The 121,896-nt window shown below is 43.8% G+C and overlaps 3 protein-coding genes and 2 non-coding genes across 10 annotated transcripts in view; 1 reads left to right on the top strand and 4 right to left on the bottom strand.

The window, feature by feature from the left end:
• Window positions 1-10,550: 10,550 nt before the first annotated feature.
• On the bottom strand, window positions 10,551-23,016 carry HSPA8 (heat shock protein family A (Hsp70) member 8). Its single transcript, XM_034430501.3, has 9 exons — window positions 22,347-23,016; window positions 18,602-18,812; window positions 17,091-17,296; window positions 16,701-16,853; window positions 15,257-15,812; window positions 14,314-14,516; window positions 13,598-13,796; window positions 11,866-12,098; window positions 10,551-10,931 (listed from the first exon to the last, which is right to left on the bottom strand). The coding sequence occupies exons 2-9, from the start codon at window positions 18,804-18,806 to the stop codon at window positions 10,746-10,748; spliced, it is 1,941 nt and encodes a 646-aa protein (XP_034286392.1). The 5' UTR covers window positions 18,807-18,812; window positions 22,347-23,016; the 3' UTR covers window positions 10,551-10,745.
• On the bottom strand, window positions 11,691-11,787 carry LOC117673236 (small nucleolar RNA SNORD14). Its single transcript, XR_004593470.1, has one exon. It is a non-coding gene; the product is annotated as a small nucleolar RNA SNORD14 (small nucleolar RNA).
• Window positions 14,072-14,168, bottom strand: LOC117673235 (small nucleolar RNA SNORD14). The gene has a single exon (XR_004593469.1). It is a non-coding gene; the product is annotated as a small nucleolar RNA SNORD14 (small nucleolar RNA).
• Window positions 23,017-24,311: 1,295 nt separating the features above from the next.
• On the bottom strand, window positions 24,312-80,032 carry CLMP (CXADR like cell adhesion molecule). The gene is made up of 7 exons (XM_034430502.3): window positions 79,016-80,032; window positions 38,683-38,840; window positions 35,977-36,178; window positions 34,380-34,544; window positions 34,096-34,218; window positions 31,106-31,244; window positions 24,312-28,152 (listed from the first exon to the last, which is right to left on the bottom strand). Exons 1-7 carry the CDS (start codon window positions 79,041-79,043, stop codon window positions 27,858-27,860), a joined length of 1,110 nt encoding a protein of 369 aa, XP_034286393.2. The 5' UTR covers window positions 79,044-80,032; the 3' UTR covers window positions 24,312-27,857.
• A 41,015-nt stretch (window positions 80,033-121,047) lies between these two features.
• GRAMD1B (GRAM domain containing 1B) overlaps window positions 121,048-121,896 on the top strand; it is a 213,299-nt gene continuing 212,450 nt past the window's right edge. For all 6 annotated transcript variants that reach the window (XM_087875685.1, XM_087875678.1, XM_087875679.1 and 3 more), the window contains exon 1: window positions 121,048-121,462. In XM_087875685.1, coding sequence (XP_087731811.1) covers window positions 121,437-121,462 — 26 coding nt within the window. In that variant the 5' untranslated portion in view covers window positions 121,048-121,436. The remainder of the gene's footprint in view (window positions 121,463-121,896) is intronic.

The raw sequence follows: 121,896 nt of genomic DNA, 5'->3' as shown, positions 1-121,896 counted from the left end.
TTGCTCCATGAGGCCAACTGGACAACGGTTTGGCTGAGAAGGGGCCACCTCAAAGATCTGCAGAACAAGAGGTGGGAAAAGAAGACTTCCCAACGGTTAGAGCAGGAGTCAGCAACCTGCAGCTCCGGAGCCATATGCGGCTCTTTTTGGGCCCTCTGCTGTGGCTCCCTGTCGGGTGATCCCACCACTGGCTGGCCCCGCCACTCGCCCTCCCCTCCCAGTCACTCCTTGCCTGGCCTGACAAAGTAAGGGCGATGGCGGGGGGGTGGAGAAGCGGCCAGGGCAGAGACAGAGAGATACAGAGAGAGGGGAGAGAGAGAGAGATAGAGAGATACAGAGAGAGAGAGAGGGAGAGAGGGGGAAGGGAGGGGGGAGAGAGAGATGTCAAAAGGGTTTTGTGGTTCCCGGTGTTTTTTAACAACTGGTTTTCTGCCTTAATGACCGGCTGGGTAGGCATGGCTAGGGGGAGTCATGTGACTGGTGGAAGTGAGCAACATTGAATTGGCCACGCCCACCCAGGTTTTGTGGTTCCCTGTGTTTTCTTTTCTGTGGGAAACAGGTCTTTTTTTTCTTTCTCTTTCTTTCTTTCCTTCCTTCCTTCTATCTCTTTCTTTCTTTCCTTCTTTCTCTTTCTTTCCCTCTCTCTCTCTCTCTCTCTACAGATAAGCTACAGATACAGGACAGATTGTATGTCATCTAGTCCAACCCCCCAGCCAAGCAGGAGATCCTACACCATTTTTGACAATGACAATCTAGTCTCTTCTTGAAAACGTCCGGTGATGAAGCTCCCACAACTTCTGAAGGCAACTTCTGTTCCATGGATTGATTGTTCTCACTGTCAGGAAATTTCTCGTTATTTCCAGGTTGAATCTCTCCTTGATCAGTTTCCATCCATGATTCCTTGTCTGGCCTTCCGGTGCTTTGGAAAATAGCTTGACCCCCTTCCTCCTCTCTGGGGCAGCCCCTCAAATATTGGAGATAGATAGATAGATATAGGTAGATGATAGATGATAGATAGATGATAGATAGATAGATAGATAGATAGATGATAAATAGATAGAAGAGAGAGAGAGATGATAGATAGATATAGATAGATGATAGATAGATAGATATAGATAGATGATAGATAGATGATAGATAGAGATAGATAGATACAGTAGATAGATAGCACTGATGTTCCTTTTATGACTTATGGACTTCAACTCCCAGAATTCCTGAGCCAGCAAGTCATGAAAAGGGCCATGATTCCCCACTCCTGTTTTACACCCTTGGTGTAACTCATATTTGATGTTCCTCTTTACACCCTGGGTCTTACTCAGGACTGTTTCTGCAATCAAAGTTTGTACAGGTAGCCAACTTACTTGAGTCCAAAATTTCTGTGGCTAAGCGAGACAGTTGTTAAGTGAAAAACATTCACGAGTCCCCTTTTTCAGTGCCCTTGTAACTTTGAACGGCCCCTAAATGTTGTAAGTCGAGAACTACCTCTACAGATCTTTTTCAAACCAACAACAAACAAGTGAACAATCTTTGGAGAAGAGATGCTATTCAGCCGGTTCGTACTGGTTTGTGCGAACTGGTAGAAGAGATGACAGGTGGGCCCATCCACATGCCCCGGCTCTATGCCGTCCTATTTAGGCACGGTTTTGAGGCCGGGCGTATGCGTGGAAGGTGCGCACTTGGGGCAAACCGGTAGAAACAAAATGTGAAACTGACCGCTGCTTTGGAGGAAGGACTCCGTACAGGGGTGGGTTCTACTTACCTTTACTACCGGTTCGCAATGGGGCTCGATTCGCTCACGCACGCGCACGCTCCTCTGCGCATACACAGAAGCATTCTGATGATGTTGGGGTCGGTGGGCAGAGCCTCCCGCCAGTTTTACTACCGGTTCTATAGAACCGGTGTGAACCGGGGGCAACCCACCACTGACTCCGTAAAGCAGTGGTGAAATCCTACCCGTTTGCATTGGTTCGGGTAAACCGGTAGTGATGAAATCTACCGGTTCAGCAAACTGGTAGTAAAAAAAAAGCTACCAATTGGTCCGAGCTGGTATTTCCAATGATCAGCTGTGCCGCGCGATTTATATTTGCTAGAAAGCAGGAAATCCTGTTTCTAAATCGCGCGGCACAGCTGTTCCCCAGCCCCCCCAGCTGATCTACTTACCTTCAAACAGCTCCTTTTTCCGCACGAAGCATGTGTTTGGTGCGCACTGCGCATGCAAGGGCAGTGAACCGGTGGTGACTGGCGGAGGATTTCACCACTGCTGTAAAGGCCTCTTCCCAAACATCTGGCTGTCTCTTGCAGTTTTTCCCAACCTTAACCATCTAAAGATAAGTGTGTTCTGTCCCTGTCTCACACATGCACCCAAACAGCCAGCTGAGGGTTAAATAAACGCTTCAAACACCCAACGTCAGTGATAAGAAACTTGGCGGCAACTCCGTAGCTGCCTGCCAAGAACTTTTACTCCGATAACACAGACAAAAATACGCACAGTTTGAATAGTTCAGTTTGTAATTAAATCCACAGCAAATAGGCGTTGTGTCCAAAGGTGCAAAGTGACTCGCCAGAGATTTAGCTTTGTCCGTCACAGAGTCTGAATGGCCACCACACTCCCTTTTATAGCCTGTGGGGTGTGGTCCAGTGACTCAGCTTAATCTCTGGCACGCCTCCTTTTCTGCTGCACACGCTTGTCTCTCCGACGCTGGCATGGGTCCAACCGCAACGTTTCTTCGTCACTATCCGACGGCTCGGAAACACCTGGCTCCTGGCCAATCTCTTCTCCTTTGGGAGACACCTGAGGCATTGCCAGAGAGGAGGATCCTGGAGAGGGAGGCCTGGCCATCTCCTCTCCTTCGTGTTTGGAGCCTTCTTCCTCCGATAAGATGGGCTCGGAGGACGGAGCCACAACAAAGTGGACTTCAACTCTCAGAAATGGGGTAGGGCACTGATGGTGAATCTTTTTGGCACCGAGTGCCCAAACCAGAACGTGTGGGCATGTGTGTGCGTGCGCGTGCCAGAAACCCAAAGATCAGCTGGTTGGCGCTCATGCCTGTCGCCGGCCAGCTGGTCTTCGGGTTTCCGGCACATGCATGCATTCCAGCCAGCTGGTCTTCGTGTGTGCTGGAAAACTGAGGACCAAGTAGCCGGCGTGGAACTGCCTGTTTTCTGGCTGTTATGGGGGCTGTTTTTAGGCCGTTTGGGGGCCATTTTCAGGCCGTTTTTCAGGCCAATTCCAGGGTTCCGATGCCCACAAAGACTAGCTGGCTACGGCGTGCGTGCCACCTCTGGCACATGTGCCATAGGTTTGCCATCACGGGGGGTATGGTGTATTCTGGGAGCTGTAGTCCACCCGTCTTAAAAAAAAAAACCAGACTAAAGTTGGGATACACTGGTCTATGGGAAAGCTCCAGTCTGCAGTAAGTCCCCCCCAACTTCAACTGATTATATGACCTCCACGGAGCAATCCAAGGGCTCATATTTGATAAACCATTAAGCAGCTTAATGAAATAATTATAAGCCAGGCACCCGAGTCCCAAGCAATCAATAACCATGAGCTCCAAACCGTCCGTACAACCCCGTTTGCACCGCGGGCTGCAAGGCTCAGCCCTCGCCCTTCGAAATGCAATTGATGCTAAAGTTGCATTAAAACACTCCCATTGAGGGCCAGCGTAATTAAAGGCGAGCAAAACACCACAGTTTGCCAGTCGATATTCTTTATTGGGTCCATCAATCCTTCCTGGGCTGCCCTCCCTCCCTCCCTCCCTCCCTCTCTTTGCCTTCCTTTCCGGCTCCCTTCTCTCCTTTTGCACACTATTAGCACAAGTCAATTTACTGTCAATGGGCAACCCGAATCAAAGTGACATTAATGCACGCTCACAAAAGCCAGGCACGTGATCCGCTCACTTCACTCGCTTTCAAAATTACACTCGGCGGCCAACTCCGGAAGCTTTGTGACTTGTTAGCCGGAGCGGCGGTTTGTCCCTCCCGAGCTTCATATTTCATGTTTAAAGATTTCGTCGGATGGTTGATGACAGAAATAAACTGCCCGCCCGTAGGGAAATCACTCTGAATAATAGAATTAGCGATTGTTGGGAAATCAATCCAAAGCCAGTAGGCATCAGAAAAGCACAGAATTTTTTTAAAAAAAATTCTTATTATATTTTCCCCATCACCTTCGCGGGCCCCCTTTTATGGGCTAATTAAAAGGGCTGCTTATTAATAAATCAAAGTAAATGGCAGAAATTAAAAATCAACCTATTTTTCCCTGCGATCTGAATAGAATAAAAAAGAATGAATAGGAGTAGAGTAGAATAAATATTAGAATGTAGAGTAGAGTGGAATAGAATAGGAGTAGAATAAGAATAGAATAGAATAGAATAGAAAAAGAATAGAATAGAATAGAATAGAATAGAATAGAATAGAATAGAATAGAGTAGAGTAGAGTAGAGTAGAGTAGAGTAGAGTAGAGTAGAGTAGAGTAGAGTAGAAGTAGAGTAGAATAAATATTGGAATGAAGAATAGAATAGAATAGAATAGAATAGAATAGAATAGAATTAGAGTAGAATAAATATTGGAATGAAGAATAGAGTAGAGTAGAATAAATATTGGAATGAAGAATAGAATAGAATAGAATAGAATAGAATAGAATAGAATAGAACAGAACAGAATAGAATAGAATAAATATTGGAATGAAGAATAGAGTAGAGTAGAATAAATATTGGAATGAAGAATAGAATAGAACAGAACAGAACAGAACAGAATAGAATAGAATAAATATTGGAATGAAGAATAGAGTAGAGTAGAATAAATATTGGAATGAAGAATAGAATAGAATAGAATAGAATAGAATAGAATAGAATAGAATAGAATAGAATAGAATAGAATAGAATAGAATAGAATAGAATTCTTTATTGGCCAAATGTGATTGGATGCACAAGGAATTTGTCTTCAGTGCATAAGCTCTCATTGTACACAAAAGCTATGCGATAAATCATGATCATAGTCATCATAAAAATGCATTCATCATAAATAATAAGATACAACACTTAGCGATTGAATCAACATAAACCATACTAGGAAACTAAATAAAACAATATAAATCATAAAGATACAAGTAACAAAGTTATAATAAGTAGAAAAAAGATAATAGTAAAGATGGGAAGCATAATATTAACACAGTCTTACTCAATTGTTAAATTGAGAAGAAATGGAAGATGTAGAATTTTTTCCTGGCCTCTTTGCTTTTTTTTTTTCTTTTGTATGCAAAAGCGTTGCAGGATGTAAGCTATTCCGAGTCAAGCTGCCTTTCACAATTGACCGATAGGAAATTTGTCAATGTCGATAGGGTTTGTGGTGCTCCAGTTGTTTTGGGATTGCATCCAAGGTTGCACCTGTTACTATTAGTACTACCTTCGATGATGATGAATGTGCTTCATTTCACAGTCAGCCAGATGTTCAGGATCGATTTGGTATTTTTGTCCATCTATCGAGTCCTTCCCGAGGCCTTGGGATAGGCAGAGGTTGGCGTCTGATAATGGGAAGGATTTGGCTAATAGCATCTAATGTTGGGAAGAATTATTTACTTCCCAGTCAAGTCCTAATTTAAGATGCAATTTTCTTGCAGCTCCCTTTTGTCCCCAGCTGAGATACGAGCTTTGAGAGGCTATTTTTGCCTGTAATCTAAAATTAATGGCTCCAGTCTTAATGTGGCTAGGTTGTTTGGGAAGGCTGAATAACAGGGTGGAGGGGAATTCTGGCAGCACAACCCCGACTCAGGGGTGGGCTTCAAAAATTTTAACAAAAATTTGAGTATCGTACATTTTCTGTATTGAAATGTATGATACTCAAACACCACACCATCCACATCACAGGTGGGTTTCGGTAGGTTCTGACCAGTTCTGGGGAACCGGTAGCGGAAATTTTGAGTAGTTGGGAGAACCGGTAGTAAAAATTCTGACTGGCCCTGCCCTCATCTATTCTCTGCCTCCTGAGTCCCAGCTGATCGGGAGGAAATGGGGATTTTGCAGTAACCTTCCCCTGGTGGGAGGGGGGGAATGGAGATTTTATAGTATCCTTCCCCTGCCATGCCCACCAAGCCATGCCACACCCACCAAGCCACAACCACAGAACCGGTAGTAAAAAAATTTGAAATCCACCACTGATCCACATAATGATATGTATAACTTTTTTAAAAAATAAAAACTTGAGGAAATTTTTTTTTCCTGCCTGGTTGCTGGGTGGTTGTGGCCATGGTGGGCGTGGCCTACTCGGCCTCCTGCACCATGGGGGGGTGTTTTTGCCCTCCCCGGGTTCCGGAGGCTTTCCTTGAGACTCTGGGAGGGCGAAAACAGCCTTCCCGAACGTCCGATAGGCCTGGTTTTTGCCCTCCCAGAGCCTCCGCGCGCGCCCTGCACTTGCCTGCATCCAAAATGGGCCACGTGGGGACTCCTGAGGGGGACAGGGTGAGGTGGGCGGGGCCAGCCAGGAGTGGGATTTGGGGGTTCTCCAAACTGCACAGAATCTTAGCTAGAGGTTCTCCCGAACCCCTACGAACCTCCGGCAGCCCACCCCTGCCGATGATTGTAGAAACACAAAAGGGCCAAGGAAAGGAAATGCTCCCTTGAAACCTCATGGCTGAAAGTTGGGGTGCATGTAAAGGAGATGAAATGGTTCCAGACCCATAACTCAGCCCATTTTTTGTTTTTTTTTAATTTGATTTATATGCCACCCTTCTCTGGAGACTCAGGGCGGCTTACAGTGCGTTAAGCAATAGCCTTCATACTTTTGTATATTTTATACAAAGTCAGCTTATTGCCCCCACAATCTGGGTCCTCATTTTACCTACCTTTGAAAGGATGGAAGGCTGAGTCGACCTTGAGCCTGGCAAGATTCGAACTTACTTTAATTGCAGGCAGCTGGTGTTAAATTACAGTGCCTTGTCCGCAGACCTATCCAGGCTCCTTTTATTGTCTCTTCATGAAAGAAATCTGGATGGCCAACCAGAGAGAAAGTCCATGCAATTTTCCCTATCAAGTCAAGAAATTGCTCCAATTCTTGGCTCCTCCAATAACCAAAGACCGATAGAAGATAATATTTGTAGCTCCCCAATCTTTCGGACCTCAGGGACCACTAAATTCATAATTTTAAATCATGCGGACCACGAATATGATCTGTCTAATGACCGGCTGGGTGGGCGTGGCTAGGTAGTCATGTGACTGGGTGGGCGTGGCCAAGTCAATGTCACTCATGTCAAGGGGCGTCTCGCCAGCCTCTACTCGCCCCTCCCCTCCCAGCCAATCCTCGCCTCCTCGCCCGGGCTGCTTACGGCCCCAACAGGAAGCAGTTGTTGGAGCTAAGCAGCTAAGAGTTGGCAAAAACAGCTGGCTCAGTTCAAATTGGATCTGACCAAGAAGGAGGCTCAGCAGAAGGACCTCACTGAGGACTAGGAGCATAGGCTTCCAAGCAGAGAGAACTCCTGCGGGAGTGCAAGGCCACGTGCCTCCAACAAAAAGAGCCTTGATAGTACAGTGGTCTAAGCACCCTGCTATTAACACAGCTGCCTGCAATTTACTGCAGGTTCGAATCTCTCCAAGGCTCAAGGTTGACTCAGCCTTCCATCCTTTCTAAGGTAGGTAAATTGAGGACCCAGTTTGTGGGGGCAATAAACTGACTTCGTATAAATATACAAAAGGATGAAGGCTATTGTTGAGCACATTGTAAGCCGCCCTGAGTCTCTGGAGAAGGGCGGCATATAAATCAAATTAAAAAAAAAAAAGGCAGTTCAACAGTTTCAATCCCTAGTGCCGCATAATCGGGTGAGCTCTCATTACTTGTCCCAGCTTCTGCCAACCTAGCAGTTCGAAAGCAGGTAAAAATATGCAAGTAGAAAAATAGGGACCACCTTTGGTGGGAAGGTAAGAGAGTTCCCTGCGCCTTTGGCGTTGAGTCATGCCGGCCACATGACCACGGAGATCGCTGACTCTTTGGCTTTGAAATGGAGATGAGCACCGCCCCCTAGAGTCGGGAACGACTAACACATATGTGCGAGGGGAACCTTTACCTTGAGAGAGAGCATAAAGTTTTATCGTTAAGAAATGCAAATAATTTTTCCCCGGACCACCAAAATTTTCTCATGGACCACTGCACAGACCACCAGTTGGTGACCGCAGCTCCACAGCTAATCCCCACAGATTCATCTCCTTGGCATTTTATTTCTTTACAAAAAGGGAGGCAGGAAAAAGGTTTAGGTTGTTTTTCAAAAAAATAAAACTACTAGGAAAAAGCTTCCATAAATTAACTACGGCTGACCTCTGGTGGACAAAGGCAGCATTTTGGCCTGAACGGTTGCAGCCGGATTAAATTAAACCAGCTGAACACCTTCATTTCTGAGCAACTTAAGTGGGCCTGTACAATACAGGTAAGTCCTCAACTTAGGACCACCCACAATGAGGGACAGAATTTCAAGTTGATATGCAAAATAATTGAGTCGCATCCAATTTTACAACTTTTGGCGGCCACGGTTTGTTGTTTTCCCATCGATTGTGCTTGTTGGAAGCTGGCTGGGAAAGTTACAGATGTGATTTCAGGATGCTACAACTGTAACATAGACATTCCAGTTGCCAAGCATTTGAATTTTGATGAAGGGACCGTGGGGAGATGCAGCGATGGTCACAAGGGTGAGGACCAGTCAGTTGTTAAGTCACTTTTTTTTTTCAGTGTTGCTGCAATTTCAAGCTGTTACTAAATGAAGGTTGTAAATTGAGGTCTAAATGTCCCAGAATGGAAAGCAACTAGTTTGGGTTTAGAAGCTAGACTGGGAAAAACGAAATAAATTCCGGACAAAGGAAATGGTTCAAAACTCAGAATAACAAAGAGTCGGAAGGGATCTTGGAGGTCTTCTAGTCCAACCTATAACATTTCATACAAATGGTTGTCCAATCTCCTTAAAAATTCCAGTGTTGGAGCATTCACAACTTCTGAAGACAAGTTGTTCCACTGATTAATTGTTCTGTCAGGAAATTTCTCCTTAGTTCTAAGTTGCTTCTCTCCTTGATGAGTTTCCACCCATTGTTTCTTGTCCTGCCCTCAGGTGCTTTGACTCCCTCTTCTTTAGGGCAGCCCCTGAGAGATTGGAACACTGCTATCATGTCTCCCCTGGTCCTTTTCATCAAACTAGACATAATTCTAACCATTCTTTTAGCCTCCAGTCCCCCTAAATTATTGTATTTTAAGAGAATTTTAAAGCTCCACCTCAAGGTTGTTCCTATTTGTAGCTACACAGAATTAAGTAGCAAATTTCTAAAATCCCAAAGCTTTAGATTCTATTTAACCATCTTGCATATTGATGCACTTCAAGTTAAGTATCGATCTAGCACTAAAAGACTAAAAGAATTCTATCTATGTGGGTAGAAATGACCCAGTTCTGAGTACAAAGAGGAGATGATGCGGTGACTTTCATTAGCAAGTCACCGCATCAAATTTTCTGTTTGTTCCCGCTTTGAAAAAATTCCATTTCAAACCAAAAGCAGAGATAAGTGTCTCTTACCATTAAATTTGAATATCACCAAAACAAAGAGGTTTTGAGGGGCGTAGGACAGTTAGCTCTATTTCTCTAATTTGGGGCATGCCATGAAATTCCCATTCATATGTTCATCTCATCTTGGATAGATTCTGTATTACAATTCCAATTATTGTAATCCCACATTTAATGTTTTTTAAACATTCAGAAACCTTCATTGGAAATCCAGGCCAAAACTGGTTAATTAATTTGCTTTATTATACACCTAATCAATAAGCTTATTTCAGACTAGCACAAAAGGGAATAGAAAACCTTCTCAACAAAATGTGCAAACTTAAATTTATTCTCCCACTGACCAGAGTCCAGTGAAACCAAGCAATTTCCTGTTCAAAAACTGGGCAGGCTGATCCCTCTCACCTTATCTAGGTTTGGAAATTCTACCCAAACCAGGCACTATGGAGGTTTATCTCCAGCCCGAAATCTCCTTAGTACCATGGCCTTTTCCGATATATAATCATGTAGGTTATAGAGCCAAGCATCTTCTCCTATTTGTCATCACAATCTAGATCTGTTTGTCAAAGCTTGGAGTTTGAACCTATGCAGACTTCGACTTCCAGATTCTTCTGGACAGTATGGATTCACAAGCTGGTTGGCTGGGGGATTCTGAGAGTAAAGCCCATACAGGTTCCAGCTGTCTTATCTTTGAGAAACACAGATCTAGATTCATGGAGATTTTCAGTCATTCAGGTCATGGTTGTCCCAAAAATGCTTTATTGTTTCAAGAGGCAACTGGACTTTCTGGTTTTTCTTTGAAGACATTTCGCTTCTCATCCAAGAAGCTTCTTGGCTGAGAAGCTTCAAAGAAAGTCTTCCAACGAAAAACCAAGAAAGTCCAATTGCCTCTTGAAATAAAAAAGCACCTTGGAGAAACACGGATCTAGATTGATATCACTCATCCAACATCAGGGATTGAACTTTCCTTAAAGGAGCCCAAAGTAAGGTGTTTTTTTTTAAAAAAAGAGCAGAACACAAGCTCCACATTGCCAATTAAATAAGTTTTATTGGGATTGGAGTTACATGTTCACTTGTTCCTTATACAGTACCCATACCGGTAAAGTGCAATGTTTGCTCCCCTTTTCCCTGTGCACATATTCAAAGTATCAAGAATGCCCTTGTCACGGTCATCAGTCCTTCAAGTTCTGAAGGTGGCCCCCATGGAGTGCCAACGTCTTCAGTCAACCTCCTCAATGGTTGGTCCAGATGATGCTCCTCCGGAGGGGGGTGCCCCACCTCCAGGGAAGCTGCCAGGCATGCCACCGGGCATCCCTCCAGCGCTCTGGTATAGCTTGGTTATGATGGGATTGCAGACCTTCTCCAGTTCTTTCTGCTGGTGCTCAAATTCTTCCTTCTCAGCCGTCTAAAGATGCAGGGGAGGGAACGGGGAGAAATGTGTTAAAACCTCAAGGAAGGACTAGAATAACCTTGCGTGAACTTGCGATTCTGAAAGATATTTTAAAACCCCAGGAAGGTCTCTCTTAAGTACCAGCAAACTATCTTATCTTAATTAGCAATGCCCCCTTGTTGCTGGGTCTAAAAAAGGTAAAATAATAATAATAATATTATTTCTATACAGCCTATTTAAAAACACAAGACAAAACATCGACTAAAAATTTAAAATAATTTGGCTCAATTTAAAACCCCACAAATTTAAAATACCCCAATTTAAAATTATGATGTTGATAGCCCAGCCTGGCAGAACAACAGGGTCTTCAGTGTGCAGCGAAACCCCCGGAGGTTGGAGATCTTACATATTTCCGGGGGCAGTTCTTTCCACAGGGCTGGGGCTCCCACAGAGAAGGCCCTCCCCCTGGGTGTCGCCAGCCGACATAACTTGGCTGATGGCACCCTGAGGAGACCCTCTCTGTGGGAGCGAACTGGCCGGTGGGAGGCTATTGGTGGCAGAAGTCTGTCTCGAAGGTACCCGGGTCCTATGCCATGGAGCGCTTTAAAGGTGGTGGCCAACACCTTGAATCGCACCCGGAAGGCCACTGGGAGCCAGTGTTCCCTTATATTACAATATAATGTTACAACTTTTCTTGAGGGAGAGGCCAGCTCCAAAATTCAGTCGTTTTCAACTTAATTGGAAATATATGATGCTATAGAACTGCAAAAAGGGTCGCTCAGACATCCAAGGAAGGTGTTATGGCCAACATAGGTCTTTTCAAACCTTCTGGTGGAAACTACGAATGGTTTTGGAACCTTCATCCTTGCGACCCCTGGAAGTTATCCCTTCCTTTGACAGCTGCGTCATTTGCGACGCTGATAAATCTCTGCAAAGGTTTGCCACAAACCTGATTTTTATCCAGCCAGTTGATGATCTCGTTGCATTTGTCCAAGATCTTCTGCTTGTCGTCGTCATTGATCTTCCCTTGCAGCTTCTCGTCTTCCACGGTTGCCTTCATGTTGAAAGCGTAGGATTCTAGGGAGTTCTTGGACGACACCTTGTCTCTCTGCTTCTCGTCCTCAGCCTTGTACTTCTCAGCTTCTTGGACCATGCGCTCAATGTCTTCCTTGCTGAGGCGACCTATGGAAAAGATGAGGATCCTTATTAATTTCCCTCCATGCCAAACACCTATTATTTAGACTTCTATACTGCTTCTTAAGTGCTTTACAGCCCTCTCTAAGCGGTTTACAAAGTTAGTATATAGCATATTGCATATTAGCATATTGCCCCCAACAATCTGGGTCCTCATTTTACCCACCTCGGAAGGATGGAAGGCTGAGTCAACCTTGAACTGGTGAGATTTGATCTGCTGATCTGCTGAACTAGCAAGTCAGCTGAAGTAGCTGCAGTACTGCACCCTAACCACTGCGCCACCTTGGCTCTGATAGTTAGTCCAAATTGCAGTACTGTTTGAAACAAAGCCGTTCCTGAGTATTTGAATAGGAATGGCGGACAGGCCAAGAGCTAACTTGTTAAATCAAGTAGTTTTATTTATGCTGTCCAGTTTTGGCTGGATGAGGGGTTCAAGGATAAGCTTTCAAAGGCCCACTGAATATGTCAGTGGCAAATAAAATACAGGTAGTCCCTGTACCAGGCCTGGAAGCCCTTCTTTCATTGGGGGTGTTACTTGGAACGCTGACACCTTGACTTACAACAGTTCATTGAGTGACCATTCAAAGTTACAATGGGCACAGAAAAGTGACTTGCAGCCATTTTTCAATGGTGGTGAAAAATGGCTGCAATGAAGGAATGAGGTGGAAGGGACTTTGGAGGTCTTTGTCCAGCCCACTGCTCAAGCAGAACTATACCATTTCAGATAGTTTAGCATCTTTTTCATATCTTGTTCGTATCTGCATATACATATACCAATCTGTCTCAATCCCGTTCTTCCAGGTCTCATTTCTCTTTCAATTCCCTTATCCGTTAATAAATCCTTATCTCTAACAATATTTCCAAAATTAAAAACATTTGGGTGTATTAAAGCTTTCATTGTTGATAACCATGGTGGTATTTTCACATAATATTTATCTCTAACCTTTTCCCATACCAGTAACAATGCATTTCTTATATAATGTCTATTGAAGTATGTATCTTATTTCTACCATACCACAAAAAAAGCATGCTATCCCAGATCATGCCCTTTCCAATGTTAAAAACCTTGTATTTCTTAATTCAATTCATCCCTTCAACCATGTCAATGTTGCTGCTTGATAATATAGTATATGGATATGCAGATACGAACAAGATATGAAAAAGATGCCAAATTATATGATTTTTATTTGGAAAAGACCATTTCAGATAATGTGACTGTCTCTAAAAGGTAAAGGTTCCCCTCGCACATATATGCTAGTCGTTCCCGACTCTAGGGGGCGGTGCTCATCTCCGTTTCAAAGCCGAAGAGCCAGCACTGTCCCAAGATGTCTCCGTGGTCATGTGGCCAGCATGACTCAACGCCAAAGGTGGTCCCTATTTTATCTACTTGCATTTTTTTATGTGCTTTTGAACTGCTAGGTTGGCAGAAGCTGGGACATGTTAACGGGAGCTCACCCCGTCTGGAGGCCTCTTTATGGAGCACTCACCTTTGTCATTGGTGATGGTGATTTTGTTCTCTTTGCCTGTGCTCTTATCAACAGCCGAAACGTTGAGGATGCCATTGGCATCAATATCAAAGGTGACTTCAATCTGAGGGACGCCCCTTGGAGCTGGAGGAATGCCCGTCAGTTCAAACTTGCCCAGCAAGTTGTTGTCCTTGGTCATTGCTCTCTCCCCCTCGTACACCTGAAGAAGGCAAGCAGAAAACGGAAAATGCTTAGGCAGGCCTGAGCTAGAATTCCCAATTGTGGGAAATTTCCACACTTATGAAAAAAGCCTTTTGTCCTCATTTTTGAAGTCTGTAGCCAGACGGGTGGGAGGAAGACAGACGTTGTAAGTCCATCTTACTAGAAATATCTATTAATAAGCTGCCTCTCCAAGTTCCCAGAGTTCTTAGTGCTTAAAAAGCTACAGCCCCGGAAGAAAAAAATAATCAGGGGCCTTTTGAGCCAGGGAATTGGTCGCTCAGACATCCAAGGAAGGTAATTTAAGCCAACACTGGTTTTTTTCAACCTCTGGTGGAAACTACGAATGGTTTTGGAACCTTCATCATTGCGACCAAATCCTTGCTCTGTGCGCCCCCCACTTGGCGAAGCTCCAAGTTTGCCTCTTAAAAGCACATTTCAGCAATCACGATAAACCAATTCTCCATGACCACCATCACAAGATCCCCCCCCCCCAATTTTCTGTAAATTTCACCTACCTGAATCAGCACCCCTGGCTGGTTATCGGAATAGGTGGTGAATGTCTGAGTTTGCTTGGTAGGGATTGTGGTGTTGCGTTTGATCAAGACTGTCATGACACCGCCAGCTGTCTCGATACCCAGGGAGAGAGGAGTCACATCCAGCAACAACAGGTCTTGCACGTTTTCGGATTTGTCCCCGGAGAGAATGGCAGCTTGAACGGCTAAGGAAATTAAGAGATTAACATACGTGAGAATATCATCCGAAATGTCCCTAGTTATCCAGAGACAACTTTGCTTGCTCGCATTAAGGCTTTTCGTCACTATTAAACCCTGGTTGAAGTCATGAAGGATTTTTTTAAGAATTCCTTTGGATAATAAGCTAACACAGGGGTGGGCAACTGTGGCCCTTTTACAACCCGTGGACTTCAACTCCCAGAATTCCTGAGACAGCCAAGCTGGCTCAGGAATTCTGGGAGTTGAAGTCCACGGGTTGTAAAAGGGCCAGTTGCCTACCTGAGCTGATAGAAATTACATTCATAGATCGGTACAAGATTTTACCGTATTTTCCGTGTATAAGACCCCCCCCCAATGTTTCATGTAGTTTCTTGTAGTAAGCACACTACAAGCCATCACTTGTTAAGAGTAATATAACAGGAACAGGAAATGCACCACAGGAACAACAGAGATGAAACCTAGAGTGGCAATGTGATACCGGAAACTACAACAATAGAGGGGAATGATATAGAGCGGCATGTAAGATAGGGGCTCATTGGGCATGTGTGGCCTTTCTCCTCGGCCTCCTGTGTGTAAGACGCACCTCAATTTTCAAATAAATATTTTAAAGAAAAAGTAGCGTCTTGTACATGGGAAAATACGGTATCTAATATTAAGGGAGCTGTGTTAATGCAGCAGCCACCAACTCTAAAACTTTTGACCGTTCCCAAACGGCAAGATGGAATACCTGCTCCGTAGGCTACGGCTTCATCGGGGTTGATGCTCTTGTTGAGTTCTTTGCCGTTGAAGAAATCCTGAAGGAGTTTCTGGATCTTGGGAATTCGGGTGGAGCCGCCAACCAGCACAATGTCGTGCACCTGAGATTTATCTAGCTTGGCGTCCCGCAGCGCCTTCTCCACGGGATCCAGCGTGCCGCGGAAGAGGTCGGCGTTCAGCTCTTCGAAGCGCGCCCGGGTGATGGACGTGTAGAAATCGATGCCCTCGTACAGGGAGTCGATCTCAATGCTGGCCTGGGTGCTGGAGGACAGGGTGCGCTTGGCCCGCTCGCAGGCGGTGCGCAGGCGGCGGACGGCCCGCTTGTTTTCGCTGATGTCCTTCTTGTGCTTCCGCTTGAACTCGGTGATGAAATGGTTGACCATGCGGTTGTCGAAGTCTTCGCCCCCCAGGTGGGTGTCTCCCGCCGTCGACTTCACTTCGAAGATGCCGTCTTCGATCGTCAGGATGGAGACGTCGAAAGTGCCGCCGCCCAGATCGAAGATCAGCACGTTCCTCTCGGCACCGACCTGGGGGTAAAGGAAAAGGAAACCGTCAAAGCCTGACATGAACCTGGCTGAGGTAATCTTCATGGTTGCCACAAGAGGGGGAGGAGGGGGAATTAGATAGGTCAGCTTGGCCCGTCAAAACAGAAAGTTCCTGTGGGAACTAAGGTCATTTCAGCAGGAAGAGGAGGAGGAGGAGGAGGGTAACCAAGCAACCGGCCAGCACCTCTATTGGACAATGTGACTGATGACTTGGGAGAAAGGGAGAACTTTCATTTTTTAATTAGATGAAAACCGCAGAACTTTCAAGAGTTGGGTTTTCACCAGTTGTGCCAATATGATGCATCCAATAAATTGTTTTTTGACAATTTATTTTGTTTTTTGACGGAGTTCTGCTTTCAATGGGTGGAATACTTAGAATGCTGACGGGAACATGGGTCAATGGAAAAGCCCAAGCCATATTCCCCCCAAAAGGGATTTATATTTCCCCAGTACACTCGCACAGAGAGGGCCTCCTCAGGGTGCCGTCCGCCAGACAATGTTGGCTGGCGACCCCCAGGGGGAGAGCCTTCTCTGTGGCGGCGCCCGCCCTCTGGAACAACCTCCCCCCAGAGATACGTACAATACCAGACCTCCGGACTTTTCGTCGGGCCCTGAAAACTTATTTATTTCACTTAGCCGGGCTGGCTTGATCCCACAGTTTTGGTTAAATTTAATTGATTTTAATTGGGTTGTTTTAAATTGCGGCCAAAATATTTAATTATTTTTAAATTTTGTAATGTTCTGTTTTATTCTGGCTGTTCACCGCCCTGAGTCCTGCTGGAGAAGGGCGGTATACAAATTAAAAACAAACAAATAAATAAAATATCCTCTGCATTTAAGATTTCCCAACCTTCAGCTTCGACCACTCACTTTTTTGTCCAAGCCGTAAGCAATCGCAGCCGCGGTTGGCTCATTGATAATTCGGAGCACGTTGAGACCAGCAATGGTTCCGGCATCTTTTGTAGCTTGGCGCTGGGAGTCATTGAAATAAGCTGGAACTGTGACCACAGCATTTGTAACAGTCTGGAGAGGGTGGGAAAAAAAAAAAGTAAGTTATAAGAGCGGGGGAAAGCGCTTGAGGTAGTGTATCTCAACTTCAACAACTTCTTAAGAGGTGTAGACTTCAAACTTCCTGGCTGAGGAATTCTGGGAGTTGGAAGTCACACACACACACCCTTAAAAGTTGATAAACAGTGCCGCAGGAGCCCACTTTTACATTGTGACTCTGCTTTCCCCGCCCATTTCGTTCAAAGAGCTCACCTTTCCTAGATAGGCCTCTGCAATCTCCTTCATTTTTGTTAGCACCATTGAGGAAATTTCTTCGGGATAAAAGCTTTTGCACTCTGCTTTGTATTCCACTTGGACTTTGGGTCTGCCGGCATCGTTCACGACTGTGAAAGGCCAATGCTTCATGTCCGACTGAACTACGGCGTCATCAAATCGGCGGCCAATCAGACGCTTGGCATCTATTCAAGATAGCGAAGATGTTATATATACTCTAGCTCAGGGGTCTGCAACCTTAAACACTCAAAGAGCCATTTGGGCCCATTTCCCACAGAAAAGAAAACACAGGAGCCACAAAACCCTTCCTGTGCCTATTTCTTGAGCGGCCACAAAACTAGTATATGTAGTTAAATTAAATGTTCTGTTTTCTTCTGAAACTTTTCTTTTCTTGGATTTATCCATGGTTGGCCTACCGGGGGTTGAAAAGCTCAATAAATTGCGTGCCGGCAGGTGTCACACATTGGAGGTTGGGACGCATATTTTGAGTGACAGGGAGGCGCAGCAGAGGGGTGAAAGAGCCACATGAGGCTCCAGAGCCGCAGGTTGCTGACCCCCTGCTCTAGTTAATTTAAACTGCTCCTTAATCTCTTTTATTTAAAATGTGCAAATTAAAACACAGCTTGAAATGCACCTCTTAAAAATCAAGCCAAGGTTGCAGTTTTGTGGTTTTATAATTGACAAAGGCAGAAACACAATATTCCATTTTCAAAACCTTATTATGTTCAGAGGCCCTGAAGAATTATAAGAGGCGTGGTGGTGCAGTGGTTAAGAGTGCAGTACTGCAGGCTACTTCTGCTGACTGCCAGCAGTTTTGAGAGTTTGACTCATCCTTTAATCTTGTGAGGTAGGTAAAAACAAGGAGCCAGATTGTTGGAGGCAATATGCTGACTTTATAAGATGCTTAGAGGGCTGTAAGGCACTGTAAAGCGGTATATAAGTCTTAAGTGCTACTGCCCTTCCTTCCTTGGTGTGCTCTGGTTAGACTGCAATATTGCAGGCTAACTCTGCCGACTGCCAGCAGTTCAATTCTGACTAGCTCAAGGTTGATTCAGCTCCCACTGCTTCAGCAACCAGAAATCCGATTACCACTTTTGGCGATTAAATATTAGAATGGTGTCAGAGCAGTGAACGTTGATCACTGTTAATTATCTATATGAGGGGTTCCCCTGGTGGTGGTGGTGAGACGATATTCCATGGGGTGCAAAAACTTGGGTTTAGAAGTTTCAAAATTATTGTGTATATGCATAATTATATGCACATAATTATTTACTTCTACATGGGGTGCAAGAATGTATCAGAAGTGTTCTAAAGGTGTGGGGTATAGAAAAGGTTGGGAGCCCCTGATCTATATTGATTGTTGCACAGAGCAATGAAAAGCTGAAGGGTTGTTGGGCAGCATGTTTATAGGTACAAAGGCACCCCCCCTTTCCCTTAAATGTTGTCCTTTTCCCACAAGGTAACCCTTTTTTGAAGACCTGTCTCCTTACCGAAGACTGTGTTTGTGGGATTCATTGCCACTTGATTCTTTGCGGCATCACCGATCAGCCTCTCGGTATCTGTGAATGCCACGTAGCTTGGCGTAGTCCTGTTACCCTGGTCATTGGCGATGATTTCCACCTTGCCATGTTGGAAGACCCCAACACAGGAATAGGTGGTGCCCAGATCAATCCCGACGGATGGTCCCTTAGACATGGTGAACTGCAAAGGTTAAAAACAAATATCAGTCATTCACTGACAAGAGAACCAGGCCCTCTTGTTCCACGCAGCGTTGTTCAACCTGGGCACCTAGAAGAGGTCAAGAGACTTCGAAACTCCTAGAATTCCCAGGCAGCAATTCAACCCGTTAAGCCAAATCTTTGTACTTTTTAAAAGATGTCTGGACTTCAATTCCTAGTATTTCCCCAATAAACATGGGTGGAAAATTCTGCTGAGTTGCAGTCCAAGACCTCTAAAAAGGTGCAGATGTTTGGTTGAAACCATCTTGACTAGAGCCACTCTTTGAACGAAGTTGAAAATGCTTCAATTTTTTTAATATAAAAAAGCTTTAATTTTATGTAATTTATCCGGAAATTAAATTACATTTTATGTAATTTATCTATTATGTAATTTATCGGAGTATACAAAGCAACTGTACTGAATTCTACTATATAGTGCAATATTAATCCAATATCAGGGGTTTTCAATTCAATTGCAAAGAACGTGCGTTTTTAAAAAATAATTATAATGCACATTGAAGATGGCATTTAATTTCATTGTATGATGTGCAATGACAAGAAAGTAAAACTAAACTCATCTAACACACACACCCCCCCACACACACACTTTTGCCATCTTGCAAAGTAGGCAAATTATATATATTATATATGAAATTGCTCCCCGTTTGGATCAGCTGCTCCAGGGAGGGTTGGATATATATGTAAGTAAATGTATACCGTTTCCCCCAAAATAAGACATTATTCCCTGATAACAAACCCAATCAGGCTTTTGAGCACATGGCAATAAGGTTAAGGCGCTTATTTCAGGGTTCAAAAAAATATAGGACAGGGTCTTATTTTGGGGAAACACTTTGTGTGTGTGTGTGTGTGTGTGTATATATATATATATATATATACATACACACACACATATATACCACAGGATGTATATATACATACATATATTAAGTGTTATATAAATATATACGTATAGTTTTTGTCGAAGCACCTGGTCTACCCCAATATGGGAGGGAGCATACTGCACCCCTTTCATTTTTCAGCTCCAATCCAGGAGCCCTCAAGCAGTTGCATTCACTACAAACCATTTTATACCAAATTTATATTTGCTGATAAATATAGGGAGACTAGTATAGATCTATTTCAAGCTATTTAGCTCTCATCAGCTAGCCATACCCAAGTTCGAATCCGAGTTAAGAAATAAGATCTATACCAGTTTCCCTTTATTTATCAGCAAAATATAAATTTGACACACTTATGTATGTATATGTATATGTATATATTTTCTTACTTCTTTGTAGGGTTTATGTGTTTTTCTTCTAGCCGGGTTTTCCCTACGTACGTCTAAAAGAAAAAAGCCCAGAATCGAGTGGATGTGATTCTACTGAGCTGGAGCTGCAGAAAAACCTTGGTTACCTAGGGAAAACCTGGCTAGAAGAAAAACACACATAAACCCTACGAAGAAGAATATATATCTATATATCTATCTATATATCTATCTATATCTATATCTATCTATATCTGTCTATATATATCTATATATCTATATATCTATATCTATCTATATCTATCTATCTATCTATCTATCTAATTATATATATATATAATCCCAAAAGCAGCCCATCCAAAACAGGGAAGCCATTTCATAACCTTGGGAGAACAGTCAATAATTCCATTTATTTCCCGCCCTCCCCCCGTTCTGCAGCTTCCCCCTTCCTGAATGGAGTTCCTTTCATTCATTCATTCATCCCTGCGGTGGGAGCGACCACGTGGCATGGCCCCTGGAGGGCAGCCCCGTGGAACGGGGGGGCGGGGCTTATGCCGAACCACGTGCTGCGCGGCCCGGGGACCGGAAGAGCGCGCTGCTGAGCACGTGCCAGCAAAGAGAGCAAGCAGCTGGCAGACCCGGGTTTTTTCTCTCTCTCTCTCTCTCTCCTTCTCCCGCCTCCGCGAATGGAGGAAGGAGAGCCGGTAGCTGCTGCTATTGCTGCTCCGTCTCCTCTCCCGACTGGAAAGCAGAGCAGGACCCGGGTTTAAAGCAGCCGGGGGAAGAAGGTCGTTGAGCAAAGCCGCCCCCTTTCCTTCCCCCCCCCTTTCTAAACCTGCTTTTTTCCCCTCCTTTACAGCCGCATCTCTTTAATGCCTATGGAAAGCATTAAAAAAAAAAAAGGGGGGGGGAAGAGAGATAGCAAGGCTCCTTTTATGCTTCGTTTAACGTCCAATTCCAAGCTTCCCAAGGGCGGGTGGCGACGAGAAGCAGCCTTCCCTCCCCTCGAGAGAAAGGGAGGATTTGTAGGTCGGGATTCAATGGGGGAGGGAAAAAAGGGAGAGGGGGAAAAAAAAAGCAGCTTGGCGGGTTTTTCTTGCAGACGTTGCGTTACCCAACTGGGTGACATCATCAGGGCAAGGAAAGAGGGGGGTGGAGTTTGCAGAGTGAAGGGGGGGTAGAATAAGGATTATAGGGGTCCCTTGGTGCTCTCTGAAGTTGGGGGTGGGGGGTTTTCTCGCAGGCGTTTTGTTACCCAACTCGGTGACATCATCAGGGCTAGGAAGGGGGGTTGGGTGGAGCTTGGAAAGGGGGGGGGAAGGAAAAGGACTCTGGAATAAGGATTATGGGCTCCTTGGTGCCTCCTGAGCGTGGGTTTTTTTGTCCCCCCACCCCCTCTCTTCGCAGGCCCAACTAAGTGGCCTTATCAGTGATAGAAGGAACAAGCCTTGCTCGGTGTTATATTAGTGGGTATTTCATGAACAAAAAAACCCCACATCTCCCTGACCAGGTAACCTAACTGGGTCACGAAACGTCTGCAAGAAGAAAAATAAGAGCACCCCCAAGAAACCTTCAAAACAGGGAGGGCTTGAAAACAACCCCCCCCCTCTAATCCAGGCGAAAAAGGAGGATGGTTAATCGCCTTAAGAGCCCATCCGCTTCCATCCCATCCTCGAGGTCGGTGGGGAAGGGGGAAGAAGAGGCATATTTCCAACGCCTTGTGGGGGGGGCAAATGCTTTTTCAAAGGGGGGGGTTAAGACAGTCAGCCCCCCTTTTTTTTTAAAAAAAGGGGGGGCTGAAAAGCAGACCTGCTGCAATGCAAAAACCCCTGTTTTTGCACAGCGGGAGCCCCCCCTTTTTTCCCAGCAACCTGCGGGGAGGAGGTTTCAGACAAAGGCTCAGCCAAGGAAGAAGTAAGGGAGGAAGGAAGAGGAGGGTGCCAAGGCCGGGAAAAATTGCAGGTCACCTTGAGAAAACAGCGCAGGAGGAGGAGGAGGAGAAGGAAAAAAATAATTCGCCTTCCCCAATAAATGCATCTCTCTCTGTCTGCAATGCACCCCGTATAGAACCCAGCATCCCCCAATTCGCTTATTTAGCAAAAGGGGGGGGGAAATAAAACCCAGCAAAAATTTTTTTTAAAAAATAAAATTTTAACTTAATTTTAATTTAAGAACCCCAAAAGCAGCTTTTCAGCTTTTCCTTTTTTTTCCCCCCCCAAGCCTGCAAGAAAAAAAAAAAGATGTAATAATTACCTGTTTCGCCCGTGCGCGGACCAAGCGATGCAAAAGGTGCCACGAGACCGGCCAGAGCAAGAAAGCGGCTTTCCCGGGCCGGCCCCGGTCCTTATATACCTCTGGAGAACCTTCCAGAAGAGTTACGCCTCTTTCCGGCCGGCCAGCCAATCCCGTAATCCCGCAAGCCGGCCTTTGGCCAATAGCCGCCGCCTTTGCCCGTTGACGTAACAAAGGCGCGGGGGGGGGCGGTGAAAAGAGGGCGGGCCAGGGAGGCGCGTGAGTCAAGGAGAGCCGGCCGGCTTTTTCCTTCTTTCTTCCTCTTTCCTTTTTTCTAGAACGTTCATCCCTCCCAGGAGGGAGGGATGGGAGGCGGTCTCGAACTCGATGACGTCTCCGGGAGCCAATGACATTCCCTCACGGCGCGCTTTATTTGCATGAGCAGGCGAGACAAAGGGAATGAGAAAGAGAGAGGAAGGGGGGGGGACATTCGAGGCCTCGGATTGCTCTTCCCTTTGTGTTCCGAGAGGGAGCCAATCGCTTCCCAGAGTAGCGTTCCACGATTTGCATACTTTGCCCGAAGGGCGGGGGTGGACAGCGAGAGCATCCTCACCCCCACTTTGGAGAAAGGGAAAGGCAGGCAGGCGGGCGGGGGTGGAAGGGAGGGAACAGAACGTTCCGTGTTGGCGCTGTGGGGGAAACGATGAAGAGACAAAAGGAGCCAATTCGAACGCCGCGTGGGTCGACCCGAGAGGCCGCTCGGCCAATCAGGGCGCGGGGTGAACCGGCGCGCGGGCGCGGGAAGGCGGTGGGCGTGGCCAGTCAAAAACCGTCTCCTTGGAGGAGATCCTGAGGAGAAAAAAAAAAAACCCGTTGGACAAAATGGCGGCCGGGTGAGGTTCGTGCGGTTGCTGCAGGGCGTTGGCGAAAGGCCACGACTGAGGGTGAGCGGAGGACGCGAGCCGAAGCGGCTCGACGAAAGAAACCTTGGGGAGCGAAGCCGCGAAACGCCTCGTCCCCCTCGCCTTCATACTGGACTACAGCCCCCATCGTCCCCGGCAGCGGAAAAAAAAAGGAGGCCGAGATGTGGGGGAGCTAACCCAGAAAAGCCCAGTTGCCTCTTAAAAAGCACCTCTGGGGTTAAACTCGCCGGGTTGTCAAAGCCCCCCCCCTGTAAAGCGAGGAGAGGGAGGCACTCTGCTCATGCTCAAGGGCCCTCTTGCCCTGAGAGGCGTTTTTATGGAAGCCACGATCGCCTTGACTGGCAGGGAAAAGAGTTGCTTGTGCAATCGATCTCCTTCCCTCAAATCTGCCGAGGTGACGCGCTGCCATGTGGCCTCTCCTGACCCCGAAAGGATTTTCCTCCTCCTCTTTAATCCGAATAGGTGGTGATTGGCTATAAACTATTCCAAGAAGCAAAGGCAGATTTCCTTCTTTTTTTCTTCTTCTTTTAAAGCCAAGGATTTGCAGAGAGACGGAAAAATGGGGAGGGGGGCCATGCTTCCTTCCCACCCTCCCAAGTGGGCAAAGAAAGACTGGCTTTCAACCCAAAAAAACAGACTACATCATACTGAAAATACAACATCCCCTGATAATAAGCCCAGTTGGGCTTTTGAGCGCATGCACTAAAATAAACCTCCCCCCCCCCAAAATAAACCCTCCCCGAAAATATTTAAAATGCAGAGCTGGAAATCAGATAAGACGGCAAGAGGGACCCCATCTTGCTCCATGCGCCCCAAAATAATAAGGCCTCCCTGAAAATAAGGCCAAGCGCTTATTTCGGGGTTCAAAAAAATATAAGGGTCTTCTTTTCGGAGAAACACAGTAGTTGGTCATTCAGAAATATTGTTCAGTCAGCCCCTTTTCTGGATTTATCCAAGATGCTGATCCTTGCATTTTTAATATTAACATTAAATATTGTTGAACATGTTCAACTCGCCTTGAAATAATAATAATAATAAATAAACTGGTCGGAGGAGTTTAATCTTTGGGTTTGGCCGAACTGCAAGTTTGGCAGCCTTTATTTTAAAAACAATGAAGTCTTCAAATGGTGGAATCAGGACAGTTTAAAATAAATATTTACTCCCTTTTGCTTTGCTTATGCTGAGCACAAATCATGGATGGCGGCAGACAAGAAGGTGTTCTCAGTTTTACCAGTTCAAAAAAAAATAAAAACAAAAAGTAGGAATTTGTACAACAGTAATACATAGTACTACATAGTGAATGGCATACAAGGTAACAATGTTTTAAAGAATATTTTACAAAATAACAATTGGCTGTTCAGAGTATAGTGTTTCCCTTGTGAGATACTATTTAAGGTCATGAATTTGAAGCCATTGTGCTTAAATATTCCCTTTTGCAGTGAAATCCTAGTGATGTGACATATTGTTTTTTTTCTTCCCTTCTTAATATCAGAGAAATTCCCTTACATTAGATTTAGCTTATAATGTCATTTATTTTCTTCAGTGGTAGAATTCAGATGGTTTGGAGAGTTTGGCTGGTGAATATAAACAGGAGGTTCAAAACATCTGGGTATATAATAACTTGACGATCATGTTTTAGAGTTTAGAGGGATTGCCAATATAGTGTCTACTGTGTTTCCACATAAATAAGATCCCGTTTTACATTTTTTTGAACCCTGAAATAAGCGCTTGGCCTTATTGTCATGCGCTCAAAAGCCCAATTGGGCTTATTATCAGGGGATGTCTTATTTTGGGGGGAAACAGGGTAATTGTCCAACTGTGCCCTAAGACAGGTCACTCTTCACACCTCCCATGAATTGCTCTTTTTGGAATAGTAAACATTTTAAAGACTTGTAAAACAAAAAAATCAACACTTGGGTATTTGGGAGGCCTAGCTGCTACTGTTTCATTTTCTGTATCCCCATGGATAAAGTACAGTTTAAGGAAAGAAAAGATTGGATAGGTAGATGGCCACAGATTTATCAGGAAAAAGGAAACAGAGGCTGCTGCAGGGTAAGCTTTCAAAACTGACTGACGTAAGAAGAAGGGAGTGGGTTAGGAAAGTAAATGAAATGTGGATAATTTAAAGGAGCTATAATAAGGGTAGAGTAGGTGGTTTTAGAAGAAAACAAACCAGGGAGTTGAAAAAAACAAACAAAAATAACACTGATGGGGTGGAGAGGTGCTTAATTGGTGAATGGGGTGCATGCATATATTTTTGCTGGTTTAAAAGGCAGAACTTTCAGAATTTTTTAATCATTTTTGTTTGTATGAATTTATAGAATGGGTTGTTTGAGTTTTGTTGCATTTTACTACCGTTGAGCATAGTTTTTGTGCTAATGGTTGAGGTGGCATTGGGAGTAACTCATTTTTGAATTTGGTATATATTTGCATGTGATTTAGGAAAACATTTTTCACTTCCTGTGCAGTGGATGTTTATTAAAGTAGAAAACTAATAGAGTGTGTATTGCCAATTTATCTTTCAGGGAACATATACTAAATTTTCCATATACTAAATTTTGTGATTCCCCATTCTTTCTAATGGGGATTTTGTCATGGTGCCAGCCACTTTTTCAGAAATAACAGTGCCTATAGCCCCCTCCCTTCCCACAAGAGTTAAGACAGGTCTGCTCTATTTTGTAGCAAATCGTCCTAACTATTTGATTTCTATACCTCGTTCACTAAGCATCAATTTTAAAATAAAGATTTAAATAGCTTTTTAATTCAAAAGGCTTGGGATAACTATCATGATTTGATAACCTGCATTATACTGAGCTTTGGTATAAATAAAATAATGAAATAGTTCATCTGCCTTTGGATTTTACTTTCTTCCTGTTGAGTTCTGCGTTATGGGACTTGATGATAGGTTGTAAGCCGAATTGCTTTTTTAAATATTCAGTTAAAGTCTATGAAGGGATAAACTAGCTTGGTTGAGAGGGATGAAATAATCCTAACATTCTAAGCCTGGCATGTCTGGTTCTTCTGAATGAACATATATAAGACTCAGCTGAGGAATTCATGCAATGCTGACTTTAATCATAGTTGAATGTGCTTCAAGATACTCCAGAAATGTTGTTATGGAGACTTCTAAATTAAGTGTGTCTGTTGTATAGCTGGAAACCTGCTTCTTATTTCTTGTGAAAATAGCTTTCTGTCACAGCCTTATAAGATCTGTAATACTGACTGCCCTGTATTAGCAACACACATCCTACTTTTGAATCCTAAGTCACCATTTATACATTTCTCTTATAATATATGAGTCTAGTGGTTCTCTTATTTCCTTCTTGATGACTGTGTTTAAGAATGTGATGGAAATAATCCCCCTGGAATAATATCAGTTTAAAACTCATCATCTTTGCAATCTAGTTGGCACTTGAAGTCAAACAACTTGCATTTTCTTATCGTTAAAGCTGGGTGATACTAGTTCTGTCCATAGATGAGACTTTCCACTTTGGAGAGATGAAAGCGTTCTTAACACCAGTGCTGAAATCTACATTTCCAGCTCATTTCCATTCTTTATATCTCCTTTAAATTTTGCAGTTAGTTTTACAAGTTTGACTACGCTGTATCCATCCAAATGATCACATTTTCTAGATTATTACCTCAAAATGTTTACTAATCATGACATTGTATTCTGACCAAAAATGCTCCCCCCCCCCAGAAACCCTTTGGCACTACTCATCCTAAAAATGAATGTCACTATGTCCAGCATAGAGAACAGTATTTTAAAAACACCATTTTTAAAAACTTGTAAATGGAATTCAGGATTTGATGCTGATCTCACATTCTAATGATCCATTAGGATATAATTCCCTTTAGTGGAATTGCTTATTATTTATGAATATATACATACATACAAATACATTAGCTTGGTCACAGTGGGCTAATGTCTATATTCTTTAGCCGTATTCAGTCATACGTACCTTCTTAAATTAATGCACTTCCATGTTCACAGAAATTCCCACCAGTAAAGAAGACCAATTAAAGTCTAATATTGCTTCTCACTTTTCCCCAAAGTTACTGTTTTCTGCTTCATTGGTGGTGATGTGTCCAAATATTATCAATATTGTTAATTCAAGAAAAGGACACATGCAAAGTCCTGTCAGTTTTCTCTTGAAGCTGATCAGACTTAACATTAGCAGTGAAAAACATAGGTCACAATCGAGAAGACAATTGTATATGTATGCATTTAATTTTCCCTTAAGAATTCTGCTGGAACATCTCTATTCCACAGTTGTCTTTTTTTTTTTTTAGCAAATTGGTCCAAAACTGCAAAATGCTATTCCTGTTGTGTCAGCATTCCCTTTTCTCCTTCCAAGCTTTAATCGCAAAAATTAAAAAAAAAAATCTTAAAAAAATAGAAATAATTCTTTTTACGAGTTCTCTTTTCCCAAGTGTGCTTGTACCTCAAAACAGAAAGATAAAAAAATACTGAGGGTTTTTGTTCTTTGTGTGTATGTGCATGACTATAGAAAACCAACGTTGCATTGGAAAATAAAATAATTGCATAATGCTGGCAGTGCATGTAATTTATGGATATAGGTGGGAGCCCAAATAGACGGAACAGTAATCAAACGGTTTGGAAAGCTCGACTTTGAGCAGGCATCATTGTAGGGGTTGCTTCCGTTTTGATCAAACTGGTGTAGTTACTTCTCTTTGGCTCAATTTTCCTGCCATTCATCTCAAGGTGGCTGTGCTGCGTCGGTGTTAGGTGTGGAGTAGCTTCTGTTGACAGGGTTTGCTGGCTGCGAGAGGCACTGTTTTCTGTGGATCTTGTCGAGGAAGAACCAGAATGTGAGCTTCTGGAGCCCAAAGAGGAAGAGCCCGGCTTGACTAATCGGGCCTTGGGTGCCTCTGCGTCTTCCCTGGGATTAAAAGAGAGCAAAAACGATTGAAAACCTGAGTAATAAAGGACCAGTAACAGTCATACAACAGTGTGTTTTGAGTTTTAGCAAATCTTTGGGGCTACCTGCCAGCAGTCTTGCCCAGGAGTCAGCAACCTGCAGCTCTGGAGCCGCATGTGGCTCTTTCATCCCTCTGCTGCAGCTCCGGTCGCCGGTCGGCTCCAGGACAGGTAGAGGAAAAAGGACGCCTCGCTAGGAGGAGACTCTATGGTGGGGGAACCGGACTTCCAGTCGGCTCCAAAATTGAAGGGGGGACTTCTGGTTAGGACCTTTGCGGCTCTTTGAGTGTTTAAGGTTGCCGATCCCTGGTCTAGCCTTATTTACTTGTAGATAGCTTTTCTAAGCCAAGACCGGTGAAAATTGCTATATTTTCTCAGCTGTTCCTGTTGACAAAATACTTTTCACCCATCATGGTTAAAACAAGTAGCGTGTTTTTTTTTTTTTTTTTAATAATTTTCTCCGCAGTGCTGTTAACATTATTTTTGTTGGTTATACAAGCCGGATGTTTGGAGTCGAATTGGCATTGTTTTTATTATTGTTATTATTAAACTGTTGAGCAGAACTATTTGCTGTATAGTAAAAGCAACTTGTAATAATGGTAGTATTATTTTGAAAGCTTCAGGGAGACAAAGCATTTGAACCTCTTTTTTTTATTCATGACGGAGGAACAAGAAATAATACTCAAGAGGCACTGACTGAAATAAAGCATTCCCTGGCAAGTGACCTAATTGTTGTTAATTTTGTGATCTTAATGTGTGCATATCTCCCTTAAAAATCAAGCACCAAAACGAACGGAAATGAACAATGAAAACAATACAATGAATCTTTGGAAAGGTGGATTAATTATAACAATGTAACTGAAAAGTTATTCATTCCTCCCCTAGACTTTGTTTGTATCTGCCCAAGGGAGTCTACCTCACAGTTTGAGAAACCCTGTTCTAGGTAGATTGGAGAGAACTCTTCCTAACCACTCCTTCGTGATATAAAAAGCTCTCTCTCAGCTGATAGTATTTTTTTTTAATAAAATCATGATCAAAGCACATTAGACTGAGAAGTAGAAATCTTGTGAATAAATTATAGTCAGAAATAAGTTTCTGGATTTGAATAGGAATGCTCCTGACCTTTGGTCAGAGCTCTAAGAGTCTTAAAAGACATTTATTTCAGTTTCCTGATTGTTTCCAGGAATGTCTTGCTATCCTTTACTTTTCTGTAGTCCTGGTTCTCCCAGTAATTGATCACTGGGCTTAGCTGGATTTTCCCAGACATGTTAGTTAGGCTAAAATCATTTGACTAATTTATAGATTAATGACTTGTAGGAACCTAGACATTGAAATTACTTTATGATTCCTTGCTTTGTGTGAATCTGGCAGTTGGATTAATTCACCAAATCATAATTTAGTCCTGGGCCAATGTACAAATAGAACTGTTGACTCTCAGACTTTAAACCCTGCATTTAGAAATGGATTCTCTTTCCAGACACTCTGACTGAATTCTGGGAGTGAATTTCAGAGGGACTGCTGTATGTGACCTACATAATTGCCCTGTTTCTGACTCAACCGAGATTCACACCTACACAGAACATCATCTACCTTTTACACAGTATTCATCCTTCCAAGGCAATGGGTTGTTGGATCAGAGTAAAAATCCAAGTATTGTTTAGAATTCTATTTCCATAAACAGTTGCAAGTTCACCTAAAATTGATGTCAGCAGAAGTGTTCAGGCTGGTTGCTACCAAAAAACGTGTTGATACTTTTATCTTTTATGGATTTGTCTTAATTTTTAAAAACTTGTCCATCTACTTCAGGATGCAGTTTGAATAAATTTTTAATCCAAATTCAAAATTCATTGCTTTTTCCCTGGTTCTTGGATTTCCCTCAAGTATGATAGGTTTTTTTCCCCTTGTGTTTTCCTTTGTTAAACATGAAAAATGAACTGTGCCGTTTTGTGGCATCCTCTACTTTGAATGCCAATTAATTTATAACCCTTTTATGTGGCTTTCAGTAACTAGCAGTGAAATAAAAAGAAGAAAAAAAATCCAGATATTGAAGTTGCGCAAAGGATGAGCAAAAAAAAAAAGTAGGCAAGGAGGTGGGGGCAGGGAAGAGGTAAGTTCCATGCAATAAAAAAAAAAAAAAACCTTTATAGAGATGTTGATTTTAGGAAAATCAGTTTAGGTAAATCAAGGATTTACCGAGGATCTTTAATGATTGCTCAAAAACTACAGAGGTCAGCATGATTGGATTGCAACAGTAAAGGAATATAAACGAGGGAATTGTAATTCAAATAGGATTAAACTGCAGGATTCCTTTGAGTCATAAGGGTGTTGCCAGTTGAGTCATACTTTTGAAAACTTCCCGTAAATGCCCCACAAAGAAAGTTCAAGAAACATCTAGTAAGAAGTGCTATGATAAGAGTAGATTCAACACAGAATATTGTCATTTTACAGAAAACAAGTTATGAAAAGTGTGTGGACCCTCCCATATATGCTGATCACTAAACAGTTCAAAACACGAAAGGAAATCCTCATTCCATTTTTGAAAATGTAAATTTGCTTTAAGTAGAAGATCAAGAGCTGTTTCAGAGGGAGGAAAATAGCCTTAGTTTCTTCAAAGGACATTGCAGTTGTAATCCAGGAAAAGAAATGGTATAGTAAATGTGTTAAATCACACTAGGAGATTCCCCACAACTCAGTTTCACGTCATGTGGTTTCAGAAAGATGTTTTGGAACCCTACTGCGTGATCTCCTTTAAAACTGAATGTTGGTGATTGATTTTGGAATTGCATATAAAAAATTCCCTTTATCGCTGACTTATATGCTCCACTCCAGTTCTGAGGCTGTTCTATAATAAAATTAAGAGGCATTGCAACTTTTGAATGCTTAAAAGAGTGGGTATTTTTTACAGAAGCAATTACCTGATTTCATTTGGAGTCTCTTCTTCGTATTTATTTTTTTCTTTCCTTTTGATAGTTCGCCACACAGCCAAGACAACCAGCAAGGATACTCCCATCATGCCACAGATTGCTCCGGCAACGATGCCGACATTTGGGGGATCTGTCGATTTAGAAACAAATGCTAGGTTTTATTTGTTCTACAGCCAAATACTGTTCTTGTCATTCTGGCATCTGTCGCACAGACATTTTCAATTCCTTTCTTTTATCTCAAAAAGGGATTGTGTATATTCTCATTGTTTTATGCCACAGGAGGTACAGCCCTGGGCAACTTTGGCTGACCTTGAAAAAAGATAAAACAAATTGGACCTGATTTGTGATTGAGGCAAGAGATCAACAGGAAGTCCCCGGAAGTTTCCACACTACTTTGGAAAGTTGCAAAATTACTCTGGAAGAAGTTGAAAACAAATAACTTCTGTAGAGATAGCAAGAAAACAACATGGTCATGTTTGAGCTGTCCCCAGGAAACAAGCTCAATTCAAGGAAGATTTCATTTTCCATGGCTAAACTGTGAATAAAATTGTAACACAGGTTAAACTGAATTAACTCTACCCTGGAGCAGTGGGCTGGTTGTTTTCTTCTCCATTTTTCCTCAGCCAACACATCTCAGATTATGCAAATGGTCGTAGTTTTATCACTTCAGATATTCAACAGTGGCGTAATCCACCTTGTTGCCTACAGATCATTAATTGCCTTAAATGCACTCCTTGTTGCCTCAGCTTTCTTTTGCATTGCATATTTCACATACCTGACTTCTAAAGCTTCGATTTAAAATGTTAAATGTTTTGGTCTTCGCATTATTTTGCACATTAGACTTTTCGTTTGTTAAAACTTAAGTTCCGGTGTTGAATACGAGGAAGTTCCAGTTGAAGGAAGAAGCACGCCCTTCCTACCCAGTCCTTTTAGGTCCCTGACAAACATGGCATCCTTCTGGACTGCATATTGGGATTTAGAGTAGGAGGCTGTTTCTAAGGTTGTGTCGGTCTTTTTTAAACCAGCAGTTCCAGTTGATACTCGTGGGAAAAAGCTCTTAAATCCCACAGGGCCAGCTACCATCCCTGTGTTATTTAACATCTACATGAAATTTTCCGGAGAGGTTTTGAATAAGGTGGGGTGGTGAACTTTGATTAATATTCTGAGAATGCTCAGGTATGCATCCCTACTTGGAACACAGCCAGAGATGCTCCACAGGTCTCAATCCAGTATTTTAAGTCCTGGATGGGACGAAAGAGGCTCAGATTGAATCCTTGCGAGGTGGTTTTATCGATTGCCCAGGAATGTTTTGCTGCAATTTGAGCGTAGTAATTGCTTTCTATGAGGTCACTTTCTCTTCAAAATAACATCTCCCTCATGTAAGGGTTCTTTTCAGCTCACAGCTCTGATGTATGCTGGGGATGGCATGCCTTTTCCCAGTTTAAATTGGTGCACCAGTTGCTGCCCTTTCTAAATCCAGGAGCCCTGGTGACAATGACTCGTGTTACATCACTACCCATTTCGATTATTCAATCATGTTGTACCGAGAACTGGGACAGTCCTAGAAGAAAAGGAAACCAATTTCCTTGGAAGACTAGAACTGCGAGAGGTCCTTGGTGCTCTCTGAGCTTCCTTTGGTTTTCTTTCAGATGTTTCATTGCCCTAACTAGGTAACATTATCAGTGTTAGTGACTAGCCTGGATGATGTTACCTAGTTAGGGTAATGTAACGTCTGCAAAAAACCCAAAGTATCTATCAAGGACCCCTCACGTCAACCCTGAGCTACAGATATTCTCCTTTATTGGGACTAGAACTATACTTTACAGGTAGACCTTGACTTGCACCAGTTCTTTTAGTGACCGTTCAAAGTTACAATGGCACTGAAAAATGTGACTTACGTATGTTTTTCACAGTTATGATGATCTCCTTTTGTGACCTTTTGGCAAGCAAAGTCAACGGGGAAGCCAGATTCGCTTGACAACCGTGTTGCTAATTTATCAACTGCAGTGATTCACTTAGCATGAGTGGTGCAGTGGCCTTGAGGTGGAGCTCTTGCTTCACAATCAGGAAGCTGTGAGTTCGATCCTGGGTAGCGGCAGTGCCTTTCCCTCCCTCCTTCTTGGGGAGCTCAGGGAGTTTTTCCTGAATACTTTCCCGGAATGCTTCCATTCTTTTGATTTCTGTAATGGTTCCTGAATATTTGCTTCAAGGCCACTTCCTTGCCTCTCTGCAGGTTTCTGCAGAAGCGAGTTTGCTACCAGGGGAAGATACCATTGTAGCAGAATACATATATTCTGATTCCTGCACTGATTCAGATGAACGGAGTTGGACCTTGTAGCAGGGGTGAAATCCAGCAGGTTCTAACAGGTTCTAGAGAACCGGTAGCGGAAATTTTAAGTAGTTTGAAGAACCGGCAAATACCACCTGTGGCTGGCCCCAGAGTGGGGTGGGAATGGAGATTTTGCAGTATCCCCTGCCATACCCACCAAGCCACCACTTACACCAGTGGTGAAATCCAATTTTTTTACTACCGGTTCTCTGGGCGTGGCTTGGTGGGCATAGTGTGGCTTGGTCGGCGTGGCTTGGTGGGCATGGCAGGGGAAGGATACTGCAAAATCTCCATTTCCACCCCACTGTGGGGCCAGCCAGAGATGGTATTTGCTGGTTCTCCGAACTACTCAAAATTTCCGCTACCGGTTCTCCAGAACCTGCTGGATTTCACCCCTGCTCTACACCATTCCTGACAGACGGCAGTCCAGTCTCTTCTTGAAAGCTTCCGGTGATGAAGCTCCCACAACTTCCAAAGGCATCTTCTGTTCCATGGGTTGATTGTTCTCACTGTCAGAAAATTTCTCCTTATTTCCAGGTTGAATCTCTCCTTGATCAGTTTCCATCCATTCCTTGACTGGCCTTCGGGTGCTTTGATTATCAGTAGTTTCCCGAGCTCAGTTCAAATATTTCTAGATACTTTCCATACTTACGTTGCACTGTCACCTGTATGGCGCAGCTGTCCTCTCCTGCTTCATTGGAGGCAGTACACTGGTAAGATCCTGTGAACATCCGTGTGAGATTCCTCATAATAATTTGGGCGGGATTGGACAGATCTAAAATAAACGAAGGGACAAGATTCAATGACGTTTACAGCATAACGGTATCATTAAATAGAATTAATTTGCCAGCGTAATATATACAGCAATGGTTTTAAATAAGAAATAGGATAATTCACAGAGGAATGGCAGGGTGGGTTTGAACTGGCAAAACTTACTGAGACGTGTTGAGGGCGGCAAAGAGTCGAGTTTTCCCTTTGCATCTACCCGCTGCCACGTGTACATGATAGGGGCTGTGCCAGAGACAGAGTTACATTGTAAAGTGATTTCTTTTCCTTCAGACGCCACCCCTTCTTTCCAGCATTTGGGTTTTGAAGGTTTTTCTGGAAAGGAAGAAAAAACAATATCAGATTCTGTAGAGATTTTTAGACATCCAGGTCTGTCCCAAAGGTGCTTTTTTTCAGGAGGCAACTGAACTTTCTTTGTTTTTTTTTTCTTCTGAAGACGTTTCGCTTCTCCATCCAAGAAGCTTCTTCAGCTCTGACTGGATAGCGGGGGGGAAATGGAAGGATTTATATTCCTTGTAGACAGCTGGTCATTTGCATCCTTTTGAAACACTTGGAGGTTTATCTCACTTGGAAGAGCCGAGGTGGCGCAGTGGTTAGAGTGCAGTACTGCAGGCTACTTCATCTGACTGCTAGCTGCAGTTCGGCAGTTCAAATCTCACCAGGCCCAAGGTTGACTCAGCCTTTCACCCTTCCGAGGTGGGTAAAATGAGGATCCAGATTGTTGGGGGCAAGAGGCTGACTCTTTAAACCGCTTGGAGAGGGCTGTAAAATGAAGTGTTGTGTATGAAGTGGTATATAAGTCTAAGAGCTATTGCTATTGCTTGCTTATCTGTGTCTTCAGGGTCACCTGAGTGGTGCTCCTGGTTCCTGTAGTCTGCAATTTGTTCCTCTGGAAATCCATTCCTACTCTCACACCATTCAAAGGGTGTTCATCCCAAATGGTATAGTTTACTTATTTATAAATAAATGAGATGCTAAAATGTCTGTAGAGAATCTCAGTAATCCAGGTCATGGTTGTCCCAAAGGTGCTTTTTCAAGAGGCAACTGGACTTTCTTTTTTCTTTTGAAGACATTTCACTTCTTATTCAAGAGGTTTCTTCAGCTCTGGCCACCCAAGAATCTTCTTGGATGAGAAGTGAAATGTCTTCAAAGGAAAAAACAAAACAAAACAAGGAAGTCCAGTTGCCTCTTTGGCACAACCATGACCTGAATGACTGAGAATCTCTACAGATATTTTAGCTATACAATTTGCATCTCGTTTATTTATAAATGTCAGGGTGCTAATCCCATCCTGCTTTTGGGTAATCGCACTTTGATTTAGAGATGTGGATCGAGGCTTTTCCCTTGAAGCATACTTTTACAAGAAAATAAACCCGAAAGATATTTTTTTTCTAAGAATAAACTCATTTATTTGTTATAAGGAAAATAAAACATCTTACTAATCTAAATAATTACATTTTGGCAACGTTCCTGCCGGCCACCTCTCTGTGGTCGGACTTCTTGGCAAGAGAACAAAGAAAAGAGTGAAGTAGAAAGAAAGGAATGCGGACATGCGTAGTTAGCTTACTGATAAGAAATTTGGCAAGCTACGGAAAGTCTGACAGTCCAGAAATATGAGCTCAGCTGGTAAATACAAAAACGCAATGACAATAAATAAGTAAACTATACAATTTGGGTCAGAAGAAATACCCGGGACATTCAACAGAAAAGCTAAATACTTGTTTTGAAAACGTGGCGACCGTCTTACCTAGAACCTTCAGAGTGATGTGTGTCCATTCATACTGTCCAGCATTTTTAACTTTGCACGTATATTGCCCAGAGTCGCTTGGCTGCAGGAGAGAAATCTCCAAAGAAGCATCTCCACTCAGGAAATTGGAGGCAAATGAAACGCGGCCCTTTTGTTCTTTGATCATATCATGATAGATGTTGCCTCCTGCATAAGTGATCACCTGGGAGACAAAGTTACTCATCAGCTTTGCCAAACTTAAGTTTAGCAAAAGGTGGTATTAAACTTATGGCAGCATTTATTTGTTCACCAGATAACCTCCCCAGCTGTGATTACTCACTTCCAGTGGTGAAATCCAATTTTTTTTTCTAATGGTTCTGTTGGCGTGGCTTGGTGGGCGTGGTGTGGCTTGGTGGCCATTGCAAGGGAAGGATACTGCAAAATCCATTCCCTCCCCACTCCAGGGGAAGGATACTGTAAAATCCCCATTCCCTCCCCACTCCAGGGGAAGGATACTGCAAAATCTCCATTCCCTCCCCACTCCAGCGGAAGGATACTGCAAAATCTCCATTCCCTCCCCACTCCAGGGGAAGGATACTGCAAAATCCCCATTCGCTCCCCACTCCTGGGGGAAGGATATTGCAAAATCTCCATTCCTACCCCACTCTGGAGCTAGCCTATGATGGGTTTTTTGGGGGGTGGGGAGTAGGGGACTATATTCTTAGTCCCTGGTTTTAGCATTCAATCACTTGGACAGTTTCTCATTAAAAATCATATGTGTTTAGTGAATAGCACTTTAAGTCTCCAAACTGTAATCTGGAACTGATCATAACTTGATAATGGTTTTTCTTTTGTTTGTTTAAAGGATTATCTGACACTTCATTTCATCAGCAGAGCTGCCTGTTTGGGGGAAGTTAAGTTTAACTGCTGCTTTTGCAAAGCAATTGAGAAAGAGGAAATACTTGGCTGATTTCTTCTGATTCTTTCAAAAAGCTCAGCACGCATCCATGTATCTTCTGCTATCTTTGCACTGTATGAAAAAGAAACATATCCAGTCCTCTTAATTGAGAAGATTGGAAAAGAGGTGATTTTTAAAAGATGGCTGTTGGGTACTGGAATTCCTGCTATAAGCACTCATTTGTATATTTGATGGCTTGTCATGTCTCATAATCTTGACTGTCTATCAGCCATTCTTGAATCCAGTTGAAAAAATAAATATGTTTTCAATGCTCAGATGATTGCTATGAAATCTTTAGTAAAGCCTTGTAGGAAAACCATTGTGTGATTCACATTTGTATAAGCGGCTTCCTACTTTTTGAGCTAAAAATCACAATGAAGGCAAAACAATATTATCCAGGGCTGTGCCAAAAGGAGATTTGTAGTAAATGGGGGCATAACAAGAGTTCCTTGGTTTAAAGCAGGGGTGAAATCCAGCAGGTTCTAACAGGTTCTGGAGAACCGGTAGCGGAAATTTTGAGTAGTTTGGAGAAACGGCAAATACCACCTCTGGCTGGCCCCAGAGTGGGGTGGGAATGGAGATTTTGCAGTATTCTTCCCACAGGAGTGGGGAGGGAATGGGGATTTTTGCAGTATCCTTCCCCTGGAGTGGGGTGGGAATGGAGATTTTGCAATATCCTTCCCCCAGGAGTGGGGAGGGAATGGGGATTTTGCAGTATCCTTCCCCTGCCACGCCCACCAAGCCACACCTCACCCACCAAGCCACACCCACAGAATCGGTCATAAAAAAAATTGGATTTCACCACTGGTTTAAAGAGTTATAGACAGACAATATTTAAACACCTTTTTGACTTCTGCTTGGTCCTGTGTTAATTACTCCTGATACATCAGCGTGTATAATGAAGCTATTTGCAGGGTGCGTCTGCAAGAAAGCCTGATCCCTAGTTCTACAAAGTACAAACCCACATTCTTAATTGTTGGAAGAAATATCCATCTGGTTCAGTTCCAAGTGGGGAGAAAGTCACTGGAAACATGGAGGCTGATTGGAAAGATGGTTTATTGACCTCATGGGTTTGAAATCCTGGGCAGCTGACCACATGGAGTGGAGAGTGAGGGGTATTTACCCTCTCTTGGGCCTTGCCCTTGAGCTTCCTATTCCTGTGGCAAGGGCATGTATTCTGACTGTAGTCAGACTCCCATTGTCTGAATCAAGTTTGGTTGAACCTTGGGCTGATGTAATGTCCCCAGGTGATTTCACAATGCAGTGAGCCCTGCTGCTAGATAATCCTATAATGTCCTGGAGGGTCATGTCTTAATCCTATCACCCTGGAGCTGAAGGTCTAATTGTCTTGTAGATAGGCTGACGCAGTCCTGCTGGGACTACGGTATTAGCAAAGGAGGGGGCTGCTTTCCAAGAGCAAGTTTCTCCTTTAGGGAAATATAATGTTCTGCCTTTTTAATATTTCTCAAAATATTATATTCTTCTAGGAGGCGTGGCTGCTAACTTTCTACATTCTCATACCTATAAATATTCATTCTATAAATATCGACAATCCTAGAAAATGAGCCATACAACAATAATGGCAAACTTATGGCACTCCATTGACATTGACATTGCCATCACTGATCTAGAGGCAATGTGTTTTAGTGGTCAACCTTTGCAACTTTAAAACATGTGGACTGCAACTCCCAGAATTCCTCAGCCAGCATGTGGAATCCTGGGAGTTGAAGTCCTCATGTCTTAAAGTTGGAACAGTAGGTTAGACCTACCACTTTCGGTTCAGCTTCAGAATTCTTTAGCAGCCACTCTATATCCAGACTCGCTGGCTCCAGAAGATGAAGGCGATGATGGCAGGGCAAAGTTACGTTTGCTTCGGCCACCCTTTTAAATTCGGTCTGCGCTTGTGACATCCAAGTACAACAGGAGGCTGAAAGAGAAGAAGTAAGCCAGTAAGAACTGATTTCTGATCTCATCAATATTGTTTTTCTAGTTTCCTTTCTGGTTGCAATATGGGCCAATATACCAAGAACCTTGCTTTGGCAGTGGGTGGGTGGGGGGAAGCAGTCATTTTTTTTTAAAAAAAAGGCCTGTTTTAAGAATGATAGTTTATTCATTGTTGGCTTATCTTAGTTTTTTTTTTTTAATTAACTTCTTTTGGTCATAGCCAGCAATGTGGAGAAGTAGTAAAGAACCAGAAATTAATCAGTACTCTTTCATTTTGTTGTGTATAGTTGGCGTTGTAGGAAATCCCCCATCCCAGATTAAAATATTCTTTATTCTTAATATTAAGAGAGGCAGGATGTAATATTTCCCCAAAGGAGAAATGGAGAAACATGTTCTTAAAGGCAGAAAGCAGCCCCCGGTCTTTCTTAATAGCCTCAAGTCTTTAGAGATGGAGATTTGTATCCATTCAGGAAGACTGGTCCTATCTATTCATAAACAAAACTCACAGAAGGTTGGAGCTGATGGGATTAAAATCTACATTCCCCCACCCAAATTCTAAGGACAGGACATGACCTTTAGGACATAATAGAATTAAACCACCACCATTGAAATATAAAAAGACACAAGGCTCACTACATTGCACAACCCCCCTGGAGCATCTCAAACACAAAACCCCAGAAACCTATAAAGATCCATCCACTCACTCAGCCATTTTGTCAGCCACCCCAGAAACATTGCTACTGTCACTGAAGTTTCTAGAAACCAAATAAACCTCCTTTCCTTGCAGTCAGTCTCTATTTTATTTCCAGCGCTTTTCTCCCAGCTTGGAACCGGACTGGATTTTTCTTCCAACAGTGTGATTGGGATCTAATTGTTTGTAATTGTTGTTGTTTAATGAATAGTTTCACTCCTGGTTCTTTTTTTCTTTTTTTTTGAAAACATGCAATGGGAAACGGACTAAATCCTAACTTAAAAGGCATGCTGAAAATCTCTCTTTTGGGAGGAGCATTAACAAAAACAACAATGTATATACTGCTTTACCCGATGCTCAATGATTAATGATGCATATGTGTTTTGTTTACCCAAATAAACAGTACATCCTTTGAGTGCATTAATGTAATAACGTGTTAGCAGATTTGTATTCAGATATACAGCATTTAGGGTGCAGCTCTGTCTCAAGTTTGTTTGCATTTCCAAAGCAAACACATATTACATCGATGGGGAAGGTCACAATTTTAGTCTTTAGAGTCAAGTATTCTGGAAGAATGAGAAAAATAAAATACCTGTACTTGGAATTACCTTTGAATATTGAGTTACTTTTGGATATTTCTGTCTTGATCCCAGCAATATTTATCTCCTTCTCCTTTCTTTGCTCTACAACACCCCCTCCTGGAGAAGGACTATATAACTTCTCAAGTCCTGAGTATATCTTTAGAATAGAATAGAATAACAGAGTTGGAAGGGACCTTGGAGGTCTTTTAGTCCAACTCCCTGCTTAGGCAGGAAACCCTACACCACTTCAGACAAATGGTTATCCAACATCATCTTAAAAACTTCCAGTGTTGGAGGATTCACAACTTCTGGAGGCAAGTTGTTCCACTGATGAATTGTTCTCACTGTTGGGAAATTTCTCCTTAGATCTAAGTTGCTTCTCTACTTGATTAGTTTCCACCCATTGCTTCTTGTCCTACCCTCAGGTGCTTTGGAGAATAGCTTGACTCCCTCTTCTTTGGGGCAGCCCCTGAGATATCGGAACACTGCTATCTTGTCTCCCCTCGTCCTTCTCTTCATCAAACTAGACATACCCAGTTCCAGCAACCATTCTTCATATGTTTTAGCCTCCAGTCCCCTAATCATCCTGGTTGCTCTTCTCTGCACTCTTTCTAGAGTCTCCACATCTTTTTTTTACATTGTGGCGACCAAAACTGGATGCTGTATTCCAAGTGTGGCCTTACCAAGGCATTATAAAGTGGTTATTAACACTTCACGTGATCTTGATTCTATCCCTCTGTTTATGCAGCCTAGAACTGTATTGGCTTTTTTGGTAGCTGCTGCACATGGCTGGCTCACATTTAAATGATTGTCCACTAGGACTCCAAGATCCCTCTCACGGTTCTCTCAAGCTTCAAAAGACTTCTCGCTGTTGCTTCTATTATTCGTATCTCAGCTTGCCAATGAACTGGGGGGGGGAGGGAGGGAGAGGGAGACAGAACATGGGCCAGACATTGAGATGTTGGCGTGAGAGCCAAGGACACTTTCGGGAGTGTTTACAAGAGCCAAAAAGACTTTCCCACAACAATATCCGGAGATTGGATTTGACAATGTGACCTGAGCTAATGATGGGGGTGGGGGTGGAAGAATTTGATCTTTTAATTATAGGGGTTAGTGTGGGAAAGATCTAGATCTGGTTTTGCCTTCAAACATGCCGAAGTGATGTACTCAATCAAGTTTTGCATAAAGAGGTTGGATCGTCTCGATTGTGCTTGCTTTGGTTGGGTTCGTCAGTCGGATCCTTGACAATATTACAGATTATCAGAGTTGGAAGGGACCTTGTAGGTCATCTAGTCCAACCCATCCCACTCCAGCCCAGGCAGGAGACCCTACACCATTTCTGACAAATGGCAGTCTATTTGACTGCCTCCAGTCAATTTCTTCTTGAAAGTCTCCAGTGATGAAGCTCCCACAACTTCTGAAGGCAGCTTCTGTTCCATCGGTTGATTGTTCTCACTGTCAGAAAATTTCTCCTTATTTCTAAGTTGAATCTCTCCTTGATCAGTTTCCATCCATTATTCCTTGTTTGGCCTTCAGATGCTTTGGAAAACAGGTTGACCCCCTCCTCTCTGTGGCAGCCCCTCAAATATTGGAAGACTGCTATCCTGTCTCCCCTGGTCCTTCTCTTCACTAGACTAGCTGTGTCCAGTTCCTGCAACCATCCATCGTATGTTTTAGCTCCCAGTCCATTAATTATCTTTGTTGCTCTTCTCTGCACTCTTTCTAAAGTCTCAACATTTTTTTAATAGTGTGGTGACCAAAACTGGATGCAGTATTCTAGGTGTGGTCTTACTAAGGCTTTATAGAGTGGTATTAGTATCTCCCTTGATCTTGATATCATCAAAATAAACTACTTGAAGGAAACATGGCTGCTCTTAATTCCTACTCACCAAAAGAGAAACTTCTCTAAAAATGAATAGTATCAAGGAAGTAGCGCCTACCCAGTATACACATATTTTTTTTTGCTTCTATACTTAGGATTGCAATATATGCATAAAAAAGGGCTGCTTTTTAAAATTTGCTAATGTTGGTAGCTAAGCAATGCAGTCCATATTCTCCACTGATCTGAGCCTTACTTTTCCCACTGGGATTTCTTGCCTTTGAAAACAAAGCACTGTTTACATAGTTACCTCTCTCTATGAAAATGGAAATCAATAACAACATATTTTTTTTAAAAAAAAGACATGATGAACACAATTAGTGAGTTGCACCGCAAGAGGGCAGAATTTACTCAAAGAACAATGTCAAGCCAAGCGTTTGAACTGATGATAACTTTTGAAATTATTATTATTATTATTTTTATTTTGGAGTTAGTTGTACATGGCTGGAAATTCTTAAATCTAAGAAGCAGACAAAAGTGCGACTTCTCCCTTTTTAAAATTCTTTCCCCGTGGCTATATGAAAAAAAATTAATGGAATGGAATAGAAGAGTCGGAAGGGACCTTGGAGGTCTTCTAGTCAACCTCCAGTGTCTGAAGACAAGTCGTTCCACCGATTCATTGCTCCAACTGTCCTACCACCGCTTCATAAATGGAGCCCGTAGGACACGGGGTGCATTTTGCACTATATTTGCACCGAAAGAATTGGCTAGACCGTTCTGTCATCTCCTCCATCCATCCTGCCTGATTCTGCACATCTGCTTTGTGTTTTCTTTGGCTCGGAGCAAAGAAGAGAGGCTAGAGGTCACCTCATCTCAAGGGTCGTCGATGTTTTTGAACCAGGCAGGCTCGGTCCCACAAGCATGACGCCTGCAGCCATTTGCTCTTAGCCGCTCTTCCGTTTCAGGAATTTGGTGGAGAGGCAGAAGTGTCTGGGCTGAAAAGTAGTTCATGCCTGTCAGATCCCAGTGGGACCGGCTAACAGGGCTCATAGCGAAGAGGTTGGCCAAGTCAAGCTGTATAAATCTAGTGCTTTGGAGGCCCAGCTTGATTTGACTCTTATGTGTTCATGATAAAGCTTTTAGGAGGCTCTCTTAGATTTGGATGTGTGTGTATGTATGTGCGTGCGTGTGTGTGTTTGTTTGTGTGTGTGTGTGTGTCGGGGGGGGGGAAAGGTGGTGGATTCCCCTCCTCCCCTTCTTTTGCTCTTTCAGAGGATAAGAAGCAGCTGGAATCTGTATGATGAAAGCATGAATAAAAGTCGAGTCAAACTGCAGAAGGCAAAAATAAAGCTGAATGGAGGATTTACACAGAAATGCCGCATCATCAGAAAACAAAGTCAGCCCTTTAAGAATCTGATAATTGCTGAGCTGTGCCCGAAATGTAGACGATCGTCGGAAGGTGTGTAGGTGGAAAAAATGTGTGAATTATATCCTGGATACTTGCTGTAGAAAGCCCAGAAAATATAAAAAGAAAATGTGTGTGTTACGTTCATTTTTTTTAAACTTTCGGTAGTACCGTTCCATGCATAGGATATCATTGCATCCTGATATTTGATGGCTGAAATTTTGTGGCAAATTTGCCATTTTTTTAAAAAGAGAACTCTGGAAGATAAAGTACATGAATTGCTACCCTTATCTCCGTCTGAAAAGTTGTCTGAAATTGTGTTACTAAAATGCAGTCACAGCAAAGAATTGGCTGCAGAACGTTGGGCTTTAGATAGGATAGGATAGGATAGGATAGGATAGGATAGGATAGGATAGGATAGGATAGGATAGGATAGGATAAGATAACATAGAAGAGGATAAAATAGAATAAAATAAGATAAGGTAGAATAAGGTAAGATAGAATAAGAGAAGATAGAATAAGATAGAATAAGAAGATAAAATAGAATAAGATAAGGAAGAATAACAAGATAAGATAGAATAAGTTAAGGTAGAATAAGAGATGAGAAGAGAGAAGAGAATAAGATAAGATAAGATAGACTAAGATAAGAGGATAGAATAAGGTAGGATAGGATAAGATAAGATAAGATAAGATAAGATAAGATAAGATAAGATAGAATAATATAGAATAATAAGATAGAATAAATAGAATAAAATAGAATATCATCGGGCTCCAGCTACCAGCCCTGGATGACATCTTCAAATCTCGCTGTTTGAGGAAGTTGCATAACATTCCCAGAGACTCTTCCCATCCTGCTTACAATCTTTTTGGACTGTTGCCTTCTGGCAGAAGCTATAGAACAATTAAAACTCGGACCACACGTTTTCTGAATAGTTTTTATCCCAGAGCTATAATTGCACTCAACAATGAACTCAAGGGCCACCATCAGTGAGCTGTTGGACAGCATTACTTGGTCTGCTGTGTGGATGTTTGGGTGGTTTAGGGGTGGGAAATTGTGGTGGGTGGGAGTGTGTTTGGGAATTGTTATGTGGGTTGGACCTGGTCTTTGGGTGTTAAGTGAATTTCGTTGTATGGATATACATATCCATAATATGTATATAGAATAAGATAAGATAGAATAAGATAGGATAGGATAGGATAGGATAGGATAGGATAAAGATAACTCTATTGTCATTTTTTTTACTGTGAGCACACTGCCCACATTAAAAATGAAATTCTATTGCCTGCTCTCAAGAGAAAGTCTACATCTTCCCAAACACATACATAACACACATATACACATGCTACATACATACATAAATATATGCCTGCACCCATACACACATATATATTAATCACTGTCCATTTTGAATACACAGCGGAAAGAGGAAACTTGAGAGTTCACAAGGTTGACGCTATTTGGAACAAAACTGTGACTGAATCTGGATGTTCTGCTTTGGATAAGTCTGTCTTTAATCATTTCTGAAGGCCTTTCACAATAGGAACGGAAACGGCTTTCTTCCCTGAAATTTCCTACAAACTCTTCCAAAAGTTTGAAAAGTGAACGTCGGTCTCTTATGATGAAAAAAAAAAAAAAGGATCATAACCTCCTATGATTTTCTGAGAGACAATTATGATCCTCAAGCATTCACACAATGCCAGGGGTGGGATTCGCCCGAACCGGATGCTAATTTTACATCTGGTTCACTGAACTCGTAGTTGCGGACTGGCTATCCACGCCTACCCCTCCCCTCCCCTCCCAGGAGTCTCCATGCAGCCCATTTTGGATACCAGGTAAGTGCAGTACCTGCGCTGAGCCTCAGAGAGGGCAAACAATGGGCTTACCAGAATTTCCAGGAGTCTGGAAACGGGCCTGTTTCCAGCCTCCAGAGGGCCTCTGGAGCCCCGGGAAGGCTGTTTTCGCCATCCCAGAGGCTCGAGGAAAGCCTCCGGAGCCTGGGGAGGGCGAAAACACTCCCCCACCATGGTGTAGGAGGCCGAGTAGGCCACACCCACCATGGCCACGCCCACCCAGAAACCAGGCAGAGAACCGGTTGCTAACATTTTTGAATCCCACGCCTGTACAATGCTATCCCCCTCCTGCAGATGGAAAGTAATGTTTTGTGTAGGTGGTGTCTTAGAGAAGGAACCCCTATCTCTAGTTGCGGTCCATGAGCACCGAAATTCAAGCCCCTTTTGGACTGAAACGGTGGAGAGTATCCGACGAGGCATAGATGAAAAGGGAAAATGGAAGATTTCTTTTTTTTTTTTTAAACAGGGACGATCAGCACAAAGTGGGAGTGAGTGCAGTGTCTATCAGTTACGTCAGGATGTATTGCTAGTGAAAGATGGCAGATGGAAGGAATCTGGAGACTAAAAGCAAGATGATAACTTCCCAGCCTACTCTGTCTTCGCCTTTTAACGGTTCGCTGAATGCTCATCTTTCAAACCTTGTCATGTCCTCCTTTCCTGTGTCGCCTGGCAGGAAAATCTCTCCGGTGTTGTTGTAACACGCTGAATAATTCAGTTGGCAATTAAGGGCTCCGCTCTTCAAATCAGCACAAGGAATTTGGTACTGCAGGAAAAAAAAAAACGAAACAAAAAAAAGCCAACCCCAAAAGCCAACCACCAGCAAATGAACAAAACTCAGCTCTGCTATTTTGAGAATGTTGGTGCAACAAGAGCTTTTCCAAAAATGTTGGTCTTTACGGTTGACTCATCTTCCACAGAATTGATGTCTCTGAATGTCATCTAAAGAGAGTGTTAGATACACTAAACCTCACTATGGGATCAGATGAAGCTTTCGGGAGGGATAGAAGAGAGAGGAATGGACCCAATGGAAGCTTTCGGTGGGAGTAGAAGAGAACAAGAAGATCTCCCTTCTGGACCACATCACAAGTGACACCATTCGACAGCATTTTGGTGTGGCACCAATTACAGAGAACATGAGAGAAGGACAGCATCACTGGTATGGACACGTCCAGAGAGCAGCACCTTCCACTGCCTACCTAGCAAGACTGCCTACCAACTAGAAGTCAATGGCCGGTGACCTTGTGGGCTTCCAAAATAGAGATGGCAAGACACCATCAACAAATATGCAAGCCACGGGCCTGCATGCTTTGACCATGCAGAGTGGAGTTGAATGATCCGAAAAGTGGATACGCAAAAGCGGGAATATATGAAGGAGGAGGAGGAGGAGGAGGAGAAAAAGAAGAAGAAGAAATAAATAAATAAATAATTTTATTTCTATACCGCCCTTCTCCCGAAGGACTCAGGGCAATGTACAGCCTATTAAAACACAAAGACAAACATCAGTTAAAAAATAATTAAAATTATTACATAATTTCGGCTCAGATTTAAAACCCCAAAATTTAAAACCCAATTTAAAAAATCATTACATTGATAGCCTGGCTTGGCGGAACAGCAGGGTCTTGAGGGCACAGCGAAATACACGGAGGTCAGAGATCTTACGCATTTCCCGGGGCAGTTCATTCCACAGGGCAGGGGCTCCAGAAGAAGAAGAAGAAGAAGAAGAAGAAGAAGAAGAAGAAGAAGAAGAAGAAGAAGAAGAAGAAGAAGAGGAGGAGGAGGAGGAGGAGGAGGAGGAGGAGGAGGAGGAGGAGGAGGAGGAGGAGGAGGAGGAAAATTGCAGACTACAGGAACCAGGAACTCTACTCAGGTGACCCTGAAGACACAGATAAACCTCCAGGTGCTTCAATGACCCTCTAAAAGGATGCAAATGACCAGCTGTCTGCAAGGAGTATAAATCGTTCCCTTCCCAACCATCCAGTCAGAGCTGAAGAAGCTCCTTGGATGAGAAGCGAAACGTCTTCAAATGAAAAAACAAGAAAGTCCAGTTGCCTCCTGAAAAAGCACCTTTGGGACGAATGTCAGTGTTTCTAGGTTTCTCCTAACTGAATCTGCTCCTGGCAAGGCCCAACCTCGAAGAATCAAATACCTCTATCCCATTTTTTTAAAAAAATATTTATCTGCTGGATGAAAAACAGCTGCTTTTAGGGATAGATGCAGTAAACTGATTTCTTAATTTAAAGGAATGTTTTGAAACAAGGAATAGGACGAGATGTTTCTTGAAATCTGTCTGGAATGCGAATTGCATCCCCTGGACAATGCGGTCGACAACATTTTGGGATGGGGATTTTTGTATGTGTGGTTTCCATGCAAAGAGATGCTACTGGAAGAAGGCAAGATCTGGACAAACAACAACATCTTCAGCTGGCATTTATGGGGTCCTTTTTTTAAAAAAAAATTTTTTTGATTTATATGCCGCCCTTCTCCGGAGACTCAGGGCGGCTTACAATGCACTAAGCAATAGCCTTCATCCTTTTGTATATTTATACAAAGCTTATTGCCCCCACAATCTGGGTCCTCAATTTACCTACCTTAGAAAGGATGGAAGGCTGAGTCAACCTTGAGCCTGGCGAGATTCGAACCTGCAGTAATTGCAGGCAGCTGGTCTTAATAACAGGGTGCTTTAGACCACTGTACTACCAAGGGTCCTAAAGAGATATTGAGCTATGTCTGAGGAGATCTTTTTCCATGGATATCTAGAACCACATCTGGAAATGACCTCGGTCATTTTGTGTTTCTTTTATTCAAATAACTTGCTTATTGCACGACCTCTTGCTTCCCTTGAAAGTAACAGATTAACAGAGTTGGACGGGACCTTGTAGGTCATCTAGTCCAACCCCCCACCCAAGCAGGAGACCCTTCACCATTTCTGACAGATGGCAGTCTAATTTCTTCTTAAAAGCCTCCAGTAATGAAGCTCCCACAACTTCCGAAGGCAACTCCTGTTCCATGGGTTGATTGTTCTCACTGTCAGAAAATTTCTCCTTATTTCTAGGTTGAATCTCTCCTTGATCAGTTTCTATCCATTATTCCTTGTCTGACCTTCGGATGCCTTGGAAAATAGCTTGATCCCTTTTCTCTCTGTGGCAGCCCCTCAAATATTGGAAGACTGCTATTCTGTCTCCCCTGGTCCTTCTCCTCACTAGACTAGCCATGCCCAGTTCCTGCAACCGTCCATCGTATGTTTTAACCTCCAGTCCCCTAATCATCTTGGTTGCTCTTCTCTGCACTCTTTCTAGAGTCTCAACATCTTTTTTATAGTGTGGTGACCAAAACTGGATGCAGTACTCTAGATGTGGTCTTACTAAGCTTTATAGAGTGGTATTAGTACCTCCCTTGATCTTGATTGTATCCTTCTGTTCATTCTTCTCTGTTAAAAAGCAGAACTTCTCCTGTTCCATATCTATGGTGGGAAGTCATGCATTGTAGCAAACAGTAATCATCTTTTCCTGCCCATCAAAGGGTTCTTGGACTCCCATTTACCATGGCTTAAGTCAACCTGCTGTTGCAGAGATCTTTGACACCATCTGGAGGTCAATGGACAACTTGAGATCAATAGACAACTTGAAGAAAAAGATGCCCTGGCTGAGATCCACGAAGAAATCTGATAAGTGAATGCAATGTTTCAAACATGCTAAGTCAAAATGAATGTTATTGCATGTGGCCTAATAAATATCATCAGCCGCTAATTAGATGTGAAAAGGCCAGCTATTTTATAAAAGGGCACTGACCATAAAGACTGGAGGGAGCGTGCATGAGAGTTAGCCTAGGAGGAAGTTTTTATTCCGCCTAAAAAAAAATAAATATATCTGAATTGCTCCTTGTGGATCTTGGAAACTGAACATTTGGAGTAGAAGTCATCGCTATCATAATTTTGTTATTGATGGCTTTGGGTCAGGATAAGAATCTCTCTCTCTCTTTTTTTTTTTTTGGTCCAACAGATGAAATCTATACGCGTAACAACGACATAACTCAATGTGACAAATTGGCTCTGAATTGTTTCCAAGATAAACCAGTACTAGAAAGAAAGAAACTGGTTGAAATCTTGACTGTATCATTTGTTCAACTGACAGGGGCAAAAAGAAGGATCAGATACAGATTAACGGAGTTGGAAGGGACCTTGTAGGTCATCTAGCTCACCCCTCCGCCCAAGCAGGAGACCCTACACTAGAGTTGGGTTTCAACAGGTTCTGACCAGTTCTGGAGAACTGGTAGCGGAAATTTTGAGTAGTTCAGAGAACCGGAAATAAAAATTCTGACTGGCCCTGCCCCCATTGATTCTCTGCCTCCCGAGTCCCAGCTGATCAAGAGGAAATAGGGATTTTGCAGTATCCTTCCCCTGGAGTGGGTTGGAATGGAGATTTTACAGTATCCTTCCCCTGCCACGCCCACCAAGCCATGCCACACCCACCAAACCACACCTACAGAACCGGTAGTAAAAAAAATTGAAACCCACACCATTTCTGACAGATGGCAGTCCAGTCTCTTCTTGAAAGCTTCCAGGGATGGTAAATTAATTAACAGATTAACAGAGTTGGAAGGGACCTTGTAGGTCATCTATTCCAACCCCCCACCCACCCACCCAAGCAGGAGACCCTACACCATTTCTGACAGAGAGCAGCCCAGTCTCTTCTTGAAAGCTTCCAGGGACGAAGTTCCCACAACTTCTGAAGGCAACTTCTCTTCCATTGGATGTTTTTACCATTCAGAAACCTTGGTGACAGGTTGACCAACTCCAAGCAGTTTCCTGCTGAAATGGCCAATCTTTTTTTTTTTTTTTTTGGTTTCTTTTTAACTGGGATGTTTTACTAGCGAAGAAAGGCCATGCCTGCCCAATTTATGTCATTGGACAAAATTACAGAGTAATTTTGAGATATGCCTTTGCAGTAAAACCCTAGATTTAGTGAACAACCTGGCTTAACAGAAGGCTCCTTACCGTATTTTTCAGAGTATAAGATGCACCAGAGTATAAGACACAGCTTTTGTTTTTGGGGAGGAAAATAGGGAAAAAAAATCTGCCTATCAGGTATTCATCTGGCTAGCGTCCTTAGTCTGGTCAGCTTCAGCACATTAGTTTGCTGGTTTTTATCCCCTGCTTAGGGATAAAAAACAGCTTCTATGGCACAGCTGATCTTTGGAGAGAGAAGCAATGAGAAAAGCAGGCAAACCATGGAGATCGTATCACGTGCTAGCTAGGGCTGAACAAAAGCTTCAGAGTCCAGCTGAAAAGCTCCAGCTGAGAGTCAGAGGGAGCAGGCAAAAGCTTCACTGAAAAAAAGCTTCTAAAGAACAGCTGAGAGTTGGAGGGAGCAGCCAAAAGCTTCACTGAAAACTTCTAAAGAACAGCTGAGAGTCAGAGGGAGCAGACAAAAGCTTCACTGAAAAAAAAGCTTCTAAAGAACAGCTGAGAGTCGGAGGGAGCAGGCAAAAGCTTCACTGAAAACTTCTAAAGAACAGCTGAGAGTCAGAGGGAGCAGGCAAAAGCTTCATTGAAAAAAAAGCTTCTAAAGAACAGCTGAGAGTCGGAGGGAGCAGGCAAAAGCTTCACTGAAAACTTCTAAAGAACAGCTGAGAGTCAGAGGGAGCAGGCAAAAGCTTCACTGAAAAAAAAGCTTCTAAAGAACAGCTGAGAGTCGGAGGGAGCAGGCAAAAGCTTCACTGAAAAAAAAAAGCTTCTAAAGAACAGCTGAGAGTCGGAGGGAGCAGGCAAAAGCTTCACTGAAAACTTCTAAAGAACAGCTGAGAGTCAGAGGGAGCAGGCAAAAGCTTCACTGAAAACTTCTAAAGAACAGCTGAGAGTCAGAGGGAGCAGGCAAAAGCTTCACTGAAAAAAAAAAGCTTCTAAAGAACAGCTGAGAGTCGGAGGGAGCAGGCAAAGCCGGAAGATCGCTAATGCCTAGTTAGGGCTGAAAAAAAGCTCCAAAAAAGCTACATTCAGAGTATAAGATGCACCCAAATTTTCAGCCTCTTTTAGGAGGGGAAAAAAGTGTGTCTTATACTCTGAAAAATATGGTAATTTAGTAGTATCTATTAAATGGGAGTGGAGGCCAAAAGAAAAAAGTCATTCCTTTGGGTCCAAAGTCCTTTAAACCAATGTCTGTTAAACACAGGGCTTACTATACTGTAAACCGATGATCTGCCTAGCAGTTTTATATAAACATTTTTCATCGTGCTGTTCAGTTGACCTAACATAAATCTAGGGCTGTTTGAAATTTTTGAAAAGCGTATTTGGTGCCAGATTAACACTTGGGAAGGGTGTGTTATAGGGACGTGGTGGCTCAGTGGCTAAGACGCTGAGCTTGTCGATCAGAAAGGTCGGCAGTTCAGCGGTTCGAATCCCTAGTGCCGCGTAATGGGGTGAGCTCCCGTGACTTGTCCCAGCTTCTGCCAACCTAGCAGTTCGAAAGCACGTAAAAAATGCAAGTAGAAAAATAGGGACCACCTTTGGTGGGAAGGTAACAGTGTTCCGTGGGCCTTTGGCGTTGAGTCATGCTGGCCACATGACCACGGAGACGTCTTCGGACAGCGCTGGCTCTTCAGCTTTGAAACAGAGATGAGCACCGCCCCCTAGAGTCGAGAATGACTAGTAGTTATGTGCGAGGGGAACCTTTACCTTTAGGGTGTGTTATGCAATTCTGCTCTTTTCTTTCCTGGGAGTATGTTTTCCCTCTTACTGCCTGTATCCAGTGGTGGTATTCAGCTGGTTCAGACTGGTTCAAGTGAACCGGTAGTGCTGACCTGTGGATGGACTGGCCCACCTGCCCTGGCTCTATGCTGTCCTATTTAGCCACGTTTTCTAAGCCACACACATACGTGCAAGCTGAGCGTGCGAGCAAGGCACATGTGAAGAAGGCTGCGTGCTTGTGTGGAAGGTGCGTGCCCGAGCGAAACATGCGTGCACGTGCGCGCAGTGAACCGGTGGTAAAATTATGTGAAATCCACCTCTGCCTGTATCTCTATTCATACCCTTTCTGGTTGTTATTGTACTTACCGCATTTTTCAGAGTATAAGACGCACCTTTTTCCCCTCTAAAAGGGGGTGCAAATTTAGGTGTGTCTTATACACCGAATGTAGCCCCGCCCACCCACTGGCCCCCACCCTTTGGCCTCTGCCTCCCAGCAGTTTACCTCCTTGCAAGCAAACAGCAAGAAGAAACAGCTCCTTTCAGCTTCAGCACAGCCTAATTAGCACAAGTTGATTAGATCGGCCTCCCAACTCTCAGCTGATTTGCTCTCGGCTGTTTTGCGTGGCCTCTGCTGCTTGCTGCAAGGAGGTAAATTGCTGGAGCAGATTTTTTTTTCCTTGTGCTAATCAAGCTATGTTGAAAACGAAAATGAAAGTTAAGCAGGCTGTTTGCTGTTTGCTGCAACGAGGCAAAATTGTGCAGAGGCAGAGACAGAGGGAGATTTCTTTTTCTTCTTTTCCTCACCAAAAAAGGTAAGTGTGTTTTATAATCCGTTGTGTCTTATACTCTGAAAAATACGGTATGTCGCTCATTTGTCTTCTCCTATTTTGAATGATTTTAATCTCACTGTTGACTAATCTTTGGGCTAAAAAGACAAATTTTGCAAATCCTTTAACTTTCTTCATTGTAAAAAGCCCTCGGTTTTGACTAATGACTTTTGACCAATTTTTGTTCCAGCCAGATTTTCCTGATGAACTACCCTTCAATTTTTTTTTCTCTCTCCCTGTGTGTGCTTTGGAGTCAGTTTTGACTTCCGGTGAGTGACTGGCCTGCAGTTTTCTTGGAAAAGTTTTCAGAAGAGGTTTGTCCTTGCCTTCTTTTTCCTAGACGAGGGAGAGCGAGCGAGCTAGCGAGAGACTGGCCCAAAGTCATCTAGCTGCCTTTGTGCGCAAAACAGGAAGAGAACTCTTGCGTAGCTTCTTCTCTGGTAATATCACACTACTAACCAAAGCATACAAAACCTTTGCTAGACCAATTCTTGAATACAGCTTATCTGTCTGGAACCCACACTACATATCGGACATTAATACAATTGAACGTGTCCAGAAATATTTCACAAGAAGAGTCCTCCACTCCTCTGCTTGCAACAAAATCCCTTATGCCACCAGGCTTGAAATTCTGAGCTTAGAAAACTTAGAACTACGCTGCCTTCAGAATGACCTAAGCGTAGCTCATATAATTATCTGCTACAACGTCCTACCTGTCAATGACTACTTCAGCTTCACCCACAACAATACACGAGCACACAACAGATACAAACTTAAAGTGAATTGCTCCAAACTCGATTGCAGAAAAGGTGACTTCAGCAACAGAGTGGTCAATGCCTGGAATGCACTACCTGACTCTGTGGTTTCATCCCCAACCCCCCAAAATTTTAACCTAAGACTGTCTACTGTTGACCTCACCCCATTCCTAAGAGGTCTGTAAGGGGTGTGCATGAGTCCCTGTCCTAATGTTTCCTCTATTTCTATCTATTTTATGTATCCAATCCATGTTTATACTGATTACCTAATATGTTCTTGACAAACAAACAAACAAACAAATAAAAACTAGCACTCACCATCTCCTGGTGATTGGCCAAAAGTCATCCACACAGCTTTCCTGCCTAAGGTAGAACTAGAACTCACAGTCTCCTAGTGATTGGCCCAAAGTTATCCAGCTGACTTTCATGCCTAAAGCAGGACTAGAACTAGCTGTAACTGTGAGAGGGATCTTGGTGTCTTAATGGACAACCAATTAAATTTGAGCTAACAGTGTGCGGCGGCAGCCAAAAAAGCCAATGCAATCCTAAATTGTATTAACAGAGGGATGCAATCAAGATCAAGGGAGGTATTAATACCACTCTATAAAGCCTTAGTAAGACCACACCTAGAGTACGGCATCCAATTTTGGTCACCAAACTATAAAAAAGATGTTGAGATTCTAGAAAGAGTGCAGAGAAGAGCAACCAGGATGATGAGGGGACTGGAGGCTAAAACATACGATGAACGGTTGCAGGAACTAGGCATGGCTAGTCTAGTGAAGAGAAGGACCAGGGGAGACAGGATAGCAGTCTTCCAATATTTGAGGGGCTGCCACAGAGAGGAGGGGGTCAAGCTACTTTCCAAAGCACCTGAAGGCCAGACAAGGAATAATGGATGGAAACTGAGCAAGGAGAGATTCAACCTGGAAATAAGGAGAAATTTCCCGACAGTGAGAACAATCAACCCATGGAACAGAAGTTGCCTTCGGAAGTTGTGGGAGCTTCATCCCTGGAGGCTTTCAAGAAGAAACTGGACTGCCATCTGTCAGAAATGGTGTAAGGTCTCCTGCTTGGGCGGGCGGGTTGGACTAGATGACCTACAAGGTCCCTTCCAACTCTGTTAATCTGTAATGGGAACTCACTGTCTCCCAATTTCTACCTGGTGCCCTCACTACTACAACAAATTGGCTGTCCCATGAGCTTAGCTGTTTAGAAAACTCCATGTGTGGGATGCTTTGGATTTGGTGACTGTATACTGTATACTAAATATATCTTGATTACAATTTCCTTTCATTATGAGAACAAACTGAAGTTTTGAGCAGATTTCCTTCCAAAGACAGGGCAGGACTGAGTGGAAGAGAATACCGCAAAATAAAATGAGTTGCTGGTTTAAAACATATTTGGAGGCAAACAATTCTTGAGGTTTTAGGACTTTTTTTTTTTTAAATGGTGGCATTAAAACTACCCAAAAAGTCGAACCACTTCAGACCGAAGTGTGTAGGTGGCTCTAAATTTTTATCAAATGCATCATTTCCCTTCACCAAATCCACACATCCCTCAGACAGTCAAAACAGCCCAGAATAAACTTAAGAGTTGGCTGAGTCAGGTATATTCACTCACCATCTATATACAATTTTGCACTTACAGTTGCTAAATATTTGTCAGATGGGGTACCTCTGCTTTGGTTAACTCGTCCTGGCTTTCATCAACATTCACTTAAAATTTCCTCCACCTTCCATCTTTGACAATGGCTCAGTCAGTTCCCTTCATGCATCTGTTCCCTCGGTCCACAATTCAGATTCAAGAGCGAAAACAGCTTGTATGGTGGGCAAAAGTAAGGAATCCGTTCACCCTTGAACAGAGATGGGCAACTATAGCTGTGGACTTTCAACTCCCAGAATTCCTGAGCCAGCCATGCTGTCTTTGGAATTCTAGGACAGTGATGGCTAACCTTTTTTTCCTCGGGTGCCAAAAGCATGCGTGTGTGTGCTATTGCATAATGCAATGCCCCTCCTGCATGCCACCCCCTGCACATGTGCGTGGGAACCCCCCACGCATATGCATGTGACCCCGTGCATGCGACCCCTGCTCCCTCCCCACACGCATGCGTGCGTGACCCCTCTCCCCTTTGGTCTCACATCCCAAATCAGTGCTGGGGGGGGGAACCCTCACCTCCCAAAATGGCTGGGAGTGGGGGAAAAGCCTCCCAAAATGGCTGGGAGAAGAAAGAAAGCCTTGCCTCCCAAAATGGCTAGGAGGGGGTAAAAAGCCTCCCAAAATGGCTGAGCGGGGGGGGGGGAAGCCTCACCTCCCAAAACAGCGCTGGGAGGGGAATCTCTGGAGATCTGGGAAGGCACAGGCAGCAGAAAGTGAGGAGAAAGGTAGGTCCCCCGCTCTCCCCCCTGCATGCGCGCGGGTCTCCCACTTGCAGGGCAGACCCGAAAATCAGCTGGCTGGCGGGAAGCGGGCACGCATGTGCAATGGAGCTGAGCTGGACGATGGCATAGGTTCGCCATCACAGTTCAAGAAGTTGGGGGCCCATGGATGTAAAGTCGCCATAGCTGCTCCTCCCTGCTCTTGAATCTGCTGCCTTTTAGCTCCCTCTCAGAAATACGCCTTTAAACGTCAACGTCATCTTGATGTTGTCAATTATGTTTAATAAGGCTCCCTGATGGTTTCTTGAGCCTTGCGTTTAATTAAGTTCCCAGGCATGTTGGCAATTAAGGCCAGGATCAGAGAACCAATTGACTTCAGCTGAAGACGTAAAATGATGCTCGGATACCTGATCATCCAGCCTTCGCTAGAAAAGAATTCACACGTCATGGACCAATTCTGTTCCACTGGCTCTCAATTTATCCCGTCCTGATGTCTAGCCTGCATCTCCTTTCCTTGAAGTCTGGACCCATTGGTTCTGCAATCAGTGGTAGGATTCCAATCATTTAACAACCGGTTCTCTACCCTAATAACCAGCTGGGTGAGCGTGGCCATGGTGGACATGGCCAATGGGTGTAACAGGCAGCATTCGGCCTCCTGCACCCACCTGGGAGCAAAAATGGGCCGGGGGGGGGACGGACCCCACTTTGGGCCTAGTAGGCCTCCCTGCAACTTCTTGGGAGCAAAAATGGGCCATGGGGAGGGGCTGCGCCTCACCCCCCGTGCCCCGTTTTGGGCCTAGTAGGCCTCCCTGCAGCCTCCTGGGAGCAAAAACGGGCCATGGGGGGGCTGCGCCGCACCCCCCTGTGCCCCGTTTTGGGCCTAGTAGGCCTCCCTGCACTTACCTGGGAGCCAAAACAGGGCATATGGGGACTCCTGGAAGGGTGGGTCGGAAAAGGGCGGGCCAGCCAGCAATTTAACAACCGGTTCACCTGAACTGGCCCGAACCGGCTGAATCCCACCACTCATTCTGCTTCTTCTTTGTGGAGCAATGGAGAATCCGTCCACTGGGACAATAGTGCACCACGGATAAAATTAACAACTTCTCTCGATTTCTTTAAGCAGACTTTTGGGGGTCTCTACTGCTGTTGGCAAATTATATCCAGAGGTTGGGTACATGCCATGTGGAAGGGAGCAAAGCCACGCCTCACACTAAGCCTCTCCTTTACACAGCTGTTGGGCTCTCTAGGGCTCATTCAAGACGGTGAGCATTAGGAGGCCCCTTTTTCTGCTTAATTAGCTGGTTTGATCCTCTGTGGAGTCAGAATCCTGTCCAACCACTTCCAATTCCAGCTCCCTTCTTGCCAACACATCTACACAAGTTCAGACACATCGGCACTCACACTTGGTGCCGGTGGTAAAAGGGGTAAAAATACGCACATCCGCCGAAAGAAACAAAAAAGGCATCTCTCTTTTGATATAACCTATTGCATTTTTAACCTAGTGAAAATCTCAAGATGGACGCCCCGTACACCACTCTCCAAGCTAAACTTCACAGCAGGGTTGTTTCCACAAAACGAAAAAGAAACGAGCCTTGGTAGTACAGTGGTCTAAAGCACCCTGTTATTAAGACCAGCTGCCTGCAATTACTGCAGGTTCGAATCTCGCCAAGGCTCAAGGTTGACTCAGCCTTCCATCCTTTCTAAGGTAGGTAAATTGAGGACCCGGTTTGTGGGGGCAATAAGCTGACTTTGTATAAATATACAAAAAGGATGAAGGCTATTGCTTAACGCATTGTAAGCCGCCCTGAGTCTCCGGAGAAGGGCGGCATATAAATCAATTTAAAAAAAAAAAAAAAAAAAAAACCCAGCTCGGGATTTTAACTCAGGAATCTCTGCACAATCCTAGCCGAAGCCTTCCCAGCTGAGCGCCACTCGCCAAACTCTGTTTGTTTATGCATTTTTCTATTATGAGACACAGCAGAAGAACACCCTTAAATCAACCTTATTACAGCAGAATCGGTGGGCAATCTAGAGATCATACGAAGAGGAAAACAGGCCAAGGGCCTGCGTGTCCTTCGCATTCCATTTACCCTGCGGGCAATAAAAAATTTATGTTTAAAAACATTCCCTCTACCCTGTGGATGCGTGCATGCAGCTTGTTTAATGTTTGAGGGAGGAAGAAAAATCTGTTCTGAGCACTAGGTATAAGCATAATGTTTTTATGCGTTTAATGAGATCGAGTATAGGATGAAAAAAAAGAAAAATCCGGTTTGGGCAGGAAAGGATCTGGGTGATCCCAAGAGCAAGATGAAACAGCAATGGGAAAGATTTGCGAAAATGGCAAATTCTGCCTTGGGGTGCATTCATAGAAGCACAGAGTTAGCTGAAGGGAAATAATTCCACTTTAATCTGCCCTGGTGAGACTCCATTTGGAAAAAAAAAATCTGTCTGGTTTTGGGCATCACAATTAAAAAAAAAAAAAAGACCTTTAGAGTATGCTCAGAAGATGGCTACCAATGAGGATGAGGATGAATCTGCCTATCGAGATGAGATGGACCAGTTGCTTTCGTAGTGTGGAGACAATAACTTGGTCCTTAGCACCAATAAGACCAAGGAGTTTATAGTGGACTACAGAAGGAATAGATCAGACATCCAGCCCTTGCTTATCAATGGAGACCGAGTGGAGCAAGTGGGCAGTTTTAAGTTTCTGGGTGTTATCCTAAAAGAGGAGCTGACCTGGGACGCTCACATTGCAGCACTGGTCAAAAGGGCCCAGCAGAGATTATATTACTTGAGGCTTCTCAGGAAACAACAACTGAATGGAAAACTCCCGGTGACCTTCTACCGCTGCACCATAGAGAGTATTTTAACCTACTGCACCTGTGTATGGTTTGCCAATTGCACGGTGGCAGATAGGACAGTGCTCCAGAGGATCATTAGTTGCCCTCTCCCCTCCTTGGAAGAGCTTTATAGCTCCCGCTGCCTTAGGAAAGTTCAAAACATTCTTAAGGATCCATCTCATCCTGGGCACCCCCCCCTTTTTTTTTTGAACTATTACCACCTGGCAGATGGTACAGGACAATAAAAACAAAGACAAATAGGCTGAAAAACAGCTTCTATCCCAGGGCAGTAATTACATTGTTACGTATCCTTACGCACGGTCACTCATGTCCTCGTCACTTCCTGCCTGGACTATTGCAACGCTCTCTACATGGGGCTCCTCTTGAGGAGCACCCGGAGGCTCCAACTGGCGCAGAGTGCGGCCGCGTGGGTGGTAATGGGAGCGACATGGCGTTCCCATGTAACACCTCTCCTGCGTGAGCTGCACTGGCTCCCGGTGGTCTTCCGGGTGCGCTTCAAGGTTTTGGTTACCACCTTTAGAGCGCTCCATGGCTTAGGACCTGGTTATCTATGGGACCGCCTACTACCACCAATATCCTCCCACCGGCCGGTACGCTCTCATAGAGAGGGGCTCCTCTGAGTGCTGTCGGCCAAACAATGTCGACTGGCGGCCCCCAGGGGGAGAGACTTCTCTGTGGGGGCACCTACTATCTGGAATGCCAAGAGTTTATTACTTACGAAGGGAAGAGATAACTTCTCTCTGCTTCCGGTACATCAAAGTAAAATGCTCAATAATTACAGAGTCAATCAAGTCCAGAGATAATCCAGCAAAGTCTATAGCAAAAGTCCGGCAATGTAGAATGGCGTGGAAGCTTTCAGCTTTGTTTGTCACAAGGCTTGACTGGCCACCACGCTCCCTTTTATACCCTGTGGGGTGTGGTCCAGTGACTCAGCCTAATCTCGGGCACGCCTTTTCTTCTGTTGCACGCGCTTATCTCTGCGACGCTGGCGTGGATCCAGCCAAGACTCATTACTCTCATCACTGTCCACCTGTGGCTGCATGGACGTGCTTGGCCCTGGCCCTATCTCTTGCCCTTCGGTGGACACCGAAGGCATTGCCAGAGAGGAGAGTCCTGGAGAGGGAGGCCTTGCCAACTCCTCTCCTTCACTCTCGGAGTCCTCTCCTGCCGATGACACAGGCTCAGGTAACGGAGCCACAACAGCACTTTAGTTTTTAACTTAAGAACCGGCAAATATCTGAACGTGTGTAAATTAAGAGTCTTGTTGAGAAACTGTAGATAGACAAGACCTGATGGTTAAGAGTCTTGCCTTGGGTGAGATGTGCTTGGTTTCTGAAGGTACATACCTTACATAGCTCTATAGACTTGACCTAGTGCCAGTTCTATGAAATCAACATATGTACCAACAAAGATGATGAGGGGACTGGAGGCTAAAACATAAAGGTTGCTGGAACTGGGTATGTCTAGTTTAATGAAAAGAAGGACTAGGGGAGACATGATAGCAGTCTTCCGATATCTCAGGGGCTGCCACAAAGAAGAGGGAGTCAAGCTATTCTCCAAAGCACCTGAGGGCAGAGCAAGAAGCAACGGGTGGGAACTAACCAAGGAGAGAAGCAACTTAGAACTAAGGAGAAATTTCCTGACAGTTAGAACAATTAACCAGTGGAACAACTTGCCTCCAGAAGTTGTGAATGCTCCAACACTGGAAGTTTTTAAGAAGATGTTGGAGAACCATTTGTCTGAAGTGTTGTAGGGTTTCCTGCCTAAGCAGGGGGTTGGACTAGAAGACCTCCAAGGTCCCTTCCAACTCTGTTATTCTATTCTATTATGTATCCCAGACTCAGACATCTGGATTCTGTTCCTGGAGAATTTGAAAACAGATCGTCAAAAAGGACGGGATGGATACATATCTCCAGTGAAGCAAATAAAAATATTATTTAGGCAAGAATGGAGGGATAATTTAGTTTGAGAAAAGTATTGTGCTACTTCAAGATGACGTTTTTGCGAATGTTTTTCTTTTTTTATTGAGTTATTGATTGACTTCTATATTTTATTTGCACTAAAGACGGTTTAATGTAGTAGTGCATTGTAGAGCACACAATGCTTAATTTGTATAATCAGCAAGAGATATTTAATAATGTATTAAAAATATCATCGATTCTCATATTACTGGGCCTTTAGCTTTTCAATGCAACAAATATGAAAATTATTCATAGAGAACAGATGTTATGCATGTATAACAGTTACCTGTTCAATTATAACATGTGGCTGGATTGAAATTATTATTCCCTGGGTACATTTCAGAAACAGAAGTGGCGTTATGATTTAATTTTACTTTTTTAATACTTCTTGCCACTAAGTAAGAGTTTATACCCACTAAAGTCACCAATATGTTTTGGTGGGTTTTAAGATTTGAAGATTTTTCAGCGGATAATTAGAACTGCAGAAAAAACAATGGCTACCAACCTGCCTTCCATTGAGGACCTGTATACTGCATGAGTCAAAAAGAGGGCTGTGGAAATATCTACAGACCCCTCGCATCCTGGACATCAACTGTTTCAACTCCTACCCTCAAAACGACGCTATAGAGCACTGCACACCAGAACAACTAGACACAAGGACAGTTTTTTCCCGAACGCCATCACTCTGCTAAACAAATAATTCCCTCAACACTGTCAAACTATTCACTAAGTCTGCACTACTATTAATCTTCTCATCCTTCCTATCATCCATCTCCTCCCACTTATGACTGTATGACTGTATGGCTGTATGGCTGTAACCTTGTTGCTGGTATCCTGACGATTTATATTGAGTGTTTCCTAATATGATTTGATTCCTTATTTCTTCCCTATGGCTATCATTAAGTGTTGTACCTTATGATTCTTGACAAATGTATCCTTTCTTTTATGTACACTGAGAGCAGATACACCAAGACAAATTCCTTGTGTGCCCAATCACACTTGGCCAATAAAAAATTCTATTCTATTCTATTCTATTCTATTCTATTCTATTCTATTCTATTCTATTCTATTCTATTCTATTCTATTCTATTCTATTCTATTCATGGGCACCAAATATCTGCTGGGGGGAGGGAGCTGGGGCTCTGAGTTTCTGTCTCCCTGAAGATTTTGATTTCTTTTTTAGGGGAAATATTTTATCCTGCCTTTTTAAAATATTCCTCAAAATATTTCATTCTTCTAGGAGAGGGGTGGGTGCTAACTTTCTACACTACCGAGCAAAAATATTTCTGGCACTGGAACCTAAACAGCTGCATGATGGGAAACTGAAGATTGTATCTGTGTGGCAGATGTGCGAACCACTGTCTCTCTGTGAGCATCTTAATTTCAGATTCTCTCCTCATCCTATATATATATTTCCCCCCCCTTCAGTTTAATATATGATATGGGTTTATGGATTGCAGTAAAATTGATTTGTTGAATAAGCAACTGCCTGCTTTGCAGCCTCACATTAAAGTGGGTGTCAGCAACGTTTTGCAGAATATATATATATTTTCAAGTTCATGTAACAATTGCAGGTACCTATAGCTTGTAGGACAATGTGACCTCTCTGGATTGATGCTTACCGCTACTGGCAGTGACAGCACAGAAAAATAAAAAGGACAATTTAAAGCAACAAGGACAATTTTTTCATGCAATTCGGTGCATTCTCAAAATAAGATGCATTGCTTCTACAAATGGTGAAAACAAGGAAATAAGAGTAGAGGAAAAATAGGAATATAGGAGAAATTTAAAGAACGAAGGTGCAACGCCCCAGCCTCCTCAACAATATCTATCGAGCATTTATGAAAGATGTATCTTTATTACAGACACTTTTGAATACGTCTTCTCAAAAAAATAACCGTGTCATCTGAATTTCTCTATGTGACACCACTATAACAATGTTGAGTTGTGTGGCTGAGTGTTAATTTCTTTACCTTCCAAGCTCATACGCATAAAATAAAGTGTTAATTTGAGGAGATAATTTAGCATCCCTTGGAGGTGTAATCTTGTTGCATTGCGTTAATTTGTTATGCGTTCCTTATATGATTTAGAACGAACATGGAGCAATGTAAGTCACCTAGACCTTGCAAATGGAATATTATGCAAAAGGAATTAGGTAGTACACAGGGTTTTTTTTTCCCCTGCTACAAATATAGATAGGAAAATAAAATAGAATGGAATGGAATGGAATGGAATGGAATGGAATGGAATAGAATAGAATAGAATAGAATAGAATAGAATAGAATAGAATAGAATAGAATAGAATAATAAGTAGAATGGAATAGAAGAGTAGAATAGAATAACAGAGTTCTAATCCAACCACCTGCTCAGGCAGGAAACCCTATGCCATTTCAGACAGATGTTTGTCCAATCTCTTTAAGAAGGGATCTTTAAGACGAGGTTGGACCACCATTTGTCTGAAATGGTATAGGCCCAGGGTTTCCTGCCTGAGCAGGGGGTTGGACTAGAAGACCCCCAAGGTCCCTTCCAACTGTGAACCTTTTGCAGCTTTGTCCTGAGATGTTCATACTTAAAAACAGTATGGTATAGTTTTGGTTATTTAGTTAGGAAACTTACATAGCTGCCCATCTTTTATGGCGTAAGTCTGGACTGTTCATAACAGCAACAACAATCATTAAAAAAAAAACAGTATAAAAAACTCAACATCCACACAAACAAACAAACAAACAGACCGCACCCTATGTCCTAAAGCCACACTCTCCAAAACAACAACCATCACTGGTCTGTAAAGGTAAAGGTTCCCCTCGCACATATGTCCTAGTGTTCTGCCCCAGCTACGGACCCCAAAGAACGCAGCACACACAAAGTCCGTTCAAACCTTAATTTACTGAATAAACCAGTCTTTTACAACAACTGCTGTTAATTAATTGCATTAACAGACGCCAAGAATTCAAAGAATAATAACTGAAAGCTTACTATGGTTGGCAGAATGCCCAGAAGCAATTTGCAGGAAGCTGATAAGATAAGCAAGGCAAGACACGAAAGTATGTGAACGAAGTTGTTCCCTGCAAATTGCTTCAGTCGGCGTTCCTCCTTAAATAGGCTAAGGGAGTGGCCAATTAGCCCCAAGCCTTACTCTCGAGGAGACTTCCTCCTGAGGAGCCACTCCTGCCTTTTAACAGCTCTTCGTGCCCGTGCATCGAGAAGAGGCTCCTCCTCTTCTTCCTCTTCACTTAAGGGAGCTTCTGGAAGTTCTGAAGGCCCTGGCTGAATCCCCGCCTCTGGCACCACATCTTCTCCAGCCTCCTCATTGTCCGACTCGAGTGCCAGCTGCACAGGCTGCTGGCGCAGCACCACTCCAGCCTCCTCGCTGTCTGAATCAGCTACTAGCTGCACAGGCTGCGTACGGGTCACAACAGTTAGTCGTTCCCGACTCTAGGGGGCGGTGCTCATCTCTGTTTCAAAGCCAAAGAGCCAGCCATGTCTGAAGATGTCTCCATTGTCATGTGGCCGGCATGACTCCATACCAAAGGCGCACGGAACGCTGTTACCTTCTGTCATAAAAATACCCCGAAAGAGGAAACCACAAACAATAAATCTTACTTTAAGATCCAGAGGTTTATTCATGAGCAATTTGGAACATGAAGAGCCATCATAGCAATGCAATTCCACCACAAGACTTACATTACTAAACCATTGCAATGGGGTCCAATGACACATAGCAAATCCTACAAGGACTGCTATCGGGCAAAGGACCCCATTCTCATCTCAACCCATATTTCTTATACCTTCTTTTTTTACTGACACACACATTCCATAATTTCACTTTCTTGTTCTTTCTTACATTCTTACTGACCATCACTCTCTGCAAACACCTGTGTACTTCTCAAACCTCTATCCATTGTCAACTTTCAGTTCCCTATTTCTCACAGTTTCAATGTTCTGATTCCAAATCTATCTCAAAACCACGTACTTTGCAGAAAATGCAGCACACAAGTCAGCATATTAGAAATATGTCTTTAAATTAAAGGGTTGCAATTTGGAAAAAAGTAATGGGGAGAAAGAAAAATTGACCAAGATTAGAGATTAGGGTGAATAGTAATATTGGTTATAGATCAGAAGAAATAGAAGGAAAATAAATTCGAGAGAAAGAATATTATGGCAAAAAGTGAAATATAAAAATTGTGTGGGAGAAAACTAAAAGCTGTACAAATTTTGACTCGGCCAATACTCTGTTCAGAAAAAATGTATTGTTTGTTTGTTTGCGTGTGTTTGTTATGAAAAAAAATAAAAAAAACTTTTCTAAAGAAAAAATGTGTGGTGCATTTTGCAATTATGTTAGTTTAAAACTTTGGTTCAGTGAGGCCTACAAATCCACTCCTAAGCCTTACTACCTGCAACTTTCCAATGGATATATTCCTCTTTTCGCACTTTCCACCAAAGTGGTTCCTATTTTTCTACTTGCCTTTTTTTTTTTTACGTGCTTTCGAACTGCTGGGTTGGCAGAAGCTGGGACAAGTAATGGGAGCTCACCCCGTTACGCGGCGCTAGGGATTCGAACCGCTGAACTGTTGACCTTTCGAACGACAAGCTCAGCATCTTAGCCACTGAGCCACCGCATCTCTTCACTGGCATTTAGCCCTACCCAATTCTTCCCCCCCACTGTCTGTGGGGGAAGAGTCCGCTTTTAAAGCCCCCTCCAGAGGCTAGAAGGGCGAAGGTCGGTTAGATCTCTTCTTCTTTTTGCATTTTCAAGCTTACCTTTTGGCTATGCATGCAAACAACTGGGAGAGAGACTTGCTAATTTGCAAACCACCCTATAGCAATTTTGCAGCATCCCAGTTGACAGTACAGTAATACTCCAGAGAAACGACATGTTCCCAAAATAGAGAAGGTCTCTTCTCTTAGGGCCAGGATGCCACCAGAGTCTAAAAATACTTTGCCCATAAGATCTGCTCAGGCTGAAGGCCACAAGAGAAGAAGAAAAGATGAATCTGAAGTACAAAGGTCGTGATCCAGTCGTCTCAGCTACGTAGAATATCCCAGGAGTGGGGCAGATGGAAATCTTGCATGTATATATGAGTTGATTCCTCCTAATAAGATGCAAATTACACTAAGATAGAGTGAATATAGTTTGTTCTCTTTGGAAAAGAATTAGGGCGACATTGCTGGCCCGAAACTGTACCATGAGCACCGTTGACTTAACCTGGGTGTAAAAAAGAATCTTAGCCATATTGCTTTAGGATCAATAAACCCTAGATTTATAACTGGGTGTTGTCTTTGATTTTAGGAGCAATCAAAGTGCCCTAAAAGAGTGGGTAGAGTTTTAACAGAATAATGGAACTTGGAGGCAGTGGTGAAATCTAATTTTTTTTTTTACTACCGGTTCTGTGGGCGTGACTTGGTGGGCATGGTGTGGGTTGGTGGGCATGGCTTGGTGGGTGTGGCAGGAGAAGGATAATGCAAAATCTCCATTCCCACCCCATTTTAGGGGAAAGATATTGCAAAATCTCCATCCCCATCATGGGTGTTATGCTTAAAGTGTTGAACAGAGATGTTGCTCCTTGATATGTTTTGGCCAGTGGTGGGTTTCAAATTTTTTTTACTACCGGTTCTGTGGGTGTGGCCTGGTGGGTGTGGTCTGGCTTGGTGGGCGTGGCAGGAGAAGGATACTGTAAAATCCCCATTCCCTCCCCAATCCAAGGGAAGGTTACTGCAAAATCCCCATTTCCTCCCGATCAGATGGGATTTGGGAGGCAGAGAATAGATGGGGGCGGGGCCAGTCAGAATTTTTACTACAGGTTGTCCGAAATACTCAAAATTTCCACTATCGGTTCTCCAGAACTGGTCAGAACCTGCTGAAACCCATCTCTGGTTTTGGCCAAATCAACATTTCTTAGCTTAAGTTTCACTGGGTGGTTAGGAAAAGCAAATGGGTTGTGGAAGAAACTTGTATGTTGCCTTAAAATTGAGATCTGTTTTTTTTTTTAAAAAAATCACAAAGGTAGGAAATGGGCGAGAGGGCATTTGCTAATTTTCCTATCTCCAGTTTTGACTTGTTTTGACATCCGGTGTTGTAATATTTATCTGAAATTTGATGTGTTAAACGTGCACGCGATCTTTCTTCTTAAAACGATTCCTCTGCTTATCATAGACAAGTTGAATCATTTTGACAAACTGTGGCATGTCTTCGTTGCTTTACACCAGAGAATTTTATTTGTCTTCTAGCAGAGCTTTTTCATTGGAAAGCTTCTGCGGAGAGGGAGAAGGCAGCTTCGGTTAACATAATAATCATAATTTGGAAGGGGATAAAAAAAATATTTTTGCAAATGCAAACCCGAGAGCGGGAAGCGGCTCCGGGAAATTGGAAGAACGAATAAATCAAAAATGGTTTTGCCTTGGTAAATTTGTACTTGCACAAGAATCAGAGATATTTGTGCAACATCATGCCAAATCCCCCAAAGAGTTCAGAGTTTACATGGTGCAGACTAGGTTATTTTCTTGAATGTTGGCATGATTGTCTGTTGATTATTGTCTTTTTAGTCTCAAGGGCACTGCTGTGTTCTTGACAAACAATTCATAGAGCTTCCAAAGAGGTTTTTCTTTCCCTGATTTCACTATATTCCATTTGAATCTGTTCTCCACAGACGATCCAAAGCCCTTGCAAAATACTGGGAGAAACCTCCAACTGGAAAATAAAGACGTGTTCTGTTTATTCTAGGGATTAATTTAGAAATAGCTGTACGCAATATTAGCTGTACGAAGGTATTTCTAGTTAACAGATTAACAGAGTTGGAAGGGATTTTGTAGTTATCCCGTCCAACCCCCCACCCAAGCAGGAGACCCTACACCATTTCTGACCAATCTCATTCCAGTCTCTTCTTGAAAGCTTCCAGTGATGAAGCTCCCACAACTTCCGAAGGCATCTTCTGTTCTATGGGTTGATTGTTCTCACTGTCAGAACATTTCTCCTTATTTCCAGGTCGAATCTCTCCTTGTTCAGTTTCCATCCAGTATTCCTTGTCTGGCCTTCAGGTGCCTTGGAAAATAGCCTGAAATTCAAAATTTTCCCCCTACCGGTTCTGTTGGCATGGCTTGGTGGGTGGGCTGCAAAATCTCCATTCCCACCCCACTCTGGGGCCAGCCAGAGGTGGTATTTGCTGGTTCTCTGAACTACTCAAAATTTCTACTACCGGTTCTCCAGAACCTGTCTGAACCTGCTGAATTTCACCCCTGAAAATAACTTGACCCCTTAGTTGGAGGAGAAGTCCAAGCAATTAATGGCAGACTTAATGTACAGTATAGAATCATTTGCTTTCAAGCTAATGATGCTCAAGTCCTTCAATTTTTTCCCCTTACTAGTTCTGCAGTGGTTCTCATTCTCTGCATCAGCCTTGCTAGTTATTATTTTCTGCACCATTTCTGTTTGTGACAAATAGCTCTTTACTCCTTGTTCCAGAATAAACGGATTAAACTTTAAGTTGTCCCCAGATTTTTCGTTCAGTACTTTGGTTTTGCTGCTCCCATCCTACGTTCACTGAAATTTAGGTCACTAGTGAGGGAAAATGTGGGTTTGCCAAGCTGAAAATTATTCCCTTTATCTGAAGCCATACTTATGCTAAATGCAAGAAGGATGTTGATGTTGGGTAGAGTTCTTGAAGCCCTTTTTTTCATTGGATCTTCAGGCCTGCCACATTTACTACTGTGGGAAAATGGGAAGGGGGGATTGTATGGAGCATGGGTGATATGTAGTCATAATAACATTCCTTTCTCGGAGAGTCAAGGACATCTTGCCCTGCACCTGGACAACTGGAACTGGGAGGCATCTCCAGTTGGGACGGTGCTTGGATTGGACCATGTGATGGACATACGAGTGCTGGGTAGGGACTTGAACTTTCCTTTGGGTGGGGAAAACCTGGAAGGTTTCAGATTCGGATTTTCCCAGATGTGCCAATATGACATCTCTAATAAAATGGAACTTTGAGGAAACTCAAACCTTTGAATTTTCTTTCGTTGGGGTTGTTACTTGGAACACTGACACTTGACCTATTTCTACCAACTGCTCTAAACTGAATGTCCAATAAGGTTGTGAAAAAATCAGATGAAAGTCAATTCAGCTGAATAACTCAAGCGGATTCGCGATCTGAATTTTTTTTTTAAAAAAAATCAGTTCTAATTATTGATCCAGCACAAAAGTCCGTTCAGTCCAATATGGGTCTGCCTAGTGCCATGTTGATTAAGATTAGATTTGGGGGAAAAAAAGTTGGTTTGCCAAGGTCCAAGGTCTTTTGCACATATCAAAAGAACTCTGACCTTTGGAATCAACTGAAAAGCGCCTGACTTGATGGATGCATCAAATTGGCTCAACAATTCTATTTTTTTTTAAAAAAATAGAATTAAACTCATCCTCTGCACAGCTCAGATATTTAAGGCTGCAGTAATGGAAACAGATTTTTTTTTTTTAAAAAAAAAGTTTTTAATTGCTTTCCATATTTCATTAACAACATCAGAGGTGATGTATCATAGGTGAAAATATATTCTTTCTGTCACTTTTAAAAAGACCTGTATGTATTTAGATGTGCGTTCCTTGCCTTGGGCTCTCTGGAAAGACAGTGGAAAGTCACAAGATTCCGGTCCTTAACTGGACTTTGTGTTACTTATTTTAGACAGTTAATAGAATCATAAGAGTGTAAAATTAGAAGGGACTGCAAGGATCATTCAGCCCGGGGTTTCTAAATCAGTGGTCACCAACCGGTAGTCCGTGGACCACTGGTGGTCCACGAAAATTTTTTAGTGGTCCACAGAAAAATTATTTGCATTTTTAATATTGCACTAAATCAGGGGTCCTCAAACTACGGCCCCTGGGACAGATACGTGCAATGAACGTTTGTGTTGCTGCAGAGAGTCTCCCCCTTTGAGGTCTTTTTGTGTGGGTTGGAGGGGGGCAAAATTCCAATTTGGGGTCTGCTTCAGCCTCCTGGTGTGGGGCTTTGGGTGAAGGCTGGAGGGAAGAGCCGCTGGTGGTGAAGAGCTGGAGGACCTCGTTCCAGTGGGACTGCATCATGGCCTGGAACTGGCTGACCATCTCATCCTGCTGAGCCTCCAGACGCCGGTACCTGGCCTTGCACTCCCCGCAGGTCTTCCCTCTGCTTGGAAAGCCTATGCTCCTAGTCCTCAGTGAGGTGCTTCTGCTGAGCCTCCTTCTCGGTCAGATCCAATTTGAACTGAGCTGTTTTGCCAACTCTTTCTCATGGTGGCTGCTGAGCTCCAACAACTGCTTCCTGTTGGGGCACTAAGGAGCCTGGGCAGGCAGGCGAGGAGTTGGCCACGCCCACCCAGTCACACGACCACCTAGCCACGCCCACCCAGCCGGTCATTAGGCAGATCATATTAGTGGTCCATGGGATTTAAAATTATGAATTTAGTGGTCCATGAGGTCCGAAAGGTTGGTGACCCCTGTTCTAAACCATGGCAGCTTGAAGATGTAGGGACTTCAACTCCCAGAATTCCCCAGCCATCATTAAACCATAGACAAAATGTGGTTCTCCGGCATCTTCTTTAAAACCTCTAGAACCTCCTGCTCCAGAATAACAGAATTGGAAGGGACCTTGAAAGTCTTCTAATCCAATGCCCTTCATAAGCAGGAGATCCAGTGGTGAGATTCAGCTGGTTCGGGCCGGTTTGGGAAAACCGGTTGTTAAATTGCTGCTGGCCCCACCCCTCAATGCCCCGCCCCTTCCAGGAGTCCTGCCTGTCACACACCCTGGCCATGCCCACCATGGCCACACCCACCCATCCGGTCATAAGGGCAGAGAACCGGTTGTTAAATTATTTGAATACCCCCATTGAGGAGATCCTATACCATTTTGGACAAATGGCTGCCCAATCTCTCCATCTCTAGTGATGGAGCCCCTACAACTTCTGGAGGCAAATTGTTCCACTGGTTGATTGTTCTCTCGCTGTCAGGAAATTTCTCCTTACTTCTAGGTTGCATCTCTCCTTGATAAATCTCCATAAGTAAACTGTGCTGCTATTCTACAGATCTTATATAGTAAAGATGTTTTTCTTTATATCTAAATAAAATCTAGGTAGCTGATTAAAAGTTGAATTTGGAACTAGATTCTCTTTCTATTTAGTTCATTTCCTCTTCAAAGTTCTTAGGTCTTTCTATGGGAGATTGACAAATCTTTTTTTAAAAAGAATCTCTTGAGTATTTATGAGCCTTGATTGATGGTAGTCAAGACAGGCCTTTTAAATTTCGGAAGAATCCCTGAAGCAGTTACTTCTCGCTTTATTGGCTCACAACGGAAGAGGACAAGTAGAGAAAGTGGTTTCCAAATGACCCTTTGGGGACAAAACGACTAAGCTTTGTAGTTCCGTTTGTGGAATTTGTGGCATATGGGGTTTATGAAGTTTATGGGAGTGATGGCAGACAAGGGGGAAAGTAAATAGAAACCTTTCTGAGCAAAAAAACAAGGATGAACTGTACTTAACCTGCCAGTCATCATGTCTATGGAGCTTGTCCACCCCAAAGATAAACACCCAGACATAAACTGAGCAATGTGATGTATGCAGTACCACGCAGCAAGCCATGTGCAGATCTGTACATTGGGGAAACAAAACAACCACTTCATAAACGCATGGCACAACATAGCAGAACAAACACACCAGGACTAGATTCAGCAATCCATCTGCATTTGAAAGACACAGGCTACTCTTTTGAAGACAGCAAAGTTCACATTTTGGACAGAGAAGACTGCTGGTTTGAAAGAGGGGTGAAAGAGGCCATCTATGTCAAAATTGAACAGCCCTCTCTCAACAGAGGAGGAGGGATACGACATTATCTATCTCCAGTCTACAACACAGTCCTTTCAACAGTTCCAAGAAGGCTCCACACCCATTGGCTCCACTCAGGTGACCCCCAACGACACAGATAAACCTCCAAGTGGACTCAATGCCTCTCTAAAAGAATGCAAATGACCAGCTGTCTGCAAGGACATTCCATTCCCCCACCATCCAGTCAGAGCTGAAGAAGCTTCTTGGATGAGAAGGAAATGTCTTCAAAGAAGAAGAAGAACCCCCCCCCCCCCAGAAAGTCCAGTTGCCTTTTGAAAAAGCATCTTTGGGACTGTCAGTCCTCATCCAATCAGCAGTCCTTATGGGCTTGTTTGCACACATCACATCACCAAACAAAAGAACTTATTTTGTGTCTTTATCAAAAAAAATACGCTAGGATCAGGGGTGGGATTCAACCGGTTCAGACCGGTTCTGGTGAACCGGATGCTAATTTTACATCTGGTTCGCCAAACTGGTAGTTGCAAGGACTGGCTGGCGCCACCCACCCCTCCCTGCCCCTCCGAGAACTCTCCATGTGGCCCGTGCCTGCACGGAAGCTCTGGGAGGGTGAAAAACGGGCCTTCCGGAAGTTTCGGAAATCTGCAAACGGGCTCGTTTCCAGCCTCTGGAGGGCCTACAGAGCCAGGGGAGGCCGTTTTTACCCTCCTGGAGGCTCGAGGAAAGCCTCCGGAGCCTGGGGAGGGCAAAAAATCGGCCTCCTGGAAGTTCTGGGAGTCTAAAAACAGGCCCGTTTCTGGGCTCCGGAGGGCGTCCAGAGCCCGGGGGAGGCCATTTCCACCCTCCTGGAGGCTTGAGAAAAGCCTCTGGAGCTTGGGGAGGGCAAAAACGCCCCCCTGTGGTGCAGGAGGCCAAGTAGGCCACGCCCACCATGGTCATCCCCACCCAGCAACTGGGCAAAGAACCAGTTGCTAAAATTTTTGAATCCCACCAGACTCAGACTCAGAAAGAGTGTGATGAGAAACATTTCCCCATCTTCTGACTTTGTTATCCCGAGCTTCCATAGGTGTGCTGGACAGACTGATGATGAAACTAATTCCCAGGAAAGGCAATTATATACATGCTAATACGTGTCCATTCAAATAAACCTCTTTCTTGCTTTTTTTCCCAGCAGCTGTTCCTTCTGGGAATCTCAACACTGTTTCTCTCTTCTTCTTCATAACCCGATTTCAAAATGTGAGGTTCCTGCTTTGATTTGGCAATAAAAACACGTGAGAAAGATCCTTGAGATAAAGATGTTGTCCCTTATTTCTATTTAGGGCTAGCTTTATACTCTCTCTCAAGGTAAAGGTTCCCCTCGCACATATGTGCTAGTCGTTCCTGACTCTAGAGGGCGGTGCTCATCTCTGTTTCAAAGCCGAAGAGCCAGCGCTGTCCGAAGACGTCTCCGTGGTCATGTGGCCGGCATGACTCAACGCCAAAGGCGCATGGAACACTGTTACCTTCCCACCAAAGGTGGTCCCTATTTTTTCTACTTGCATTTTTTACGTGCTTTCGAACTGCTAGGTTGGCAGAAGCTGGGACGAGTAACGGGAGCTCACCCCGTTACGCGGCACTAGGGATTCGAACTGCTGAACTGCCGACTTTTCAATCGACAGGCTCAGCATCTTAGCCACTGAGCCAGCACATTCCTTTTACGCTCTCTCTAGTACCCGATTAATCAGCAGGTTGATGGGGGAATATCAGGGATAGGTGGATAATAATATCTAAACAGATGCTCCAAAATAGGTTGTGAATCTAGTTTTAGGGAAACAAGGAAAAAGGGTTTCCAATCCAATCAGAATAGGGCTGGAAGGGACCTTGGAGGTCTTCTAGTCCAACCCCCTGCTTAGGCAGGAAACCCTGCATCACTTCAGACAGATGGTTATCCAACATCTTCTTAAAAACTTCCAGTGTTGGAGCATTCACAGCTTCTGGAGGCAAGTTGTTCCACTGATGAATTGTTCTAACTGTCAGGAAATTTCTCCTTAGTTCTAGGTTGCTTCTCTCCTTGATTAGTTTCCATCCTTTGCTTCTTGTCCTGCCCTCAGGGGCTTCGGAGAATAGGTTGACCCCCTCTTCTTTGTGGCAGCCCCTGAGATATTGGAATACTGCTATCCTGTCACCTCTGGTCCTTCTTTTCTCTGAAGAGATGTCAAAACTAAATCCTGGCCTTCTTCATTCAGCTTGATTTCCTCCATTCGAATCTGTCCCAATTCTGGCAGAGTTCAGCTTGTTTTGAACAGCTCTGGTATAGCACCCCAGAGTTTTAAGAGCCAAGCTAGTCTCACCCTTCTCTTTGCTTTCGACCAGATGCGAGAAGTTGTGTAAGCAGAAGCTGTGATCTATTCGTCAAGTGTGTTTTTGCTGAAAGTGTGATGTGGTTTAGAATGACAACAAATCACCCTGAAATTGCTATGCGCAAGTTTTGGGAAATAGCAGTTGTGCAAGAAAGAACATCTGAAAAAGCCTTTTATCTTTAAAACCTCATTATGCTCATTTTCTCTAGAGTTTGATATATAAGGATTTGGCTCATCCAAGGGAGAGAGGGCTGGTTCTTCAGCCGGTTCCTGCAGATAAACTGTACTTCGTTTCTGCGTATTAATTATCTTCCTGTGTGTTATGGAAGTTTTAATTAATGTAATAATGTATGAACCCATGATTAAAGGAACAGGGTGATGCTTTCGTTTCTTATAGTCTAAATGGCAAGATTTAAAAACTTATAATATATATTTATAATGTATTTTTATGATGACTATGATCATGATTTATCACTTATATAGCTTTTATGTACAATGAGAGCTTATGCACCGAAGACAAATTCCTCGTGTGTCCAATCACACTTGGCCAATAAAGAATTCTGTTCTGTTCTGTTCTGTTCTGTCCTGTCCTGTCCTGTCCTGTCCTGTTCCATTCCATTATGAGCCGCGGTGGTGCAGTGGTTAGAATGCAGTACTGCAGGCTACTTCTGCTGACTGTCGGCTGACTGCAATTTGGCAGTTCAAATCCCGCCAAACTCCAGGTTGACTCAGCCTTCCATCCTTCCGAGGTGGGTAAAATGAGGACCCAGCTTGTTGGGGGCAAATATGATGACTCTGTAAACCGCTTAGAGTGGGCTGTAAAAGCACCATGAAGTGGTATATAAGTGCTATTGGTATTCTATTCTATTCTATTCTATTCTATTCTATTCTATTCTATTCTATTCTATTCTATGCTATGCTATGCTATGCTATGCTATGCTATGCTATGCTATGCTATGCTATGCTATGCTATTCTATTCTATTCTATTCTATTCTATTCTATTCTATTCTATTCTATTCCATTCCATTCCATTCCATTCCATTCCATTATATTACATTCCATTCCATTCCAAACTGCAAAATTGAGGGTTGCCAGCTAAAGATTTGACTAAGAGGGATGGCTTCACAGACAGAGAGTCCAGGCCCAGCACTTGGATCATTATATCCTTCTAGTTTACTCTCCCCTTGATTGACCTTGCTCGGAGTCATCCTAGATACCGTCAATGACAATGATTTACTTCTGATTATCTCCCTTTACTTTTTGCTCCAGGGAGAAAATGCCCCCAACAACTACCGCCTCACGCTGGAGAAGTTCAGAGCTTCTTTCCTTCTTGTCTCTGGAATACCAATAGGAAATAATTGGAAAGGCACTGGAAGTCATCCAGGATGACAGTCCCTTGGCTTTGCAACTTTAGCCCCCCCAAAGCCCCACCCCACCCCCACCCCCACTATTTAAACCAGTCACAAAGTAATTTGCCTTCAAGGCTGAAAACATATCTTTTTTAAAAAAAGCTTTTGGGTCAGAAAAGGGTGGGGAGGAAAGAAGGAATATTTGACTATACATTTCAACTCCCGTGCCAATATTTTCTTTGGTGGGACAAAGACCATTTCAGTGCTCGGCTTCCTTGCTCGAACGTAGAATTTTGTTCTGCGTGAAACTTTTCTCTAGCTGTTAACATTCTTTCAAAAATTAAAAAAAAACACACATCCTGGGCAGGGTGGATTATATTACAGCTGGCAGAATATGTCTCATACATCTGGCTAGGATGAAAGAATGCCTCCCCCTCCCTTGAAGTCCATCCCTACGAAGAAGAAACAGCCAAGGAACGAAATCTCTCTGTTTACTTTTTCTCAAGTTGGGCTTTGTTTACGTGCCAGCTGAAATCCAATTGTCCGACCTTTCTACAGACCGTTAGTACCGTGTTTCCCCGAAAATAAGATCCTGTCTTATATTTTTTGAACCCTGAAATAAGCGCTTGGCCTTGTTTTCGGGGAGGTCTTATTATTTTGGGGTGCATGGAGCAAGATGGGGCTTCTCTTGCCGTCTTACCTGATTTCCCTAACCCTAACCAGAGGAAATGGCAGAGGAAATGCATTTAAATATTTTCGGGGAGGGCTTATTTTCAGGGGCAGGCTTATTTTCGGAGGAGGGTTTATTTTAGGGGGAGGGCTTATTATCAGGGGATGTCTGATTTTTGGGGAAACACGATATTGCAATATACCATGTCTGGGATATGATAAAGTACAGTGTTTTCCCCCCAAAATAAGACCATATTGGAAAATAGGCCCTAGCATGATTTTTCCAGGATGCTCGTAATATAAACCCTACCCCCAAAATAAGCCCCACTTAAGATCATCAGCCAGACAGACACATTTTAGTACCATATTTCCCCCAAAATAAAAGAAGAAGAAGAAGAGGAGGAGGAGGAGGAGGAGGAGGAGGAGGTGGAGGAGGAGAAGGAGAAGGAGGAAGAAGAGAAGAGTGGAGGAGTTTTCTTCTTTCAGTGGCCAACCAAACACTTTCCAAAATCCCAAGAGCAGGATTTGAAGACCTTTGGATGCCTCCTAAAGACGTTTGGATCCTTTTCCTAAACCTGTTTACTTCATCCACCTGCCTTACCTTTTCTGCAAGAAAAAGTTATGGCTGGTTTCTTTGTGGTGCTTTATTTAGTTCTGTTGTAAGGAGCAAGTGCCTACTTGTATTCCCACCCTAGATTCGTTCCAATATCGTTTCCTTGCCTTCGGGATTCTTTCCTTATAGACGAGACCCCAAACTTGGAACTGGCAAAGGTGAAAGACTATGTCACCAGATGATCGGAAGAACTAGGAAAGGCTAATGAATTAGAGTGTCCTGCATGCTTAACAGAATGACAGACTGGGAAAGAGACCCTATACCATTTCAGACAAATGGCTCTCCAATCTCTTCTTAAAAACTTCCAGTGATGGGGAAGGAAGGAAGGAAGGAAGGAAGGAAGGAAGGAAGGAAGGAAGGAGGAAGGATAGCAGAATAACAGAGTTGGAAGGGACCTTGGAGGTCTTCTAGTCCAACCCCCTGCTCAGGCAGGAAACCCTACACCACTTCAGACAAATGGTTTTCCAATCTCTTCTTAAAAACTTCCAGAGTTGGAGCATTCACAACTTCTGCAGGCAAGTTGTTCCACTTATTAATTGTTCTCACTGTCAGGAAATTTCTCCTTAGTTCTGAGTTGCTTCTCTCCTTGATTAGTTTCCACCCATTGCTTCTTGTCCTGCCCTCAGGTGCTTTGGAGAGTAGCTTGACTCCCTCTTCTTTGGGGCAGCCCCTGAGATATTGGAACACTGCTATCATGTCTCCCCTGGTCCTTCTCTTCATTAAACTAAGTATACCCAATCCCAGCAACCATTTTTCACACGTTTTAGCTCCCAGCTTCATTCTTTTTTGCTCTCTTTCCGGATGACGATCTGTTATCCATCTATTTCATCCTTTGTAGAGCATCCTCAACCCTCTGCAATCATTTTTTCCCCTCATGCATATAAAAAAAAAAAAGCTCCGAGGACTTTTATCGTACGTGCTCTTTCCTTAGCTTTCCTAAGGGAGATGGCGAGTCTATCGTTGAGTCAATTCTAATGTGTCTGAGGTGGAGAGAGCGGGATTTGGCAACCTTTCTGAGGCCTTAATCCATGGTTTTTATTTTTATTTTATTTTGTGTGTGTGGAGCTGCCTGCTAGTCAGCCCAATGTAGTAAGGAGGACGGAAGGAAGGAGAAGCTCATTCTCCACACAACCTACCTCAGGAGAATGTCTCCTAGAGAAGAGGCTGAAAGCGACAGCAGCTAATCGTCTCACACAAAAGAGATGAGCAGTTGACTTTTACTCCAGTCTACCTTCCTTAATAATTGTCTCCATTTTTTCTCTCCCCCCCCCCTCTCTCTCCTCCATTTTGTATAACCTTCTTTAAGGCCAGAGCCATGGATAACCGTTGTGGATGAAATGCTTTTGATCAGGACAGCATCAGAAGGAACCGTTTTATGTACGCGTTAAAGGATGATCCGTCTCGCATTATTTGGCAGAAGTTGCACTCCGCAACGCAACCGCTTCTTATTTTGGGTTCGCATAGTTTATCACACAGTTTGATAAATCCCATTTAGTTGCTCCTATCTGGGCCATTCTCTCTTTCACTTCTTTAACTAAGAATCACGGTGGCCCTATCTAGCTAAAATGGGAACCCTTCAAAAGCCCCATTAATTTAAGCGCTGTGTGCATCATCTTCCATAAAATAAGTTCCGTACTTCGGGGTGATTAAAGGGTGGACTAGATGACCTCACGGTGTGCCTAAAATGGAAACTGTGAATGCAGCAGCCACACTTTCATAACTGAATGGATTTTACAGCTCAAGGAGCCATTTTTTCTTCCCCCTGTCTGGATTCTAGAGCAACCTTCGTTTTCCTACCTCCGTGAAACCATTTTTTTCTAAAAAAAAAATCACTCTCTCGATCTTCAATCTCTCCTCTGTACCTTCCTCTCTTTCTCTTTGGTTGACTTTTTTTTTTGGTTCTTCGGTTTCTCTCTTTTGCCGCTCATTCCCTTTCCTTCAATCATTCTCTTCCCCCCACTCTCCCCAGGATCTCCTTCCAATTGGTACGTTGACACATCTGTTTCTAATTTAGACTTTTTTTTTTTTAGCAGTATTACTTCGAAACAATGCACTCCTTTAAAACAGGACAAATGAACTCCTGCGCAAAAATCAACCTTCTCCAATAAATTAAAAAAAAAAGTTAAATAAATTGGCCCCGACCCCTAAAAACAAGGATTCTTTGTTCAGGTTTGCGAAAAGACAAATGAGTCCAATATGTTTTTTGTTTAAGCCTCCAAAATACCCTTTCCATATTCTACGTGCCTTCGAGAGAGGCAAAGAAAGAGCCTTTACAAAATAGTTAAACCTGGTTAACAGATGATGGTGTTAAAAACAACAACAACAACAACTCAACACCTATCCACAAATCTTTTGGAGAATAGAAGTTGAGGTCTGGGATGACAAAAGCGTAAAGCTTTAACTTTTGAATGCTGGCATTAAGGTTGAGGATGGTAAAAGGACAAGCAATTGAAAGCAGATGAGCTTCTTGCAAACTTTAATGCCAATACTTTTCCCCTCCCAGAGCCCTTCCCTTGCGTCTTAAGGTTGCATTGTGTAACTTTAAGCTGCCTTCCTGAATTAAATTAAAGACAAAGCCAACTTACCTAGGAAGAAGATGAAAAGCACAGACATTCCGCCTCTGTATGTGTGAGAGAGACCGTTTATTCCCTTTCTTCTTCTTCTTCTTCTTCTCCTCCTCCTTCTTCTTCTCCTCCTCCTTCTCCTCCTTCTTTCTTCTCCTTCTCCTTCTCCTTCTCCTTCTTCTCCTTCTCCTTCTCCTTCTTCTTCTCCTTCTTCTCCTTCTCCTTCTCCTTCTCCTTCTTCTCCTTCTCCTTCTCCTTCTTCTTCTCCTTCTTCTCCTTCTCCTTCTCCTTCTCCTTCTTCTCCTTCTCCTTCTCCTTCTCCTCCCCTCCTCACTTCTTCCCACTCAGGAAGCTGACAAGCCGACCTGCTCAAAATTCAAAGCAGCGCCTCTGGAATGCGCTCTGGGTAATTGCCTCCGTGCGCCGGGAAAATGCCCAACTTTGCTTCCCTCTCTCTCTCTCTTTCTCTGCCCTCCTGCCGTTCATCCCCCACTTGAGTTTCCACGCAGAGTGGAGGAGAAGAGCCGTTGTTCCTCTCGAGCCGCCGATTCAGTTTGGAGCCTGTCAACATCTGGAAGGGGAAAGACAGAGGCGGTGGCAGCGCAGCCGACAGACACATCTAGAACTGCCAGAGTAATTTGGCATGTCTGGAAAGAAGAGGAGAAAAAGAGAGAAGGGGGGCTGGAGGGGTGGCTGGGTGGGTGGGGAGAAGCAGAAGAGAGAAATCTCAGCCTGCAAGTTTCACCACATGGCTGTGTGTGTGTGTGTTGGGGGTGGGTGGGTGGGAAGGAGGCCCCTCCCTACCCACCACCAGGATTAGGAGAGGGGGAGAAAGGTTGGGCATGCAATGAGCTGCTCTCCTTACTTCTGGCCATTGGACAGCCCAACCTTCTGGGAGAGTCGGGTGGGGGAAATAAATAGGCTTTCCTCGTGTCAAAAGCGGTTAAAGAGATTAAACGTGGAGAAGCATCCTCGTTCCCCCTTTAAAAAAAAAGCGAGAAACATGGCCTTCCAGATAGTGTTGACTGCAAGGATGACTCACTAGCGATTCACGATAGCAAATTCAAGCTCCTTGCAAAAAAAACCCCCCTCCCCTCTTCCCCGCAGCCCCTGGAGCAGTCAAATCGAACTGTTGAATTGTTGATGGCACCGTTGCCAAAAAATGAAGGGCGGCGTGGTTTTCCTTCATTTGGAAGTACGCAAAGCATGCCCTAGGTGGTTTTCATGGTAGCAGTACAGGAGATTTACTGTTACCACCTCCTATGATATTTATATCAGCTTCCCCTTTCTAGCCCACAACCTGGTGGTCTCCCATCCTTATATTAACAGAGTCCCAACCTTCTTAGGTTTTAAACAGTGGTGGGTTACTCCCGGTTCGCAAGAACCTGTAGTAAAGATAAGTAGAACCTACCCCTGGTTTTAAAGATAAAGGTAAAGGTTCCCCTCACGCATATGTGCTAGTCGTTCCTGACTCTAGGGGGCGGTGCTCATCTCCGTTTCAAAGCTGAAGAGCCAGCGCTGTCCGAAGACGTCTCCATGGTCATGTGGCCGGCATGACTAAATGCCAAAGACGCACGGAACGCTGTTCCCTTCCCACCAAAGGTGGTCCCTATTTTTCTACTTGCATTTTTTACCTGCTTTCGAACTGCTAGGTTGGCAGAAGCTGGGACAAGTAATGGGAGCTCACCCCCATTATGCGGAACTAGGGATTCGAACCGCTGAACTGCCAAACTGCCAACCTTTCTATTCTATTCTATTCTATTCTATTCTATTCTATTCTATTCTATTCTATTCTATTCTATTCTATTCTATTCTATTCTATTCTATTCTATTCTATTCTACTAGGATGTTTCCCCAGGAGATTTGTTTCAGTCCTATACAAAAAGGAATAACAGTGATGGCAAACCTTTTCGGCCCCAAGTGCCAAAAAGGTCGCACAGAAATATTGCACAGGCACATGTGCGCTCATCCAGGCTGCACTCTACAAAAGCTGGACTTCTGGGTTCTAGCACGCATTCGTGCCCGACGATCAGCTGGCTGGCAGGCATGTGCAGGACGGTTTTCAGCACTGCTGCACGCGCGAAGGGATCACGCTCCGGGAAAGCTGAACTTCCAGGTTCTGTCACACATGTGCACCCGACAATCAGCTGGCTGGTGCACATGCGCACACCGGTTTTTGGCACCGCCACGCACGCGAAGGACAGCTGATCGTCGCGCATCCATGCATGCCAGAAGGTGGCTCAGTGGCTAAGAAGGTGGCTCAGTGGCTTAAAAAAAAAAAAAAAAAAAAAAGACCAGCAGGATCCTGGCATTTGAATTGAGCAAGTTTTTTTTTTAAATTTGATTTATATGCCGCCCTTCTCCGGAGACTCAGGGCGGCTTACAATGCGTTAAGCAATAGCCTTCATCCTTTTGTATATTTATACAAAGTCAGCTTATTGCCCACAAACTGGGTCCTCATTTCACCTACCTTAGAAAGGATGGAAGGCTGAGTCAACCTTGAGCCTTGGAGAGATTCGAACCAGCAGAAATTGCAGGCAGCAAAGTGAGTTTTGCTTTAATTTGCAACTTTTACTCTCGCTTAGTTGAACAGTTCTAACATGCAAAAGGACTCTGGCTGGATTTTTGCAGGTATGCGACAAATCCGTGGAGGCACAAAATTGTGCCTTGTGTTCCTCCCCCTCCCTCAGATTCTAGAAACACCAAGCGTGTCGTGCCGCATTATGGCTTCGACAGATGAAGTCTCAAGCTCTGTCATCAATGCTCCCCAAATGCTTTGTGGCTTTAATAGAATCAATGTGTCAGGAGCCGAGGGAGGCCGTGCTTCCTCCAGTGTCCCTTGAAATCCTGAGACGTTCATGTAAGGCAGAGAATCAACTCCCCGTTCGTTGGCCTGGGCTGGCTCTAGCCTTGCCGAATTTAATGCAGCTTATTTTTCAATGGATGCAGATGGAAGTCAAGAGTTATGCGCCTTGGTGGCGCAGCAGACTAAAGTGCTATTAAGTAGCACCAGCTTGCAATTACTGCAAGTTCAAATCTCACCAGGCTCAAGGTTGACTCAGCCTTCCATCCTTTCGAGGTAGGTAAAATGAGGACCCGGTTTGTGGGGGCAATAAGCTGACTTTGTATAAAAAAGAACACCGCTTAGGGGGGGCCGAAAGCCCTACTAAGCAGGTATATACAAAAGTATGAAGGCTATTGCTTAACGCATTGTAAGCCGCCCTGAGTCTCCGGAGAAGGGCGGCATATAAATCGAACCAATAAATAAATAAATAAATAAACCGGCATGGCAATGGGATTCTCTGCATTATGGGGCAGTATATAAATCTAAGTGCTATTCCTATTGCTATTCCCAGTTCCCCCGAACTGTTCCAAATTGGCTCTATACCACCACTGCTGCTAAAAATCTTGGAGGGTCTCTTCCCGTTACTTCCTAGATGAGAGAGAGAGAAAACAAAATTATTGTGAAGGTTCCTCTTTCCTTGGAAGTGTTTAACAAACCTCTCCAAAACTGAATTTAGCAATACTTGGGATGTAGAGAGAAAATGACGTGGTGTCCCCATCAGCAAGTTTCATTTTGAATTTATTTATTTATTTATTTATTTATTTATTTATTTATTTATTTATTTATTTATTTATTTATTTATTTGTCCAATTTGTATGCCGCCCTTCTCCGTAGACTCAGGGTGGCTTACAATGCATTATAGCAATAGCCTGCATACTTTTTTGTATATACTTGCTTATTAGGGCTTTTGGGCCCCCCCACAAGCGGTGTTCTTTTTTATACAAAGTCAGCTTATTGCCCCCACAATCCGGGTCCTCAATTTACCTACCTCGGAAGGATGGAAGGCTGAGTCAACTTTCAGCCTGGTGAGATTCGAACTTGCACTAATTGCAGGCAGCTGGCAGCTAAGTGCTAGCACTGAACAGCACTTTAGTCCGCTGCACTACCGAGGCTCGAATGGCGTTGGAATGTTTGCTTTTGAGATATTTTTTATATTATTCTTTTATCAAGAATGTTGTGATTCAGTCCTTGAATGAATAGAGCTAAAACTGTTCCAGCTCGATGTATCCTGCCAAGCCACACACAAATGCTTCCATGTATCATTTTTCCTTTTCAACTTTTGCCCTAGACATTTTTTCTTTTTGGAGGGCTTGTAGTGACTTGCAACATCCAAAGAGTTTCATTGCTTCATTGTGGGTCTAAATGTTGTTCTGTTTCCTTCTGAAACTTTTCTTTTCTTGGATTTATCCATGGTTGGCCTACCAGGGGTTGAAAAGCACAATAATCGCGTGCTGGTGGGTGTCACACATTGGCGGTTGTGACGCATATTTTGAATGACAGGGAGCCACAGCAGAGAGGTGAAAGAGCCACATGCGGCTCCAGAGCCACAGGTTGCTGACTCCTGACTTATACTAAAAGTAGGGGTGAAATGCTGCCGATTTGCACCAGTTCGGGCGAACCGGTAGTAATAAAAGCTACCGGTTCAGGCAAACTGGTAGTAAAAAAAGCTACCGGTTCAGGCAAACTGATAGTAATAAAAGCTACCGGTTCAGGCAAACTGGTAGTAAAAAAAGCTACTGGTTCATCCGAACTGGTATTTCCGACGATCAGCTGTGCCGCACGATTTATATTCGCTAGAAAGCAGGAAATCCTGCTTTCTAGTGAATCTAAATCGTGCGGCACAGCTGTTTCCCACCCCTCGCTGTTCTACTTACCTTCTTAAGCCTTCTTTTTCCAGGCAGAGCGTGCATTTGGTGTGCAGTGCACATGCACGTGCAGCGTGCAGTTGGCACACATTGTGCATGCGTGCACAGTGTGCGTTTGGCATACACTGCGCATGTGCACACAGTGTGCATTTGGCATGCAGCGCGTATGTGCGTGCAGCAAACTGGTGGCAACTCGCGGAGGATTTCACCACTGACTAAAAGTGATAAATTACATCATCCATGTTTCTTAGGAAGAACCCATTGCGTATGAGGGCTAACCCTGACTGCAGAACTTCACATGGTTAAGAACAGACAACAATAGTAATGCATCATTGTTCATCTCCTTGAGCAGTGTCATAAACCTTCTGTTCCCAATCTAACCCTCTCTTGACTTTTTCTTCTTTCTTCCAAAGGCATTAACATATAATCAAACACCCAGAGATGTCAGCTTCAGCTGTCTACCAGCTGCCCTCGTTTCCTTCGCCTTTTTTCAGAAGACTCCCGTTGTAGGCAATTTACGGTTAGGCTGTCATGGCACAGAAGAAAAAAAAATATTATTATTATTATTTTTTTGCAGTAACCCCAAAGGAAGTGAGCTTAAGGTCTGATGAAATTAACACTGGCAGTCTTATCCCTTCCCCTGTGCCAAATGATGGATGAAACGAGGAGATCTGGTGCTTTAAAAAGGTTGTGCTAAGTGTAGCTTTGAGAAGCATTAAAGGACCCTCCCAAGAAGGAGGATGGGTGGGGAATTCCTTTAAATATCTGCATCCACCAAGGACTTCAGGGCTGAAGATGAAATATGTATAAGCTCTTGGCAGCTGCAGAAGCATTGCGATTCATGCAAGACCTTCCATAAATTAAGTATCTGCATGAATTTGAGATTGTGAGTCCCTATTCCCCATTATTGAGTTACAGTGTTCCATAAGGAAACTGTCCCAGGTTCAACTCTACCATGTACAGGGAGTCATTGACGAATGACCACAATTAAGCCCAAAATTCCTGTTGCTGAGTGAGACATTGGTTGAGTGAATTTTATCCCGTTTTTCTTGCCAGAATTGTTAAGTGAACCATTGCGGTTTTGTAAATTATTCATAGGGTTGTTAAGTGAATCTGGCTTCCTCGTGGACTTGTCAGAAGGTCGCAAAAGGGAATCACGTGAACCCCGGGGCATTGCAACTGTCATAAATATGGGTCAGTACCTGAATGTTGATCATATGACCACGGGGAGGCTGCAAAGGTTGCCAGGGTGAAAAATGGCCATAAGGCACTTTTTTTCAGTGCCGTTGTTAACTTAGAATGGTCACTAAATGAACTGTGGTAAGTTGAGGACTACCTGTCATGAAATTTGCTGTTCTCATCAATCCCGTCTTGCCTCTGTTCTTCTTCTGAATCATTGCCCTTGCCTAATTCCAAGGTAATGGATGAGGAACACATTCTTAAAGCACTTCGCGGCTGTCCTTGTATGGTGTTTGAATAGGGGGAAAACATACTTCATACCTCAGGTCTATGACAATTTGCCATGGCCAATTTGCCACAGCCAATTCACCATGGCTAATTTGCCACAGTTAACTCGCCATGCCCAATTTGCTATGCCCAACTCGCCATGGCCAACTCACCATGGCCAACTCACCATGGCCAACTTGCCATAGCCAACTTGCCATTGCCAACTCACCATGACCAGCTTGCCACAGCCAATTCACCATGACTAATTTGCCATGGTCAACTCACCATAGCCAAGTTGCCACAGCCAACTCACCATGGCCAATTTACCATGGCCAAGTTGCCATGACCAACTCACTGCAGGACAACTTCCCATGGCCATCTCACCACAGGTCAACTCACTGCTGGACAAGAGTTACACTAATACCAAAGAAATGGTAGAATAGAATCATTAAAGAAAGAATGCGAAAGGAGGAACAGAATGAAATGCAAAGGGCAAAAATTAAAATAATTTTTATTTATTTTAAATAATTAAATATAATTATTAAATTGTCCCCCCGGTGAGTTGTCCTGCAGTGATTTGGCCATGATGAGTTGGCTTCAGCAAGTTGGCTATGGCAAGTTGTCCCATTCCCTCACTTTTAGTACCCTGTTTTCCCCAAAATAAGACATCCCCTGATAATAAGCCCAATTGGGCTTTTGAGTGCATGGCAATAAGGCCAAACGCTTATTTCAGGGTACAAAAAAAATATAAGACAGGGTCTTACTTTTGGAGAAACACGGTATCTATCTATCTATCTATCTATCTATCTATCTATCTATCTATCCATCCATCCATCCATCCATCCATCCATCCATCCATCCATCTACCCTGTTTTCCCCAAAATAAGACATCCCCTGATTGTAAGACCAATCAGGCTTTTGAGTACATGGCAATAAGGCCAAGCATTTATTTCAGGGTTCAAAATAATATAAGATAGGGTCTTATTTTCAGAGAAACACGGTATCTATCTACCTAACCTACCTACCTACCTACCTACCTACCTACCTACCTACCTATCTACCCACCCACCCACCCACCCATCCATCCATCCATCCATCCATCCATCCATCCATCAATCTACCCTGTTTTCCCCAAAATAAGACATCCCCTGATTGTAAGACCAATCAGGCTTTTGAGTACATGGCAATAAGGCCAAGCATTTATTTCAGGGTTCAAAAAAATATAAGACAGGGTCTTATTTTCAGAGAAACACGGTATCTATCTACCTAACCTACCTACCTACCTACCTACCTACCTACCTACCCACCCACCCACCCATCCATCCATCCATCCATCCATCAATCTACCCTGTTTTCCCCAAAATAAGACATCCCCTGATTATAAGCCCAATCGGGCTTTTGAGCACATGGCAATAAGGCCAAGCATTTATTTCAGGGTTCAAAATAATATAAGATAGGGTCTTATTTTCAGGGAAACATGGTATTGCTAAGAATGTCTTGAGCCTGCCTCATTCTTTGCTGAGCGTAAACCATAAGTGAACCCTGCAGAAAAAAAAAAAAAGTGATATTGACAGGACATATCTGTGTCAGGGTTAGGTGCAAGCAGTGAACAGGGCCACGTAGGAGGTCAAATTGTGAAGGTCACTCAAGGAGACCATCACCAGGATGAAGAAAACAACGTTCAGAGAGCAAAATGCCACGGAGAACTTCTTGAAGTAGCAGAACCGGCTGTTGTCAGCAGCAGGGTTAACGCGCAATTAGTGTCTTGTTAATTTTGTACGTTTCGATTCAGTAAATTAGGTTTCAGAATGTGGTTATTCCCCCTGAGGCCTCCCCAGACAGACGGCATTAATGAGGGTTGAGGTGGTGTGAAAGTTAAACCTGCGTGGTTTGGCTTGCTTGGTGAAGTTTCTCCTCACGTATACGCCACTGCCACTGTCTTTAAGTGAGGAATATGTCAGGATGGGTGAATTGTCAAGTGAAAAATTTATCTCACATGGTTGGGTTGGTGAGCCCCCTCAAATGGCACAAGGTAAAGTATCATGTAAAGTATCAAAAGTGGTTTTTATTTTGAAAAGGCAACGGGACCGATTTCTATTTATTTATTTATTTATTTATTTTTGAGGGAAAACAAGACATTTTGCTTCCTATCCTGGAAGCTTCATTAATTCTATTGGATGCTGTGGGAGTTATCGACAGTTTAGATTAGTTGGTGGGAGGGGGAATGATAAATTCTGACAGGATGGCGGTGGCGGAAATGCAGGGGTGAAATCCACCAGGTTCTGGCGAACCGGTAGCAGAAATTTTGAGTAGTTTGGAGAACCGGCAAATACCATCTCTGGATGGCCCCAGAGTGGGGTGGGAATGGAGATTTTGCAATATCCTTCCCCTGCCACACCCATCAAGCCACGCCCACAGAACCGGTAGGGAAAAATTTTGAATTTCACACCTGCCTTATAGATACATTGGAATATAATACCCGTATCTTTGGTCAAGATAACTAATGGCCATCTTGGCTGAACATGATGGACACATGTCTCCAATATGTTTGGAAGATCAGAGGTGGGAGTAGATGGGGTGTGGGGTGAGGGAGGGACACAGATTATATAAAGAGCTTCAAAGAAAGGAACACAAGCAAAAGTTCTCAGAATTGGATGTCTTGCTCTGAAAAATATATCGCTTTGAAGAGGTTCTCCTTTTTTCCTTCTTTTAAGCTTCCTGTTCCCTTTAACAACCACACAACAACCACAACAATACACAAATAATAAATACAAACTCAAGATAAACTGCTCCAAACTCGATTGCAGAAAATACGACTTCAGCAACAGAGTGGTCAATACCTGGAATGCACTACCTGACTCTGTGGTTTTTTCCCCAAACCCCCAAAACTTTAACCTTAGACTGTCTACTGTTGACCTCTCCCCATTCCTAAGAGGTCTGTAAGGGGCGTGCATTAGCACACCAGTGTGCCTACCGTCCCTGTCCTAATATTCCTTTTTACTCTTACTCTTTTCATGTATTCAAATTATGATTGTACTTTTACCTGTGATCTTATATATGCTTGACAAATAAAAATAAATAAGAAAGAAGGGAATGAAAGAAGAAAAAAGAGGCTTACTGTATATGAGTTTCACTTCAGCAATCATCTTTACACCTCATGTTAATTCCTTCATTCTCAACAGCATCTTCTATTCTTAGCTGGATGCGAAACCATCCTTTTCCTTCAATTTACAGAAAAACACCTTCCCCCCAAAAAAACTGTCATGGAAAAAAAAGGATTTGTAAAGAAAATCTTGTTGGAGAGAGTCTTGGTTTTCAAGAGGCAAGCGCTGCTTGTATGTCTTAGAGTGGAGATATCCAACCTTGGTAACTTTGAAGATTTTGTGGATTTCAACTTTCGGAATTCTCCAGCCAGCATGGCTGACTGGGATATTCTGGAAGTTGAAGTCCACAAATCTGGAAATTGAGGTCCTACAGGAATTAAAGTTGCCAAAGTCGTACAGCAGTATTGTAGAATGCAATAAGAACCCCGCCTAATGTCTGTCCATACGAAGCATTCAAAGCTGTCCAGGAAGAATTAGATTTTCCATAAAATGGATCCTTTCGTTAGCACAAACGTTGAAGTCAGAAAATATATTCTCGGTCTTCCAAAATAATGGAAGCTGATCCGGCATTGGGGTAGGGATATATTTCCATGTTTCATTTATTTCCATATTTCCAAGAAGGACTAGGAGTGAGATGATAGCAGTGTTCTAATATCTCAGGGGCTGCCTCAAAGAAGAGGGAGTCAAGCTATTCTCCAAAGCACCTGAAGGCAGGACAAGAAGCAATGGGTGGAAACTAATCAAGGAGAGAAGCAACCTAGAATTAAGGAGAAATTTCCTGATACTGAGGACAATTAATCAGTGGAACAACTTGCCTCCAGAACTTGTGGGTGCTTCATCACTGGAGGTTTTTAAGAAGAGACTGGACAGCCATTTGTTTGAAATAATATAGGGCCATGATGGTGAACCTATGGCATGTGTGCCTATCCTGTCCTATCCTATCCTATCCTATCCTATCCTATCCTATCCTATCCTATCCTATCCTATCCTATCCTATCCTATTCTCAATAAAGATTCTATTCTATTCTATTCTATTCTATTCTATTCTATTCTATTCTATTCTATTCTATTCTATTCTATTCTATTCTACCCTACCCTACCCTACCCTACCCTACCCTACCCTACCCTACCCTACTCTACTCTACCCTACCCTACCCTACCCTACCCTACCCTACCCTATTCTACCCTATTCTACCCTACCCTACCCTACCCTACCCAACCCTACCCTACCCTACCCTACCCTACCCTACCCTACCCTACCCTACCCTACCCTACCCTATTCTATTCTATTCTATTCTATTCTATTCTATTCTATTCTATTCTATTCTATTCCAAAGATATCCTGGCTTTCTTAATGGTTCTAGCAACAGGCCAGGAAATTTAATGAAAGGGTTTGAGATGCGAGAATATTTTTGCAGCGAGGTAGGAAAGAAGCGTCTCTTGAGTTTTCGCTCGGGGCCATGACACAGATAGCCTTTTATCCTCTAAAAGAGGTAAGTGCTGCCGTGGGAAGACAGATGAGTTTGATGCGCTGCCTTTGTGACAGCACCCAAATGCAAAGGTTTCTCCATTAATGAGGTGTTCTGAATTATATCGCTCACGCTGCAACCTGCCGAACAAGAAGAAGAAAAAAAAAAAAAAAGAAGAAGAAGGGACTTTGAAGGATTGTGAAATTGAGTTCCTTCCTCAGAATGCTGAGCATCTCCATTCAACATTAGTCAGGCTGCCTGGAGCAGATGCCAGTTGTAATTGAGCAACAGCTGGAGGCTTACAAGTTTTCCATTACAGCTTGGAAACTTTCCCTTCCTGAGATTTCGAATAAATCTCCTGTTTTAAGAGAGAAATGAGATTTTTTTCACCCCAGCCGTCTCTTTTGTATATTGAATGTTAGCTGAGACCAGGAAAGGAGAAGGACCATGCGGAAAATCCTGTTTCTATTTATTCTGATTACTTTCCCCGACCTTCTCAATCATGCGATGTGATATAGTCTCATTTATTTTCTTTGAAATATGCGCGTGCTGTACATGTATAGACCTGTGCGTGGAGAAAACAAAAATTGTCTATGCGTAACTAGGGGTGGGCTGCTGGGGGCTCACAAGGGTTCGGGAGAACCTCTAGCTAAGATTCTGTGCAGTTCGGAGAACCCCCAAATCCCATTCCTGGCTCACCCCTCCCCTCCCCTCCCAGGAGTCCCTACGCAGCCCGTTTTGGATGCAGGTATGTGCAGGGCGCGCACGGAGGCTCGGGGAGAGTGAAAAACAGGCCTACCGGAAGTTCAGGAAGGCTGGAAACAGGCCCGTTTCCTGCCTCTGGAGGGCCTCTGGTGCCTGGGGAGGCTGTTTTCACTCTCCCGGAGACTCGAGGAAAGCCTCCAGAGTCCGGGGAGGGCAAACACACCCCCTCCAGTGTGGTGCAGGAGGCTGACTAGGCCACGCCCACCATGGCCACACCCACCCAGCAATTGGGCAAGGAACCCCTTGCTAAAATTTTTGAAACCATCCCTTTGTGTAACCCTAAAAGACCAAAAAAAAAAAAAAAGGAAATTAAAAATAAATGCACGGTCGCAGGTCTGTTACGTCAAATCTATTTTACCTATAATTGTTTCGTTATTAAATTTGAATCTCCTCTTTACCTGGGGTCAATTCGAGATGTGCTTCAGTCTAGACAAATGTTATAACCCATAGAGAGAATGGTATCAGGGGTGGGTTCTACTTACCTTTACTACCGGTTCGCAACGGGGCTGCGCGCATGCACAGAAACATTTGGATGACATCAGGGTCAGTGGGTAGAGCCTCCTGCCGGTTTTGCTACCGGTTCTGTAGAACCGGTACGAACCAGGGGCAACCCACCACTGAATGGTATGCTAGGATGCTAATTTTTCTATCTGGTTGTTCTGTCCCCGTTCCACTCACGCACCCCCACAGACGGCCCGGAGTTAATAAAATTCTTTGAAAATAAAGCTGGCAGCAACCCAGTGGCTAGCTGCCAATTCAGACTTTACTCACACAAAACAAAGATTAGACTGCAAGCATTCCGATAAAACAGGCAGAGTGTCAACAATACAAGGATTAATCCAAATGCAGTCCGATAAAGCAGGCAAAGTCCAGTAACACAGAGATCATGGAGTATTTCTAGTTTTTGCTCGTCACAAACTGAACCGGCCACCACACCCACATTTATACCCTGTGGGGTGTGGTCCAGTGACTCAGCTAATCTCTGCACACCTTCCCCTCTGCTGCGCACGCTTCTCCCTGCGCCTCTGTTGAGGGTCCAGCCAGCACTTATCTCCTTTGTCGCTGTCCACCTGTGGCTGCGGGGACATGCTTGGCTCTGAGCCTATCTTTTGGCCTTCGGTGTCCTCCGGAGGCATTGCCAGAGAGGAGGGTCCTGGAGAGGGAGGCCTTGCCAACTCCTCTCCCTCACTCTCAGAGTCTGCATCTGTCGATAGCCCAGGCTCAGGCAATGGAACCACAACACTGGTATATGCCAAATATTATTGGAAGGGCCATATGAGAGTGCCCCACTCTCCTTCAACTGCGTTTTCCATCACCCAGTGTGATCGGACGGAGTGTCCATTTGTCTATTGTAAGGATCGGTTTTGTTTTGTTGTTGTTGTTGTTGTTTTGCTTCAGCCCTGCAGAGCATTTGTGAATTCTAGTTCCAAATGACTTAAATTGAAGCTGATCTCTTCCACTAAGTTGACTTTGATATTAAAAATGGAAGACACCGGGGATGTTCTGCATCCCAAGCAGAATAGTGTCAGACTTTTGCAACTTTTCCAAACGCTTCTCTAAACTTCAGCTGACAAGGACAGGAAGCCTTCTCCTCAAAAGGAAGCCAAGCCACATTGCCACAACAAATGACAAAAGTCACATTATTCCAAAACGGCAAGGCCCATCAGATGCGATAGACAACGAAAGCTTTATTTTGAATCTGTCAGACAAGGAGCTACGGTTTGTTTTATCTTTTTTTTATGACGTTGCCATTGTTACACCTTAAGCTTGTCCCAAAACTTGAATTCCTCTTTTCAAAACAAATATGAATTAACCTTTAACATTGCTTGACACGAGATAGGCGTAGAGATATTACAAATACTTCTCGACGGAAAAAGCATTAGAGTGTTAACTTTGCGGCTACTCATGTTGTGTAGGAAGTTAGCACCCGCCCCTCTCCTAGGAAAATGAGAAATTTTAGGAAATATTAAAAGGGGCAGAATATTTCCCCTAAAAGGGAGGCAGAAACTCAGCCCCTCTCCCCACCTTTGTCAATGGGTCATTAAGGCCTGGGCCAGTCTATTCTACATAACAAAGACCTACTGTATTTTTCGGAGTATAAGACACACCTTTTTCCCCCCTACAAGGGACTGAAAATTTGTGTGTGTCTTATACACCAAATGTAGCCCCACCCACCCATTGGCCCCCCACCCTTTGGCCTCTGCCTCTCAGCAGTTTACCTCTTTGCAGCAAGCAGCAAGCAGAAACAGCTCGTTTCAGTTTCAGCACATCCTAATTAGCACAAGTTGATTGGATCGGCTGCCTGACTCTCAGCTGTTTTGCTCTCAGCTGTTTTGCGCGGGCCTCTGCTGCTTGCTGCAAGGAGGTAAATTGTTGGAAGCAGATTTTTTTTTCTTGTGCTAATCAAGCTATGCTGAAAACGAAAATGAAAGTAAAGCAGGCTGTTTGCTGTTTGCTGCAAAGAGGCAAAATTGCTGGGAGGCAGAGGCAGAGGCAGATTTCTTTTTCTTGTTTTCCTCACCAAAAAAGGTAGGTGCGTCTTATAGTCCGGAGCGTCTTATACTCCGAAAAATACGGTACCTCCTTCAGGCAGGGCCATAGGAGTAAATTACGGCTCACAGCTTCAATGTTCGTTTCCTTCCTTTAAAAAAAAAAAAAAAAAAAAGCGTATTGAAAAGAAACCTTCTGAATCAGATCATTTTTGTGCATCTAGATATGTTTGAATGAATGTTTGTGAGTTTTAATAAAGTTCATTCAGTTTGAAAGCCTTTAATAAAATCAGCTCGCTGAAAAGTCGGGAAGGATCTGGATATCAGATAATCACCCTGAGGAAGGCAAAACATTTGCACTTCTGTAATGAAAAGAGAAAATCAGTGTTTTCTCTTTAGGGAAGCGTGGAGGCAATTTATTATGCAGGAGACCCCTAAATGCATGCTTGGGAAGGGGGGGAGGGTGCTAAGAATAATCTAGAAGCATGGAATGTACTTTCCCTTCGCTTGCATAAAATATAAACGCCACTAAGGCAGGATCCATTGGTACCCTGATGTGCAGAGCTAGCGAGGGGGCAGAAAGATTTTAACTGAGCTGAAATAGCAATATTTGAACTGTGTTTATTCCCAAGGTATTTTCCACGTTTGGACTTGAAAATGTAGATTCCTATTCTTCCTTCCTCCCTTCCTTCCTTCCTTCCTTCCTTCCTTCCTTCCTTCCTTCCTTCCTTCCTTCTCTTATCTCTTTTCCTCCTTCCTTTCCTTCCCTCCCCTCCCCCTCTCTCTCCCTCCCTTCTTTTCTCCATCTTTCCCGCTCTCCTTCTCTCTCTCTCTCTCTCCCTCCCTTCCCTCTCCCCTTCATTCCCTCCCTCCTTTCCATCTGTTCTCCCTCCTCTCTCCTCCCTCTCCTACCCTCCCTCTCTCTTATCCACCCTCCCTCCCTCTCTTCCTTCCCTCCCTCTCCTCTCCCCTCCCCGCCCTCCTTTCCTTTCTTTCCCTTCCCTCCCTCCTCCCTCTTTCCCACCCTCCCTCTCTCCTACCCACCCTCCCTTCCCTTCCCTCTCCTCCCTCCCTCCCTTCCTTCCCCCTTTACTCCAGTCTACCCCATCCCTGCCTAGTTAAATGTTTCCCTTCTTCCCCTTTTGTTTTTCAACCTTTTAGTGGTCTTTAAACAGGTCATCAGAACGTGCTACTGTGTGAATTCCCAAGACTCACCAGGAACAGATTGTAAAGTGAGCACCAGGCGAGTCCTGTCTGTTACGCTTGTAACATCTCAGCATAAAAGAACTTTTAATTACCCTCGCCTTCAGCCATGGTTGAAGGCGCCCAGCTGCTGGCACTGCTCTTAGAAAGGTGGTCTCTTCTTAAAGAAGATTTTGCAAAAAGAAATTAGAAGCCGGATCAAGCCAAAAGGCTGTGTGGTTCACCGTGCTCTTTCCACCGAGGCCAAGCAGAAGCTGAAATGAAGTTTGTACATGAGTGGACGGAGGAGGAGGAGGATTAGAATTAGAAGAAAAAGAAAAAGAGGAGGAAGAGGAAGAAGAAAAAGAGGAGGAGGAGGAAGAGGGAAGGAGAGGAAGAGGAAGAGGAGAGGGAGGAGGAGGAGGATTAGAATTAGAAGAAAAAGAAAAAGAAAAAGAGGAGGAAGAGGAAGAGGAAGAGGAGGAGGAGGAGGGAAGGAGAGGAAGAGGAAGGGGAGGAAGAGGAGGAGGAAGAAGAAGAAATGGTACTTTGTGGATGCGGCGGTTGGCTGCAGGCCGCCAAAAAGTACCAGTGGAAAAAGCTGCTGCTGTCGCCACCATGTTCTCGCAAATGTGCATCCCATTGGACTTGCAAGGTAATGGGATGCGCGTGTATGAAGAATATGGCAGTGACGACCATGGTCACTGGTTTGGGGGTGTGGCCAGCTGGCTCGGGGGCGTGGCCAGTTGGCCATCGCTACTGGTTCGCGACCTTGGCCAAATTTCCACCAACGGTTCGCGCGAACCGGTGCGAACCGGCTGAATAACATCTCTGGGCTGCCCACCCCCTTCTCCTCAGGCCCGTCAGTACCAACCCAGTCAAACGGTTGATAAACTAAGATTTGTTTGAAGCAAACCAAGTTTCTACAGGAAGAACATTTGAGAGGCAAGAAGTTTTCCGATTGTGATGTTTGAATTCAGCTTTCGCCATCCACCCTTATTTTCCGAAAGAGGCCAATGCATCTACGGCTGTACACCAGCACAGCTCTGCTTCTTTCTGCTGGTGTGTAACTCATTGCTGTTTCTCCTTCAGTGAATAATATCGCCACATCTTTTGAATTATTCACTCCTGACCTTTATGGGGGCAGAGAAAAAAACAAAAAGAAGAAGCAAAACAACCCAGATTTTTTTGGGAAAAAAAATGCAAATATGCTTCTTTGGCCCACGGCGCCGTTGTGTTTGGGGTTAAAATTAAACAACTTGCCTGAAAAATGTGAGCGCAAAAGTCTTCCGTTCCCCCACAAGCCTCCAGCAAATGTGGTCTGTGCAAGGGAAGAGTATTCATTGCTCTATGAATGTTCAGAAAAATCACTTTATCGAGTGCAAACTAATGACTGCATTTCATTTTTCTGCTGGCTTATGCTGCCCTTTTCCCGCCAATTATTCCATTAAGGCAATATTATCCGGATTGATCAGAGTATGTGAACTGTTCTGAATGAACTTAAGAAGAACTGATGTTGTTTGTTACAAGAATTCATCTTTAGTTAGTTGCTTCTGTTTTCATTATGGTTTAGAGAAGGACAGTCACTTGATTTTTCCTTTGTAATCTAGCCCTCAATCTAAGATAACTTTATTGTCATTTTTTTACTGCGAATACACCGACCCACATTAAAAATGAAATTTTATTGCCTGCTCTCAAGAGAAAGTGTATCTCTCTCTCTCTCTCTCTCTGTCTCTCTCTCTCTGTGTCTCGATCTATTATCTATCTATCTATCTATCTATCTATCTATCTATCTATCTATCTATCATCTATCTGTATTTATCTATCTATCATCTATCTCTATCTATCTATCTATCTATCTATCTATCTATCTATCATCTATCTATCTATCTATCTATCTATCTATCATCTATCTGTCTGTCTATCATTTATCATCTCTGTATCTCTGTCTGTCTGTATGTATGTATGTATGTATGTATCTATCTATCTATCTATCTATCTATCTATCTATCTATCTATCTTCTATCTTCTATCTTCTATCATCTATCTGTATCTATCTATCTATCTATCTATCTATCTATCATCTCTGTATCTCTTTATCTATCTATCATCTATCATCTATTTGTATCTATCTATCTATCTATCTATCTATCTATCTATCTATCTATCTACCTATCTATCTATCATCTCTGTATCTCTGTATCTATCTATCATCTATCATCTATCATCTATCATCTATCTGTATCTATCTATCTATCTATCATCTATCTATCATCTATCTGTATCTCTATCTATCTATCTATCTATCTATCTATCTATCTATCATCTATCTGTCTGTCTATCTATCATTTATCATCTCTGTATCTCTGTATCTATCTATCTATCATCTATCATCTATCATCTATCTGTATCTATCTATCTATCTATCATCTCTGTATCTCTTTATCTATCTATCATCTATCATCTATTTGTATCTATCTATCTATCTATCTATCTATCTATCTATCTATCTATCTATCTATCATCCATCTATCATCTATCTATCTATCTATCTATCTATCTATCTATCTATCATCTATCTGTATCTCCATCCATCCATCCATCCATCCATCCATCCATCCATCTGTCAATTTTGATTGGTCAAGGTTGATACTATATGAATCAAAACTGTGACTGAATCTAGATGTTCTGCTTTGGACACCACAAAGCCTTCTCCCAGAAGGTAACAAGGAAAACAGGTTGTGAAGAGGATGTGTAGTGTCCCAGACAATCCTCCGGACTCTGCTTAAAAATTGCTTATATGCCATGTCCTGGGTAGAAGGAAGTGAACTACCAATAATCTTTTTTGCTGTCCTCACCACTCTCTGCTCCACCTTCCTGTACAAAGCAGGAATGCTTCCAAACCAGAGAGTAATGCCATGTGACAGGATGCTTTCAACCATCCCTCTATGGAAAGTGGTAAGGACACCGGAAGGAAGATGAACTTTGAAGAAATAGGTGTTAAAGGGCCATTGACCAAAGCCCTATCCTTTTGACTTAAAAAGGGGTGGGGTGTTGATTGCATGATGCTGACAGCCATCTTTGCTTTTCTTTGACCCCACCCTCCATGGATGTCCCTACCCACGATTTGCTAAAACTATCCTGCCATCTGGTTATTGTAGTTGCTTGAGTCATGGCTTGTTCATACAGAGCCAGGATTTTGACTCAGATGTTTCTTCATTCGTTTCTTCTCTTATAGACTCAATGAAACTTCATATTGCAAATGGCATAGCATGATTTAGATACAGATTAACAGATTTGTAGGTCATCTAGTCCAACCCCCTGCCAAAACAGGAGACCCTACACCATTTCTGGCAGATGGCAGTCCAGTCTCTTCTTGAAAGCTTTCAGTGATGAAGCTCCCACAACTTCTGAAGGCAACTTCCATTGGTTGATTGTTCTCACTGTCAGAAAATGTCTCCTTATTTCCAGGTCCAATCTCTCCTTGATTAATTTCCACCCATTGCTTCTTGTCCTGCCCTCAGGTGCTTTGGAGAATAGCTTGACTCCTTCTTTGGGGCAACCCCTGAGATATTGGAAGACTGCTATCATGTCTCCCCTGGTCCTTCTTTTCATTAAACTAGACATACCCACTTCCTGCAACCGTTCCTCATATATTTTAGCCTCCAGTCCCCGAATCCTCTTTGTTGCTCTTCTCTGCACTCTTTCTAGAGTCTCCACATCTTTTTTATAGTTTGGTGACCAAAACTGGATGCAGTCCTCTAGGTGTGGTCTTACTAAGGCTTTATAGAGTGGTATTAGTACCTCCCTTGATCTTGATTGTATCGCTCTGTTAATTCAAGTTAGGATTGCATTGGCTTTTTGGACTGCTGCTGGACACTCTTGGCTCCTGTTTAACTGGTTGCCCACTAAGACTCCAAGATCCCTCTCACAGTTACTGCTATTAAGTCTGGTTTTACCCAGTCTATATTTACGTGGTACTTAAGGGCACCTTAAGTATGTTGATTGGTCCACAGGCAAAAAAAAAAAAAACCCGCTCGCATCACGGAGATTTTAGGTTGCACAAAATTCTTTCAGATAACGAAGCAGCTGCAAATTGTGATTTTTTTCAGCCTCAGCCACAAAAGGAGAGAAGGGCAAAAAAGAAAAAAAACACGCTAGCATATGAATAATTTACATCTCCTCTTTCCTCCCACGCCTCTAAGTTGGGCCTCTCTAGGTGTTAGAAGTTCATAATTCCTATACATTATGCGTGTGAAAGGGCGGGGGGTGTTTTGGTGAAGATGTGACTCTCACTTGGGGTGGGGGGGGGGTGGGGAAGAGGGAGGATTGGTGCAAAAATTAGGGTTGTCTCTCACCTGCTTTTTGCAGAAGGAAAAACCGAGGTGTAGGAATTTGGGAACGATGGAGCCGCTGAGATTTCTGTGAGAACCGGCTGAGTTCTCAACGTGATTTTGTGGGGTAGGCCGAGGGTGATATGAAAAGTGGCTTTGCTTTTCCGACTAAGCTATTAATTCCCATTGTGTATCAGCTTAATTTTTTATCAAGGATTCTGGGAATTATAGTTTGCGACTGCTTAAACCCTCCTCGGAGTTCTTGGTTTCCATCTGGCAATGCTACCCTTTTCTCCGAGAGAGATAATGACAATTAAGTTCGACTAAGACCTTACTATGTAGAATTTGGCTCCGAAGTTTCAGATAACAGCAAGTGGAATTATTCTGAAGTATGTCTCTAGTTTAAGACACCCAGAATTAATGCCTGTAAATATTCCCTCATGCCTGAAAGTCAACACGCGCATTTTGTGCTTCTGTTTATTCAGCAGTTTAGATGCCTTTCAAGATAAAACACGGAGGAGATGTGATATTCAGTTTATTTGTTTGACATCTCTTTATTGTAAACTGTATTGTACGCTTGTTCTCGCTATTAGCTCAGGTTTTTTTTAAAATTATAAATAGCAACATTAATTGCAATACCTTCCTTCCTTCCTCCCTCCCTCCCTTCCATTTTTTCCTCCCTTCCATTTTCCCTTCCTTCCTTTCATTTCCCTTCCTTCCTTCCTTCCCTCCCTCCCTCCTTCCTCCCTTCCTTTCATTTTTCCTCCCTCCCTCCCATTTTTCCTCCCTTCCTTTCATTTTCCTTCCTTCCTTCCTTCCTCCCTCCCTCCCTCCCTCCCATTTTCCTCCCTTCCATTCCCCTTCCTTCCTTCCTTCCTTCCTTCCTTCCTTCCTTCCTTCCTTCCTTCCTTCCTTCCATTTTTCCTCCCTTCCATTTTCCATCCTTCCTTTCATTTTCCTCCCTCCCTCTCCCTTCAGATAATTTCAGAGAAAATTGGCTGAAATTGGCTGAAATGGATGATAAGAGACTCGGCGGTAGTATTCATTTAGCAACCAGAATTGGGACCGCCAACTTGGTCATTAAGCAAAGCACTCACTAAACAGAATGTCACAATTTTACGATCCGACTTCAGCTTTCCTTTGCTTGACAGACTTGCGAAGGCCGTAAATGCCAGAACTGGTTGCAAAGCTAACTTTTTCATCACCGAACCACTCCGACTGCAAATGGATACTAAGTGAGACAGTCGCTAAATGAGGACCACCTGAATGCATCTCTCCCCTCAGTCGCCCGCCCTTGCAACATATTGACATCCAGAAAACTCCAATGTGCTATGGAACCCCAAGCTATGCTAGTGGGGGATTAGAATCTCTCCAGGCCCAGACACCAGTAGTGAAATTCAATTTTTTTTACTACAGGTTCGGTGGATGTGGCTTGGTAGGGGTGGTGTGGCTCAGTGGGCGTGGCAGAAGGATACTGCAAAATCTCCATTCCCTCCCCACTCTGGGGCCAGCCAGAGGTGGTATTTGCCAGTTCTCCGAACTGCTCAAAATTTCCGCTACCAGTTCTGCAGAACCTGTCAGAACCTGCTGGATTTCACCCCTGCCGGGCACCCCTATTTAAAAGGGGGCGCTCTCCTTCCTTGTGTTACCCGGCACTCGGCACAAGGACATCTCCAACGAGGCGCTTTCATTTTGACACTTTCTGACCTTCTTGTGCTTTTGTCTCTAATGACCGCGACAATTTTTCTCCCTCTCCTCCCCCACTACCCGCCGCCCCCCACTCTGCATTTGGAAACCTACAAGCGAAACAGACTGGAATGATTTCTCTGGATCAATAAGCCGCAAAGCATTCCAGGGCAAGAGATTTTTTTTATTTTTTTATTTTTACAAGGCCACCCGGTGGCTGAAAGATCCACGTGCATTAGAGCGCCCCCTGGTGGTTCTTTAAGAAGGGGATGTTAAAACATTCAGCTCATTAGGGCAGAGAACCAGTTGTTAAAAAACACCGGGAACCACAAAACCAGTTTGACATCTCTCTCTCTCCCCTCCCTCCCTCCCTCCCTCCCTCCCGTCTCTCCCCCTCTCTCTGTATCTTTCTGTCTCTGTCCTGGCTGCTTCTCCATCCCCCGCCATTGCCCTTACTTTGTCAGGCCAGGCGAGGAGTGACTGGGAGGGGAGGGTGAGGGGCGGGGCCAGTCAGTGGTCGGATCGCCTGACAGGGAGCCACAGCAGAGGGCCCAAAGAGCCACATGTGGCTCTGGAGCCGCAAGTTGCTGACCCCTGATCTAGCAGCAGAACTCACCACACGGCACCTGGGGAGTTTGCATCACCCAGCAAGGCTCAACCAAGCTTGGGACTCAGAACAGACTACAGAGTTGTCCCTGGGAGTCTGACAACCAATCAGAATACGAGCTCAAATTCAAAGCCCAACAGAGGGCGTAAAACCCAGGCAGTCTCAGCATCTCTCCCCCTTTTTTTTCGCCCAAGATCTCCAAGGCATGTTTGTTTGTTTGTTTGTTTGTTTGTTTGTTTGTTTGTTTGTTTATTAGATTTATATACCGCCCTACTCCCGAAGGACTCAGGGCGGTGAACAGGCACAAAATAAAATACATAGATACAAAAGTTAAAAGATATAATTAAAACCAGATTAAATAATTTAGCCCGAGACAATTAAAAAAATCCCAATAATTTAAAACAAATTAAAATTTCGATTTAAAAGAATTTTAAAACAGGGGAGAAAATTAGGCCAGGCCGGCTTGCTGGAATAGAAGAATCTTAAGAGCACGGCGGAAAGTGCGTAGATCCGGGATCCTCCGTATCGTATGTGATTCTGTTCATCAATAAACCTTCTTTCCAAGCAACTTCCATGAATCCAGTGTCTTTTTCCCCACTTGGAACTGAACCCAGAAGGATATTTCTTTCAACAGTCCCAAAGGTGTTGTTTTTTTCAAGAGGCACCTGGATTTCTGGTTTTTCTTTGAAGTCCAGGAAGTTTCTTCAAAGGAAAACCAGAAAGTCCACTTGTCTCTTGAAATAAGCAATCTCCATAGACATCCTGCAGTTAGGTGATGATTTTGCCTAAAAAACAGGAATTTTACTTCCTGTTTTTGGCAAACCTGACCTACGGTGAACCGTTGGCTGACCGAATGACCATGGGGTTCACTTAACAACCGCTGCAAAAGATGTTGTAAAATCAGGCTGGTCCTGTGGGTGTCCAGATTTACAACCAACATGTCTTGCGACTGTGATGGGCTGGCTCTATGACGGTTGCAACTTGTAAGTCAAAGATGACCTATAATAGAAATGGTGCTGTTCTGTTTAAGGTGGCGACTTTGGGGTTCTGGGATCATGTTTGACTTGAGGGGGGGATGAGAAATGATGCAAATTAGCGGGGCCATGAGGTCCTGCATATGAGCAAAACCATAGCTTTAAGTTTCCCCCTGGGATTTTAAGATAGTTGACTCCTTTTTTTCAACTCTACTCTACTCTACTCTACTCTACTCTACTCTACTCTACTCTACTCTACTCTACTCTACTCTACTGTTGTATTCTATTCTATTCTATTCTATTCTATTCTATTCTATTCTATTCTATCCTATCCTATCCTATCCTATCCTATCCTACCCTACCCTACCCTACCCTACCCTACCCTACCCTACCCTACCCTACCCTACCCTACCCTACCCTACTCTATTCTATTCTATTCTATTCTATTCTATTCTATTCTATTCTATTCTATTCTATTCTATTGTACTGTATTCATTCTTATCCTATCCTATCCTATCCTATCCTATCCTATCCTATCCTATCCTATCCTATCCTGTCAATGTTCTTTTCTCAATAGAGATTCTATTCTATTCTATTCTATTCTATTCTATTCTGTTCTGTTCTGTTCTGTTCTGTTCTGTTCTGTTCTGTTCTGTTCTGTTCTGTTCTATTCTATTCATTTTCTTTTCTCAATAAATATCCTATCCTATCCTATCCTATCCTATCCTATCCTATCCTATCCTATCCTATCCTATCCTATCCTATCCTATCCTATCCTATCCTATCCTATCCTATCCTATCCATGTTCTTTTCTCAATAGAGATTCTATTCCATTCCATTTCGTTCCGTTCCATTCCATTCCATCCTTGCCTTTATTATTTTTACAAAAAACTCAACATAGCAAATCTATCCAACAAGCCTTCCTCTTATTTTCCCCACAACAACCACAAAAGCTCTGGAAGAAATATGAAATATGGGGAATATGAAGGGAGTATTGCTCAGGTTGCAAAATAGGCGTGGCTTTGGAGCTGAAGGGAGATTCACAGACTGGAGATTTATAACACGAGATCGCAGTTATTCAGCTTTGAATCATGTGATGAAATTGATGGACGTGAGATTCAGAGCTGATACCAGTAAGGGGCTTTCGCAGCGATTGTGTAACTCAGTTATAGATTTTCTCTGTAAAAAGCAATTGGACTAATTTGAGGGGAATAAAACCACCACAGCTCATTGCAATACCATTCCAGGGGGCTGTTGCAGAATGGGAGCAGGACCATGCATTTCTGATGATTCCCTGATTTTTTTCCGGTTGATCGCAGGAGATCTAGGAAAGCTTTTCATTTAATTCTGCAGGTTGCTTATACTACCATATTGTCAAATGTTGATGTATGGCCCAGTGGTAGGATTCAAATTTTTTTACTCCTAGTTAAATGGGTGTGGCTTGGTGGGAGTGGCTTGGCTTGGCGGGCGTGGCTTGGCGGGCATGGCAGGGGAAGGATCCTGTAAAATCTCCATTCCCTCCCCACTCCAGGGGAAGGTGACTGCAAAATCCCCATTTCCTCCTGATCAGCTGGGACTCGGGAGGCAGAGAATAGATGGGGGCGGGGCCAGTCAGAGGTGGTATTTACCGGTTCTCCGGACTACTCAAAATTTCCGCTACCGGTTCTCTAGAACAGGTCAGAATCTGCTGAAACCCACCTCTAGTATTGCCCCATTTCCTGTTGTATTTCTAAGACAGAGGGGCTTGTGGGACATACTTTGAGAAACCAACAATAATGAGGAAAGCTCAGCAGGGAATTGCAGAAAATTGGGAGAGCTCTCTGGATCACAGTCAATTATGGCCTAAAGATGAGAAGGGATCAGAAGAGATTTGCCAACCACTGCCAGATTGCTTGCATTGTGTTTTTCCTGCTCACAAAACAGGTTAAATATAGAAACTGCAGATACAGAAGAAAACTATTGGCTCTTCTTGGCCTGCATTGCTTCTAAAGATGAGCCAAATTGACAATTGAACTGGAATTTGATGTAGCATTTGTACGAGCTGTGGATTCTTTCCTATGGGACCGGTGCTGTCCAAGGTACTGGAATACAGGTAGGCCACAGCCCTGGGGAAAAAGTGACTGATGATAGTTTTTCACACTTCTAACTGGGGCAGGATCCCCATGGTCATGTGATCAAAATTAATTAAAAAAATTGTACAGTCATTTATTAGAAGTAAAACTGGCAGAAGAACAAGTTAAAGAAACAATGATTGCATGGGGGAAAATGTGGGTCATGGGATTGACTTAGAGAAATGGGAAATATTATGGTTGCAGAATTATAAAACGACAATGTCAACAACATATAAGGAGAATTTGTATAAGATGTTTTACAGGTGGCATTTACCCCCGGCGAGAATAGCCAGAATGTACAAGAATAAATCGGAGAAATGTTGGAAGTGTCATCAGACTCCGGGCTCATATTACCATATGTGGTGGACATGTGCAGAAGCTAAAAGATATTGGACTAAAATCCACAAATGGTTGGAAAAAATGACAAAGAAACATATTGACTTTAAACCAGAGATATTTTTATTGGGGATTTTACCAGAAATATACAATAGAGAAATGAGATATTTAATTGTGAATGTTTTAACGGCGGCTAGAATTGTATTTGCTAGAAACTGGAAAGGTGAGAAGATACCGACGGATGACGACGTTATCAAGAAAATTTTGGAGTGTGCTGAAATGAGTAAATTGACATTTGAAATGAGGGAACAAGAAGATAAACAATATTATTTGATATGGGATTTATTTTATCAATGGTTAGACAAGAAAGAATGGAAATGAAATATGAAATGGATAAGATAATAAAACATATAAAGGGTTTTTTCCCCCCTTATAGAGGACAATTTAAATAATTGGTAAATGAGAATAATAATGTAATAAACTGTTAAATAAGAAAATGTTGGATAGAGGATTAAGCACAAAAGATTTGTAACCGATCAATACACTTTCTGTAATTGTAATGGATGATAATTGTTTTATGTTTTAAGTTTTGTTTAAAAATAAAAAAATCTCCCCCCCCAAAATTCGGTTGCTTGGCAACTGACATGTATCTGTGTTTCCCTGAAAATAAGACCCAACTGGAAAATAAGCCCTAGCATGATTTTTCAGGACACTCGTACTATAAGCCCTACCCCCAAAATAAGCCCCAGTTAAGATCATTGGATGCATTTAGTGGCCATATTTTCCCGAAAATAAGACCTAACTGGAAAATGTGTCTTTTGCAGCAAAAATTAATATAAGACCCGGTCTTATTTTCAGGGAAACATGGGTATTTATGACAATCCCAGCATTGTGTGATCTCTTTTTGCGACTTTCTGACAAATAAAGTCAATGGGGAAGCCATGGTCACTGAACAACTGTGTTACTAATTTAACAACTGCAATGATTCACTTAGCAATTGTGGCAAGGAAGGCCGTAAAATGGGGAAAAAACTCAACAACCATTTTGCTTAGTAACTTACAACTATCATTGTAAGTCAAAGATTAGTTATAATTGTTAGGGAATGGCTATTGCCTAACTGGTTGGATTGGCAATATATATATAAACCATCAATGCATGTTTGCAGTCAAAATGTAATGTATAGCTTTAAGACTGTAAGGCTGTATTGCATCATACTGTATTCTGATTGGCTAGCTCTGTAGCCAACGTACTTAAGAGGAAGCTTGAATCATGGCTTATTTTTCTTATTACATTATTATATTATTCTTATTACATTATTTCTTATTACATTATTATTGCTTAGCACATTGTAAGCCGCCCTGAGTCTCCGGAGAAGGGCGGCATATAAATCAATTTTTTTTTAAAAAAATTGCTATCTCTGCTCCTTTCTGCATGATCACTGCTTGATCATTGCTACTTGTTGTTTTCTACTGTTTTACTGATAGTTTTACTGCTGTGCTTGTTCCTGTTTGCAACTCCAAAAAGAACTGTTTTATTGCATATGACTACAACAACTGGTAAGAAGACTTTATTCTTGGAATATCCCTGGATTGACAATTTAACTGGATTGTTTATTGGACTTTGCTTTACTTTTTCCTAAAAGTAAAAGAATATCACAACTCAGTGTGTCTGTGTATTGACAGTGCTTAGTCACAATCACTCTCAGCCATTTTCTCATGTGCACACCCTTGCTACTCAAGGGTTACTCTGGGCATATTCCTTAACAATAATTGTCAATCTTGGACCATAGCATTTAGAAACTTCAACACGTAAGTTTCTTCTCCTTTTTGGTTCAGAATTTCCATGCCTGTATTTTTTCTTCTTCTGTTGAAACTGGTTTTGTGAAGGCACAGTTGGATAGGATTCTGCCTATCCAGTCTGGCTGGGGAATTCTGGGAGTTGAAGTCCACAAGTCTTAAAGTTGCTAACTTTGGAAACTCATGTTCCAGGGAAAGCCGATGGAGAATCCTGCTTCCATGTGAGAGACAAAGATTTTGGAGGAGAATCAGAGCTCCTTTGCAACAATCCCCATATGCTGTTCCCAGATGTTGCATTTTCTTCGCTGCGATTGTGCCAACCCCCCCCCCCCTATAATAAATACATGAAATGTGTGTAGGCTAGGTTTCCAACTTTAGGAAATGGCTTTTGAGTTGGAACGATGGAGGAGAGGAAATTTCTCCATTCTCTTTAAAAACGATGCTATGCGCCAGAGGAAAATAATTCTATATAGGCACCATATAAATTCCTTCAGCTGTTGGATGAAAAATGCCAGACGGATCCACCAGATGGTGCACTTGTCATGCCAAGATCTTTTCTCTATGTTTTAAATTTTTCTGTAGAAGCGATATTGGTAAATTTTCCATATCTCACTTTAGACTTAATCTATCTTCTTTCCACCTTACTGAGTTGTGTCATCCCAGCCAATTGCATGGGTTCGGTTTATAGGTTTAAACAAACCACAGTTAGTTGAATATTTGGGTGCTGTTTGGTTCAAACCTGTGTTTATTTTTTAGATGACAAATGAAGGCAAACAGACGTGTCCCAGGATAATGTTGCAAGATCTAATCTGGGTTAATCACCGGGACCAGAGGTTTAGTCTTTCAAGCTTTCGGACTCATGCTGGAGCCCATCCAGTGGTGGGTTGCCCCCGGTTCGGACTGATTCGCAAGAACCGGTAGTAAAACCATTGGGAGGCTCCGCCCACCACCCTGGATGTCATCATCAGCGATCTGTGCATGGTTCCATTGAGAACCGGTGGAAAAGATAAGTAGAACCCACCTCTGAGTCCATCCTATACAACATGGTTTTTCCTTATTCCTTGGGCTCCCATCTTCATCACTACACTAAAAAAAAAAAAAAAAGCCAGCAGAGTTCTAGGCTGCATCAACAGAGGGATAGAATCAAGATCACCTGAAGTGTTAATACCACTTTATAAGGCCTTGGTAAGGCCACACTTGGAATCCGGCATCCAGTTTTGGTCGCCACGATGTAAAAAAAGATGTTGAGACTTTAGAAAGAGTGCAGAGAAGAGCAACCACGATGATTAGGGGACTGGAGGCCAAAACATATGAAGAACGGTTGCTGGAATTGGCTATGTGTAGTTTGATGAAAAGAAGGACCAGGGGAGACATGATAGCAGTGTTCCAATCTCTCAGGGGTTGCCACAAAGAAGAGGGAGTCAAACTATTCTCCAAAGCCCCTGAGGGCAGGACAAGAAGCAATGGGTGGAAATTCATCAAGGAGAGAAGCAACTTAGAACAGAGGAGAAATTTCCTGACAGTGAGAACAATTAATCAGTGGAACAACTTGCCTGCAGAAGTTATGAATGCTCCAACACTGGAAGTTTTTAAGAAGAGATTGGATAACCATTTGTCTGAAGTGGTGTAGGGTTTCCTGCCTAAGCAGGGGGTTGGACTAGAAGACCTCCAAGGTCCCTTCCAACTCTTCTCTTCTCTTCTCTTCTCTTCTCTTCTCTTCTCTTCTCTTCTCTTCTCTTCTCTTCTCTTCCCTTCCCTTCCCTTCCTTTCCCTTCCCTTCCCGCCCCTCCCTTCCTCTCCCCTCCCCTCTCCTTCCTTCCCCTCCCTTCCCCTCCCCTCCCTTCCCTTCCCTTCCCTTCCCTTCCCTTCCCTTCCCTTCCCTTCCCTTCCCTTCCATTCCATTCCATTCCATTCTCTCTACACCCATCACATTAATTGTGTAAGGACCTTTGATGAAACTACAATTTCGGGGATTAAACCCAGATCTTTATCATCATTATTTAGTTTTCCTACGCTCCGTGAAACACAGAAGACATATCCTTCTGAAAAATCTATGCCTTGGCCTCAGAAAATCCCGCTAGTTCTCTTGAGGAGTGTGTGTGTGTGTATGTCCCCATTTGCATTCACAAAGGGCTAAAAACTTCCTTTGTCAAAAGAAACCAAATGGAAGAGTTTAGATACTGAAACGGGAACTTCACGCATGATCAACGCCTTCCTCGTTTTTAAAAACGGGGCTGTTTTGTTTGCAAAGATAATTTGCTCGTTTTGCAGAATGTTTAAGCCTCCTCCTACCTACTTTATGCAAATGCCCAGCTATGCACAACATTACCATTTTGTGCAGTAGCTGGCTTAATTTGGGAGAAAAATATGTTTGATTGTCGAGCATCTGTTTCCCACCCTTGAAATTCTGGGGAGTCTATCAGAATTGTTTTGTCCTTCTGGAAACTAATTTATACACCATCTCGTATCTCTTACACATTGCTATCCTTTTTTTCCTCCTTTAAAAAAAAGAAAGAAAGAAATTGTGCTGAGCGGAAGCAAAGCGACTGATTCATAATAACTTTCTGTTCATTACTACCTAGGAATGCAGCTGTGAGAAGCAAGAAGGAAAAAAAAACCACACACACATAATTCAAAAGAAATACTATCCTGAATTCAGTTTCCTAAATTTCACTAACTGGTCTTTTATGCATATTTGACTTTCAAATTCTCTCCAAGGTTCTGAATGACGACAAAATCATTGCTGTTGTGGCTCACCAGCTGCCAGTGGAGCTGATGGCAGACTCGGACGATGAGGAGGTTGGGGAGGAACTTGGGCCAGTTCTGGAGGCTGAGGAAGGCTCTGATGGATGTTCTGTGTTGGACGCAGAGAGAGAGAGAGCTAGGTCCGTCCGACATTTCCCAGCCACCGGAAAAGCAGCAACCTTTGGAGGCTGATATGAGTGAGGAGGAAGAACAGCTGGGGCCTGTTCCAGAAGCATATATACGCAGAGCAGTTAGGAGAGCCTCCATAGGGCCTCCGGAACCTAGGGGAGGCTGTTTTCACCCTCCTGGAGGCTCGAGGAAAACCTCTGGAGCCTGGGGAGGGCAAAAAACAGACCTCCTGGAAGTTCCGGAAGTCTGGAAATGGGCCCTTTTCCAGCCTCCGGAGGCTCGAGGAAAGCCTCTGGAGCCTGGGGAGGGTAAAAAAACAGACCTCCTGGAAGTTCCGGAAGTCTGGAAATGGGCCCTTTTCCGGCCTCCGGAGGCTCGAGGAAAACCTCTGGAGCCTGGGGAGGGCAAAAAACAGACCTCCTGGAAGTTCCGGAAGTCTGGAAATGGGCCCTTTTCCAGCCTCCGGAGGCTCGAGGAAAGCCTCTGGAGCCTGGGGAGGGTAAAAAAACAGACCTCCTGGAAGTTCCGGAAGTCTGGAAATGGGCCCTTTTCCGGCCTCTGGAGGCTCGAGGAAAGCCTCCTGAGCTTGGGGAGGGTGTAAATGCCACCTCCCTGCTGTGCTGCAGGAGGCCGAGTAGGCCACGCCCACCATGGCCACGCCCACCCAGTAACCGGGCAGAGAACCGCTTGCTAAAATTTTTGAATCCCACTCTTGCTTCAGATGTAATTGTTTTTTTCCCCCCCTTTTTTCTAATTCCTTTTGGAGGATGACAGAATCCGATGACACATACCGATGCTTGGGGATAAGAATACCGAACGGAGCCAATTAGCACTTTCTATCGATGTCAGGTTTTATCGTCTGTAAAATAAATTAGGAAGAGACGCTGTGTTAAAATGCACAGCGAAGGCCCATCACACTTCCCCCTCCAGCAAATTTTCCCTGGGGTGCGTTTGGTGTGTGCCTGCGTGCAATCTCTCTTTCGTGCTTGTGTAAGTGACAAAGCACTAGTGAACGGGCAGGAAATGCGAGCGGCCACTTAGTGACAATTGGCCCCCTAATATTGAAATCATCCTGTTGAGTAAAATGCACGAGAACCCGTTGGCAGTGAAGTGCACTTTGTCTATCCAGGGTCCCACTGTGAAAGAGATCTCATCCCTGCCTTTCGAAAATAATTGGATTTTAAACAGGATGTCTGCTTGCGCTGAATAGTTTTGACCTTTGAAGAAGGATGACGGAAGGAAAGTGGTGGAACCTTGCTGCTAAAATGAATGCCAGCAAGCTTTAATAGCAACAGCGTTTAGATTTGTATACAGGGGTGGGCTCCTGTGGGTTCGGCAGGATTCAAGCGATCCTCTGGCTAAGGATTGCTGGGGTTCGGCGAACCCCCAAATGCCACCCCTGGCTGGCCACGCCCACCCCGCCCCTCCCCTCCCAGGAGTCTCCACGCGGCCTGTTCATCATTCCAGGTAAGTGCAGGGATTGCGTGGAGGGTCTAAGAGGGCAAAAAATGGGCTTACCAGAGGTTCTGGATGTCCGGAAATGGGCCTGTTTCTGGTCGCTGGAGGACCTCTGGACCTTGGGGGAAGCTGTTTTTGACCTCCTGAAGGCTCAAGGAAAGCCTCTGGAACCTGGGAAGGGCGAAAAACATCTCCCCCCCCAGTGGAGGCAGCCGACTAAGCCATGCCCATCATGGCCACGCCCACACAGCAACGGGGCAGCGAACGCGTTGCTAAAGGATCTGAAGCCCACTCCTGCTTATATACTGCTTCACAGCCCCCTCTGAGCGGTTTACAGAATGAACCTATTGCCCCCAACAATCGGGGTCCTCATTTTACCAGCCTCAGGAGGATGGAAAGCTGAGTCAACCTTGAGCCAATCAGGATCAGATTGCTGATAGTCAGCAGAGTTAGCTTGCAATACTGCATTCTAACCACTGGGAGGGAGGGAGGAAGGAAGGGAGGGAGGGAGGGAAAGAGGGAGGGAAGGAAGGAAGGAAGGAAGGAAGGAGGGAAGGAAGGAAGGAAGGAGGGAAGGAAGGAAGGAAGGAAGGAAGGAAGGAAGATAGCAATAGCACTTAGATTTATATACCGCTTTACAGTGCTTTTACAGTCCCCTCTAAGCAGTTTACAGAGTCAGCATTTTGCCCCCAACAATCTAGGTCCTCATTTTACTGATCCCGGAAGGGTAGAAACAGGCGTGAAATGCTACTGGTTCGGGCAAACCAGTAGTGATAAAAACTACCAGTTCAGGGAACTGGTAGTAAAAAAAAGCTACCAGTTCGTCTGAACTGGTATTTCTGATTATCAGCTGTGCCGCGCGGTTTATATTGGCTAGAAAGCAGGAAATCCTGCTTTCTAGCGAATCTAAATAGCGCGGCACAGCTGTTCCCTCCCCCCTCGCTGTTCTACTACCTTGTTAAGCCTTCTTTTTCACGTGAAGCGTGCTTTTGGCACGAAATGCACATGCGCACATGTCAACCTTGAGCCGGTCAGGATCAAACTCCTGGCTGTGGGCAGAGTTTGCCTGCAATACGGCACTCTCACCACTGTGCCACCACACCACCATAAATTGGAAGTCGGGAAGGAAGAGGAAGAAGAAGTGGAAGAGGAAGGGGAAGGGAAGGGAAGGAAAGGGAGGAATGGAGGGGAGAAGGAGGAAGAGGGAAAGAAGAGGATGAAGAAGGCAAAAGAGAAGGGGAAAGAAAAGGGAAGGAAGGAAGGAAGGAAATGGAGAAGGAGGAAGGAGAAGAGAGAGAGGAAGTGGAAGAGGAAGGAGAAGGAGAAGGAGAAGGAGAAAGGGAAAGGAAGGGAAGACTGGAGGAGGAAGAGAAAAGGGAAGGAAAAAAGGAAGAAATAGCAATGCTACTTAGACTTATATGCCACTTCACAGTGCTTTCCAGCCCTCTTTAAGCAGTGTCAGCTTATTTGCCCCCAACAATCTGGGTCCTCATTTTACAGACCTCGGAAGGATGGAAGGCTGAGTCCAACCTTGAGCCTGGTGAGATTCGAACTGCCAAACTGCAGGCAGAGGCCAGTCAGCAGAAGCAGCCTGCAGTACCGCACTCTAACCACGGCGCCCCCCCCCCCCACAAAATGAGACTCCCTTGTTGTTGTTTATGACTAAATGATTTGCACTCTGCGTGCCGTTGTTGAATTAAAAACCCAATCAGGAGATGAAGCTCGATGAAAGACAATTTGGCCAAGGGAAATCCAGCTGTTAGCTGGAAAGGGAACATCTGCAGGGAACCGACTTTGATCCTTCCTTTGAAAAAAGACGAGAAGCAAAGATGCTCACAAATTGAGCTAAGGTTTCTGGAGATGATACCTGTGCCATGGATTTGACAGCGATGAAGAAAATGCTCTTTCTTTTCTTTTTTTTTTTTTTTTAAATTTGATTTATATGCCGCCCTTCTCCGGAGACTCAGGGCGGCTTACAATGCGTTAAGCAATAGCCTTCATCCTTTTTGTATATTTATACAAAGTCAGTTTATTGCCCCCATAATCTGGGTCCTCATTTTACCTACCTTAGAAAGGATGGAAGGCTGAGTCAACCTTGAGCCTGGTGAGATTCGAACTTGCAGTAATTGCAGGCAGCTGAATGTTAATAACAGGCTATTAGTCTGCTGCGCCACCAGGCTCATTTTGGGATGCTTGTTTAAAATTTGCAGAAGGACCACTCGACTTCCCTGTCCTGGATTCTGGTGCTGGTATTCCATGGCACGCTGTCACTGCATGTGGAATTTGCGTTCAACTTGGAAGAGTTCATTGCCATCTTTAACAGAACAAGAGTTGGAAAGGATCGTGGAAGTCATCTAGTCCAGCGGTCACCAACTGGTGGTCGGTGGACCACTGGTGGTCCATGAGAAAGTTTTGGTGGTCCGCAGAAAAAATATTTGCATTTTTTATATTGCACTAAATCAGGGGTCCTCAAACTACATCCTCTGGGCGGGATACATGAAATGAACGTTTGTGTCGCTGCAGAGAGTCTCCCCCTTCGGAGTCTTTTTGTGTGGGTCGGAGGGGGGCAGAAATTCCAACTTGGGGTCTGTTTCAGCCTCCTGGTGTGGGGCTTTGGGCGAAGGCTGGAGGGAAATGCCGCTGGTGGCAAAGAGCTGGAGGGCCTCGTTCCAGTAGGACTGCATCATGGCCTGGAACTGGCTGACCATCTCAGCCCGCTGAGCCTCCAGGCGCCGATACCTGGCTTTGCACTCCCGCAGGTCTTCCCTCTGATTGGAAAGCCTATGCTCCTAGTCCTCAGTGAGGTGCTTCTGCTGAGCCTCCTTCTCAGTCAGTTCCAATTTGAACTGAGCTGTTTTGCCAACTCTTTCTCGTGGTGGCTGCTTAGCTCCAACAACTGCTTCCTGTTGGGGCCCTAAGGAGCTCGGGTGGGCAGGCAATGAGTGGCTGGGAGGGGAGGGGTGAGGTGAGTAGAGGTTGGCAAGGTGCCCCTCAACATGAGTGACATTGAGTTGGCCACGCCCATCCACTCACATGTCCACCTAGCCATGCCCACCCAGCCGATCATTAGGCAGATCATATTAGTGGTCCGCAGGATTTAAAATTATGAATTTAGTGGTCCCTGAGGTCCAAAAGGTTGGTGACCCCTGATCTAATCCAACCTGCTGCTCAAAAAGGAGACCCTACACCATTTTGGACAAATGGTTGTCCAATCTCTTCTTTGAAATCTCCAATGTTGGAGCACCCACAATTTCCGGACAACGTCAGGAAATTTCTGCTTAGTTCTAGGTTGGGTCTCTCTCTTTGTTAAATTTCCATCCGTTAATCTTTAAATCTGCCTTAGAACGTTTAATTCAGAATCTTTAATTCTGCTTCGGAATGTTCCTCGATTAGGCTTGGAGGCTAAATAGATATTGGGTCTAATATTATTTATATAGGGTGTTCTATAAGGAATCCTAAAATCAAGTAGTGGTCAAATTATGTCTATAAAGTTACCAAGAATGGATTTGTGGATATGCCCACAAAGGCAGATCTCATTTTGAAGGACACTTGATCACCCTGGATTAATTAATATCTGTTATTAACCCTTTCTTGGGACAATTGGTTGAATCCTGCTTTAAGTACTTCTAAGCCAGTAGCCACATCTTCCATTAGTAAGCTACTAATGCTAATTATTACGTAGATCAGGGGTGTCGAACTCGATTTCATTGAGGGATGAATCAGGTGTCAGGGTTCCAAGTAACACCCCCAATGAAAGAAAACTCCGAGGTTTGAAGTTCCTCAAAGTTCAATTTTATTAAAGATGTCGGCATATCGGCACATCTGGAAAAACCCGAATCTGAAAGCTTCCAGGTTTTCCCCACCCAAAGGAAAGTCCACATCCATGCCCAACACCCACAAGTCCATCACATGGTCCAATCAAAGCACCATCCTAACTGGAGATGCCTCCCAGTTCCAGCCGTCCAGGTGCAGGGCAAGATGTCCTTGACTCTCTGAGAAAGGAATGTTATTATGACTACATATCACCCATGCTCCATACAATCCCCCCTTCCCATTTTCCCACAGTAGTAAATGTGGCAGGCCTGAAGATCCAACAAAATAGATGGCTTCCAGGCCTGACATCAGGGTGTGTTTGACCTCGGGGGGGGGGGGGGGCGGGATGGGCGTGGCCAGGGGTGGACATGGCCAGCTTGATGTCATTCGTATCAGGGCACCTGTGGTAGCCCAAATGCTCTGCCAGCATCCAGCCCACGGAGCTTGAGTTTGATACTCCTGATATAGATAATAATTAGTATCTAGGCAGCAGATCTAATTGGATCTACTGTAAATTACCATATTTTTCAGAGTATAAGACACACCGGAGTATAAGACGCACCTACCTTTTTTGGTGAGGAAAAGAAGAAAAAGAAATCTGCCTCTGCCTCTGAGCAATTTTGCCTCGTTGCAGCAAACAGCAAACAGCCTGCTTTACTTTCATTTTCGTTTTCAGCATAGCTTGATTAGCACAAGGAAAAAAAACAACCTGCTCCCAGCAATTTACCTCCTTGCAGCAAGCAGCAGAGCCCTGCGTGAAACAGCTGAGAGCAAATCAGCTGAGAGTCGGGAGGCCGATCCAATCGACTTGTGCTAATTAGGCTGTGCTGAAGCTGAAAGGAGCTGTTTCTTCTTGCTGTTTGCTTGCAAGGAGGTAAACTGCTGGGAGGCAGAGGCCAAAGGGTGGGTACCAGTGGGTGGGCGAGGCTACATTCACTGTATAAGACACACCTAAATTTTCACCCCCTTTTAAGGGGGGAAAAAGGTGCATCTTATACTCCGAAAAATACGGTAGTTTTTTTCCGGCTGTCACCTGCAGGATGTCACTAGAAGAAGCCCCGTTCTCTCGCTGCCTTTTCTCCATCTAGCATGTGGCGTTTAGAAAGATGGAGGAGGCCTGGAGAAAGCGATGACATTGGTCACTTTAAAGATGAACGAGAAAACAAGCTGCATCACTTACTGCAACCCTTGTGATGATGACGCTAATACAAATGATTATATCTGACTTTATTTTAAAACATTGACACTGAAGCTGTAATCTCTTCCTTTAGGTTACCTTGACTATAATCTTCTGTTGTGAGGGGTACAGAAATGATTTTGAACTCCAGACATAATGGGATTAATGCTTGGTCGGAGGCCTGTCTTTAGATAATAATGTGCTTTATTTCATTTATTTTAAAAATGCAAAAAGATAGCCTGGGTGCATTGTGAGGTTGGGTTTTTTTTTCCAGAGTGAGCCTTAGATTTCTATTGGCAATTTCTTCTTGATAGTGTAAACGGCTATTAGGGGACTGGAGGCTCAAACATACGATGAACGGTTGTAGGAACTGGGCCTGGCTAGTCCAGTGAAGAGAAGGACCAGGGGAGACAGGATAGCAGTCTTCCAATATTTGAGGGGCTGCCACAGAGAGGAGGGGGTCAAGCTATTTTCCAAAGCACCTGAAGACCAGAGAAGGAATAATGGATGGAAACTGAACAAGGAGAGATTCAACCTGGAATTAAGGAGAAATTTTCTGACATTTTTTCATAGATAGATAGATGATAGATAGATAGATAGATAGATAGATAGATAGATAGATAGATAGATAGATAGATAGATGATAGATGGATGATAGATAGATGGTTAGATGGATGATAGGTAGATAGGTAGATAGGTAGATAGATAGATAGATAGATAGATAGATAGATAGATAGATAGATAGACAGATGATAGATAGATAGATAGATAGATAGATAGACAGATGATAGATAGATAGATAGATAGATAGACAGATGATAGATAGATAGATAGACAGATGATAGATAGATAGATAGATAGATAGATAGATAGATAGATAGATAGATGGATGGATGCATGGATAGATGATAGATAGATAGATAGATAGATAGATAGATAGATAGATAGATGATAGATGATAGATAGATAGATGATAGATAGAGAGATAGATGATAGAGAGATAGATAGATAGATGATAGATAGATGATAGATAGATGATAGATGGATGATAGATAGATAGATAGATAGATAGATAGATAGATGATAGATAGATGATAGATAGATAGATAGATGATAGATAGAGAGATAGAGAGATGATAGATAGATAGATGATAGATAGAGAGATAGATGATAGAGAGATAGATAGATAGATGATAGATAGATGATAGATAGATGATAGATGGATGATAGATAGATAGATAGATAGATAGATAGACAGATAGATAGATGATAGATAGATAGATGATAGATAGATAGATGATAGATAGAGAGATAGATAGATGATAGATAGATAGATGATAGATAGATGATAGATGGATGATAGATAGATAGATAGATAGATAGATAGATAGATAGATGATAGATGGATGATAGATAGATAGATAGATAGATAGATAGATAGATAGATAGATGATAGATAGATGGTTAGATGATAGATAGATAGATAGATAGATAGATAGATAGATAGATAGATAGATGATAGATAGATGATAGATAGATGATAGATGGATGATAGATAGATAGATAGATAGATAGATAGATAGATAGATGATACATAGATGATGGATGATAGATAGATAGATGATAGATAGATGATAGATAGATGATAGATGGATGATAGATAGATAGATAGATGATAGATAGATGGATGATAGATAGATGGTTAGATGATAGATAGATAGATAGATAGATGATAGATAGATAGATAGAGATAAATGATAGATGGATGATAGATAGATGATAGATAGATAGATAGATAGATAGATAGATAGATGATAGATAGATAGATAGATGATAGATAGATGGATAGATAGATAGATAGATAGATAGATAGATAGATAGATAGATATAATTCTTTATTGGCCAAGTGTGATTGGACACATAAGGAATTTGCCTTTGGTGCATGTGCTCTTAGTGTACATAAGGAGAATAAAATACATTCATCAAGAATCAAAAGATACACCACTTAACAATAGTCATAGGGTACAAATAAGCAACTGAATCATACTAGAAAACAATCAGTATAAATCGTAAGGATACAGCAACAAGTGACAGTCATACAGTCGTAAGTGGGAGGAGATGGGTGATAGGATAGCACTAGCACGTAGACTTATATCCCGCTCAACAGTGCTTTCCAGCCCACTCTAAGCAGTTTACAGAGTCAGCCTATTTGCCCCCAACAATCTGGGTCCTCATTTTACCCACCTCGGAAGGACGGGAGGCTGAGTCAACCTTGAGCCTGGTGAGATTCGAACTGCCACATTGCAGTCAGCCGGCAGTCAGCAGAAGTCGCCTGCAGTACTGCACTCTAACCACTGCGCCACCGTGGCTCATAGAGCATCAGGTGCTGGAATTTAGACCTAAGGTTCTCCTGACCAAATATTACGATTCTTTCCTCCATCTCAGTATAATGCCGATCAACCTTTAGTGCATATTTGATCATTGCAGCAAGGTGCTGTTCCCAATTCTCGTTGTAAGTAGAGGACTATCTCTCGAGGTCGTTATGTTTTTTGGAATATTTTTTTTCCAATGCAATAATGCCCAGTTTTAACCCTCTGCCCCCAGCTATATCCCTGGAGCCTTGATTCTATTTTTTTCCTTCTTGCTTATCGGGTTACTGTTGGCTTCGGGAAGAAAACGCTACCGAAGAAACATAAACAGATTTATCCTACCAAGGTGGCTATAAAAGTCTCTGGATCCGCAACCGCTGAAAAAATGGGCATGTTTCGTGTAAGTTATATTTATAACTGTGCAAGAAAAGGCTATCTATTTTCTCAAAGCCTGGCACTCCATCGGATGCCAATCACTACCCAGACAGAGAAACAAGATGCTATTTTTTATTATTATTTTTTTGTAGTTGTACATTTGTCTGGAACAGAAAGAATACCACGTTCCCTGTTGAATTAGACCTCACGCACTTAAAAGTCAGAAATCTAGTGCCATTTAGCCGAAAGTGAGTAATTGCATCGTGGCCCACGTCTCAGCTAACCTGCGTGGGAGGTGATCCTAATAGGATAGGAAAACGTAGCTCGTTTTGTTCCCTTCTCAAGAGAAAAACGGCATAAAAATATTGAAATAAATGGGTTATTAGATTCGCGCTGCTTCCTTTGCTTCCCTCCAGGTATCAGGCAAGAACCTCCATTCTTCTGGAATAAATTCAGAGCATCTGCTGTTTAATTCAGAAGAAATGAGGCTGTGTTTTCTGGTCTTTTTTTCCCCAGAACAATTGGGGAATGCATGATGGACCATGTGGGCAAGACTTTGTCTGAAATGATGTACGGTTTCCTGCCAGAGCAGGAGGTTGACTATCTCCAAAGCTCTCATATGAGCCAGCAGTGTGTGGTGGCAGCCAAAAAAGCCAATGCAATCCTAAATGGCATTAACAAAGGTTTCACGCGGAAAATCCAAACAAGCCAGATTTTTTTTGGGGGGGGGTGTCACATCCCTAAACTCTACATCTGTACTCAAATTGTTTTGCTTTATACAGGTCGCCCTCGGGAAGTGAGGGGAGCCGAATGTCAACTTGCAAAGCTTTCAAGTTGCCATGAGCAGGAGGGAGGGAGGAACTGATAGAGCTGATTGAATTCCCTAACCGAAGTGCATTCCATACATTCTTCCTGACCGCAATCAGAAGGAGGGTGTTGGGTTTCACAGCCAGCCAAAGTGGTTAATTGGAGAATGTGATTTATGACATGGCCAGGAAGGAGGGGAGAGACAGGGTCATAGGGGAACGTAAATCTACGTGGGATTAGTTCTAACTGCGTCCGAATATTGCCGAAATGGTGCTCCTAATAAATGACTGTATTTCTTTTGAAATTCGGCTCGTGGCTCATGAATTAATTAGGGCATCTTTCGGAAACTTCACAACGCTCTGTGCATGCACAGAAGTGGCACGGGTGGGCGTGAACCGGTAGCAAAGGTTAGTGTAATCCACCACTGCTTCTTGGCCAAAGAATCTGTTCCGATTGTGGTGTTGTGCTAACACCCCCTCCTGTCATAAGTCAGGTCGGACGTCTCTCTCTCTCTCTCTCTCTCTCTCTCTCTCTCTCTCCCCTCCCCTCCCCTCCCCGCCTCCCTTGTGCTTCCTCCATCCTCCTCTCTTGGAGAGGCGGATGGAAGTTTGGCTTCCCTAGCCTGCATCTTTCTAAGAATAGCTTCCCACTCAAACCTTATCAGGCGCGTTCCTTCGTTGGTTCCAGGGAGATGCCGGGTTTCAAAATCACAACATCCACTTTACATCTCCCCTCCCTGCCCCCCCCCCCATGGTTTTGTTTCCTCAGATCGGGTTACTTAAAAGCCCCTGGCATCCTTGGAGGACAAGCCATTTAGGGAGATGGATTGAAAGTTGATCTCCAGAGGTTGGGAAGACGCAGGCACCCCCCACGCCCAGGCACACACACACACACACACCTCTCTCTCTCTCTCTCCCTTCCTCTCCCTCTCCCTCTCTTTCCCTCTCCCTCTCCCCCCTCTCTCCCCCTCTCTATTTCTCTCTCTCCCTTTCTGCCCCCTCTCTCCTTCCTCTCTTCCTTTCCCAGTCTCTCCCACTCCTTCTCCCTCTTCTCCCTCTTCCTCTCTCTCTCTCTCCCCCTCTTTCTCTCCCCCTCTCCCCTCCTCTCCCTCTCCCCCCTCTCCCCATCTCTATTTCTTTCTCTCCCTCTCTCCCACTCCTTCTCCCTCTCCCTCCTCTCTCCCTCTCCCCTCCTCTCCCTCTCCCCCCTCTCTCCCCCTCTCTATTTCTCTCTCTCCCTTTCTGCCCCCTCTCTCCTTCCTCTCTTCCTTTCCCAGTCTCTCCCACTCCTTCTCCCTCTTCTCCCTCTTCCTCTCTCTCTCTCTCCCCCTCTTTCTCTCCCCCTCTCCCCTCCTCTCCCTCTCCCCCCTCTCCCCATCTCTATTTCTTTCTCTCCCTCTCTCCCACTCCTTCTCCCTCTCCCTCCTCTCTCCCTCTCCCCTCCTCTCCCTCTCCCCTCTCTCTCCCCCTCTCTATTTCTCTCTCTCCCTTTCTGCCCCCTCTCTCCTTCCTCTCTTCCTTTCCCAGTCTCTCCCACTCCTTCTCCCTCTTCTCCCTCTTCCTCTCTCTCTCTCTCCCCCTCTTTCTCTCCCCCTCTCCCCTCCTCTCCCTCTCCCCCCTCTCCCCATCTCTATTTCTTTCTCTCCCTCTCTCCCACTCCTTCTCCCTCTCCCTCCTCTCTCCCTCTCCCCTCCTCTCCCTCTCCCCTCTCTCTCCCCCTCTCTATTTCTCTCTCTCCCTTTCTGCCCCCTCTCTCCTTCCTCTCTTCCTTTCCCAGTCTCTCCCACTCCTTCTCCCTCTTCTCCCTCTTCCTCTCTCTCTCTCTCCCCCTCTTTCTCTCCCCCTCTCCCCTCCTCTCCCTCTCCCCCCTCTCCCCATCTCTATTTCTTTCTCTCCCTCTCTCCCACTCCTTCTCCCTCTCCCTCCTCTCTCCCTCTCCCCTCCTCTCCCTCTCCCCTCTCTCTCCCCATCTCTATTTCTCTCTCTCCCTCTCTCCCACTCCTTCTCCCTCTTCTCCCTCTCTCTCCCCTCCTCTTCCCCCTCTCTATTTCTCTCTTTCCCCCTCTCTCCCCCTCTCCCTCTCTCCCACTCCTTCTCCCTCTCTCTCCCTCTCTCCCCCTCTCCCTCCCTCTCCCCCTCTCCCTTCCTCTCTCCCTCTCTCCTTCCTCTCTCTCTCCCTTTCTCTCTCTCCCTCTCTCTCTATCACACACACACACACACACAGTGGCTAGAAGGGAGGAGGCAAGCTGCACTGCCTTGCTTCCCACAGTCAGCCGAGGGTTAATCCAAGCTTCTACGCGTGAAGGTTTTTCTTGGCTGTGAAAGGTAGATCTCTGCTTGGATGTTAAGCGATCCCTTCTCTCTCCCAAGCACCAGCGGCTTTAGCGGATTCCTTTCAGGATTGTTTACGGACTGCAAACTCTCTACCCTCCAGGGATCTCTTTGTTCCTGCCCAGATGGGAATCCTCTCCTCTCTGCCTGGGATTTAACTCCAGGGAGGAGGAGGAGGATCCTGCTGGGAAGTGTTTCCATTGTTGGATCTCCCCACTTTGCCTGGATTTATGAGTGCCTTTCTCAGCCGCTCCAGGTAAGTCGGGGCAGCCGGATGAGAAGCTTACGGGGTAGCATCCCCAAGTCCCAATTTGCCAACCTGGTGGGAAACATCTCTGAATCTTAGTGGGCGTTTTCCAACCGAAGCAGGTAGAATCGGTTTATCCTTCTCGCCCAGGTCTGCGAAACCAGGAACTGTTAGTCCTCACTTTACAACGACAACAGAGCCCCAAAGTTCCAGGGTTAAATGAGTTCCGTCCCATTTTATCACCTCCTTTTTTTTTTTTGGCCCACCGTTGTTAAGCGAATCGCCGCCATGGTTAAGCGAGTCGTGCGGTCGTTAAGCGAATTTGGCTTCTCCCATTGGTTGCCGGAAGCCTGCTGGGAAGGTTACCAATAGAGATTACGTGACCCCCCCAACCCCCCCCAGCCCCCCCCACCAGGACAGTGCAACGGTCAGGAATACGTGCC

This window comes from Pantherophis guttatus, chromosome 9, assembly GCF_059756535.1.
Source record: "Pantherophis guttatus breed Tessera chromosome 9, ASM5975653v1, whole genome shotgun sequence".
Classification (NCBI taxonomy): Eukaryota; Metazoa; Chordata; class Lepidosauria; order Squamata; family Colubridae; genus Pantherophis; species Pantherophis guttatus.
This window is presented reverse-complemented; position numbering and strand designations above follow the sequence as displayed.

Excerpts from the sequence above, each read along its gene's own strand:
- HSPA8 (XM_034430501.3), bottom strand. The coding sequence starts at position 18,806 with ATGTCTAAGGGACCATCCGTCGGGATTGATCTGGGCACCACCTATTCC. Across the intron at positions 16,854-17,090 it reads CAGAGGCCTATCTAGGAAAG|ACTGTTACAAATGCTGTGGT; the intron begins GTGAGCTCTTTG and ends CACCCTCTCCAG. Across the intron at positions 12,099-13,597 it reads CACCATCACCAATGACAAAG|GTCGCCTCAGCAAGGAAGAC; the intron begins GTGAGTGCTCCA and ends TCTTTTCCATAG.
- CLMP (XM_034430502.3), bottom strand. The coding sequence starts at position 79,043 with ATGTCTGTGCTTTTCATCTTCTTCCTAG. Across the intron at positions 36,179-38,682 it reads CTGAAGCTGAACCGAAAGTG|GTGATCACTTATGCAGGAGG; the intron begins GTAGGTCTAACC and ends TTTGTCTCCCAG. Across the intron at positions 28,153-31,105 it reads GAGACTCCAAATGAAATCAG|GGAAGACGCAGAGGCACCCA; the intron begins GTAATTGCTTCT and ends TTTTAATCCCAG.